The sequence below is a fragment of the Lathyrus oleraceus genome, chromosome 1 (genome assembly GCF_024323335.1).
Source record: "Lathyrus oleraceus cultivar Zhongwan6 chromosome 1, CAAS_Psat_ZW6_1.0, whole genome shotgun sequence".
Classification (NCBI taxonomy): domain Eukaryota; kingdom Viridiplantae; phylum Streptophyta; class Magnoliopsida; order Fabales; family Fabaceae; genus Lathyrus; species Lathyrus oleraceus.
The window spans coordinates 54,958,590-55,102,768 of record NC_066579.1 but is presented as its reverse complement, the minus strand read 5'-3'; the positions used below and the strand labels follow the sequence as shown (position 1 = coordinate 55,102,768).

At 38.5% G+C, this 144,179-nt stretch overlaps 2 protein-coding genes, 1 long non-coding RNA gene and 1 pseudogene across 6 annotated transcripts; 2 read left to right on the top strand and 2 right to left on the bottom strand.

Annotated features, from left to right (window-relative positions):
• The first annotated feature begins 64,447 nt into the window (after positions 1-64,447).
• On the top strand, positions 64,448-128,656 carry LOC127105415 (putative pentatricopeptide repeat-containing protein At1g12700, mitochondrial). 3 transcript variants are annotated; one of them, XR_007794999.1, is made up of 3 exons: positions 64,450-66,173; positions 66,317-66,456; positions 66,831-67,104. XR_007794999.1 is itself a non-coding variant. In XM_051042721.1 (2 exons), the coding sequence occupies exons 1-2, from the start codon at positions 64,545-64,547 to the stop codon at positions 128,419-128,421; spliced, it is 1,623 nt and encodes a 540-aa protein (XP_050898678.1). In that variant the 5' UTR covers positions 64,448-64,544; the 3' UTR covers positions 128,422-128,656. The 3 variants fall into 3 exon arrangements, 2 of the variants coding, with proteins under 2 accessions (XP_050898678.1, XP_050898618.1); XM_051042721.1 differs by lacking the exons at positions 66,317-66,456; positions 66,831-67,104 and adding an exon at positions 128,047-128,656 and having other exon boundaries at positions 64,448-65,792; XM_051042661.1 differs by lacking the exons at positions 64,450-66,173; positions 66,317-66,456; positions 66,831-67,104 and adding exons at positions 117,569-118,129; positions 127,237-128,656.
• LOC127105676 (uncharacterized) lies at positions 78,678-79,494 on the bottom strand. Of its 2 annotated transcripts, none has more exons than XR_007795104.1 (3): positions 79,478-79,494; positions 78,913-79,001; positions 78,678-78,825 (listed from the first exon to the last, which is right to left on the bottom strand). It is a non-coding gene; the product is annotated as an uncharacterized LOC127105676 (long non-coding RNA). The 2 variants fall into 2 exon arrangements; XR_007795113.1 differs by having other exon boundaries at positions 78,678-78,828; positions 79,478-79,490.
• On the top strand, positions 110,423-110,522 carry LOC127116381 (uncharacterized; annotated as a pseudogene).
• A 2,390-nt stretch (positions 128,657-131,046) lies between the features above and the next one.
• Positions 131,047-136,785, bottom strand: LOC127105592 (zinc finger protein VAR3, chloroplastic). The gene is made up of 8 exons (XM_051042815.1): positions 136,369-136,785; positions 135,640-135,757; positions 134,438-134,790; positions 133,655-133,771; positions 133,180-133,305; positions 131,787-131,879; positions 131,548-131,646; positions 131,047-131,465 (listed from the first exon to the last, which is right to left on the bottom strand). The coding sequence occupies exons 1-8, from the start codon at positions 136,695-136,697 to the stop codon at positions 131,351-131,353; spliced, it is 1,350 nt and encodes a 449-aa protein (XP_050898772.1). The 5' UTR covers positions 136,698-136,785; the 3' UTR covers positions 131,047-131,350.
• Positions 136,786-144,179: the final 7,394 nt, after the last annotated feature.

The following is a 144,179-nucleotide window of genomic DNA, read 5'->3' as shown; positions in this document are numbered from 1 at the left end:
TACGGGGCTATTGTCATTGAAGACATGGACAAGAAAGATAGTTGGACCGTGAATGGCCAACGATTGAAAGTTTATCTCGGCGGTCATGTGGATCGCGAGAGCTGTGCAATTCCGTTGGATGCTCCTCTGTGAGCATCACACCATCGAGCTTAGCCGACGTTAAACAAGCGCTTGTTGGGAGGCACCCCAACATTGTAAGTATTTACTGCTTTTTCTGTGTATTGTGATGGGATTCGAAGTGCTAACACCTTGTTGAATGAACCTGAACTGCTGCCTTTGAAAAGGCAATTGCTGTCATGCTCGCTTGCTGCTCGCTAGGCGAGGCAGTAGCGAGCTGATTCGCTAGCTGCTCGCTAGGCGAAGCAGCAGCGAGCGCTGCATGACAACACTTATTAAAAATCTCAGCAGGGCACTCATTTTGGCCCAAACACAACTTTTCTGTTTTTCAACTCTGCTGAGGAAAATTTTAACCGAGCACTCTCCACACTCTCTCATTTTCATCTCTCTCACTAACACTCTACCCCTATTTGGAAGATTGCAAACCCTACTCCACTTCACATTTCAATCAATCCGTGTAACTAAGGTTTGTCCTACTACATTTTCTGTATGTTTGAACTCTGTTATTTCCGATTTGGATGTCAATTAGGATGAGTTGTGGTATGGGAAACTTTAGGTTTGCATGTGGGATTTTAGGTTTTGCAATTGGGGATTTTAGGTTTTGCAATTGGGGATTTTAGGTTTTGCATGTAAATGTGTAATCCCCAATAGCATAGAACGTTCATTTAATTGATAAATCATTAGGTTCTGAAATTGAAACCATTAGAATGCGGGTTTTGGGAAGATTTCTCTGAAAATGCTGCAGAACCCAAAAACCCGTAAGGTTCGCTAGCACTCGCTAGGCGAACCAGGGGCGAGCGTTCGCTGCCACTTCGCTAGGCGAAGCAGCAGCGAGCATGACAGTTCTTTAAATTTTGGTTTTGCTGTCTAATCTGTTTGGTGTGTGTTGTTTCCTGTTATATTTTGCAGATGGAATCAAGGTCTGGAAATTCAAAGAAGAGGAAGGGAACGAGCACTTCCCGTCCAGTAACGATCCAATTTGATAACGATAAATTTGTCGGGGCGAAGCAGGCCGCCAGGTACGTTGCTCTGGAGAAACGGAAAATTCTTCCGGAGAAGCGATTCCTCATCAACCCCCAAGGCACAAACAGAGCATTTGCCGGGTTGATTGACACAAAGAAGTGGGATCGGTTAATTTCCCCACTTGAGCATTATGACATAGCAACGGTGCGTGAGTTTTATGCAAACGCACTGCCTGATGACGACGATCCCTTTACTTGGATATCTAGAGTGGCCGGCCGTCCAGTTGCATTTGATAGGGATGCCATTAACCGAGTCCTTGGTGAGCCGCTCCAGCTGGGAGCTGAGGAAAGAGACACATACCACACTGATTTACGGCTTCACCGAGATGTTGAAGCCATTTCTGCCGCCCTGCTATTAAGAGGGAAATCTGTTGAACTGAACCCATCTGGGGTTCCAATGAGGTATCATAGGGAGGACATGACTCCCATGGCTCAACTGATACTGCTTTTGGTTCTGACAAACATCCAGCCAAAGTCCCACACCTCTACAGTGCCGATCCCAGTGGCACATTTGGTTCACAGTATCCTCTCCAACGTCCAGATCGATGTGGCGAGGATCATCGCTAATGAGCTTAAGTCCGTGATTGAGAGCGGGCTAAAGTCGGGGGCTCGTGTGAATTTTCCCCTAGCTTTCCCGTGCTTGATCATGCGTTTGTGCATTCAGGCAAAGGTGAAACTGCCGTCTCGGGGTCAGGTAAGGATCCCGTCGCCTATCGATGACCGGTACGTGGCCAAATATTGCAGGGCCAAGAATGCCAGAGGCAGTGCAGCTGCAGAGAGTACCCGGGCTTCTGATGGTCCTGGTACTTCTACTCCTGGACCAGATCCCTACCTGTAGGCTGTGTGCGATTACAATTTTGAATGGATGGCGGAAACCCAGCGGGCCATGATAGATATGCACGACTCTATGCAGCGGTTACAGCTGCAGGGAAGTGGTGCTCATGCCTTGATGACGCGTGAGCAGTTTCTGCTTAACGCCAACTGGCCTGTGGACAGGCCTGTGTATGGTGAGGGGGCGGGCGCTGGTGCGTCTTCTGGTGGTGCAGCTGATGATGATGATGAGGCTACCGGTTCTGAAGCCGGTAGCGAGGAGGATTCTGAGCCCTTAGAGGGTTAAGTTATTGTATTTTTCAGTTTTTATGTTTATTTCTATTGTATTTTCGTATTTTGTATTTTGACTTTGGTTTTGTACTGTTGGGGTGTTTTGTCCCCCATGAACAATTTTATATTTTGAAGTATTATTATTATTTATGTTTTGAATTTTGTTTGTTTTAATAAATTTTTGGTTGATTGAGTGGCAAACCTTCTAGATTGGTTGCTCCTCAAAGAAGTACCCAATGAAAGTGCATCCGAGCTTGGATGGCAATGATAAGAATAAACAAGTGAATATGGCTAAGGTACATGGTTACCTCCGGCTAGAATTTTAGAATGCATTAAGAATTTTACTCTTTTTGGTAAATTGAATATTGTCTTTTTGCAACATAATTAAATGAATGTTTCATCTAGAACTTAAAACCACAAATTGTGAGGAAACCTCCATTGTACACTTAAATGCTGGATTCTAATAAGTTTTGTTGATTCATTTGATTCATGCTTTGTCTTTTATTATTGTGAATATATGGAAGCAATTAGAAATGATCAAGGCACTTGTTTTCTATCGAGCACAACTACATCCAAAAACAACTTACCTGTGAGCAGAGAGAGTATTCGTTAACCCGTTTGAGCTTAAACAGTTGAATCTCGGCTTGAAATAAAGCGAGATTTCAAAAATCTTTTTTTTTACAACCCGGAAAATCTTGATTATTGTTCTTTTGCCGTAAAAAGTTAAGAGCATTCACTTAGGGTGAGTAAGAAATAAGTTGGGGAGAATCGGTAAGTACCACAACTCTTGAAAAAAAGAAAAAAACCGAGCAAGCATTGAAAATAAAAATATAGAAAAGAAACATCTGTTTTGTAAATATGATGTGAAAGAAAAGAACAAAAATAGAAAGAATGAAAATGAATGCTTGCTTGGAAGAAAAATAGTGAAAAATAAAAATTGAGTTGTGAAATAAGAGTTGTGAAGGTTTCAAATAAGAAACAAATGGAACGAAGTCGAGATGTGTGAATATGTGTACAGTGAATGTCTCTTTTGCATCGACAATTTCGTTTTCAATGGCCTTAGAAATGACCCTTGTTTGTTAACCTGACCAAGCTTCAACCGAAAAGCCCTTAGTGATCTTCGTGCTTCCACATTACCATTTATAATTGTTAGACATTGTATGAATCGAATTGATTTCTTCATTATTTGTTAGAGAGTGAGATTATTCCCGCGGTTGCAAACGCGTAAATTCTTCATTCCTTATTCGAAGAGGAGAGATAGGGTGATTCATTCAGAATAATATTGTTGTAGATAGATAAATATTTCGCATAGCTATTAAGTTTTAGTTCTTGTGTATTATTTTATTCGAACCGTTGGAAACTTGTATATGCTGATTCGCTTGTGTTTGAGCCGTTTTATCCAACTTCGGAGAAACCTTTTTCTTAAAGCAAATCCTCTTGTCCTTCAGGGGGCATACTTTGCTTGAGGACAAGCAAGAATCTAGTTGGGGAGAGTTGTTAGATGCCCAAAAGTTCTTATTTGAGCTATCATGTGTGGGCATCTTTCACTCTATTTCCTTGCTAAAATGTCGAAACCACCTTTGTTTCAGATGAAATGCAATACAATGATAATCTATCTTGGTCCCTTTGATTTGTGTGTTATTATGCAGGAATTAGGCCTGAAATAATAGAAAGTGAAGACACAAAGAATTTGGCAAAGGGACCAAATAAAACAAGCATTCATCAGCTTGCTCGCTAGGCGAGGGCTGTGGCGAAGCACTCGCTAGGCGAGTGTCTAGCGAGGGTCCAGCGAAATGCTCCAGGATTTTACAGTGGCAAACATGACCAAACTCGCTAGGCGAGCTTCCAGCGAACGTTGCAGCGAACGCTTCCAGACTTGGTGAAAAGTGCAGCCAGCACTCACTCGCTGGGCGAGGCTCTAGCGAGTTCCCAGCGAGCATTCCAGTAGCCAAACCTCTCAACCTCGCTGGAGCGAGGGTTGAAGCGTGTTCTTCGCTAGGCGAAGGTTTTGTTCGCTAGGCGAACATGACAGTCTGAGATATGCTGTTTCTCTGGGCGCAGGTGCCTCTGGTGCCTCAATTAGACCCTCGCTAGGCGAGCCATTCTGCTCGCCTAGCGAGCAAGACAGCCCAGTACAGCTCTATAAGTAGCAAGTGCCACTTTTTGGAGCCATACCTAGTTTTCCATACTTTTGCACCTTTTCTAGATATTTTTACAGCATTGTTCTTAGAAGCTTTTGTGCCCTAAATTTCATTTCTCTTCATCTCTTAACCATCTTTTACAAAAAGAAGGTGGATTCCCATCCAATCTCGATTATTCGACTCGGATGTTGATCAACCTTCTTCCGAAACTTGTCGACCAAGCTACCATGAAAATGAGTAGCTAAGTCCTCCATTTGTCAAGGTTAGATGTAGATGATCACTAGCTTTGTGTGTAAATGTAAGGATCTTCATGTGTAAACTCTTTAATGGTGAATATATGATGAAAACTTTGTTCTTATTCAAAACTCTTTGTGTTGGTTTATGATCGAGAGATGTTTACCAACTCTTAACCTAGGTTTTCATCCAATCTTGTTTGTTAGCTAGAGATAGTAATGAATGATTTTGTTCACCATAAGGTTGAACCAAAAAGTTGTCATTTTGATAGGTTGTGTTAGAGATAAACAATCGATCAAAATGGGAAAACTCACAATGTGTGTTCGAGAGAAACACATTGGGAGGACTTTGTGAAATAATTTATCATCTAAAGGAGTTTATAAGATTGTTGACCGAACAAATACATGCAAAGTGATCGTTGAACCCTAACTTTGGCAATATTTCTCAAATATTCAAACCATAACTTTTACCGCATTTTATTACATTTTTATGCAAGATAACGTGACAACAACCAAAACCCTATTGTTACCTAAAGCTAGAATTAATACAACCATCGAACGGCGGTGATATCTTACAATCCCTGTGGATACGATAATAAAAACCCGACACTTAAAATTACAACTAACAGATGCCAATCTATCTGGACTTACTCTAATCTCCAACAGATGATCATAGGAATATCAAATGCCAACAACATGGTCTTACAATTGCATCCTCACATACAACAAACAAACAGAAGCAATGGACATAAGTAGCCAAATGAAATGGTCTTACACTCTATCCCTTCCAAATCATAGGAACAATGGCCAATGAATGGACTTACAGTTGTCCTCAATGGGTAAACCATAGATGGATCACAAAGATATGAAATGATGATCATGCAATAATGAGCAATTAATGATGATAAATGCACAAAGGCAAGCAAGCAAACATGTACAAATGAACCAAGCAATCAATCACACAAAGTCATTTAGCACACACCATATCCAAGCAATTAGGCTCAAGCAATGGTTAGACTTTAAAGTCAACTAGAATGGGGTAAGTGGTGCTCTTAACCTTAACATTGAGAGTTAAGGTGAAGCAGATGAAAGGATATGAGGGGTGTGCCTCATTGCTCTTATCCCTGGTCAGGGAAAGCTTTGAATATCAGAAGGTGTGGGAGTTCAGAAAGTTGGAACTCTCTCCACAAGTTAATGACTCTATAGATCTTGGGTTAAGATCCACAATGCTACAACATGTAATGTGAGCAAAGGGAAGACACACAGAATAGTAGGAGATGGACTACACATCTCTTCTATCTACCAATTGCCTTATCAAAAGGTCTTTTCCTGCTTGGGGACAAAAATAAACAATCACAAACATTGCCTCTTAAGGAGGACTTCAGACAGGTGCCTGGCCAAGTAACAGGCCAGGTCTTCCAGACTACATGAAGAAGAGATGTTATACCTCAATGCTAATGCTATCAAGCAAAGCAATAGCAAGTTCACAATGAACTATAGCAACTAAAATGTACCTGTGGAAACATCAAACAAATCAGTATACTATACAGACAATCAATCAACAGTTAATGCAACAGACAACCAATATAGGCAAAGGCATAAGCCGCAAGTCAATCCCAATTGAATCAACTTCAACCTACAAAACACACATTAGTAATCAAAAGCAAATATCAAATGCTCTCAAGATGAGGCATCATCAATTGTGTAACTTGCATGTGCAACCTGAAACAAAGCTTCAAACATGAGAGGTAAACCCTTAGGCCAAAGCCTAGGGTCAAAGATAAGGAAAAAATTTAAAACAAAACATGAAAATTGACCAAGATCAAGATTAAACAATCACAGACAAAGTCCAATTGGTCTCATGTCAAAACTATGCACCAAATCCATTTCATAAACAAATCATGTCAAAGTGTGCAAATTGAAACACATTGGAGCAAACAGAATGAACACAAGCATATCAATACCACAATGGCTCAATAAATTCTAAGAACATTAAAGCCTAAACAGAACACATTGAGTGAGTAACACACCAAAAATCATGGCAATTGGATAAGTGGAAGCATGTCAATTAAAATTAACAAATCAAAGCATATTCAAACAAGCTCATACAAGGCACCAAATCATGCATCAACTTCAAGCAAGCATAAAACAGAAACCAAACATGATAAATGAATGAAACCAAAGCCATGCCAACCTTTAAGATGTCTCTAATGCACATGAAAAATTTCAAGTCCATATGATAATGCATGAGAATCTCACAAAACATATGAGATCATGACTCACAAAAGGTTCACAATTGGTCAAACAGGGGAGAAAATTCTCAAACAAATAGAAAATGCATTCAAAAATTCGAGGAAAAATCACAAGAAAACTTAACATCCATAAGTATCAACATGCAAAAATCCAGATCAATTCAAGTTTAATAGGCATGGCAAAGAAATTCCACAAGATGAATAAGAAATGGTGTGACACACATTGTCACACCTCCAATGATCACATCATAACTCATAATCCAGGAAGGCAAAAATCACAAACCATATACCAAAATTTTCATCAAAGTGTCTAGATTACACATGTAAAATTTCAAGAATTTTGGATCAACCATCATGATTTCACAAATGAAGTGGCAAGCTATATGCAAGAAATGACATGTGAGAACAAACCCTAGGCAATTATTTTTTTCAACCGTGCACAAGTAGACATGATGATGAACATTTCACAAAAAATTGCATATGATTTGGATTATTATTTCATGAGTTATAGATTTTTTAATGTGATGAAAAAAATAAAAATGCATGGAAGGAAGCATATGAATGTGATAAGCATACAAGAGAAAATGCCAAAAGCCAAAAATGAAAGTGTCATGGAGCGGGATCGAACCGCGTGTGAATTTGAACGCCCAAGCGCGCCAACCAAAACGCAGTCGTTTTGGCCGAGCCCTAGGCGCATGCAGCATGCATGCATCGCGTGAATCCGCAGGAAACACATGTGAATCCGCAGGAAAAGCCGTGGCAAACGCGATGAAGGTTGCGGTAAAATCCGCAGGTAATTTTCCAGAATCAAGAACAACATGAAGATCTTCATGATCTTCATGCGCGATTTTTCCAGCAAAAATGAAAGGCTCCAGAAACGTGAATCGCGCATGGCATTTCATAGATCCAACATTCAGCATGAATAATCAACAATTGACACATCCAAAAACATCATATTAAGCATGAATCGATCAAAGTAAAAATCAATCATCAAACTTCAAATCAACTGTTCTCTCTTATTTTGGCATGGTTTAACACGATTTAAAGCTCATTACAACCTACATTCAAAGATCTACAAGAATCATGCATTAATTTCATGAATCAAGAACATTGAATTCTGACCTTCAAGAAGTAGCAGATCTGGATTCGTGAGTTTCTGGCTTTGGAAAGGCAAAATAGATGATCAATGATGATGAGGAAGATGAATGAATTTTAGACTTTAACTCAGCAATGCTTAAATTCGAAGAAATCTTCAAATGCCATGAACATGCTCAAGCTCCAACAGTTCCAATTCTTCAAGAATTCTCCAACATTTGCTTCAACAGATCTTCAATACTTCCTGCAGATGATTATTAGCACAAGAACAAGCCAAAGAAATGATGAAATTCGATGAAAAAAAGTTGAAAAAGTTTGAGAGAATTTGAGATGAAAAGTGTTTGGATCTGAAATTGTGAATTGTGGTTGCAGAATTCTGTTATGATTAAGGTTTTATACTTCCTGTTAATCCAGCTTGTTAAACATGATTAAGCAAAATGCAATGGATTAATGAAATGAGCATGTTTTGCAATTTGGCCAAAATGCCCTCACATGTGCATGGCATGCTACAGTGCGGATTTGTGATGGAAATGAGCTTAAAAATCTATTTTGATGCAATTGGAATTGATTTGGAATGAAAATAATGCATGCTTTTCAAATTGGCATTTTCCCACCAAAATTCAAATTGATTCAAGTAAAAAAATGCACTTTTTTTGTGATGAGAATTGATGAAATGTAATGAATGATTATGATAGAGCATGTCAAATGGAGATTGCTCCAAAAAGAACCACATGAATAGGCCTTTTGATGCAAAAGTTATGCCTTGTTGAAGTTCAAAATCCATTACCAATGATTTGATCATAACTTGCCAACCACAAATGAGAAATGGATGTTCTTGGACTTTTTGGAAAGGTGAGAGCAAGATCTTCAACTTTCATGTTGGACAAAATTTGATTTGAAGCTTTCTTGGACATGTAATGTTGAGGAGAAGACCTTTCCATTTTTGGCAGTTTGAAATTACAGGTCACTTACTATTTTTGGAAACTTCTTGTCTGACCTCCAATTCCTCAATGATGATGCTTGACATGTTATATGAGGCTTGTATGGACATGAATGAGCCCTCTCCAACCATCTCCCACCATCAAATCCTTGATTAAATGCATAGTTGACCACAGTTGACTTTGCTAGGGTTTTGGTTGACTGAACAATGCCTTGATGAAATCCAAACCTCTACCACTTGAGATCTTGATCCAAAATGATGTCACAACTCATATGAATCTCTTGTGAATGATCAATGGTGCCCAAATTCTTCAGAATGGCCACCATATATGGCTTAATGACTGACTTTGACTGCATGACCTAGTGTTGCTTCATCTGCAAGTAACAATGTTAGATGACAATATTTTTGTACTTTTGGGTTAGTAAACAAATGAAAAGCAATGATATACAAATGCTAAACATGCTTGGTGATCAAGAATCACACTCACAAGATAGCCCACCCACAAAGAGAGAGGCAAGGTGTACAATGATCCTTGAGGCAATGATGATATGATATGATGCCATGAGGGATCTTAGGGACAAAATTGGGGTCTTACAGATGCCCCTATTTACGGTCATTCTAGCTGGAGAAGTGAAGTTTAGAAATCTTCATCTTGACGCGGTAGAATGGGCTTAAATAACAGTAACGAGACAAATTTTGGTCCCTAAGAGACCTCATGATGCAGATGTATGCATGCAAAAGACACAAACTCTGGGGGGATAAGGTTCGCACAGAAGAAAAGACGATCCATCGGAGTAATTCACTCACCAGGAACAGAGACTCAAACATGACTCTTATGGGGATAAAAAAACAAGGAATGCGTGAGCAGGACGCGACTCTGAGTTTGGGGAAAACAAAAATAGACCGGAGACTTTACTGGGAAAGTAAAGGACTCAAACTGGGGAGAGAAAGAAATTCCAAAGGAAAACACTTCCATTGGAAAGACTCAAGCTGACTCACAAAATGCATGTACTGGGGATAACACCAATACAGCAACACGAATAGGAACACAAATCCGCTGGGGAAGTCTAGAAAAGACTTTCTAGGGGAAACCCAAGGATGAGATGTTACCGGTTAGTGAGTAACAAACTCAGGAAGAATGAATATCTAAGACCGGTATACAGGTGAGAGATATCAATCAACCAACCATCTGAGGAAGACCTGAAAAAGGTAAAACTTCAACTCAGGGAAATCTGACTCCACAGGGGACCAAGGTCATAATAGGGAGCAGACAGGAAGGAACACCAAGGATACCGGGTTGTAGGTATGAAATAGGTGACCGACCAAGGTGTGAATTGGTGTGTGATCCAAAACACTCATCATCCTAAAGAAAGCTAGAAAAGCAGACTTGTTTATAGGATGGATATTTGATTCTGTAAAGAATGCAAATCTTACTCAGTTGGGGAAACAAACAAAGAATCCGACAAAAGAGTGCATGAGATATATTATCTATAGCCGTCAAAACGGAGATAATATACTCGCATGGAAGATTATCCTGAACCGGGTTGTAGGTTGTTTATAGGATAAAATCCAAAATCGTGAATTGGTTTGTTCCAAAACACTTATCACCCTGAAGAAAGCTAGAAAAGCAGACTTGTTTATAGGATGAATATTCGATTCCACAAGGAATACGAATCTTACTCTGCGGAGAAAACAATCAAAAGATTGACCCAAGAGTGAAAGAGACATAATATCCATTACCGTCAGAACGTGGATAGTATACTCAAAAGGAAGATTATCCTGAACCGGGTTGTAGGTTGTTTATAGGATAAAATCCGGAAATGTGAATTGGTTTGTGTTCCAAAACACTCATCACCCTGAAGAAAGCTAGAACAGCAATCCTGTTTATAGGATGAACATTCAATTCCACAAGGAATACGAATCTTACTCTACTGGGGAAACACGAAAGGCTTCGACCGAAGAGCGAATGAGATATATTATTCATTACCGTCAAAACGTGAATAATAACCTCTAGAGGAAGATTATCCTGAACCGGGTTGTAGGTTGTTTATAGGATAAAAATCCGGAAATGAAAGGCATCGGGATACCAAATTAGGTATATAATGATGGCCAATCAACAAGGAGTCACAACATTACCAACAAGAGGGTAAATGAAAGAAGACTCGTCGGGGATACATTGACGAAAATCAATGATCCGGGGAACACAATCACTGGCAAAAGGTGAAGGGACCCGCTGGGGGATAAAATTGCTAGCATACGGCAATTACCCACAACAGACTTGCTGGGGATATAAGTGCTTAGTGAAGCGACTTATCCAAGCGAAGGAAAATCAACATCGAATACTAGATGAAGATAACCACAAAGAGGGGATTACATCTACCAAAAAAGTTGGATAGAAAACCACAGAAGAGTAACTGTCATCGGTTGGGATGAACAACAAAATTAACTCCGCTAGGGGAGAAAACGAGGTTTATAACTACCGGTTCGTAGGTAGAAAAAACCGCAAAGATAGGACTTACAACTGCTGGTTTGTAGGCAGAAGGCCAAACATTCCACTAAGGATAAGATGAATGAGCGCCGGTTTGTAAGCAACTATTCATTTATGCCACAGTGAAGCGCAAGAGACAGTTGAAAAAGGCCAATTTAGGATCGAACCAAAAAGGCGGATTGAATCAAGACTTGTCCTAATGAGGATATAACTTAAAAGGGCAAACCCGTCCCAATGTGTGTTGGGAGGGAACGGAAACAACCGTCATCCACGAGGATGTATCTCAGTGGGGAAATGGCAGGAAAGGATAGACACTTTCTGCTTAAGGGCTGACTCTATTTAGAGAGATTAAACACCCGACATCTGCTTTGGGAGATCTATAAAGGAGATCTATATCACCATAGCAGGAAACAACAAACAAAAGATATATGGCAAAAATGCAACATGAATATCTGAATGTTTATGAGTATGCATGAATATGCGTGATTAATGTTTGATGAATGCTGACAAAACAGACAATTCTAACACAAACAGGCCCCAGGAATCAAACATCCGGTACTATACTTCCAGGGAAAACCAAGGAGATCCAACTGGAAAGCCAATCTGCTAGAGATCTTCAAGCTGAAAAGCAAAGATCTGCGGGGAGGCAAAAGATCTGAGATATCACACAATCTCTGAGTGATGGATCAACAATCAACCCAACTGGAGTACAGAAAGTCACAACAGGCAACAACGGCCACAAAGACAAATCTATTGGGGAAAGGGATAAATCCCAAAACATGCAGGGGAACAAGAGCTCACTGCCTAGGCAAAAACTACCACGAAGGCAACTCCGCAATAACTCCACTAGGGAACAACCCTCAAAGGGAGAACAGATCATCCATGTAGAATCTGACTGCACAAGCAACTCTACCTGGGGAGAACACAAATATCCATTCCATTGGGAATACACCCACTGAGGAAGGGTAGATCACACAAGTAGATTCTGCAACAAGCCACTCTACTGGGGATCAAAAGCAACAGGAGATCAACCAAATCTATGGATGATAGATCACCAACCAACCCTACTGGGGAAAACAGGGGTTTCCAACTCTGGCGGAGATTCTGAGGGGATTATCACAGATGCAATCCTGACTCTGTTGAGGAATACCCATTCCATTGGGGATTTTGCATACACACGATCCGCCAAACCACAAATTTACAGGCAGATCCACTGGGGAAATCCACTGCGGGATCCACTGGGAATATGGAGGAGAGCTGGGGATCAACCACCAAATACTGACTCTTCTGAGGAGAAAATCCACAACTGCTGAGGAGGAACACAATCATTGCCCTGCTGAAGGAATAAGCGCACTGATGGGGAGATATAGCAACTCCGCTGGCAACTTGGCTGGGGAAGAGAGTACTACTGGAGCAGACAAAGTCTTCCACAAGCACTCTACCTTGGGGATATATCACAGATTCCTCTAGCGACTGTGCTGAGGAAAGAAACAACAACTCAGCTTACGACAATGCTGGGGAAAGCGGTAAAGTACCGGGATATCAATCCACTAACCATTGAATCTTTAAAGGGAAAGCATCCATGCTAAGGAGAAAAACCACAACTCCGCTTGGCGACTGCACTGGGGAGAGTGACAGGGTACTGGGGTCTCAAACCACCCACTACCGACACTTCCAAATGGAAAACACCCATGCTGGGGGAGAATACTGCTGGAGAAGAACACGAAGTCTTCAACAACCCTCTGCTTGGGGAACAACCCCGACAACAGCTCTGCTTGGGGAACAACCCCTAATCAACAAAGCAGGATAAAGAGGATACAACCAATGCCAGGAATATGAACAAATGTCTTACCCGTTGGAAATCATGCCACCCTCGGGAGAGCACTGAGAAATTCTTAAGTATCCTTTCATCGTTGTGAATGTTCGCTTTGTTTAAAACATCAATTTTGAAAAATTTATTTGTTTAAAACAATGACATTTTATCAATTAAAACATGCAAAACATTTGTTGAATTGAAACAAATAAGAATGCAAATAATTGGATAAAAGCTCAAATTGATTTGATGGAATGGTAGCCTGCAAATGGCAAGACTCCATAGATCTGTACAAATTTGAAATCAGTGATATATATTGGAAGAGGGCTACATTGAACATAATGATCCTTTCTCTACCAATTTGAATCTCGATGTATTCGAAGCTTCAGTTGACGACGAATCGAGAACCTCTGACGAAAAGACAGTTGCGGAACAGAAAGTCTTATCAGGATGCAGTTACTTGCCAAATCCCTAATTTTTGCCTAGATTGTCCCAGGGTGGGGTACTCAATCTAGCGGGATGCAAATATACCTTTTTTTCAAGTCTCTAATTTTTTCCTGGATTACCCTTGCGGGTTCTCCACCGAGACGCTCATTTTTGCCTAAGCCGCCCTTTTGGGTTTTCAACTTAGCGAGCTATTCTGTTTTTTCATTTGCATATACTTTTTTTTAGGCAAAGTATTTCTTGACTGCATCTGAATTCACAGGACGAGTGAAATCCTCCCCATCCATTGTTGTAAGCATCAAAGCACCGCCTGAAAAGGCTCTCTTAACAACATATGGACCCTCGTAGTTTGGAGTCCACTTGCCCCTGGAATCGGGCGCGAAAGACAAGACTTTCTTGAGCACGAGGTCACCTTCTCGGAACACACGAGGCTTGACCTTCTTATCGAATGCTTTCTTCATTCTCTGCTGATATAACTGACCATGGCACATGGCAGTCAATCGCTTCTCTTCAATCAAATTCAGCTGGTCATAACGACTCTGAATCCATTCAGCATCAGTCAACTTGGCTTCCATCAAGACTCTCATTGATGGGATCTCCACCTCTACTGGGAGGACAGCCTCCATGCCGTAAACAAGAGAGAAAGGGGTTGCCCCTGTTGAAGTGCGGACAGATGTACGATAACCATGCAAAGCAAATGGCAGCATCTCATGCCAATCTTTGTACGTAACTGTCATCTTCTGGATAATCTTCTTGATATTCTTATTAGCAGCTTCAACAGCCCCATTCATCTTGGGTCTGTAGGGAGAGGAATTATGGTGTGCAATCTTGAATTCAGCGCACAAATCTTCCATCATCTTATTATTCAGATTAGATCCATTATCAGTAATGATCTTATCTGGCACACCATAACGGCAAATCAGCTGGTTCTTGATAAACTTCACAACCACCTGCCTGGTCACATTCGCATACGAAGCGGCCTCAACCCATTTGGTGAAGTAATCAATTGCTACGAGGATAAACCTGTACCCGTTGGACGCCTTCGGTTCAATCATGCCGATCATGTCAATTCCCCACATAGAGAAAGGCCATGGTGATGAAATCACATTCAGAAGTGTCGGAGGAATATGAATCTTATCCGCATAAATCTGACACTTGTGGCATTTCTTCACATATTTGCAGCAGTCAGACGCCATTGTCAGCCAATAGTAGCCTGCTCTCAACATCTTTCTAGCCATGGCATGTCCATTGGAATGAGTACCAAATGAACCCTCATGGACCTCAGTCATTAACAGGTTTGCTTCGTGTCTATCCACGCATCTGAGCAAAACCATATCAAAATTTCTCTTATACAGCACTTCACCACTGAGGTAGAAACTGCCTGACAACCTTCTCAAAGTTTTCCTATCTTTCACAGATTCCCCAGGCGGGTAGACCTGGTTCTGGAGGAAATTCTTGATACAAAATACCAAGGCTTGTCATCATTCACTTCTTCAACTGCAAACACGTGGGCTGGTCTATCCAAGCGCATCATGGCAATGTTGGGGACTTCATTCCACCACTTCACAACAATCATCGAGGCAAGCGTAGCAAGAGCATCTGCCATCCGATTATCCTCTCGAGGAATATGATGAAAGTCAACTTCTGTGAAGAATGTTGAAATCCTTCTTGCATAATCTCTGTACGGAATAAGACCAGGCTGATTCGTCTCCCATTCACCCTTGATCTGATTAACAACCAGGGCTGAATCACCATACACATCAAGATGCTTGATTCTCAAATCAATACATTCTTCCAGTCCCATAATACAGGCTTCGTACTCAGCCATGTTATTCGTGCATTTGAAAGTTAGCCTTGTTGTAAGCGGAATATGTGTGCCATGAGGAGTAATGATTACTGCCCCAATTCCATTTCCGTACTGATTTACAGCGCCATCAAACACCATCGTCCATCTGGAACCAGGTTTCGGACCTTCATCAAGTGTTGACTCATCACAATCTTTCATTTTCAAATACAGAATCTCCTCGTCAGGGAAGTCGTACTGAACAGACTGATGATCTTCAATCGGCTGGTGCGCTAAATGGTCAGCCAAGATACTACCTTTGATAGCTTTCTGAGCTTGATACTCGATATCATACTCAGACAACAACATCTGCCAACGGGCAATCCTCCCAGTTAAAGCAGGCTTCTCGAAAATATACTTAATTGGATCCATTCTGGATATCAACCAAGTTGTATGATTTATCATGTACTGGCGCAAACATTTAGCAGCCCAAGCCAAAGCACAGCACGTCTTCTCAAGCATAGAGTACCGAGACTCACAATCAGTAAACTTCTTACTGAGGTAGTAGATAGCAGATTCTTTCTTCCCTGATTCATCTTGTTGACCCAGGACACAACCCATCGAGTCTTCAAGCACGGTCAAATACATGATCAGAGGTCTTCCTTCCACCGGCGGAGACAAGATCGGAGGTTCAGACAGATATTCTTTAATACTGTCGAAAGCTTTCTGGCAATCCTCGGTCCAATCATGAGACTGATCTTTCCGGAGGAGCTTGAATATCGGCGCACATGTGGCAGTCATGTGGGATATAAATCTGGAAATGTAATTCAAGCGGCCAAGAAAACCTCGGAATTGCTTCTCAGTTTTGGGTGCAGGCATTTCTTGTATTGCTTTGACCTTGGCAGGATCAACTTCAATACCTCTCTCGCTGACAACAAAACCCAACAACTTGCCGGAACGGACTCCAAATGTACATTTGTTCGGATTCAGACGAAGTCTAAACTTCCTCAGACGTTGAAAAAGCTTCAACAAATGCTTAACATGTTCAACTTCTATTCGGGACTTAGCAATCATATCGTCTACATAGACCTCTATCTCCTTGTGCATCATATCATGAAACAAGGTAGTCATAGCTCGTTGATACGTGGCTCCGACGTTCTTCAAACCGAAGGGCATCACTCGATAACAGAATATTCCCCAAGGTGTGATGAATGTTGTCTTCTCCATATCTTCGGGTGCCATCTTGATTTGATTATATCCGAAAAATCCGTCCATAAAGGAAAAGACTTTGAATTTAGCTGTATTGTCTACCAACATGTCAATGTGTGGTAGAGGAAAATCATCTTTCAGACTAGCTTTATTCAAATCTCTGTAATCAACACACATACGGACTTTTCCATCCTTCTTAGGAACAGGCACAATATTGGCCACCCATTGAGGATATGTAGAAGTCACCAGAAATCCCGCATCAATTTGCTTCTGAACTTCCTCTTTGATCTTCACTGCCATATCTGGATGAGTTCTTCTGAGCTTCTACTTCACAGGCACGCACTCAGGTTTCAAAGGCAGGAAATGTTGCACAATATCTGTATCTAGACCCGACATGTCTTCATATGACCAGGCGAAGATATCGGAATATTCTCGTAGCAACTCAATCAATCTCTTCTTGAAAGACTCTTCAAGAAGTGCCCCAATCTTCACCATACGAACACAATCCTTAGACCCCAAGTTGACTGTTTCCAGATCTTCGAGATGCGGCTGAATGATCTTTTTTTCGTGCTCAAGGAGACGGGTAATCTCATCAGGAATTCCTTCAACATCATCTTCCTCTGCCTCGAATAAAGGGAATTCAAAATTGGGAGATGGCGTTGGATCATTATGTTCAATGGGTTTTAGAATCAACCTGCATAATGATTTTGGTTAATGAAAAACTTTAGAATTTAAACAAGCAAATCATTATGCAGATGAAAAATGTTGCTTTTATTCTTGTTTTTATGGGTTTTTTGTGATCATTGATTTCATGCAAAAGCAAAAAGTGAAAACAAATGGAAAACAAATGTTTGACAATGCATTAATTGAATGAAAACATCATTGTATATATGCTGCCAACAATGTCATCACTTCTCCTTTTGGCATGGGAGAAGGGTTTTAAACAAAGTGAACCATTACTCTGATCTACGGATGACTGTAGGAACATCTACAGCGACCCAATTGTGGCAGACACCACCAGGAATGACGAAGTTGCTCAAATCCTCTGCATCCTCTTCCAAGATAGCAGCAGCCTCTTCAGGTTGATCAGCATGAATGAATCCTCCACTCTTGAACAAACCAAGCTCGTTGAATGCCCCAGAACAAAAGTCAATGCCAGCCCAGGATCTATTATCTTCAAGCTCGATCATCTTCCCTAAACCAGCAACTGCACCACATTCAATGGCCAGTTTCGCATCTTTGTAGGAAGAAAATGAAGGAGACTTCTTCTCGATTGGTTCATCAATAGATAAAGCTTGGAAAGGAGTTCCAACTTCATCCTCAGCGTCAATATACGAGAAAGAAGACAAGTGGCTAACCAGGAGAGCCTTTTCTCCCCCTACCACGACCAGTTTCTTGTTCTTCACGAATTTCAGCTTCTGGTGTAGGGTGGATGTCACGGCGCTAGCCTCGTGAATCCATGGTCTGCCAAGGAGACAGCTGTATGATGGGTGGATATCCATTACTTGGAAGGTAACTTGGAAATCACTTGGTCCAATTTTGATTGGGAGATCAACTTCCCTAATCACAGTCTTACGCGACCCATCAAAAGCCTTCACAACAACACCACTCTGCCTCATGGGAGGACCTTGATACGACAATCGAGCAAGTGTGGTTTTTGGCAATACATTCAAAGAAGATCCAGTGTCCACCAGCACGTTGGACATGGCATCAGATTTGCAATTCATAGAGATGTGTAAAGCCATGTTGTGGTCTCTTCCCTCCTCAGGGAGATCAGCGTCACAGAAACTCAAAGTGTTGCAAGCAGTGATGTTTGCAACTATACCATCTAACTGTTCTACAGTGACATCATGATCAACATACGCCAGGTCCAAAACTTTCTGCAGAGCCTCCCTATGGGGTTCTGAATTCAACAGCAAAGATAATACAGAGATTTTGGATGGCGTTTGTAGAAGCTGGTCTACAACATTGTACTCACTCTTTTTGATGAGCCTCAGCATCTCATCACATTCTTCATTCATAATGCCACTCGGGCCAACAGAAGAATCAGGAGTCTTTTATACAGAGGAGGAGGGTTGTTTGGCAACAGCAAGTGCCGGATTCTGAATATTCACAGCAGTCCCAACCGGACGCTCAGCAGTATCAGAAGCAACAGCTCTAGCCTGAGGCTTAGGCGCAGAAAATACGCGACCACTCCGGGTCAACCCACTTACATCGGCAATGTTAGTAACAAAAGTTGAAGGCAAAGGCACTTCTATCCCATCTTCAACAGCGACGGGGTTATATCTGAATGGAACAGCTTTGTCAGAGGCATAAGGCACAGGACCTGCAGGCTTGATTGTTAGTGAAGGAGAGATCTTCGGCTTGCTGCTATCATAGCGGATAACAACAGGCTCCGGAAGCTTGAACACAGGAGATATAACATTAACTTCTGGTTTGTCTTCATCAACATTGCGATTTTTCAAAATCTCAATGGTTCCCTCATCCAGCAACTCTTGAAGTTCTCTGCGTACCTTATTACAACCCAGACGGTTAACCGAACAGATGCGGCACTTGTCGTGGTCATGCTCCATGTGGCTGTACTGACACAGCAAACGATGTAACTCGACCAGTGACTGTCTAATATGGCTTACGTATTTGACTTTGTACTTCCCAGGACATCCCTGGACCATATTCACAGACTTCCCATGCGCGGGCAATGGGTTCTTTGTAATATTCGGGCTTGAGTCTTCAAAACTCAAAATACCGCATCTCATCAGGTTTTGCACCTTGGTCTTCAGCTGAAAACAATTCTCTACATCATGGCCCGGAGCGCCAGAATGATAGACACAGTGCAGGTCAGTTTTATACCACCATTGAGGGTTGACCGGTATAGCCGGAGGATCTCTTGGAGTAATCAGCTTCCGCTCTATTAAAGAGGGATACAACTCTGCATACGACATGGGAATCGGATCGAAACTGATCTTCTTCCTATCATAGTTCATGTTGGCTTGGTTGGTTGTACTGCCATGAGGCTGGTAAGCCTGCTGCGGTGGACGAGATTGTTGTTGACGATACTGTTGAGAAGATTGTTGCTGACTGTGTTGCTGCTGCTGATATTGCTGATGTTGCTGAGGCTGATAATTGTCTCGGAAAACAGGTGCTATACTAGCCACCTGGTGCTGATGACGCACTGGCTTCCTCTTATCAGAGGGTCTCTTGGATTTGGCATGAGACTGCACAGCATGTGCCTCTCCATCCTTCTTCTTAAACGCCCCATACCGTTTAGAAGAAGAGCTCTCATCTCTTGCCAATCGTCCTTCCCGGACACCTTCTTCAAGACGCATCCCCATGTTCACCATCTCGGTGAAATCAGAGGGAGCACTTGCTACCATCCGCTCATAATAAAAAGAACTAAGAGTCTTCAAAAAGATCTTAGTCATCTCTTTCTCTTCCAGCGGTGGAGTAATCTGAGCAGCCAACTCTCGCCACCTTTGGGCGTACTCCTTGAATGTCTCTTTATCCTTTTGGGACATGGCCCTGAGCTGATCACGGTCAGGAGCCATATCAACGTTATATTTGTATTGCTTGACGAAGGCTTCGCCAAGATCATTGAAGGATCGGATATTAGCACTGTCCAAACTCATGTACCATCTGAGTGCAGCACCGGACAGACTGTCTTGAAAATAATGGATCAGAAGCTGATCATTATCAGTTTGGGTAGACATTTTTCTGGCGTACATGACCAGATGAGCAAGAGGGCAGGTGTTCCCCTTATATTTTTCAAAGTCAGGCACTTTGAATTTGATCGGAATTTTCACACCGGGAACAAGGCAAAGCTCAGCAGCAGACTTGCCAAAAAGATCTTTCCCTCTGAGGGTCTTCAATTCCTTTTGCAGCTCAAGGAATTGATCGTTCATGGCCTCCATCTTCTCATTGACATCTGGGCCCTCAGACGGCTCAGAATGATAGATGGTGTCGTCTACCCTAGGCATGGTATGCACGACAGGAGGAGCAGCAACAGGGACCGGGCTAGATGCCGGCATATGAGCAAAAGTTGGAGCAGAAATATCTGGCATGAAACCCGGAGGCATACCCCAAGGGAACCCGGCTGGCATAGCATTGGGCACAAAATGAGCACTGGCGGCCGGCACAGTCGAAGCTACAATCTCTGAAATAACCGTCCTCTGGACAGGAGTTGCAGGCGGTTGAGCAGGTTGATTCTGAGCAGCAAGGAGTTGCTCCATCAAAGCGCCAAGTCTGGCGACCTCTTCTTTCAACTCACGGTTCTCTTGTTCCAACTGATCCATAACTCTTGCAGAATTGGCTCGAGTATAATACCGGTGAGTCAGCTTGTCTTCAAAATAAATGAAGAGCACAGAGTTAGGCCACAGACAAGAAGACCAGAACAACCTGCTTATGCAAAATGATGCATGAAATGCTTGTGCATATGCTTTATTTTATTTTCAAGGAACCCTTAGGGTATTATTTGCAAATTTGAATTTTTAAGCATTTTAATTTCATATGGAAAATATCTCATTCAATATATTTTGAACAAAGAAGTACAACATTTTGATCATATTACAAAGAGAAAAGGAAAATAACATCCTATGGATCCCTAGAAGCTCGGGATGCTGGAAGACGAGAGACACAAAGCTTCTTGATCTCTCTCTCATAGGCAGCCTCCATATCTGCTTTCTCCCTTGCAAGTCGATCATACTTCTTCTTCCAGAATTTGGAAGACTGAGGAAGCAGAGAAGTCCAGGTATCATTCGGATCGTCGATCACCCGATGCTCGAGAAACTCAATCAGAGCGTCCTTCTCCTTGATCTGCTGCAGCAATTCTTCTCTTTCACGGATCCAAGCACGTGAAAGGTCTTCTTCTCTCAACTCCTCTACACGTTGGTTAGGGAGGGTTGAAGGCCCAGCCACATCCAACGGTGTAGGTCTCGGATGATCATATGGCATCAGATATACGGCAGCTCTCTGTCTGACCCAAGCGGTATATGGCTCCAAAGCAATGCAATTCTTCGGACCCAACTCATTCCTGGTCTTCTTGCAAATCTTGCGCCAAGCGCGGACAAATCTGGCTTTCAGGCCTTGGGGATCTTTACCCTCCTGAAAGAACACACCTTCTAACAAAATGTTATGAGGTTTATCCTTTAAGGGGAACCCAAGCTGACGACGTGCTAGAATAGGATTGTAGCTGATCCCACCACATGTACTAAGAAGAGGCACATTTGGGAACTCACCACAATAATCGATGATCTGCACAGTGTCATACACGCGATCATACCAAGAGATATCATCATTAGTGAGAGACATGAGTCTCTGAGACCACCGTAGACATCCCTTGTTCTCCTTGAAAGCAACAGTCTGCGGCAAGTGCGAAATAAACCACTTGTACAACAAAGGCAGACAGCACACAATAACTCCTCCACCCTTTTCATTCCTCAGATGCAAAGAGAAATAGGCATCACCCAACAAAGTCGGAACGGGATTAAGAACTGAGAAGATCCTAATGGCGTTCATGTCCACAAATTTGTCGAAGTTGGGAAATAATACCAATCCATAGATGAGCAGCACGAATAAAGCCTCAAAGGCATCCTCACTCATGGCCTTCCCATAAACGGTAGCTTGAGCGACGAGGAAATCAGAAGGAAGACCCTGAATTCCACCTTTGGTAGTCAGATTAGCTTTAATCAGAGATTCATCTATGTGCAACAAGTCTGCAATCTCTCGAGCAGTCGGAATACTCTCTAAGCCACTGAACGGCACCTGATCCAGAATCGGAATCCCAATAAGATGAGAATACTCCTCCAAGGTAGGCAGCAACTGGAAGTCCGGGAAAGAGAAGCAGTGATACAGAGGATCATAAAACTGAGCCAGAGTACTCATCAAACCCTCGTCAACCTGAGTAGTCAACAGAGGCAGAAGCTTCCCATAACGAGCTTTGAAACCCAAGGGATCTAATACATAAGATGTCAGATTCCTTAACTCTTTCACATCGGGCTGTCTAAAGCTGTACTTCTTTGTATGCCTTTTTAGTCTTTCCATGTCTGAAAATTTTGCAAATAAACCCTTTAAGTTCCTTGAAAATTTTCTCATTTTCTGATGACATGAAGTGCAAATGAATGTATGAATGCATGAATGCGACAATCACACTCAAGGATCAAGCAAATCACACCAGACAAAGGTCATGGGAAAGCTCATTGTATCCCTAATATCAATCATCCATTTTGGTGGATTTAGGTTTTCACCTTATCGACACCCAAGTTCCATTGATATTAACGGTACATGAACCGGCTCGAACATCCTTAATATCAATCATCCATTTTGGCGGATTATGGTTTACACCTTATCAACGCCCAAGTTCCATTGATATTAAGGTTGTCTGAACGACTCAACCATGAATCACGGGTTTGCTGAAAGTCACGAGCATGGAGTCTCGGTTAAGAACCACCCAAAGGGAGTGTACTAGGGTTTAAACCTGCCAAACATGTTCTACCAGAGGTTCCCATAATCATCGTCCCATCTCTCGGATATTATCGGAGGAACGAATACTCGTATTCCAAAAATATTCTCAAGAGAGACTCTTATGAGTGTAGTATCGCGTAACAATCGCATCAGAACTTACATCTGAACGACCTCCGCACTACGTCCTAAAAATAGGCCGAGATGGGCTTGGTAAACTAAGGTCCTTGGCTTCTAAGGCACATGATTGAAAGAATAATGCCTAACCACAAATAACTTGTGTGACATTATTAATCCAACATGACCTCCACCAAGTGAATGGAATCGCAAGTCAACTTGTTAAGGAATACTCCACACAAGTCGACAAGACTATGCCATTCTCCTATCCTAGAGTGCACTCGAGTTCGGGTATAGAACTCATCTCACATAGATCACCAAAGCAAACAGCAATTGTATATTAAGCAATTCAAACATTACAATCAATACATTTATCCCAAATTGTACAAAAATATGTCACATAACACATAAATAAATATCATACAACAAGGGTGAAAAGTAGGCAAAACCACCAGGGAAGGTCTAATGTTGTCCCCAGCAGAGTCGCCACTTTTCTGTAGCGGTGTATTCGTCGCTATATGATTTATTGATTAAACCATAAGCAAAGTATACAAAGAATCGAGTCGCCACCGCACTTTTATTTATCCTAAGGAATGGCTAAAAAGCGAACAAAAGCCTAAGAAGTTTTACACATAGAAAACTAATAAAAAGATCAGAGAATCTGGGTAAGGGGTAAATTACGCAATGGGAAGGTGTTAGGCACCCAAAACGTCCTAGGTACTCCTAGGGAGCTCTTTTCACACTTGTTGAATGAAAATGTTTATTTGTTTATGACATATTGTGCACACTTGAATGGGATGATGAGAAAAGAATGTACAATTTTTATTGTTTTTGTGTTTGAACGGATGAACCCGTTGCCTACGTACCTTCCATCAAAGGTAAGGATCAAAACGCCGTAGTTCGGCTAAAAGATTTCCAAAATATCAGTGAGTTCATTTTAAAACACAAGCACTAAGGCTTTTCATTACCAATGGGAGAAAACTCAACCTGAATCAACAATCCACCATGCGAGGACGACTTCGACGTACTAGAGGGGTTAACCCTGTTTTCAGTACGGAAGTCTTACAATCAACTCACTAAGGACAAGGTAAGATTTACATCAACCGCTATGGTAATTGAAACCTATGGCTAATGTGTGAAAAAACTTAACAAGAATGGACAAAGCCATCAAACAATTGAATGAGCGAAGTTAATTGATTATGAGTATTCACAAAGTATGGTCAAAGTATGATTAGGATTGATTCAAAGAAGTATTATGAAATGGAGTTTGAAAAGTCAAGGACTTAGGGTCCAGGTTTCTAATTTGAAAAGACATGAAGATGTTTGCACATTATGTCAAAGTTTTTAATTAACAATGTGAAAAGGTTTAGGACAAAGAGGGTATGGGTAAAGGAGTGTAAAACTTCTCAGAAAGGTTCACCTCTTGAGATCATATAGAAGATGATTCAAGTGTGTCCTTAGGAATAGGCAAATGAGCAATAACGAATAAGCAAAACAAATGATACCGGATGCCAATATATGGGCTTACTCCAATCTCACAACAAAGGTGGATACCGGATACCAATAGATGGATTTACACCAGTCTCCTAAAACAAACAGGGATGTCAGATACCAATAAATGGACTTATTCCAACCTCCTAAAGCAAAACAAAGCCTGGATACCAGATGCCAATAAATGGACTTATTCCAATCTCCTTAAAGCAAAACAAAACTTGGATGTCAGATGCCAATCTATCTGGACTTACTCTAATCTCCAACAGATGATCATAGGAATATCAAATGCCAACAACATGGTCTTACAATTGCATCCTCACATACAACAAACAAACAGAAGCAATGGACATAAGTAGCCAAATGAAATGGTCTTACACTCTATCCCTTCCAAATCATAGGAACAATGGCCAATGAATGGACTTACAGTTTTCCTCAATGGGTAAACCATAGATGGATCACAAAGATATGAAATAATGATCATGCAATAATGAGCAATTAATGATGATAAATGCACAAAGGCAAGCAAGCAAACATGTACAGATGAACCAAGCAATCAATCACACAAAGTCATTTAGCACACACTATATCCAAGCAATTAGGCTCAAGCAATGGTTAGACTTTAAAGTCAACTGGAATGGGGTAAGTGGTGCTCTTAACCTTAACATTGAGAGTTAAGGTGAAGCAAATGAAAGGATATGAGGGGTGTGCCTCATTGCTCTTATCCCTGGTCAGGGAAAGCTTTGAATATCAGAAGGTGTGGGAGTTCAGAAAGTTGGAACTCTCTCCACAAGTTAATGACTCTATAGATCTTGGGTTAAGATCCACAATGCTACAACATGTAATGTGAGCAAAGGGAAGACACACAGAATAGTAGGAGATGGACTACACATCTCTTCTATCTACCAATTGCCTTATCAAAAGGTCTTTTCCTGCTTGGGGACAAAAATAAACAATCACAAACATTGCCTCTTAAGGAGGACTTCAGACAGGTGCCTGGCCAAGTAACAGGCCAGGTCTTCCAGACTACATGGAGCGGGATCGAACCGCGTGTGAATTTGAACGCCCAAGCGCGCCAACCAAAACGCAGTCGTTTTGGCCGAGCCCTAGGCGCATGCAGCATGCATGCATCGCATGAATCCGCAGGAAACACATGTGAATCCGCAGGAAAAGCCGTGGCAAACACGATGAAGGTTGCGGTAAAATCCGCAGGTATTTTTCCAGAATCAAGAACAACATGAAGATCTTCATGCGCGATTTTTCTAGCAAAAATGAAAGGCTCCAGAAACGTGAATCGCGCATGGCATTTCATAGATCCAACATTCAGCATGAATAATCAACAATTAACACATCCAAAAACATCATATTAATGAATCGATCAAAGTAAAAATCAATCATCAAACTTCAAATCAACCGTTCTCTCTTATTTTGGCATGGTTTAGCACGATTTAAAGCTCATTACAACCTACATTCAAAGATCTACAAGAATCATGCATTAATTTCATGAATCAAGAACATTGAATTCTGACCTTCAAGAAGTAGCAGATCTGGATTCGTGAGTTTCTGGCTTTGGAAAGGCAAAACAGATGATCAATGATGATGAGGAAGATGAATGAATGCAAGACTTTAACTCAGCAATGCTTAAATTCGAAGAAATCTCCAAATGCCATGAACATGCTCAAGCTCCAACAGTTCCAATTCTTCAAGAATTCTCCAACATTTGCTTCAACAGATCTTCAATACTTCCTGCAGATGATTATTAGCACAAGAACAAGCCAAAGAAATGATGAAATTCGATGAAAAAAAGTTGAAAAAGTTTGAGAGAATTTGAGATGAAAAGTGTTTGGATCTGAAATTGTGAATTGTGGTTGCAGAATTCTGTTATGATTAGGATTTTATACTTCCTGTTAATCCATCTTGTTAAACATGATTAAGCAAAATGCAATGGATTAATGAAATGAGCATGTTTTGCAATTTGGCCAAAATGCCCTCACATGTGCATGGCATGCTACAGTGCGAATTTGTGATGGAAATGAGCTTAAAAATCTATTTTGATGCAATTGGAATTGATTTGGAATGAAAATAATGCATGCTTTTCAAATTGGCATTTTCCCACCAAAATTCAAATTGATTCAAGTAAAAAATGCACTTTTTTTATGATGAGAATTGATGAAATGTAATGAATGATTATGATATAGCATGTCAAATGGAGATTGCTCCAAAAAGAACCACATGAATAGGCCTTTTGATGCAAAAGTTATGCCTTGTTGAAGTTCAAAATCCATTGCCAATAATTTGATCATAACTTGCCAACCACAAATGAGAAATGGATGTTCTTGGACTTTTTGGAAAGGTGGGAGCAACATATTCAACTTTCATGTTGGACAAAATTTGATTTGAAGCTTTCTTGGACATGTAATGTTGAGGAGAAGACCTTTCCATTTTTGGCAGTTTGAAATTACAGGTCACTTACTATTTTTGGAAACTTCTTGTCTGACCTCCAATTCCTCAACAACGATGCTTGACATGTTATATGAGGCTTGTATGGACATGAATGAGCCCTCTCCAACCATCTCCCACCATCAAATCCCTGATTAAATGCACAGTTGACCACAGTTGACTTTGTTAAGGTTTTGGTTGACTGAACAATGCCTTGATGAAATCCAAACCTCTACCACTTGAGATCTTGATCCAAAATGATGTCACAACTCATATGAATCTCTTGTGAATGATCAATGGTGCCCAAATTCTTCAGAATGGCCACCATATATGGCTTAATGACTGACTTTGACTGCATGACCTAGTGTTGCTTCATCTGCAAGTAACAATGTTAGATGACAATATTTTTGTACTTTTGGGTTAGTAAACAAATGAAAAGCAATGATATACAAATGCTAAATATGCTTGGTGATCAAGAATCACACTCACAAGATAGCCCACCCACAAAGAGAGAGGCAAGGTGTACAATGATCCTTGAGGCAATGATGATATGATATGATGCCATGAGGGATCTTAGGGACAAAATTGGGGTCTTACAGTGTGCCCTGAGGAGTAATAATCACTGTCCCAATACCATTTTCATATTGATTTACAGTGCCATCAAACACCATGCTCCATCGGGAACCAGGCTCTGGTCCTTCATCGAGCGTAGGCTCATCGCAATCTTTCATTTTCAAATATAGAATCTCCTCATCTGGGAAGTCATAGTGAACTGACTGATAATCTTCAATTGGTTGATGTGCCAAATGATCAGCCAAGATACTACCTTTTATAGCTTTCTGAGCTCGATACTCAATATCATACTCAGACAACAACATCTGCCAACGGGCAATCCTCCCAGTTAAAGCAGGCTTCTCAAAGATATACTTGATTGGATCCATTTTGGATATCAACCAAGTCGTATGATTCAACATATACTGGCGCAAACGCTTAGCAGCCCAAGCCAAAGCACAACATGTTTTCTCAAGCATCGAGTATCGAGACTCACACTCAATGAACTTCTTACTCAGGTAGTAGATAACATATTCTTCCTTTCCCGATTCGTTTTGCTGACCAAGGACACAACCCATTGAGTCTTCAAGAACTGTCAGATACATAATCAATGGTCTCCCTTCCACAGGTGGAGACAGAATCAGCGGCTCAGACAGATACTCTTTGATACGGTCAAAGGTCTTTTGGCAATCCTCAGTCCAATCATGAGACTGATCTTTCCGGAGGAGCTTGAATATCGGCGTACATGCGGCAGTCATGTGAGATATGAATCTGGAGATATAATTCAAGCGACCAAGAAAACCTCAGACTTGCTTCTCAGTTTTGGGCGCAGGCATCTCTTGTATTGCTTTGACCTTGGCAGGATCAACCTCAATACCTTTCTCGGTGACGATAAAGCCTAATAACTTGCCAGAACGGACTCCAAATGTACACTTGTTCGGATTCAGACGAAGTTTATACTTCCTCAAACGCTGAAAAAGCTTCAACAAGTGTTCTACATGCTCAACTTCCGTTCTTGACTTTACAATCATATCATCAACATACACCTCGACCTCCTTGTGCATCATATCATGGAACAAGGTAGTCATAGCTCATTGATACGTGACTTCGGCGTTCTTCAAACCGAAGGGCATCACTCGATAACAGAATGTTCCCCAAGGTGTGATGAATGTTGTCTTCTCCATATCCTCGGGTGCCATCTTAATTTGGTTATATCCGGAAAATCCGTCCATAAACGAGAAGATATTGAATTTAGTTGTATTATCTACCAACATATCAATATGTGGTAAAGGAAAATCATCTTTCGGACTAGCTTTATTCAAGTCTCTATAGTCCACACACATTCGGACTTTTCCATCTTTCTTAGGCACAGGCACAATATTGGCCACCCATCGAGGATATGTAGAAGTCACCAGAAACCCCGCATCAATTTGCTTCTGAACTTCCTCCTTGATCTTTACTGCCATATCAGGATGAGTTCTTCTGAGCTTCTGCTTCACAGGCATGCACTCAGGTTTCAAAGGCAGGAAATGTTGCACGATATCAGTATCCAGAAGAGGCATGTCTTCATATGACCAGGCAAAGACGTCGACATATTCTCGTAGCAACTCAATCAACCCCTTCTTAACAGATTCTTCCAGGAGTGCCCCAATCTTCACTTTTCGCACACAATCTTCAGACCCCAAGTTGACTGTTTCCAGATTCTCGAGATGCGGCTGAATGATCTTCTCTTCATGCTCAAGTAGACGGGTGATCTCGTCAGGAATCTCTTCAACATCATCTTCTTCTGCCTCAAATACAGGGAACTCAAAGTTGGGAGATGGTGTTGGATCGTTATGTTCAATGGGTTTGATCAACCTGCATAATGATTTTGGATATAAAAGAGATTTTAGAATTCAAACAAGGCAAATCATTATGCAGATGAAAAGATTGATTTTATTCTATTTTTTAGGGTTTTATGTGATCACCAATTTCATGCAAAAGTGAAAAGGGAAAATAATTGGAAAAACAAACATTTAACATGAAAATATCATTGTATTTATGAGCCAACAATGTCATCACTCCTCCTTTTGGCATGGGAGGAGGGTTTTTAAACACAATGAACATTACTTTGACTTATGGATGACTGTTGGAACATCAACAATGACCCAATTATTGCAGATTCCCCCAGGGATAACGAAGTTGCCAGAATCTTCCTCTGCATCCTCTTCCATAATAGCAACAGCTTCCTCGTCTTGACCAGTATGGATGAATCCACCACTCTTGAACAATCCCTGCTTGTTGAAGACACCAAAAGAATACCCTATGCTAGTCGAGGATTTGTTGTCTTTCAGCTTAATCATTTGCCCCGATCCAATAGTTGTACCATGCTCAATTGACAACTTAGCATCTTTATAGGACGCAAATGAAGAAGTTCCTTTTTAGTAGGCTCAGCAATAGATAAAGCTTGGAACGGAGTTCCAACTTCATCCTCAGTGTCTATGTAAGAAAAGGAAGACAAATGGCTAACCAAGAGAGCCTTTTCTCCCCCTACCACCACCAGCTTCTTGTTTTTGAAAAATTTCAATTTTTGGTGTAGGGTGGATGTCACGGCGCCTGCCTCGTGAATCCATGGTCTGCCCAATAGACAGCTATACGATGGGTGAATATCCATGACCTGGAAGGTGATCTGGAAATCACTCGGTCCGATCTTGACTGGGAGTTCCACCTCTCCAATCACAGTTTTGTGGGACCCATCGAAAGCTTTTACCACCACTCCACTCTGCCTCATAGGAGGCCCTTGATATGACAATTTAGCAAGAGTGGACTTTGGCAACACATTCAACAATGATCCAGTGTCCACCAACACATTGGACATGGCATCATCTTTGCAGCTCATAGAAATGTGTAATGCCAAGTTGTGGTCTCTTCCCTCCTCGGGGAGATCAGCATCACAAAAACTCAAATTGTTACAAGCGGTGATGTTTGCAACAATACTGTCAAATTTCTCTATTGTGACATCATGATCTACATACACCATATCCAACACCTTCTGCAGAGCTTCTCGGTGTGGTTCTGAATTCATCAGCAAGGATAGTACAGAGATCTTGGATGACGTTTGTAGAAGCTGATCTACAACGTTATACTCACTCCTTTTGATGAGCCTCAACATCTCATCACAGTCTTCCTTTGCATTGCCATTCTGGCCAACAGAGACAGGAGTCCTCACAACAGAGGCAGGTTTAGCAGCAACAAGTGCCGGATTTGGAGCATTCACAGCAATCCCAACCGGGCGTTCAGCATAATCAGCAACATCAGTCCTTCGAACATCAACTTGGGGTTTCGGAGGAGCCGAGAAAACACGACCGCTACGGGTCAGGCCGCTGACATCGGCAATATTAACAACAGAGGTAGAGGTCAGGGGCACCTCCTTCCCATCTTCCAATGCCACAACATTATAGCGATATGGAACCGCCTTCTCAGAAGAATATGGCACAGGGCCAACTGGTTTGATGATCAAAGAAGGAGAAGCCTTTCGCTTGCTACCATTGTAACACCCCAATAAAATAAAATAATTATTTAAATTGAGTTAATAGTATAATATTAATTTAATTGAATAATTGGGTTATTTTATTATTGGAATAAAATAAATTGGAATATTATTATTGGATAATAATTATTATTATTTTGGAATAATAATTATTGGATTTTAATATTATTATTGGAAAATATATAAGTGGAATAAGGAAATAGGGTTCATTTGGAAAATAAGTTTTTCACGTGAAACTCAGAGAAGCTGCAGAGAAGAGAAAAAGGGCAAAGAGACAGAGCAAGGGCTGAAGGTTGGAGAAGAGCTTGAAGCTTAGAGATTTTGCCGGATTAATCAGGTAAGGGGGGTTTATCGTCGATTAATGGGTATTATGGGATAATACGTAGTGGGTAGTGATAAGCCGTTAAATTAACCCTAATTGGGACGGTATATGCTGATTTTGATGTTGGATAAACGGTGTTAAAATCTGTAAATTGAATCGGTAGTGGTGTAAGTCGTAAATGTTAGACTAGGACACGAATTCCAGTTAAAAACTTGAATCGGCGCTACCAATTTACCGGGCGAATTGTTCTGTTTAGAGATGGTTGTAGTTGAGGAAACGGCCGGAAAACCTGTGAAACGTAAGCTAACGGAACCCTGGAAAACTCAGAAAAATCTGAGTCTGCGCGCGAGCGGTCGACCATAGGGTCGGCGTGCGCTAACCCGTGAGGCATGCGCTGACTGCATGCGTCGACGCATGGTAGTTTTGCGCCGACCAGTGAGCTAAACGTCGACTGTATGCGTCGACGCATAGGGCTTTTGCGCCGACTCCCTCCAGTTGAGCAGAGTCTTTGCGCCGACCTGTGAGCTTCGAGCTGTGGAAAAATTGATATAGTATGTTGCAGAGTGGGGGAAATGAATCTTTTAATGTTGTGTGCCTATTTGAGGGTTGGCCTATGTCGGCCTATGATGTAATAGGGATTAATTCCCGCTGTTTGAGCAGTATAGACATTAGTAGAGTGTGCTAATGTTGTGGTTGTTGTTTGACATGATATAATATGCTTTTGTGATAAATTGTGTTGATAATGTGGAATGGTATACATGATGTTGTGAATGTATGCATTTGTGAATAGACTATTCTATGGCTTCGAGTGTGAGCATGTGTCTATTCTTGATTATCGTTGATGTTGCATTGCTAGGTGATTAGCATGCGTATTGTGGCCTTCGGGTGGTAGCTAATTCCCATGGTGAGGAATTAGTGAGTGAATCATGTTGATTGTTGTTGTTGTTGTTTGCATGCTAGGTGATTAGCGTGCATATCATGGCCCATTCGGGGTGGTAGCTAATTCCCATGGTGAGGAATTAGTGAGTGAGTCACTATGTCTCAAATGAGTGGGACTAGTGAGCTTGGTAGCCGTGCCTGGATTTGGACGGTGAGGTTGAACTATATGTTCACAACATAATCGGTACCGCATGCATAAGAGTCTCATTGCATAATGAATGTATGGCATATGATATGAATGGATGTATTCCAGTATCATATGTGTGTTGTGTGTTGTGTTGTTAATGTTGAATATGATTGAGATTTTTACTGTTGAATATGATGGTTGGATGGATATTGTCGTTGCTGAATGCGTAGTCTGGTTAGGGTGAATTGATGTGTGATTTACTTAGCATTACATGTTGTTCTATAATGCTTATTATATTGATTGAGGAACTCACCCTTACAACTATTTTTCAGGTAACGAGCAGTGAGTTGAGTAGAAGCTAGTGCTATGGGGTCTAGTGTAGTCTCCGTAGTGGGTCGTGCTCTGATAGATGTAACATCGGGATGGGTTGTCTTAACTTGTTTCGAATGTTTTATTGTTGGTTGAGAACCATTTTCCATGTAATGTTTTACATGATTGATGAAATTATATCCGCTGTGTTTTATGCAACTGCTTAAGTTTTAAATTAATAAAAGAGCATGACCTCTATATTGTTGAATGGTGTGAAATATTTTGTGTGACACCCTTCGGGGCATAATTACTCTGATTGATATGTTGCTATTCCTATTAAATATTTTGGGGTATTTGGAAGGGTGTTACATTAGTGGTATCAGAACATAGTCGGTCGTGTCGAGTCGTAATTATTCTGTTTCCCCTGTACGGGATAGGTGTTGTGTAACCCTATCAGTACTTATTTGTGTAGCTTGTTTGGGTTTCAGAATAGAGATGGCTGGAAGAGGTAGAGATGATGCTGCAATTGCTGAGGCTCTGGGTATGCTAGCTGGAGTACTTGGAGGGAATCAGAATGTTATGGGAATGGGAGCTGCTCGTCAGTTGAGTGAGTTCCAGAAGAACAATCCTCCAATGTTCAAAGGAGCATACGACCCAGATGGTGCTCAGAAGTGGTTGAAGGAGATAGAGAGGATCTTTAGAGTAACTGAGTGTGCTGAGAATCAGAAGGTCAGGTTTGGTACACATATGCTGTCAGAAGAAGCTGATGATTGGTGGGTTGCTACCCGCACTGAGTTGGAAACTGCTGGAAATGCTGAGATTTCTTGGGCGGTGTTCAGAGAGAGATTCCTGAGGAAGTATTTTCCCGAGGATGTCAGAGGAAAGAAGGAGATAGAGTTTTTGGAATTGAAGCAGGGTAACCGGTCTGTTACGGAGTATGCTGCTAAGTTCACAGAGCTGTCAAAGTATTATACTCCCTATAGTGAGGCTACTGGGGAATTTTCAAAGTGTGTGAAGTTTGAGAACGGGTTGCGTCCTGAGATCAAGCAGGCGATTGGATATCAGCGGATCAGGGTGTTTTCTGATCTGGTTGACTGTTGCAGGATTTTCGAACAGGATTCCAAGGCCAGAGCTGAGAGCTATCAGCAGAGAGTTGATAGGAAAGGCAAGAATCAGATTGACCGTGGAAAACCGTATGCAGCTGGCAAGGGTTTTCAGAGACAGAGTGGGATGAAGAGGCCTAGTGGAGGAGATTCTAGTGCTCCTGCTAAGTGTTACAGATGTGGTCAGGCTGGACATCGTATCCATGAGTGTACCAGTAATGAGAAGAAGTGTTTCAAATGTGGAAAAGGTGGTCATTTGGCTGCAGATTGCCGGTTGAAGACTGTGACTTGCTTCAACTGTGGAGAGGTGGGTCATATCAGTCTACAGTGTCCTAAGCCGAAGAAAGAGAATCAGTCAGGAGGCAAGGTGTTTGCTCTATCGGGTTCTGAGACTTTTGCAGATGATCGTTTGATCCGAGGTACGTGTTATATTAATGGCTTTCCTCTTGTAGCTATTATTGACACCGGTGCAACTCATTCTTTTATATCTTTGGATTGTGCTGTGAAGCTTAAGTTAGAGATATCTGAGATGCGTGGAAGTATGGTGATTGATACTCCTGCAAAGGGTTCAGTGACTACTACTTCGGTTTGTTTGAGTTGTCCTTTGAATATTTTTGGTAGAGATTTTGGGATAGACCTTGTGTGTCTTCCATTAGTGCAGATTGACGTTATCTTGGGTATGAACTGGTTGGTGTTTAACCGAGTTTATATCAACTGTTTTGATAAGACTGTGATTTTTCCTGAGATTGAGGAAGGAAAGAGTTTGTTTCTATCTGCAAGGCAGGTGAATGAGGAAGTAGCAGATGGGGCAGAGTTGTTTATGCTGTTAGCGACTTTGGAAGCTAAAGATAAACTGGTGATTGGCGATCTCGCTGTGGTGTGTGATTTTCCTGATGTGTTTCCGGAAGAAATGAATGAATTACCGCCAGAGCGTGAAGTTGAGTTCTCGATTGATTTGGTACCTGGTACTAGACCGATATCGATGGCTCCGTACCGTATGTCTGCTGTTGAGTTAACTGAATTGAAGAGTCAGTTGGAAGATCTGTTGGATAAGAAGTTTATTCGTCCGAGTGTGTCACCGTGGGGTGCACCAGTGTTGTTGGTTAAGAAGAAGGAAGGTACTATGAGGTTGTGTGTGGACTACAGACAACTGAATAAAGTGACGATAAAGAATCGGTATCCTTTGCCGAGGATTGATGATTTGATGGATCAGTTGGTTGGTGCGAGTGTGTTCAGCAAGATAGATTTGAGATCTGGGTATCATCAGATACGTGTGAAAACTGAGGATATTCAGAAGACTGCTTTCAGAACAAGGTATGGACATTATGAGTATTCTGTAATGCCTTTTGGTGTGACTAATGCGCCTGGAGTATTCATGGAGTATATGAATAGGATTTTCCATCCGTATCTAGACCAGTTCGTTGTGGTGTTTATTGATGACATTTTGGTGTATTCGAAATCTGAAGAAGAACATGCTGAGCATTTGAGAGTGGTTTTAGAAGTTCTCCGAGAAAAGAAGTTATTTGCTAAACTCTCTAAATGTGAATTTTGGTTAGAAGAGGTTAGTTTTCTTGGTCATGTGATTTCAAGAGGTGGTGTTGCTGTTGATCCTTCTAAGATAGAAGCGGTATCTAAGTGGGAAGCTCCTAAGTCTGTAGCTGAGATTCGAAGTTTTCTTGGATTGGCTGGTTATTATAGGAAGTTCATCGAGGGATTTTCTAAGTTGGCGTTACCGTTGACAATGTTGACTAGAAAGGGGCAAGCGTTTGTTTGGGACTCAAAATGTGAAGAAGGTTTCCAAGAGTTGAAGAGAAGGTTGACTAGTGCTCCTATTCTGATATTACCGAGCTCGTCGGAACCATTTGAAGTTTACTGTGATGCTTCATTGTTGGGCTTGGGTGGTGTGTTGATGCAGAATAAGCAGGTTATAGCTTATGCTTCGAGACAACTGAGGGTTCATGAGAGGAACTATCCGACACATGATTTAGAGTTGGCAGCTGTGGTATTTGTTCTGAAGTTATGGAGGCATTATTTGTACGGGTCAAGATTTGAGGTTTTCAGTGATCATAAAAGTTTAAAGTATTTGTTTGATCAGAAAGAGCTGAATATGAGGCAGAGGAGATGGTTAGAATTTCTGAAGGATTATGATTTCGGTTTGAATTACCATCCGGGTAAAGCAAACGTAGTGGCTGATGCATTGAGTCGGAAATCATTACATATGTCTATGTTAATGGTTAGAGAATTGGATTTAATTGAGCAGTTTAGAGACTTGAGTTTGGTGTGTGAGAGTACTCACAATAGTGTTAAATTGGGAATGTTGAAGTTAACGAGTAGTATTCTGGATGAGATTAGAGAGGGTCAGAAATCCGATATGCTTTTGGTCGATAAGTTGACTTTAGTGAATCAAGGTCAAGGTGGTGAATTCAGAGTTGATGAGAACGGTATTTTGAAATTTGGTAGTCGAGTGTGTATTCCGGATGTTACTGAGCTTAAGAAGAATATTCTGGAGGAAGGACATCGTAGTGGTTTGAGTATCCATCCTGGAGCTACGAAGATGTATCATGATCTGAAGAAGTTGTTTTGGTGGCCGGGGATGAAAAGAGAAATTGCGAGTTTTGTTTATTCTTGCTTGACTTGTCAGAAGTCGAAGATTGAGCATCAGAAGCCGTCTGGGCTACTGCAACCGTTGGCTATTCCAGAGTGGAAGTGGGATAGTATCAGCATGGATTTTGTTTCTGGGCTACCGAGGACGAGTAAGAGTTTTGAAGCCATTTGGGTGATTATTGACAGACTGACGAAGTCGGCTCATTTCATTCCGATTAGAATGGATTATCCGTTGGAGAGATTAGCTGAGTTATATATTGAGAAGATTGTAAGTTTGCATGGTATTCCGTCGAGTATTGTTTCGGACCGAGATCCTAGATTTACATCGAAGTTCTGGGAAAGTTTGCAGAGGGCGTTGGGAACTAAGCTGAGATTGAGTTCCGCGTATCATCCGCAGACAGATGGTCAGACTGAGAGGACGATTCAGTCACTAGAGGATCTTTTGAGAGCTTGTGTTTTGGAAAAAGGAGGTGTTTGGGATTGTTATTTGCCTTTGATTGAGTTTACCTACAACAATAGTTTTCATTCGAGCATTGGTATGGCACCGTTTGAAGCTTTGTATGGTAGGAGATGTCGAACACCTTTATGTTGGTATGAGTCCGGTGAGGGTGCTGTGGTTGGACCGGAGATTGTTCAACAAACTACGGAAAAGATTAAGATGATTCAGGAAAAGATGAGAATTGCTCAGAGTCGTCAGAAGAGCTATCACGATAAGAGGAGGAAGTCACTTGAGTTCCAAGAGGGAGATCATGTGTTTCTTCGCGTTACTCCGATAACTGGTGTTGGTCGAGCTTTGAAGTCGAAGAAGTTGACACCTCGATTTATTGGTCCTTATCAGATTTTGGAGAGGATAGGGGAGGTAGCCTATCGTGTCGCTTTACCGCCGTCGCTTGCGAATTTGCATGAGGTTTTTCATGTGTCTCAGTTAAGGAGGTACATCCATGATCCGTCGCATGTTGTCCAAATAGATGATGTACAGGTGAGAGATAACCTGACTGTGGAAACATCACCTGTAACACCCCGATTAAAATAAGAGAATTATTTAATTGAGTTAATAGTATTTTATTAATTTAATTAAATAAAGTTGAATTATTGGATTATTATTATTATTATTATTATTATAGATATTATTTATTTTAATAATAATTAAATAAATAATATAATTGGAATATGAAGAGTGGAAGGGTAAAAGTGGAATTGGGTAAAAGAGGCCAAAGGAGATAACTGAAGGTTTTCATTTTCACGTATTTTGCCTCAGAGTCAGAAAAGGGAGAAGCGCTGAAGAGAAAGAGAAGGAAGAGGAAAAGACCAAAGATTGCTCAGAGCTTCCTTCAATCTAAAGAGGTAAGGGGTCTGAACCTTGTTAAACGATAATATGCGAGCAATTACATGATATAGGATTGGGTTGTTGATAAATTTGGGGAATTTAGGGAGATTGGGAAAGTTGTGGTTTTTGAGGGAAATTGTCCGATCTGTGAGTATGGTGGCGTTATATACATTGTAATCGAAGTATGTTGTGTATGTATGATTGTTAAATGTTGATATTGGGTTGTAGGCTTAGAAGCCGCGCGTCCACTGTTTCTGCGCTTAAAATCTTGTTTATGCACATAACAGCCAAATGACGTTCGCCATTATGCCTTTGGCGCTCGCCATTTGGGCCTTTTTCCAGAATAAGAGCGTTTAACGCTAAATGGCGTTCACCATTAGCCTAACGGCGTTCGCCATATCAGTTTGACAGACAGTTTTCAGAATAAGAGCGTTTAACGCTAAATGGCGTTCACCATTAGCCTAACGGCGTTCGCCATATCAGTTTGACAGACAGTTTTCAGAATAAGAGCGTTTAACGCTAATGGCGTTCACCATTAGCCTAACGGCGTTCGCCATATCAGTTTGACAGACAGTTTTTCCAGAATAGGAGCGTTTAACGCTAATGGCGTTCACCATTAGCCTAACGGCGTTCGCCATATCAGTTTGACGGACAGCTTTCGCGTTTTAAACTCCCAGATGTGATATCGTTGTAATGTTGTTGTTGTTTTGTTGAGTTGTATGTCATGCTATTAATGATGATGATAACATGACTATATGATGTTGTTGTTGCTATGTTGATTATGATGCATGTTTGATGTGCATGCATTCATGAAAGGCCGATGCCTAGTGATGAACGGACTGAGTTCCAATGATGTTGTTGACTCCGGGCTTGTTGAGAGGCTTGGTTCCTTATGGGGAACTCGGATTCTATGGTGGTGAATCTGGGAGTAGTGATCCTGTAGTGGTCACAAAATGGGTATACCGAGTCGTGTTGAGTCATGCATGGGTGTGTGCATTGCAATTGATGTGTTGTTTTGTTGATATTCATGAGTTTGTTGATTATAATGATGATTGTGATGATCCGTGTTGACATATGTGCAAATTATTCATATTATATTCTGTCGTTATATTATTGTTTAATAATGTAATTCTCACCCCTTCTGCATGTGTTTATGTTCATCTATGATGAGCAATGTGCAGATAATGAGGAGTAGCTTTTGTTGAGGTGAAGAATAAGTGTAGAGTTATTCTACAGAGTCGAGTCAATGCTCTGGTCATGTGACACCGGGGTTATGGGATTCAATAGAGATTATATTATTATTTAAGTTGTGTATGAAGACTAAATTATTGATATGTTTTGTTGAAACATTTTTATAAATCGTTAATTGTGTTGTTGTCCGCTGCGAAGTTTTATTAAAATAAATGAAATATTTTTATGTTGTAAAGTGATGAGTGTTAAGTTGAATGAAATGTAAACTCTTCTACATGTTGTACTCTGATAAATTCTTTAAATATGTCGTTTGGGTAGAAGGGTGTTACATTAGTGGTATCAGAGCATAGTCAGTCCAGTCGAGTCATAATGTGATGTTTTCCCTGTTGGTCGATTAGTGTAAATGACACTGGTGCTACTCATTCGTTTATTTCGTATGAGTGTGCGACCAGGATTGGTGTGATTATGTCGTCCCTAGGCGGAAGTATGGTGATAGATACTCCTGCTAATGGTTCTGTGAAGACTTCTGTTGTCTGTCGAGGTTGTCATTTGACGATCTTTAAGAGAGAGTTCGTGATTGATTTGGTGTGCTTACCCTTGCACCAAATTGATATTATTCTGGGAATGAATTGGCTAGGATTCTATGGCGTGTTCATCGACTGCTATAGGAAGACGGTGCGGTTCTCTGAAGTTGGTGAGAATGATGAGGCAAGATTTCTATCTGCTAGGCAGATAGGGGATTTTGTGAAAGATGAAGCTCAGGTATTCGCTTTATTTGCGTCTCTACAAGCGGATAAGAAAGTAGTGAGTGTAGATTTGCCTGTTGTCTGTGAATTTCAGGATGTGTTTCCGGAGGATGTAAGTGATTTACCTCCAGAACGTGAAGTCGAATTTGCCATTGACTTAGTACCAGGTACGAGTCCAGTGTCGATGTCTCCTTATAGAATGTCGGCAACTGAATTAGTTGAACTGAAGAAGCAACTTGAAGAATTGCTTGAGAAGAAGTTTGTGCGTCCAAGTGTTTCTCCTTGGGGTGCACCAGTATTGTTAGTGAAGAAGAAAGAAGGTACGATGAGGTTGTGTGTCGATTATCGGCAGTTGAATAAGGTGACTATCAAGAATCGGTATCCATTGCCGAGGATTGATGATTTGATGGACCAGTTGGTTGGAGCTCATGTTTTCAGTAAGATTGATTTGCGATCGGGTTATCATCAGATCCGAGTGAAGTCAGATGATATTGCGAAGACTGCTTTCCGTACGAGGTATGGTCATTATGAATACACTGTGATGCCGTTCGGTGTATCTAATGCTCCAGGTGTGTTTATGGAATATATGAATCGTATATTCCATCCGTACCTTGATGATTTTGTTGTGGTGTTCATAGATGATATATTGATATATTCTAAGACGGAAGAAGAGCATGCAGGACATCTGAGAATTGTTTTGCAGGTGTTAAGAGAAAAGAAATTATATGCAAAGTTATCTAAATGTGAGTTCTGGTTGAAGGAAGTGAGTTTCCTTGGCCATGTGATTTCGAGTGGTGGGATCTCTGTTGATCCTGCTAAAGTTGATGCTGTATTACAGTGGGAGACTCCGAAGTCTGCTACTGAGATACGCAGTTTTCTGGGGTTAGCTGGTTATTATCGCAGATTTATTGAGGGCTTCTCTAAGTTGGCATTGCCGTTGACGCAGTTGACTAAGAAGGGTCAAGTGTATGTGTGGGATGCAGCTTGTGAAGCGAGTTTTGTTGAGTTGAAGAAGCGGTTGACCAGTGCTCCAGTGTTGATCTTGCCTAATCCTGGTGAGTCCTTCGTTGTTTATTGTGATGCTTCTTTGATGGGTCTTGGTGGTGTTTTGATGCAGAATGGTAAAGTTGTAGCTTATGCTTCTAGACAGTTGAGAGTTCATGAGAGGAATTATCCTACGCATGATCTAGAGCTTGCAGCTGTTGTATTTGTGTTGAAAATGTGGAGGCATTATCTGTATGGTTCCAGATTCGAAGTGTTCAGTGATCACAAGAGTCTGAAGTATCTGTTTGATCAGAAAGAGTTAAATATGAGGCAGAGAAGGTGGTTAGAATTACTGAAGGATTTTGACTTTGAATTGAGTTATCATCCCGGTAAGGCTAATGTAGTTGCAGATGCGCTGAGTAGAAAGTCTCTACATATGTCTATGATGATGGTTCGGGAGCTTGAGTTAATTGAACAGTTCCGTGATATGAGTTTGGGTTGTGAAGTTTCCGCTGATAGTGTAAAGTTGGGTATGCTGAAGTTGACTAGTGAAATTCTGGAAGATATTCGGAATGGTCAGCAAGTTGATGTCGCTCTAGTTGATCATATTACTATGGTTAACCAGGGTAATGGTGGTAATTTTGAGATTGATGAGAATGGCATCCTGCGATTTAAAGGTAGAGTTTGTGTTCCTGAGGTGTCTGAATTGAAAAAGAGTATTCTTGAAGAGGGCCATAGGAGTGGATTGAGTATCCATCCAGGTGCAACTAAAATGTATCAAGATTTGAAGAAGTTGTTTTGGTGGGCGGGTATGAAAAGAGATGTTGCTAAGTTTGTGTATGCCTGTTTGACTTGTCAGAAGTCAAAGATTGAACATCAGAAACCGACAGGTATGATGCAACCTTTGAAGATTCCTGAATGGAAGTGGGATAGCATTTCCATGGATTTTGTGACGGGATTGCCGAGGACGGTGAAAGGTAATGATTCTATTTGGGTGATTGTGGATCGATTGACTAAGTCGGCGCATTTCTTGCCGATGAAGATTAATCACTCTTTAGAGAAGTTGGCAGAGTTGTATATTGAGGAGATAGTGAGGCTGCATGGTATTCCATCCAGTATTGTGTCTGATAGAGATCCCAGATTTACTTCTAGATTTTGGGAAAGTTTGCAGAAAGCGTTGGGGACTAAGTTGAGGTTGAGTTCAGCTTATCATCCTCAGACTGATGGTCAGACTGAAAGAACTATCCAATCCTTGGAGGATTTGTTGAGAGCTTGTGTGTTGGAGCAGAGTGGTTCTTGGGATAGTTATTTGCCGTTGGTGGAGTTTACTTATAATAATAGTTTTCATGCTAGTATCGGTATGGCTCCATATGAAGCATTGTATGGTAGGAGGTGTAGAACTCCATTGTGTTGGTATGAGTCAGGTGAGAGTGTTGTACTCGGACCTGAGATTGTGCAGCAGACGACTGAAAAGGTTAAGATGATTCAGGAGAAGATGAAGATTTCTCAGAGTCGTCAGAAGAGTTATCATGATAAGAGGAGAAAAGCACTTGAGTTCCAAGAGGGAGATCATGTGTTCTTGAGAGTTACTCCGACGACAGGTGTGGGTAGAGCTTTAAAGTCTAAAAAGCTTACTCCGAGGTTTGTGGGTCCGTATCAGATTTTGAAGAGGGTTGGGGAAGTGGCGTATCGGATAGCTTTACCGCCGTCGCTTTCTAATCTGCATGACGTGTTTCATGTATCTCAGTTAAGAAAGTATATTGCGGATCCGTCGCATGTTGTTCAGTTGGATGATATCCAGGTGAGGGATAATTTGACCGTTGAGGTGTTGCCAATTCGGATAGATGACCGAGAAGAGAAGACCCTGAGAGATAAGAAAATTGCTCTAGTGAAAGTTGTTTGGGGAGGTCCAGCTGGTGAGAGCTTGACTTGGGAGCGTGAAGATCAGATGAAGGAGTCGTATCCGGCTCTATTTGCTTGAGGTATGTTTTCGAGGACGAAAACTTCTAAAGTGGGGGAGAGTTGTAACACCCCGATTAAAATAAGAGAATTATTTAATTGAGTTAATAGTATTTTATTAATTTAATTAAATAAAGTTGAATTATTGGATTATTATTATTATTATTATTATAGATATTATTTATTTTAATAATAATTAAATAAATAATATAATTGGAATATGAAGAGTGGAAGGGTAAAAGTGGAATTGGGTAAAAGAGGCCAAAGGAGATAACTGAAGGTTTTCATTTTCACGTATTTTGCCTCAGAGTCAGAAAAGGGAGAAGCGCTGAAGAGAAAGAGAAGGAAGAGGAAAAGACCAAAGATTGCTCAGAGCTTCCTTCAATCTAAAGAGGTAAGGGGTCTGAACCTTGTTAAACGATAATATGCGAGCAATTACATGATATAGGATTGGGTTGTTGATAAATTTGGGGAATTTAGGGAGATTGGGAAAGTTGTGGTTTTTGAGGGAAATTGTCCGATCTGTGAGTATGGTGGCGTTATATACATTGTAATCGAAGTATGTTGTGTATGTATGATTGTTAAATGTTGATATTGGGTTGTAGGCTTAGAAGCCGCGCGTCCACTGTTTCTGCGCTTAAAATCTTGTTTATGCACATAACAGCCAAATGACGTTCGCCATTATGCCTTTGGCGCTCGCCATTTGGGCCTTTTTCCAGAATAAGAGCGTTTAACGCTAAATGGCGTTCACCATTAGCCTAACGGCGTTCGCCATATCAGTTTGACAGACAGTTTTCAGAATAAGAGCGTTTAACGCTAAATGGCGTTCACCATTAGCCTAACGGCGTTCGCCATATCAGTTTGACAGACAGTTTTCAGAATAAGAGCGTTTAACGCTAATGGCGTTCACCATTAGCCTAACGGCGTTCGCCATATCAGTTTGACAGACAGTTTTTCCAGAATAGGAGCGTTTAACGCTAATGGCGTTCACCATTAGCCTAACGGCGTTCGCCATATCAGTTTGACGGACAGCTTTCGCGTTTTAAACTCCCAGATGTGATATCGTTGTAATGTTGTTGTTGTTTTGTTGAGTTGTATGTCATGCTATTAATGATGATGATAACATGACTATATGATGTTGTTGTTGCTATGTTGATTATGATGCATGTTTGATGTGCATGCATTCATGAAAGGCCGATGCCTAGTGATGAACGGACTGAGTTCCAATGATGTTGTTGACTCCGGGCTTGTTGAGAGGCTTGGTTCCTTATGGGGAACTCGGATTCTATGGTGGTGAATCTGGGAGTAGTGATCCTGTAGTGGTCACAAAATGGGTATACCGAGTCGTGTTGAGTCATGCATGGGTGTGTGCATTGCAATTGATGTGTTGTTTTGTTGATATTCATGAGTTTGTTGATTATAATGATGATTGTGATGATCCGTGTTGACATATGTGCAAATTATTCATATTATATTCTGTCGTTATATTATTGTTTAATAATGTAATTCTCACCCCTTCTGCATGTGTTTATGTTCATCTATGATGAGCAATGTGCAGATAATGAGGAGTAGCTTTTGTTGAGGTGAAGAATAAGTGTAGAGTTATTCTACAGAGTCGAGTCAATGCTCTGGTCATGTGACACCGGGGTTATGGGATTCAATAGAGATTATATTATTATTTAAGTTGTGTATGAAGACTAAATTATTGATATGTTTTGTTGAAACATTTTTATAAATCGTTAATTGTGTTGTTGTCCGCTGCGAAGTTTTATTAAAATAAATGAAATATTTTTATGTTGTAAAGTGATGAGTGTTAAGTTGAATGAAATGTAAACTCTTCTACATGTTGTACTCTGATAAATTCTTTAAATATGTCGTTTGGGTAGAAGGGTGTTACATCACCTATGAGGATCGAGGATCGAGAGTTGAAGCAGTTGCGGGGTAAAGAGATTGCCTTAGTGAAGGTAGCTTGGGGAGGACCAGCAGGTGGCAATGTGACTTGGGAACTGGAAAGTAAGATGAAGGAGTCTTATCCGGAGTTGTTCGCTTGAGGTATGTTTTCGAGGACGAAAACTCTTTTAGTGGGGGAGAGTTGTAACACCCCAATAAAATAAAATAATTATTTAAATTGAGTTAATAGTATAATATTAATTTAATTGAATAATTGGGTTATTTTATTATTGGAATAAAATAAATTGGAATATTATTATTGGATAATAATTATTATTATTTTGGAATAATAATTATTGGATTTTAATATTATTATTGGAAAATATATAAGTGGAATAAGGAAATAGGGTTCATTTGGAAAATAAGTTTTTCACGTGAAACTCAGAGAAGCTGCAGAGAAGAGAAAAAGGGCAAAGAGACAGAGCAGGGCTGAAGGTTGGAGAAGAGCTTGAAGCTTAGAGATTTTGCCGGATTAATCAGGTAAGGGGGGTTTATCGTCGATTAATGGGTATTATGGGATAATACGTAGTGGGTAGTGATAAGCCGTTAAATTAACCCTAATTGGGACGGTATATGCTGATTTTGATGTTGGATAAACGGTGTTAAAATCTGTAAATTGAATCGGTAGTGGTGTAAGTCGTAAATGTTAGACTAGGACACGAATTCCAGTTAAAAACTTGAATCGGCGCTACCAATTTACCGGGCGAATTGTTCTGTTTAGAGATGGTTGTAGTTGAGGAAACGGCCGGAAAACCTGTGAAACGTAAGCTAACGGAACCCTGGAAAACTCAGAAAAATCTGAGTCTGCGCGCGAGCGGTCGACCATAGGGTCGGCGTGCGCTAACCCGTGAGGCATGCGCTGACTGCATGCGTCGACGCATGGTAGTTTTGCGCCGACCAGTGAGCTAAACGTCGACTGTATGCGTCGACGCATAGGGCTTTTGCGCCGACTCCCTCCAGTTGAGCAGAGTCTTTGCGCCGACCTGTGAGCTTCGAGCTGTGGAAAAATTGATATAGTATGTTGCAGAGTGGGGGAAAATGAATCTTTTAATGTTGTGTGCCTATTTGAGGGTTGGCCTATGTCGGCCTATGATGTAATAGGGATTAATTCCCGCTGTTTGAGCAGTATAGACATTAGTAGAGTGTGCTAATGTTGTGGTTGTTGTTTGACATGATATAATATGCTTTTGTGATAAATTGTGTTGATAATGTGGAATGGTATACATGATGTTGTGAATGTATGCATTTGTGAATAGACTATTCTATGGCTTCGAGTGTGAGCATGTGTCTATTCTTGATTATCGTTGATGTTGCATTGCTAGGTGATTAGCATGCGTATTGTGGCCTTCGGGTGGTAGCTAATTCCCATGGTGAGGAATTAGTGAGTGAATCATGTTGATTGTTGTTGTTGTTGTTTGCATGCTAGGTGATTAGCGTGCATATCATGGCCCATTCGGGGTGGTAGCTAATTCCCATGGTGAGGAATTAGTGAGTGAGTCACTATGTCTCAAATGAGTGGGACTAGTGAGCTTGGTAGCCGTGCCTGGATTTGGACGGTGAGGTTGAACTATATGTTCACAACATAATCGGTACCGCATGCATAAGAGTCTCATTGCATAATGAATGTATGGCATATGATATGAATGGATGTATTCCAGTATCATATGTGTGTTGTGTGTTGTGTTGTTAATGTTGAATATGATTGAGATTTTTACTGTTGAATATGATGGTTGGATGGATATTGTCGTTGCTGAATGCGTAGTCTGGTTAGGGTGAATTGATGTGTGATTTACTTAGCATTACATGTTGTTCTATAATGCTTATTATATTGATTGAGGAACTCACCCTTACAACTATTTTTCAGGTAACGAGCAGTGAGTTGAGTAGAAGCTAGTGCTATGGGGTCTAGTGTAGTCTCCGTAGTGGGTCGTGCTCTGATAGATGTAACATCGGGATGGGTTGTCTTAACTTGTTTCGAATGTTTTATTGTTGGTTGAGAACCATTTTCCATGTAATGTTTTACATGATTGATGAAATTATATCCGCTGTGTTTTATGCAACTGCTTAAGTTTTAAATTAATAAAAGAGCATGACCTCTATATTGTTGAATGGTGTGAAATATTTTGTGTGACACCCTTCGGGGCATAATTACTCTGATTGATATGTTGCTATTCCTATTAAATATTTTGGGGTATTTGGAAGGGTGTTACAACCATCGTATCTGATGACAACAGGCTCAGGGATCCGAAATACTGGAGATATTACATTGACTTCATCAGCATTTACATCAACATTTCGGTTCTGAAGTATCTCAATGACTCATTCATCCAGCATTTCTTGGATATCTTTGCGGAATTGGCGATATCCTCTTTGATTGATAGTGCAAACTCGATATCTGTCGTGGTCGTGCTCATAATGACTATACTCACACAACAGTTTGTGCATCTCGACCAACGATTGTCGAATATGGCTGACATATTTGACTTTGTATTTACCAGGGCAACCCTGGACCATGTTGACGGAGGATTTCCCATGCTCGAGCAATGGGTTCTTCTTCCTATTAAGACCTACGTCCTCGAAACACAGAATACCACATCTCACAAGGTCTTGAACCTTGGTCTTCAGCGGGTAGCAGTTTTCCATGTCATGTCCGGGAGCATCGGAATGATAAACACAGTGTAATTCAGGCTTATACCACCAATGAGGGTTGGTAGGTATAGCCGGCGAGTCTCGTGGAGTAATCAATTTCCTCTCTATCAAAGAGGGATACCATTCGGCATAGGTCATGGGAATAGGATCGAAGGTGACCCTCTTCCTCTCGTAGCTTGTACTGGCTTGATTGTTGTTTCGAGGCTGGTAGGTCTGCTGTTGAGGACGGTGTTGTTGTTGTTGATATTGTGGATGTTGTTGTTGCTGATTATTATTGTGGTGTTGATACTGCTGATTATCTCTGAAAACAGGTGCTATGTGAGCCACCTGATGCTGGTTACCGGCGGGACGCACGGTCTTCCTTCTCACTGAGGGTCTTCTTGATTTAGCATGGGAGGTCACAGCATGTGCCTCGCCATCTTTCTTCTTTCTAAACGTCCCATACCGTTTGGCAGAAGAGCCTTCTTCTCTGGTCAGGCGCCCTTCCCTGACTCCTTCTTCCAGACGCATCCCCATATTCACCATCTCGGTGAAGTCAGAAGGAGCGCTGGCAATCATCCTCTCATAATAAAAAGAACTCAAGGTCTTCAGAAAGATCTTGGTCATTTCCTTCTCCTCCAACGGGGGCACAATCTGTGATGCTAGCTCTCGCCACCTCTGGGCGTATTCTTTAAAAGTCTCCTTGTCCTTCTGGGACATAGCTCTGAATTGATCCCTATCGGGAGCCATATCCACGTTATACTTGTATTACTTGACGAAGGCCTCGCCAAGGTCGTTGAAGGATCAAATGTTCGCGATGTCCAAGCCCATATACCATCTTAGGGGAGCACCGGATAAACTGTCCTGGAAGTAGTGAGTAAGCAGTTGGTCGTTATCGGTCTGAGTCGACATCTTCCTGGCATACATGACTAGGTGGCTGAGAGGGCAAGTATTCCCCTTATACTTTTCAAAGTCAGGTACTTTGAACTTGATAGGGAATTTAACATTAGGGACCAAACAGAGTTCATCAGCAGATTTGCCGAAGAGGTCCTTTCCTTGGAGAGTTTTCAATTCCTTTCGGAGCTCAAGAAATTGATCATTCATGGCATCCATCTTTTCATAGACATCAGGGCCCTCAGACGGCTCAGAATGATAGATGGTGTCGTCTACTCTGGGCATAGTATGCACGACAGGAGGAGGAACGACTAGGACCGGGCTAGATGCCGGCAGAGAAGCAAAAGTGGGTGCAGGACCCTTAGGCATGAAGTTGGGAGGCATCCCTTACGAAAACCCGGCTGGCATAGCTGTTGGTGCAAAGTGGGCGCTGGCCGCAGGCACGGTTGATGAGACAATCTCGGAGATGACTGTCCTCTGAGGAGGACTTGAAGGCGTCGGAGAAGACTGGCTTTGGGCAGCCATGAATGACTCCATCAGGGCAGTCAATCTGGCTACTTCCTCCTTAAGTTCACGGTTCTCTTGTTCCAAATGATCCATTAGTCTTGATACGTTGGCTCGGGTGTAGTACCGGTGAGTCAGCTTGTCTTCAAAATAAATGAAGAACACAGAGTTAGACCATAGAACAAGAAGCCTGGAGCAAAACCTGCTTATGCACATGATGCATGCAATGCATATGATTTAATTAATTTTTATATCTAAGGAACTTTATAGTCCTATTTGCAAATTTTGGAACTATTAAACATTTGTAACATATGGAAATATCATACCAATGATATTTGGAAGTATTTTACACTAAAGAAGTACAATATTGTTAACCAAATACAAGAGAGAAGGAAAATGAACATCCTATGGAACCCTAGAAACAATCGTCTAAAGCTCGGGAGACTGGAAGATAAGTTGCACGAAGCCTCTTCACCTCCCTCTCATAGGCTGCCTCCATGTATGCCTTCTCTTTAGCGAATCGATCATACTTCCTCTTCCAAAACTTGGAAGACTGAGGAAGTAGAGAAGTCAATGCGTCATCAGAATCATCTAAAACCTGCTGCTCAAGGAACTCTATCAAAGCATCCTTCTCTGTAATCTGCTGAAGCAACTCCTCTCGTTCGGGGATCCAAGCACGTGAACGGTCTTCGTCTCTCAACTCCTCTACTCCTTGGTTAGGGAGGGTTGAAGGCCCAGCCACAACCAAAGGTGTAGGTCTCGGATACTCATAAAGCATGAGGTACTCAGAAGCTCTCCTCCTAACCCAAGAGGTGTAAGGTTCCAAAGCAACACAGTTCTTCGGACCTAGCTCCTTCCTTCCCTTCCTATGAATCTTGCGCCAAGCGCGGACCATCCTTCTCTTCAAACATTGGGGATCTTTACCCTCCTGAAAGAACACACCTTCTAACAAAATGTTATTAGGTTTATCCTTTAGGGGGAACCCAAGCTGACGACGTGCCAAAATAGGGTTGTAGTTAATCCCACCACATGTACCAAGAAGAGGTACATTGGAGAATTCACCACAAGAGTCAATAATCTGCACACCATCATACACACAGTTGTACCAAAAGATATCATCATTAGTGAGAGACATAAGTCTCGTGGACCAACGTAGACATCCTTTGTTCTCCTTTAAGGCGACCGTCTGCGGAAAGTGCGAATTAAACCACTTGTACAGCAGAGGCAAACAGCACACAATGGTACCACCACCCTTTGCATTCCTCATATGCAAAGAAAAGTAAGTGTCACCCAACAGAGTCGGAACGGGATTAAGGGTAGCAAAAATCCTAATAGCATTCACATCCACAAACTTGTTGATGTTGGGGAATAACACTAACCCATAGATGAGAAGTACGAATATAGCCTCAAAGGCGTCCTCACTCATGGCCTTCCCATACATAGTAGCTTGAGCAATGAGAAACTCAGAAGGAAGACCTTGAATTTCACCTTTGGTAGTCATATGAGCACACACCAGAGATTCATCTATATGCAACATGTCAGCAATCTCTTGAGAAGTAGGAACACTCTCTAAGCCACTGAACGGCAACTGGTCTAAGATAGGTATACCCACAAGGTGAGCATACTCCTCAAGCGTGGGAAAAAGCTGAAAATCCGGAAATGTGAAGCAACGGTACAAGGGATCATAGAATTGCACCAATACACTCATCAAACCTTCGTCCACTTGAGTAGTCAGAACAGATAGAAGCTTCCCAAAACAAGCCTTGAAACCCAAGGGATCTAATACATAGGGTGTCAAATTCCTTAGCTCTTTCAAGTCGGGTTTTCTGAAACTGTACTTCTTTGTATTCCTTCTTTGTCTTTCCATGTCTGAAAAATTTGCAAATAGACCTCTTAAGTTCCTTGAAAATTTTCTCATTATTTGATGTTATGGATGCAAATGGGTGCATGAATGCGTGAATGCAACAATCACACTCAAGGATCAAGCAAAGCACACCAAACAAAGGTCATGGGATGGATCATGTCATTCTTAATATCAATCATCCATTTTGGTGGATTATGGTTTACACCTTATCAACACCCAAGTTCCATTGATATTAAGGATACAAGAACAGATCAACCATGAATAAAGGGTTTGTTGCAAGTCACGAGCATGGAGTTTCGGTTAAGAACCACCCAAAAGGAGTGTACTAGGGTTTAAACCTGCCAAACATGTTCTACAAGAGGTTCCCATAGTCATCATCCCATCTTTCGGATATTATCGGATAAACGACTACTCGTATTCCAAGAATATTCTCAAGAGAGACTCGTATGAGTGTAGTATCGCGTAACAATCGCATCAAATCTTACACTTGAACGACTTTCGCATTACATCCTAAGAATATGCCAAGATGGGCTTAGTAAACTAAGGTCCTTGGCTTCTAAGGTCCATATTGGAAAGAGTGATGTCGAACCAGAACTACTTGTGTGACATTATTGATCCCAACATGACCTCCACCAAGTGAATGGACTTGCAAGTCAACTCGCGAAGGAATAACTCCACACAAGTCAACAAGACTATGTCATTCTCCTATCCTAAGGGCACTCGAGTTCGGGTATAGAACTCATCTCATAAAGATCACCAAGCATACAAGGAATTAATAATCAAGCAATTCAATCATTACATACAATACAGTAATCCCAAATTGCACAAAAATATGTCACAAAATAATATACGCAACAATACAACAAATATGAAAAGTAGGCAAAACCCACTAGGCAAACCTCCCCAGCAGAGTCACCACTTTTCTGTAGCGGAATATTCTTACCATTATAAATATTGACTAAATCCAAGGTAAACCATACAAGTCGAGTCGCCACCGCAGTTCTATTTATCCAAAGGAATGGTTAGAAAGCGAACAAAAACCTAAGAGTTTTATCGAATCAAAAACTAGTAAAAATGTCAGAGATCGGGGTAAGGGGTTGGTTATGCAATGGGAAGGTGTTAAGAACCCAAAACATCCTAGGTACTCCTAGGGAGCCCTTTTCACACTTGTTGTAAAGTTGGTATTTTGTGAAAATTTGTTTGTGCAAACATGATTGAAGAGATGAGAAGAGAATATACAAGTTATTTATATTTTGTGTTTGGATGGATGAACCCATTGCCTACGTACCATCTTAAAAAAGATTAGGATCAAAACCTCGTAGTTAGGGGTAAAAATCTCAAAATGAGTTGGTGAATTGATTGGTCCAAAATCCTTAAGGTCTTTTGTTATCCAAGGGAGAAAACTCAACCTAAAACCACAAATCCACCATGTGAGGATAGCTTCAACATGCTAGTGAGGGGTTAACCCTATAATAAGCATGGAAGACTCATTGTCCATCACTAAGGATATAGGTGAGTATTACATCTACCTCAAGGATAACTCAAACCTAATAGCTCAAGGTTATGAAAAGTTTTGGCTAAGAAAGTGGCCATTGAAACCACAAAAGTATTTGAATGAGTTATATTTACCAATGAAAAGTATTTACAAAATATGGTCAAAGTTGATTTAAAGGTTCAATTCAAAATAAGTGTCATGGAAAAGTTTGAAAATCAAAAGCATAAGTCTTAGGTTTCTAATGTTTGAAAAGAAGTGTTAAATGTTCGCACAAGAATTTTGGCTTGGGTTAGAGTGGAGGGAAGAAGAAGAATGGCTAAATTCCTAGTCATACAAGAGATGAGGGATAAGAAACAAGACCACAAATGGAGTTCCTCTCTTGAGATCATATTGATGATCCAAGTAGCTCCCATCCTTTGGAATATGCAAGTAAAATAATTGTAAGCTTCAAGCAATCAACAAAATCAAACAAGCTCTTAGAAGATCCCCAATGCCTCTTGTATCTTTCACTTTGGATGAACATGGCAATGTTTCTTCAATTTGAGCTCTCATAGGATCCCCTAGCACAAAAGCACACATATCAAAAAGTTCTATAAAGTAAATCAAGAATGGACAAGAGTGGGTTTAGAGATTTGGTTCTTCTAATCCATCTTCAACATTAAGGTCTTTTTACTCCAATTTGCATAGGGAAAGTCCTAGAAATTAAGTCCATTTGTCCATTTCTTTGCATTTTGGTCCACAACAATCAAAACAAAACACAAGCACAATAATATATATACACAATTATATGCTCAAGTGAGCAAAAGGCAAATTGCATTAACATAAACATGTGCTCAAATGAGCAAAGGAAAAAGCCAATGAATAATATGTGCAAGAATAGTAAATTGCATAAATGTAAAGAGCAAAAAGTAAATGTTAATGGTTAATGGTTAGTGTTAATAGTTAGTGTACCATAAGGCAAATTTAGCGCTATGTTAAGCAATCGTAATTGGACTTATGTAGAAGTCACAACTATCTGAGGCCGGTCAATAATAATGTAGGCAACAACACAAGTTAGAGGTCTTGATTAGTAAATCAAACTCTAACAACTTGCCATGCCAAAAAGAAGATGAGAAATGATCTTGTATTGATTTAGGTTCTTTGCATGATTTAGGAAGCAACCTATCCTTAATGCAAAGCCATTCACTTGATCCATGATCAAGATGAATTAGATTTGAACCAAGGAAGATTAAACCCCCATGTATCAATGCTAACCACCAATCTTTAACTCATTGATCAAAAAGAAAAAAGAAGAAGAAGAAGAAGAAGAAGAAGAAGATGATGAAGAATTAAAGTGCATTAATGGAAATGGTATGTATTAATCAACAAGCATTGACCAAAGATAGAGGAGATCAAGGTCAAACAATAGAAAACAGAAGCAAAATGAAGATTAGAAGTCAAGAAACAAATAAAATATTTTTGGCACTTTTTAATATTAAAATAAAACTTGAATTAAAATAATAAAGAAAGGTCAAACTTCAAACTCACTTCAAATCAACTTTGAAAAGTCCAAGTGAATTATCCCAAGTTCAATAAGGTCAAACAAAGTTTAACAAAAAATTTCAGCATTTTTAAAAGTCAGAAACTATTTTAAATCAATTAAAAATGCATAAAAATAACCTAATTGAATTAAAATCTCAAATAAATCTCAAATTAATTAATAAATTGATGAGAATATTTTTCATAGATCTATCATCATTCAAAGAGGTTGGAAAAATATTTTTGTATTTTTTTGAATATCAAAAACTATTTAAAATGAATTAAAAATAACCAGAAAAGAGAAAATTACTAAAAAATATCAAATGATAAAATAAAAAATATTAAAAATCATTTTTAAAAAGTAGAAATTAAAAGGAGAAGAATGAAATTGGTTCCATAATTTTTGGACCAATAATGAGAGAGATATAAATTTTTAAAGTGAAATGGAATTAAAATAATAAAAGGAAAATAAAATCAGAAAATAGAAAAAGAGAAAAAGCGTGAGCCATTGGATCTGAGCTCATTAATTGAGCTGGCAAATCATGAGGCCCTGAGCGCGCGCCTATCAAACATTTGACTCAAACGAGTCACATGGAACATCAAAAAAAAGTCATAACATTGGATGCATGAGATTTAATCTGGAAATGGAGATGGACGCTCCTGATTGAATCTGGAGACCAGACGGTGGCCAGCGCCACCGTCTTCTCCGGCCAACTTCCGGCCAAACCAAAATTTGCAGAAATAAAAATAGTAACCAAATGGCACGATCCAGGCATCATTCGAGAGCTGAGGTGATGTACATCACCCATGTACCACTCAATTCCATTCCAATCTCTATATTGAGAGAAATCAGAAGTGGAAATTCTGTGGTGTTCATGTGAACTTCATGATTTTCAAAAATTGAAAGCATAGCAGTGTTGCCTCTATGCAGAGGACTTCAGATCACACAACAACAATGAAAATAGATCACTATACAAGCTGATTCGAAGCAAATAACAGTTGAAGTAAACCTTTGAATTGCAAGGCTTTGAGTCAAGATCTTCAGATGCTTTTGCTTACAGTAGATACTATGGATCAAGGAGAGAAGGTTTAGGAACTTTGAGATCTGAAGATTGATCAATGAAATCAAAATTCAGATCTGAGAAATTTGAAGAAAGATGTATTATTTCCTTTAGTGAAGGCTAGGATTTCAATTGAGCAGCAATTGGGGCGCCATAAGGTTGCTAAAATGAGAGGTCAAGGCATTGTATTTATAGGAGAAGCAATGCTGAATGCATGAACCAAAGCTTGCATGAATGGAAAGGGCCTCCATGCATGGGCCTGTACAGGCGCATGGAGGGCCCAATTCCAACTGGAAATGAAAGCCAATGCATGATGCAAGTAAAATGGACGTGCAGATTGGACTGTATTAGCTCATGCATGGCAATTGAAATGATTTTCACAAAATGCACTATTACATTCAAGTCTTCGAAAATGCCATGTCCATACTTGAAATGTAACCTCATGAGTAATTGTTGGAAAGCTTGTTGCATAAGGAACAAATGTCATGTTAATCAAAACTCCATTTGGGCCTTGGAAATTAATGAAAATTGAACTTGAAGTGTAGGGTGCAAAACATGCATATGTGAGATTTTAAAAATTGGCCAAAGTTCAAGCCCTTCTGTCTCAATGATACAAGCTCCAAATGACAAAACCTTCAACATGAAAGTTGTAGATATTTTCAAGATAATCAATTTGGACTAAAATTTTGCATAATTTATATTTTTTATTAAGAAGTTATGGGCACTTGAAGTTGGACTTTTTCACATTTCAATGCATTTGGTCCAAAGTGACCTATAATGTTTTGCATTATCAAATGTATTTATTTTGAGATTTTGAAATTTTACTCAACATAACATTTGAAGTAGGCATCTTAATATTTCCAATGAATTTGGTCTCACTTCAAAATAATAAAAAATGAAGGAGTTATGTCCTTGGGAAGTTGACCCAAAATTAGGGTTTCAGTCAAAATGACCTATAATGTCTTGGAATGGATGATGACCTTCCAAGCTTCAAATAAATTTTTGATGAACATGAAAGTTGTTCATATAGTCCTTAAGAACAATTTTTCTCTTGGGGTCATCTCCATTTGACAAACACATAAAAAGTTAAGTCTCAGTGCATTTAAAAATAGTCAGATGAATTGACTGATCAACTTCTCAAGTCCACACCTCATATATTGATGAATTGATGATTGAGGACACTCATATAAGTTCAAATATGCATTAAATGATGAATTAAAGAACTTACCTTGATTGTTTTTGACCATGGGTTGAGGTTGCTTCATGAGCAAGGCACAGTTAATGAACAGATGGATTAGGGTTTCCTTTGGAAACAAACCTCAAACCCTTTGATTTGCTTTGGTAAAAATGATGAATTGAGATACTTGGGAGGAATATTTGATGCAAGAGAGATTTGGTAACCATAGTCATGCTTGCCTTCATCTTCCCTTGGCCATATCAATGCACATAGGGTCTCCTAGAAGCTTTAGACTTTGTGACTGCTCAAGCTACAAACAAGGAATGTTAGTGACATATTTTTGTGCTTTTGGTTAGTAAATAAAAAAATGAGAAAAGAAATGATATACAATTCAAGCATACTTGGTGATCTCAAACCTACTCACAAGAGGTCATACCCAAAGGCAAAGGGAACCAAGATGCTTATGATCCTTGAGGCTATGCCAATGCAATGCTATGATGCCATGAGGGATCTTAGGGTCAAAATTAGGGTCTTACACTTGGTGGTCTCAAACCAACTCACACAAGTCCCACCCTAGGGTAAGGAGCCAAGATGTTATGATCCTTGAGGCAAAATGCAATGTGCAATGATATGATGCCATGAGGGATCTTATAGTCAAAATTAGGGTCTTACAGAACCAAGTCAAATTTATATACTTGGAAAGAGTTGTGTTCTGGATATTTTGAAGGGAGATAATTGGTTGGAGATAACCAGACTACAATTATGGTGCACGTAGGTACATATTTTATGGTGATTTTAATTTATATTTGTTGTTCTCAAATACTTTTAATGTCAAGACTCACATCAAGATTTGACTTTTGCGTTAACTTTTAAGCACATGTATGAGATGTGTGTTGAAAAAGACTTAATAAAGTATTGATTATTAGACCCATTCAATATTTAATTTAAACAATATAACTAAACGATATCCAGGCGTACATATAAAATAAGTTCATTCGTGAGAAAAAAGAATGTTACATAGGATTGCTTACCATGCGTAAGTATATATGAATTTGTGTTTTCTTTTATAAATCAATTTTTTACACATTATTAATTATTCAGGATATTTATACATTTCACATTGGTAACAAATGATTATATGTCCCATGTAAAATAGTGTAACTATGATATGCTCGTTACGCTATGATCTTTATTCAATTGTGCAAGACGTTTTGATCGTGTAAGTGATATTATTTGTAATACTCAAAATTTACCTTTAATTTTGAATAGTTTTTATTCATGTTTAATTTTTACCAACATATAAAGCTATGGAGGGATACAATTTAATGTCTCGTAAAGTAAGAGGTAAAAATGCAAAGTTCTTTTTCCCAAAAGTAAGTATTACTTGTTATTTTTGACATTCTTTTATTTTCTCTAATATATTACTTCCGTTTTAGAAATTTTTACTCAAATACCCCATATTTAAAAAAAAATCTCAAAATAACCCAGTTTTCAAAAAAAATCCCAATTTACCCCAGTTTCAAAAAAAAATACATAAGGCATAGGCGCCAAACCAATTGGCGCCTACCCTTAAATTTTAAGTGGGGGCACCAATTGAATTGGCTACAACACATGGTGCTTCCAATCCAATTGGCGCTCATGTGTAAGTTGGAAGAGGGGGCGCCAATTGGTTTGGCGCCTCAGTGTAATGTGCAATTTTTTTTTATAAATAGAGGTGTTGTGTGATTCATTTTCCCACATCTCATTTCTCCATATTGTAAAGATGTTTGGTATTCATCGCCGCTATGGAAAAATGATTTATTTGAGAGACAAACCTCCGATGTTAATGCTCTTTTGGAACATCTGTAGTTTCGATCAACTGAAGAGGGAGCTGGTTCGTTGGTTAGATGGAAAAAATACCAGAAGAGGAAAAAATTAGAAGTATTGAGAGACTCGATAGTATATTTGGTTGGGTGCGAGTAAAAACTGATAAGGATGCTAGGGAAATGATGTTTGGATGAGATGACATCAGTTTGATTATTGTAATCAGTTAGAAATGTTGTTTTTAAATATTATGGTTAAGTATTTTCATCTATATTCAGTGTTTGGTTTTTGTGTTGTTTATTTTGAATTCTTCTGTTTTAAGTGTGCTTATGTTGTAGTGATGTTTGTTGTTAACCTTGTTGTAAGAAAAAGTTAATGGTATACAAAAATCCAAGGTTACAAAAAATAAAAGGAGGTACTAAATTATGATGCAGATGTTGCTCCTAGATTGGGACATTTGTTCTTATTGTGTCCGGGTTGACGACATATACTACATGATCTTATCATTTTATCATTCATATCCATTTCTATTCTAATACGTTTGCTATTTGGCTGTCCTTTTTTCTTTCTTCGCATCTCATCATTGTGTCAAACTATGTCACCTTCATATGGAGGTCAGTATTCCTCCATTGGTAGCACTGAGAAGCTTTTTTATACACATTCATGACGATAATGGCCTTGTAAACATCAGATAAATGGTTGTAAGCGTCCTGGCGAGTATGTGCGCATGCCGCAATGACATGGGAGCAAGGAATACGGAAGGCATGGAACTTTACACAGTCGTACCAGCTTCTGTTTAGTTTGACAGCATAAGATAAATTTGACATCCCCTCATTGTGGTCCATTGTTTCCTATACACTGAAATTTCGCCTATGACGGTCAAAGACTGTAATCGCATGTGTGCTAACTTTGATACTTTCCTCTTTCATCACTTTCATACAACATTCATTGAATATTTGACCTGACATTAACACTACACTTCATCTTTCACCTCTGGTTGCGAAGGTAGATGTCAACCTAAAATAGGTTGTTCTGACCAATGCGGTTATTGCTAGATTTCTAATGCCTTTGAATACGTCGTTTATGCATTCCACAAGGTTTATCATCATGTGGCCCCGTCGATAGCCTCTATCAAATGCCATTGTCCACTGCTCTACTGGTATGTTATCCACCTACCTTCCTGCATCTGTATTAGACAATCTAATTTCGTCACGGTAATATTGAAATGACGACTGAGTTAGAGCATACCCTGCATTCACCACTTGTTTGCGAAGGTTCTTGTCTTTGATTGCACACATGAAGTTTTGTGTGATATGTCTAATGCAATAGACATGGGTAGAAGGAGGATCATGTCATTCGTTATCATGGTTATTGTAATCACTCTCAATGACAACATGTCTATCTAAAATCAAACAGAGGTTGGTTTGTGGCGCGACATGTGTTCTGAGATGTCGAAGGAAGAAACCACCAACGGTTTCACCTTTAACCAGAGCAAAGGCAATGGGAAAGACATTATTGTTGTCGTCTTGTGCAACAACCATAAGCAAAGCACCCTTGTGGCTTCATCTGAGTTTTCTAAATCAAATTCATCAGATTCAACTTGATTAGTTATCTGATATTGTTGAAATGATATACTTGGTTGAAGAGTAATATATAACTCAATAGAGTTGCAACCAGAATGTTCATGGATAACAAACATATATTCAACATCTTCATCGTCCGGTACCTTTAGCGGGAAAATTTTACATTGACTGTTCTCGAAAAAAATTAGATTTTGATACGTGATTTGTGACACAAGACCAGATCCTATGCTGGATTCAATTCGTTTTTTCAAATACAAGAAATCTGAATTTCTCTTGATCGTAAGTCGAGTAGTATCGGTGTTTCGAAAACAAAACCCGTATAGATCAGACTCATATGTTTCACCGTTGCAGTGAGCATTGATAGTATATTTTAGTGTATATGACATTGTAATATTTTTTGTGCATAAGAAAAGTAAATTTTGTGGTGCAGATGAATTTGTGTTGATTGTAGGATGTAATGGTAATACACTTAAATAGATAAGTGATGTGGCATGCATGCAAGCCCTAGCGCCAATCCAATTGGAGCTAGCATGTAATCCTTGTACATGGGCTCCAGTCCATGTGGCGCCTTGCAGACCTCGTAACTCAGCATGTAGATAGTCATGCAGGCGTCAGCTATGTGAAGACCATACATGCATGCAAGCCTATGAGGCGCCAATCCATATGGCGCTAGCATGTTAATTTTACATGTGTAAGCCAAACCAATTGGCGCTAGCATGCAAACACTTTTATCCATGCATTCAAACTTTTGCATGTCTTTGCATGTCCCTTATTATAAATAGTCATCCAAGTCTCACATTTTTTCCTCACCAACAATCACTTCTTCCTCTACAACAACAACTCTTTCATCTACAACAACCACTGTTTCATATATTTACTACGATAAGATGTCTCTCCTCACTATGGGTGAATCGCATAGAGGCACGGTTACAAACATAGCAACTTATGTAAGCGCTTAATTCTTGTGTTATTTTTCTAGAATAATTTTTTATAGCGTTACTTATTTGTTGTTTATTTTTATAAAGTAACATCTTTTGTTGTTTCATTTTTAGGATGTTTTTAGGTTTCGAACTTGTGTCCACGAATTTGTACACATGGACGTGATGATTCAACCTTATGTCGAACTCGTCATTTTTGGACATGTAAGCAAAATAATGTCTTGGTCGGTGGATACTAAATTTGTTCTTGCATTATGTGAAAGATGGCGTCCCAAGACACACACATTCTGGTTTCCAATCGGTGAATGTACCGTGACGTTAGAAGACGTTTACATGTTAATGGGACTGCCTATCGAAGGTAAGACGGTAAATGGTAAAACCAACTATGAGAATTCAATTTGCGTGGACCTCTTGGATGTTGATTTATTAGATGATAAATCAAGAGGTCAATGTATACTCCTTTCACGCCTTAAGGCATATTATAACAACTTACAGTTAGATGAGAATTCTACCGAAGAGGCTCGAATAATAAAAATTAGGTGTTACATTATGCTTTTAATTGGTTTATTTGTATTTCCCGAAGGTAGTGGTTCTAGTATGGATGTTATGTATTTACCTTTACTAAGACATGTAGATAGAATAGGAAGTTACAGTTGGGGATCCGCTTGTTTGGCTTATCTTTATAGCTCTTTGTATAAAAATGCAAACAAAGACACATCTATATTTTATGGATGTGCTGTTTTGCTACAAGCATGGGGTTGGTCCAGACTACCGTCCCTAGCGCCTGTCAACAACAACCCATTCACATTCCCGTATGCACAAAAGTAAGTTCTTAAAATGGACTATATTTACTTACTTTACCGATTATTATCTCTAAATAATATGTTTACTTTTATGATGCAGATGGTCGGCACGTGGTATGAGTTATAATAGATGTCCTAGACATTGTATTACCCGATATCGCAATCACTTGGATCACCTTCGACCGACAGATGTATTGCCATTCACCTAATTATTTCGTAATAATTTTTTAATTTTTTCTACCAAATTTTTAATCTAATATATGTTCACATTTTAGTTCATTTGGCGTCCATATCTAAATTTGGATCATGACCATGAAATCAACGAACAAGACGCAACCGTTTGGATTGTATGCACACCGATCATAAGATTCACCACTGTGGAGATGCACAATAGTGATCGTGTTAAATTGCAGTTTGGTATGCTTCAACACATCCCAGATCCCCCGATAAACCTAGGAGAATGGTATCTACGTAAAGTTAACGACCAATGGAACTTTAACCCATGGCAAAGCTTCGCTAGATCTGAGTGTCGCAAATGGAAGCACCGCCAAGACCATGTCTTAAATGACGTTGTGATGCCATCTAAAGAAAAACCAAGTCATAATTATATGTCTTGGTACATATCGGTTGGATTTGAGTTCATCGTCGAGGATATGTACTTATACGATCCACGCCAGGCAACTTACACACCAGAAGGCTAAACATCTAACCCCCAACAACATTGTCAGACCGGCTACTCACAACCCCTTATTCATCAAAATTCCTGATCCACAAACACACAAACCTACAACCCTAACATACAAAACACTCAACCACAATACCAAGAGCATACTCCGTACCACCAACAACAACTAGATCATCATCAAGACACCCAACATCATTATGCACCTAACACATCACCCTATCATAGCCACCTTAGTCAAAATACTCAACGATCATTTAACACCAACCGTCTCTCCTCCTACTATAGCCAAGAAGCCCAAACATCTCAAAACCAAAACCTTCAACAACCATATGTCTACCAAACACCACAACAATCATTTCAACATTTCCTCGATGCATAATTCACACCAATGTCTCCCTTCATTCGTCCTGGTCGCCCTCCAACAACTCAAACATAACCCAACTACTCTGACATGGTCATGAACTCAACTATGGAGGTACGTTTTCGATGCATACATAAGACTACGTGGATTTGTCTGACTATCTCAGGCAATCTCCTGCAATTGGTGGTGATGTTCATGGGCCCTCAGATACTCAAACACCTGGGGTGAATCATCAACGTGGGTTAAGGTCACGAGTTCAGGTAGCTAGGGGATGTGGGACCAGAGGTCGGTTAGGTGATCCCGGTCATCGACATTAGTCTTTTTTGTGTAAATGGGTATTAATATTAATATGAATTGGTCCGATTTCGACTTTATCTAAAATGTACAATATTTTTAAAATAAAATACGAAACACACACAGGTGTCAGACCAATTGGAGTCTCCTTTAAAATTTAACACACAGGCGCCAATTGGATTGACAACACTAGGTGGAATAGCCAATCCAATTGGCGCCTCCTCTCTAAGTTTAAGAGCAGGCGCCAATTCATCTGGCGCATCCTCTTCAAAATGGGGTATTTTGGGAAATAATCTGAAAAGTGGGTTATTTTGAGAATATTTTTTGAAAAATTGGGTTATTTGGGTAAAAAATTCTCTATTTTGTGTGTATTAATAACTATATGAAAACTATTTATAGATGCGGAAGGAATCCAACAAATGTTTGTGTGGATACTATGCTATAAAACATATGTTTAATACTGTCTCCGGATGCATCAATAATTCATGAGTTAATGTATTGACTTTATCCATATGCATGTAATTTATTTATAGTAGTTAAGTTAATGTTGTTGTTGTTAGCTAGTAAAAGGTTTATGTTACAATGTTTATGTTGAGATTGAATCTTTAATGTTTTGTTTTTGAGTTATTCTAATTTAAATTTTGTTCAAATTATAGGTGTTTAACGATCCAAGACCATTCCCACAAGAAGATATAGATGACACTCGATCACGTTGGGTCGATTGCGTCCTATCTTTTTATGAATCTCAACAACACTAGTTTTTCTTAATTGTTGTAAATATTGTGTATAGATTTTCGGTTACACATATATTTGGTTTTGTCATTATGCTTTTATTTTCGAATATGTATAAAAGTTCTCTTGGTGTACCATTTTGGATATGTGTATATTTAGTTTTGTAAACAATGTAATTTAGTATTCCATGTATATATGAATTTGTTATGTTATAAAATAAAACATTTTGATTCTGTCACAAAATTTGCATATTTGTTATGTCTAAAAACATACCGGTCAAATTATAATTTAAAATAAATTATAATTTACAAAAATAAAGTTTTACCCCTTGATTATTATTTCAAATTGAGATAAATACTTATTTTTCTTCTCGGATAATAGCAGAAATCGAGAGGTATATGGCGCACACTTTCTAGTTTTGAAAATACAAAAATATTGTTAATGGTGATCGAACCAATAACCAATAAAATTTTCGCCTTAGTGGATCTACAACCGAGGGGAAAGTGACACGTTTTCATGACATTTTTCATTACCTCGCATGTGAAACTGAGGTAAAACTCATTTTCCAACCGAGGTAAAAGGGAGTTTTTGTAGTAGTGGTTGTAGAGAACATTACACGAACTTTCGCCGTCTATGAAAAGTTCCTGGTATCGTGTGATTTGTTACCGTGGTCGTTACACCAACGAGAACTCCATATGACGCTAGAGTAAATTATCTTTTACCGATCTTGAAATCTTAGCATCGGTCTGTCTTTTCTCTGTGTCTTAGTGTCAATCATTGCTTGGACGAGATTCTCTCGTAGCGGATCTTCGGCAAACACTATTTTCATGTGGATCTCACTGATGACAAAAAATGGAGGCGGTGTGAGATGGGAGAATTTGGGAGAGTTCTTCAGTGTGACGCATGGAGTTATCATTTCTATCTTACGGTGGTTACGACAGAGATCTGACTTTGGATCGAGAATGACGTGCTATCGAAATAGATCAAAAACGGAGGATTAGAGGTTCGATTTTAGAAACTCTAATCATTTAGGTTGAGAAAGCTTCGAATCAGATTGAAATAAAAGTATTCAATCGTGGAAAACGAACACTGTTCCGTATTGAAACCACAATTAGTGTTGATTGATGATAATAAGACTTTGAAAATGTTGATCTCCGATCCACTAAAACGGAGTGTAGTGTATCTAAAAAATTAACAGTCTAACATCCAACTCAATTATATAGTTCTAAATAAATATAATAAAAAGTGAAGATAAAAAGAAGTGTACCTTAAATATGATAATTATATACTTTAGATAATCTTTGATTGAGTTCATGTATTAGACATTATTCGGCCTGAAAAAAAAATATATCGGACAGTGCCCCAAAGCTTATTATTTTGACTGGAGAGAATCCGCCCCCAAAAGCGTTAAAATAAAAACAATAATGTCACTATTGAGGCCAAGGTACGTTCTCTCTGTTCCGTCTTCCAACTTGTTTCTTCTTCGATTCTTCTCTCATAATCACAATCTTGTTGCTGTTGAGGATGCTGTTTTCTCATTCAATCGCATGCTCAATACAAACCCTACCCCTCCCATCTTCCAATTCGGCAAGATATTAGGTTCCCTCGTTAAGATCCAACATTTTCAAACTGCTATTTCCCTTTCTCAACAAATGCAACTTAGAGGAATTCGAACCGACATTGTTAATTTGAACATTTTGATTAATTGTTTCTGCCACCTTCGTCAACTCAATTTTGCATTTTCTGTATTAGCCAAGATTCTCAAACTAGGTTATCACCCTGATACAGTAACAATGAATACACTTATCAGAGGTCTCTGTAACAGTGGCAAGCTTGACAAAGCCCTTCACTTTCACGACGACGTTATAGCGAACGGGTTTCAACTTGATCATTTTAGTTACGCGACGTTGATCGGCGGTTTATGTAAAATAGGAGAAACAAAAGCTGCTTTGCAGGTTCTTAAAAAGATAGAAGGGTCGTTGGTTAAGCCTGACGTGGTAATGTACAACACAATCATTGATAGTTTGGGAAAGGATAAACTTGTGAATGATGCATTCGGTTTATATTCTGAAATGATTGTTAAAGGAATTTCTCCTGATATTATCACTTATACTACTTTAGTAAACAGCCTTTGCATTGTCGGTCAATTGAAAGAAGCAATTGGTTTGTTAAATGAAATGTTGTTGAAGAATATCAGCCCGAATGTGCGGACTTTCAATTCCCTGATTGATGGTTTGTGTAAGGAAGGAGAGGTGGAAAACGCTAGAGATGTGTTGGCTGTTATGATAAAACAAGGTGTGAAACCTAATGTTGTTACTTATACATCTTTGATGGATGGATATTTCTTGGTTAAAGAAGTGAACAAGGCTAAACACGTATTCAACTCTTTTGCTCGAAGAGGAGTGGAACCTAATATTCACAGCTACACTGTCATGATAGATGGATTATGTAAGAGTAGAATGGTGGATGAAGCTGTGAATCTCTTCAAAGAATTGCATTTGAAAAACATGGCTCCTGAAACTATAACGTACAATTCGCTTATTGATGGACTTTGTAAATCGGGGAGAATCTCTGATGTTTGGGATCTTATAGATGAGATGCATGACAGAGGCCAACCTGCTAATGTGGTCACTTATAATTCTTTATTGGATGCTTTGTGCAAAAACCATAAGGTTGACGAGGCAATTGCATTACTAACGAAGATCAAAGACCAAGGGATTCGTCCGAGCATGTATACATACACTATACTTGTTGATGGACTATGCAAAAATGGAAGACTTAAGGATGCACAAGAGATTTATAGGGATCTTACGATTAAAGGCTATGATTTAGATGCTAGGATGTATACTGTGATGATTAATGGCCTTTGTAAAGAAGGACATCTGGAGGAAGCATTGTCCTTAATGTCACTAATGGAAGACAACAATTCCACACCTGATGTTGTAACATACGAAACTCTTATTCGTGCTTTGTTTGAAAACGACAAGAATGATAAGGCGGTGAAACTTCTTCGTGAAATGATTGCTAGAGGTCTACTACAAGAGTAAAACTAGGTGATATGCTTTTGTTATTTTGTATTTGGTTTTATGTATAAGCATTTTTTTGAATTTAGGCAGGACTTTTTTACCTCATCCAAAGGAATGTTAGTCTGGGTTTCATTCTTTCATAAATCATTTATTATGTTGTGGTGATTTAGAAAATGGCGTACTCACATATGTGGTCAGTCTATAGTCAGAGGAGTTGCCCATCGGCCGCTAGATGCTATGTGAAAACTCGTTCCGCTGTGTTTATTAGAAGCCGTCGTCCTTCCATCCTTAAAATGATGTTTGTTTGAAGGTAACGGTGAACTTTGATTATTAGTTATGAATATGTCTTTAATTTGGTGTTCTTCTATTTATTTATTTTCTTTTATGTGTATGGTAGGTATTATGGTAAAAACTGATTGTATGTATTGTTACACCAAGGTTCTGTGAGATATTTTCTGTGCAAATTCATGTACTGATTACAGAACTAGTGCCTCTATTAGCCAAAACTTCAGCATGAATGTTGAATCTTTCATACTATTAAAATCTCAACTTTTTTTTCAATCTTTGTTTGTGTCTTGTACTAATTAAAGTGACTCCTAGAAGCAACTGAATGTTAATTGTATGTGTATGCTTGTCATAAAAAAACGCGAGCTCTTCAAAACTGCTGCATGATTGGCATTTCAGGTTGTAGTTCTGTGTCATCTTACTATGCAGTGCGGTTGATGTTGATCAGTGACTTGGTACAAGCAACAATTTAGACTTTTTGAGCAGCATTTGTGACAAAGCTTGTTGTTTAGGATTAGAATATGTAGATGCTCCTTAAGTGTAACAACTTCATGGATTGATGATGTATTATACGACTCTTTAGATTAGTATTTATTCAATGTATTTATTGCTGACACTTATAAATACAAGTTGTGTGGTCTAATTATAGAACAGAATTTATAGTTTTGTTGTTTGTGATCAGTCTCATTAAAGTTTTTGGAATTTCTTAATGCACCTATATGTTATTTACGCATCACGTGAAAATACTAAAATACTCTTCAGATTCCTGAGATGTATATCTGAACGCACTTAATACACATTCAATGTAGGTCATTCTGAGTGACGTTCTATTAATTGGGTTTTTTTAATATCGGAGATACATTTGTAGTATATTTTTGTAGATGCATTCTCGTAATGTATACACGACAGTAACAAAGACAAAAACTAAAAACTTGTAATTTGATAAAATAAAATTAAAATTTGTAAAATACCATAAGCATTACATAGATGATTTCTACATAAAATGCAACATTACACTTCAATATCCAGGTGGACGTTTCAACCCTTCACAATATTTTAGACCGATCTTGAATCGTCGTTTCCAATTTCAGCGGAACTTTTGTTTCGAAAGAAAAATATGTATTCCACGTAGCCTTTACATCTGCATTTGTCTTGAGTTCAAAGATGTTGAACTCAATTTTCCCTCTGTTGTCAATCAACGGTGAACGATATTCGAGATTCACAATTCTTCGATTTGTAAGGTATGAGATGATAGATTTCGTATTTAATATCGGTAAGAGTGGTGTACTCGTTGAGCTTAAACTTTCGTCTGGATGTCGCGCTAGAGGAGATATTTGCAACATAACAGATGATGTGTATTTGTGATATTTTAGACATTTTTAGTTTGTGTGAAATAAAAAACAAGAACACCTTAATTTATAGAAGTTGTAGATAGATGTGGATCATTCAAAATCTGGCATACTGATTCCGGAGATATATCTCCGAATCCGCACTCTATTATCTTGTTCCGGAGATATATCTCCTAAACAGACAGAAAATAGAATTTTTGAATACATAACTTAATTGAAGACTTTTTTCTTGACAAAAGAAAAAATGTTATGGGAAAGATAAAAAAATATATTAAAACATTAAGAAATTGAATATATTACGCTTCATTAATATTGAGACACAATTACATACACTCATTATTCTGGCTAAACGGGAAATTAAAACGAATCAAAATATTTATCGTCGGTTAAATCTATGGGTGGTACCGCGTTTGATTTTTGTGCATTTAATTCTCTTTCAATGTTGCTTAATTTCTCAAACTCTTGCATCCTTTTCATAAAATGGTCTGGCATAGTCTCAGCTTTTGTTGTTGAATGAGCGGTCCATTCCGATGATGTAAGTGGTATAGGGCATTCCAGTTTCAAGTAAACTTGAACAAAATGTCATGATTCTGAAAGTCATCAAATACACATAATACGATCATTTGAATTTTGAGGTGGACGGTACGCAATGGGAGAAAGATTTTCGAAAAATCGTATCGTGTAAGATCGACACACACTTTATCAGACACATGCAATGAGGTGACCTATTTCAGGAAAGCGCGTTCATTTTGCCTTCGGTGCCGATCCACTAAGGCAAGGAACAAGAGACTCATAGACTTCATCGAAACTTTTTTTCTTTCCGTACAGTCGTGTGTATGATTCTTTATGAGTCCTCCACTCTTGGATAAGTTGATGGCGGACAAGTGTATGATTATCTTCTCCTTTATCGAGTAAAGTCGAGACAGCTCGATAACCGCAATTACCATCTTCCTTAACATTGATGATCCACTTAATGTATTTGTGCATAAAAACCGGTATCTTGTCAATGAATGGAATCTTTGGTGGAGGCGGCGTAGGAGGTGGTTTGCTAATGCGAGCTCCTTTGAAAACACTTTTTTGAGATTTTGGAGTTTGTGAATCCGGAAAAACTATCTACATATTCAAAATATGAAGGAGACTGCATCGTTGAATTGTCACTCGGTGTAGGCTTGAACTTCTTCAGAGCACCTTTTGTTTTTACCGGTTGAGAGGGTGGTTTCAAGTCAGTGATTCCCGGATAAACAATATTCCTCAATTGTTCTTTGATGTGGAGTTTCATGTTGTCATCAACTTTCAAAAATCTCTCTTGTATCACTTCTCATTCGGTATCTGACATGCAAAGATGACAGCAAATTTCGAAATCCCGTCCCAAATTTTCAAAAATGCATCTACTAAATATCCACTGAACTAATCAACTATCATTATATTTGTTGAAAATATCTAGAGAGATGTATTTCCGAAATTTATTTTAATATATATTCAGTTGGTGCACCATAGATTTGGTGCATGATGCGTTCGGATATGCATCTCTAAAATTTAAATGACATTTTTATATTTTCGAATGGTGCATAAGTAACATATGAAGTGTATTAAGAAATTCTTAAAGTCTTTTTGAAAAATATTTTGTAATCTATTTTGAATTATGCACGGCTGCTTTCAAACTCATAATTCTCTCTTGATAATTTATGTTTGAAGATTGATTTTTCAATTGTTATTTCAGATTCTGATGCTTAATAAATAAGCTATTTGGTTTCTCTAATTTAAGCTCTTTTTTTTTTAAATTGTTATGACGGTTGTTGTGAAGAAGTACATTCCTCTCAACTCGTTACTTTTAGCCAGTAAAAAAATGCTTAGGAGCTCAAGCAATTGCTAGAGAGGAATTCTTGGTCTATCATCGTGTGTTTGTTTATCACTGAGCTTTTGCAGTTCAATATTAGATAAACTTGCAACAAGTTGAATTGAGTCAATGAATCAAATCTATAAACTCTCGAATTTGACAATCTTCAATACAAGAGTTTGATCTCTCGTGATACAGTAGTTTGTTATAAAATTTTACTTGTCTTTTAACTCAAATTATGGATAAAATACCGAACAAAGTAGGATAACCCTCTCCACAACCTTTTCTCCCATGTTATTATAAATTAACAAATATCAAATACAAAACAAATTAGAATTTTTTATAAAAATAATCCACTTTTTTAAGGAAATTCCCAAAATACCATTGATTTCAAAAAAATTCTCAAACTACCCCACTTTTAAGAGGAGTCGCCAATTGAATTGGAGACTCCTCTTAAAAATTGAATGGAGGCGCCAATTGGATTGAATGGAGGTGCCAATTGGATTGAATGGAGGCGCCAATTGGATTGGCTAGGGCACCAATTGGCGCCCCTGTGTAGGACTTAAGAGGAGGCGTCAATTCAAGTGGAGCCTCAGTGTAAAATGCAATTTTTTTTTGTAAATGGTATACGTGATAGATAAATTTGATATAGAACCAATTGATATTAATAAAAATTGTCGTTTACACAAAGAAACCTAATGGTGATGACCGGGATCACCTAACCGACCTTCGGTCCCACATCCTCTAGCTACCCTAACCCGTGGCCCTAACCCACGTTGATGATTCGGTACCGGTGTTTGAGCATCTGAGGGGTCAGGAGCGTTACTACCAACTACAAGAGAAGGTCTGTTGAGGTAGTCAGCATAGTCTTCAGTATGCATCGATGGTGTACCGCCGTACGAAAATGTGAAAGGGTTGTTGTTGACGGGTGCTAGGGACGGTAGTCTTGACCAACCTCATGCTTGTAGCAAAACAATACATCCAGAAAATGTAGATGTGTCTTTGTGTGAGTTTTTGCATAAGGAACTATAGAGATAGGCTAGACAAGCAGATCCCCAACTGTAACTTCCTATTCTATCTACATGTCTAAGTAAAGGTAAATACATGATATGCATGCTAGAACCACTACCTTCGGGAAATAAAAACGAGCCAATTAACAGCATAATGTAACACCTAGTTTTTATTATTCGAGCATCTTCGGTAAAATGCTCATCTAAGTATAAACTATTATAGTACGACTTAAGGCGTGAAAGTAATATACCTTGACCTCTTGCGTTATCATCTAACAAATCAGTCTCCAAGAGATCAATGCAAATTGAATTCGCATAGTTGGTTTTACCATTAACAGTCTTACCTTCAATGGGCAGTCCCAAAAGCATGTAGACGTCTTCTAACGTCACGGTACACTCACCGGTTGGGAACCAAAATGTGTGTGTCTCTGGTCTCCATCTTTCGCATAAATCTAGAATGAATTTGTTATCTACGGACCAAGACAAAATCTTGCTTATATGACCAAAACCGGTGAGTTCAACATAAGGTTGAATCATCGGGTCCATATGAACATATTCGTGGACCCGAGTTCGGAACCTTGACACATCCTATAAAAGAAAGAACAAAAAACTTGACTAAGTTGGTATGTTAAAATAAAAGGGGGTTGGTGAAGATGAAAGATAAAAAGTTAACAAAAGAAAAAACTTACATATGTTGCGATGTTTGCAACCGTTCCTCTATGTGATTCGCCCATTGTGAGGATAGACATTTTGTCGGGGGGTTGGTGTAGATGAAACTACAAAAAGTTGTTGCAGATGAAATTGTAGAAGAAGTATTGTAGAAGAAGTAGTGAGAGTGATGGTGTGGAAGAAGTGTTGATGGAGTGGATGTATTTATAGGCAAATGGATGGGAGCATGAAAAATTATGCTTGCATGGTGCCTCCACTTGAATTGGTGATCATGTACAACCTTTAAGAGGGGTCGCCATTCAAATTGGCGCCTCCATAGGGATATGCATGCAAGACCTAGGTCTGATTGCTTGGTTTCGAGGTCTGAATGCATGCTTTGACAAGGTGTCTCCGCTTAAATTGGCGCCCATGTGCAAGGAATGAGTAGGGGTGCCAATTCATTTGGAGTGTGTGTCTGCATGTCTGACACGTGGCTGTCATCTCTCTTGCATGCTGAACATGTCACTTCTTAGTAGCTTGCATGGTTGACACATCATTTCGGAGTAGCTTGCATATGCGACACGTCACTTCGGAGTAGCTTGCATGTGCGACACGTCACTTCGAACTAGCTAGCATGTGAGACACTTCACTCCTCTATTTAAGTGTCTTACTATCAACATCCAAGACACTTCACTCACATTCATCTACAGTAAGAAAATAGTTTTCATCTGCACAATGTCATCTTCATCATTATACAGTGTCAACGTTCACTACAACGGTGAAACATACGAGTCTGAGCTATATGGTTTTTGTTTTCGAAACACCGATACCATTAGACTCACGATCAAGAGAAATGCAACCTTCTTGCATTTGAAAAAAAGAATACAATCCTGTATAGGATCGGGTATTGTGTCAAAGATCACATATCAAAATCCAATATTTTTTTAGAATAGTCAATGCAAGTATTTCCCCCTTAAGGTACGAGACGATGAAGATGTTGAATACATGTTTGTTAGTCATGAACATTCAGGTTGCAACTGTATTGAGTTGTACATTACTCTTCAACCATGTATACCATCTCAACAGTCTCAACTAACCAGTCAGGATGAATCTGGTGAATTTGATCCACAATGGTCAGATGTCGTCAATCCAGAAGCAGAAGCAGAAGTGGACGTCGTTGATGAAGAAGAAGAGGAGACCAAGATACAGGTTGATCACATGTTGAACAACGACGATGAAGATGATGATCAACCACCACCAATACCTCCTAGTCATGTCTACAATCCGCCTCAACATATGACAAATATGGATATGCACGACGATGAAACATCCAGCAGTGTTTTCTATAATCTGTATCCGAGATCAGAAGGCGAATTAAAGGTGGGAGACATGTTTCGTACCAAAGAAGAATATGTTCTGGCTATCAAAAAATTCCACATGAACAACTCTGCTGATTTTACAGTGAAACGCACTGATTCTAGAAGGTATATTATCGAATGTCGTAACATGCTTTGTAAGTTTCGTTTGGCTGCGTCTTACAAGAAGAAAAACGACTCTTGGGAGATCGCTTCAATAGACCCACCTCACAGTTGCATTGCAATTAACGTTGAACAAGATCACCGTAAACTAAGCGCAACGTTGATATGTCAAGACATTCTTTCGTTGGTTAATAAAGACCAATCAGTGAAGGTGATTATAATTATATCCCATATCAGAACAACATATAATTATACTCCATCTTACAAGAAAATCTGGATTGCGAGGACAAAGGCTGTTGAACAAGTTTTCGGCAACTGGGAGGATTCATACAAGGAATTGCCACGGTTTTTATGGGCATTAAAAACATATGTCCCAAGAACTGTGACAATTATGGAGACATTGCCAGCGATGATGCCAGACGGAACATGTGCTACAGGTAATAGAATCTTTCACCGTCTCTTTTGGGCATTTGACCCGTGCATCAAAGGTTTCGCATTCTATAAACCTATTATTCAAATTGATGGCACTTGGTTATACGGAAAATACAAGGGTACTTTGCTCATGGCGGTTGCACAAGACGGCAACAACAATGTATTTCCCATTGCCTTTGCTGTTGTTGAAGGTGAAACGACTGGTGGATGGGGTTTCTTTCTTCGACATCTCAGAACGCATGTGGCTCCACAAGCCAATCTCTATTTGATTTCTGATAGACATGTTGCCATTGAGAGTGCCTACAACAACCATGACAACATATGGCATAACCCTCCTTCTATCCATGTCTATTGCATCAGACACATTGCACAAAACTTCATGCGTGCTATAAAAGATAAGAATCTTCGCAAGAAGGTGGTGAATGTTGGGTATGCTCTAACTCAGCCGCCATTTCAATATTATCGTGATGAAATTAGATTGTCTAATGAAGACGCAGGGAGATGGCTAAATAACATACTAGTAGAGCAGTGGACAAGAGCATTTGACAGAGGTTGTCGATGGGGCCACATGACAACAAACCTTGTGGAATGCATGAACGGGGTATTCAAAGGAATTCGAAATCTGTCGATAACCGCCTTGGTAAGATCAACCTATTATAGATTGGTTTCTACGTTCGCAACCAGAGGTGAAAGATGGAGTGCGGTGTTAATGTCCGGGCAAGTATTCAGTGAGTGTTGCATGAAGGTCATGAAAGAGGAGAGCATCAAAGTTAGCACACACGCTGTAACAGTCTTTGACCGTCATATGCAAAATTTTAGCGTCCAAGAAACAATGGACCACAACGAGGGAAGACCAAATTTAGCCTACATTGTTAGACTAAACAGAAGTTGGTGCGATTGTGAAAAATTCCAGGTCTTCCGCATACCTTGCTCCCATGTCATTGCAGCATGCGCTTATACTCGTCAAGATGCTTACAGCTATTTATCTGATGTGTATAAGGCCGATATCCTCATGAATGTATATAATCAAAGCTTCTCGGTACTACCAATGGAGGATTACTGGCCTCCATATGAAGGTGATATTGTTTGGCACAATGACGAGATGCGTAGAAAGAAAAAAGGAAGGTCAAATAGCACACGTATCAGAATAGAGATGAATTCCACAAATAAAATGATAAGATTATGTAGTATCTGTCATCAGACAGGACACAACAAGAACAATTGTCCCAATCGAGGAACATCATCTAGGTCTTAAGCTTTTTGTAACATTGTATTTATGTAACCTTCAATCATTATATATCATTAAGTTTTTATTACAACGAGGTTCACAATAAACATCAGTACAAAATAAGCTATTTGAAAACAGAAATATTTCTAACTGGTTACAACAATCAAATTGATGTCATCTCAACCAAACATTATTTCCCTAACATCCTTATCAGCCTTTATTCGCAGCCAACCAAAGAGACTATCAAGTCTCTCAATACTTCTAATTTTTTCCTCTTCTGGTATTTTCCCATCTAACCAACGAACCAACTCCCTCTTTAGTTGATCGAACGTAGTAATGTTCCAAAACAGTATCATCATCTGAGGTTTGTCTCTCGCATAAATCACCTTTCCGTATCGGCGACGAACACCAAACATGATTACCAAATGATTATTTGAGATGTGGAACAATTACTCACACAACGCATCTATTTATAACACAAAAGTTGCATTTTACACTGAGGTTCCAATTGAATTGGCGTCTCCTCTTAAGTCCTATACAGGGATGCCAATTGGATTGGTTAGGGCACCTATCCTAATCAATCCAATTGGCGCCTCCATTCAATTTTTAAGAGGAGTCTCCAATTCAATTGGCGACTCCTCCTAAAAATGGGGTAGTTTTGAAATTTTTTTGAAACCAAAAGTATTTTGGGAATTTCCTTTAAAAAGTGGGTTATTTTTGTAAAAAATTCAACAAATTAGCGTAACCATCTAGCCACAACTTCTTTTACTGCAAATTATCCCTTCACAAACTCTCATCAAACAAACACGCCGCAATGGTGAAGTGATACTTTCAAAGGTGAAGAAGTTATTAGATCAACATTAATGAAAAGTATGAGAAAGAAAATTGGACACGTATACATCTGTAACAAATAATTTTACAACCAAATAACACAATATGACCTCAACAAAATTAAGCCTGGTGTTTTTTTTTAATCAGTTTCGTCTCCTCCAAATATGCTCTTCATTCTCATTGTTTGGTTGTTCTTTAGGTTGTTTAATATTGCACTTCAAGCATTTCGTGTTTCTTGCATAATTGTAGAAATCACATCTGCATAAAGCAATACATAAAATGAAATTAATTTTTTTTAATGCAATAAGCTTGGGTAGAGGAAGAAAATCAATGGACTTACTTTGGACAGCTCCAATCTCCAGGATATTGCTTGGAATTTGGATTTGACTCTTCACAACGAAAACACTTTCCTTTAGTCGCAAAATTCAAGAAATCACACCTGCATACATAGAAAATTTTATGTAAAAATAAAAAAGACTTGAAATAGCAAACATCAAAGTTTTGATGGCTTAATGGAAGAAATTAGGTAACCTAGCATACAAAACAAGAAGTTTGTATGATGGTAGCAAGAGAAATCCTTACTTAGGACAATTCCAATCCCCAGAATTTTTCTTGGGCCTTGGCTCAGGACACTTCAAACACTTGACATTACTCGCATAGTTCATGAACCCGCACCTACATACACAGGAAAACCCTTTAACTATTAAAAGTCAATGTGCAAATTTTGATTATATACCATATGCAGAGAAATGCTAGGTTGTTATTAATCATCATGATGGAATATAAATTTGGCTCTTGCTCATAACAAAGCTGTAGCTTATTTTAGCTAAAGCTCAAAGATGTCTATGCATAAGAACCGTTTAACAGTTTTAGCAACAAAATAATTGAAGAGTCACAAAGGATCTATAAACTATTGTGATAGCATAGTGGTAGAAGTGATAACATTAGCAGGTAGAATCCTGATGTATACGATGATAATGATGATAGCCTACATGAAATGCAGTAAAAATAAAGGTGTTGGAATTTCCGTCTTCATTATGATCTGCCCCTAGTCGCCTAAATTGCAGCATTTGACTTGTCTTCATTGCAACCGACAATTCTCACCTTACAAGCCGATATTATAGAAATGAGTTATACCCAACCCAAATTTTAAAGGAAAAAGAGGTTACTAAAGTTTCCAAGATTAACCAATTCCGATATTAATACATAGTGGCTATACCGGTATACCGGGAAAAGTGCCGATATTTTGAGCATAGAGGAGTTGAAATGCAATGTCGACTTTCGTATCGGATAGCCGAAATTCCAAAATGCAATACCGGTACACCGGCGCTATACCGGATATTTAACAACACTACACCAAACATCCTATACTACTCGATGTGGGACTTGAGCACTTCATAAATTAATAGCCAAGTCGTAGTGCAAAATGCAGCTATCCAGCTGAATGTAAATACACCGGCAAAAGAACAAGATGAAAAACAGATGGCAAGCTGAATGGAATTTTTTAAGAAATGAATTTTGAACAGAGGAGTAGAAAGATACTTCAGTAGAAGAAAGCCCCAAAAAGTCAGGGCAAGGCAAAGTAGTTGCAAGCAATCAACAATTTAAATTGTACTTCACAAGTCTTCCACTTTTGGCTGACTGGATTAGGCTTTAATAAGAGCCCAACCAAGAAAGAAAGGTTACTTTAACAGGTTTGCCTCGTTTCCCCTAGAAACTAAAAATTTGGTGAAAAAGAGACATCGTGTGAAAAATGAAAGAAATTATTGATGGAAAGAGATGGTAAGTAACAGAATTTTGAGACCGGTCAAAAAACAACTACCAGGTTAACGTGTCAAAGTTATCTATCAGTATTTAAATTTATCAGTAATTAGAAAAATTGATTAGTTTGCTATCCACCATCATACAAAACCAAAAATATGTCAACGGGAATTTTCCTTGTAAGAGAAAATAGGAAACTTACTGTGGGCATGTCCAGTCTCCCTTTTTCATTTGAACCTCATTCATATTGAGTCTATTGGCCCTCTTGGGCCCCTCTGCTTGGCATTTTAGACACTTTATGTTTCTGGAAAAATTTTAAAAACTGCATCTGTAGAAAAAGCAAAGAGCAGTCAGCAATTCAACATACGGAAGACACCAAAAACAAGAAAACTGAACACAAGTATTTGAAGACAATGGGAATATGGACAACATAGGGGGGAAAATAAGAAAAGAAGTTATTTGCAGTTAAGATTCAAGTCAGTTTGACATGCATAATTGCATATAGAAAAGAAAGCTTGTGAGACAAAAATTCATAGAAGAGGCCAAAAGGCACTTCATATATATAATTGTATTACTATTAACTGGCATCAGATGACTTTTGAAAGGAAGATGGCATTCACATGTATGAGTTTACAATGCCTTATGAGAAAAAGCTAGTAAGCAAACAGAGCACTTACTCAGAACAGGTCCAATCTCCTTCCTTCATTTCAATCGCAGGAGGGTCAATACTATTTGGCCTATCTTCCTCACAATTTAAGCATTTCATATTCCTGGCGAAGTTCATAAAATTGCATCTGCAGAAAATTTAAGGGGGTAAAAGAACCGACTCTTAGGAATAAATCATTCAATGCTAACATCTAATTATATATGCCAAGAGACATAGAACACTTTTATTAACACGGGAATAATTGTGGAAAGTATAACGATTGGTATTCATTACAAGGAAGAAGCAAGTAAATCTTTTTGGGTCAAAAAGCCTACTGACGAAACTCACACGCACACACACGCTAGTCACAGAGAAGAGGGATATTGTGGGTTTGAACCCGCACCTCAGCATATCAATTGTCGCTGCAGCCTTTTACCATACCAGCTGCACTTTCGGGACAAAGCCAGGTGTATTTTTGACAAGTTATATAAAACAAATCCACCCATCCATCAGCCAAATATGAAAGACTACATTAATTTAATACAGAGAAATGAACTTTACTTAACAAAAACAAAAGGTAATAATTTCCACCGCAAATTTTAAAAGAGATAATTTAATATCTAGTTGCTATTAGTAAAAGTTGCAATTGGTAGATGATAGACCACTTGCTTAATTTCTGAGGACAAATGGCTGATGAAAACTTTAGCTCTGTATTTTAACAATGTCTTTCAAATCCTATGTGAAAATGCACATTGAACATGCAGAAATTATTACACATGCTATGAATATATCTGCATAAACTAATATAACTCACTTTGGACACGTCCAGTCGCCTTTCTTCATCTCAACGTGTTTAGACATCATATCAGCCCTAAAACTTAGAGGTTTACTTTTTGCCACGGTATCCTTTGAAGTGGACTTTGACTGAGCAGGAACAGGAGGAGGAGCAGGAGATGCCTCGCTCAACTCAATCAGCTGAGATAGAAGTTGCCTTGCAGATGATTCAATAACTTCTCGGCCCTAAAACATCTGATCCATGTTGATGGAGAAGATCCTGGTTATTTACCGATGAGAACGAGACACTGCCACTGCTGACTGAAGGATTATGCTGTTGCGGTTGGGGACGATGGGATGAATATGTTCCCCCCAAGCTGAAACCAGCAGACCTCCCCATCTGCTGATCGAAAGCATGAAAAGTTGAAAATGAGAGTTCTGACCTATATATAAAATGACTTCTCGATTTTTATAACATTTTACTCACAGAGAAATGCTGAGATTGCATCATTGGCATAGCATTGTCATGAAGTTGTTCTTTCTGGTGCATATCCATATCATAATCTGCACTAACACCTGTACACATGATATGGTCATAAACATCCCTGGAAAAAACTTGAGCAACTTACATTCAAGTAACAAAGTTGTCATTTCCATCATAACAATCAAAGATTCATCAGCGCAAACCTAAGAATTAGGTTGCTTGGCAACATTTAGTGACATTAAGGCATCTTCATTAAATTTATAACATACGGTACAGATGCTTGACACAACCAGTAGCATATGCATGTAATAACCTATCAAGAGCGTATCCCTATAATAACCTATCAAGAGCAACGTGAGAATAAAACAAAGAGTAATAAAGCCAAGCGTTGAAGGTCTAAAAGACCTTCAAAAAGAAATCATAAAGTTCATTCTACGATTGATTTCTCAAAAAAGAAACTTTAAAAACTTCAAAACTGAAGATGGTTATACAATATAATTGCATAATAGATCCACCAATATTGCAACAAAAAAATGAATGACACATATCTTAGCCAAACAACAGTAACCTTTGAATCCTGGTAATGAAGGGAAATCTTCATTTTGAATGCTAAATTCATGGTTTTGTTGAATCATTGGTTTGTTCCAAGGAGGTGGAACTAATGTTCTATGTGATGTTAGAACATGTTGTTCAACAAGTATGCAGCTACTGGTTGAAGAGCAGATGTTTTTAGGTGTCAAACAAAGGGATACTTCTGTTTGGAACCTACTCCTGACCTGGAAGAGGAGACATCTGTGTGTGCTAAGTTGACAAGGGTAGGGTCAACTGTGTGTGCGCTCAAGAAGGTCATTTTTAGACGTCTGATCTCTAGAAGTGGAGCTGGTTGAGATGTGACATTGTGCAACTTCCTGCTGTTTGTCTTATTCCTATGGATTGATCAGGATTGGATAGTTGTTCCCTGAAGTACTATGTTGTGGTGGAAGACAAGTCCCCTGGATGTTAGAAGTCAATAATGGGGTAACCTGATTGCTATTTCATTTAAGAGGATTGGGACCATGAATCTTGTTATTCAAACATCACGCTCAGAAGTGGCAGTTCTTTCAAGGAGTGAGAATATGAAGATTCAGAGGATTGGTTGAGGTAGTATGCTCTGGCAATGCATATCTACTATTGACTGGTGTTGTTTTCTTTCACTAGTACTTATGGTCAGCTGGAGTCTGATTGGTGTGATTGGAGTATGTATAGGTATAACTCATAGAGCTAGTTGCCACTTGTAGGGATGGTGTATGTCATGTTGAGACATTTGTGTATAATGCATGGATATTGGTGTGAAGTTTCCATGATTGTTAATTTGAGGGGGAGTTTTGGTTAACCTCTTCGCGTTTGATCAGTCTAGGGTCTGGTTGGCTGTTGACCTGTGTCACATGGGTTCTGGTTGTTGTGTGACACATTTGCAAGGTAGGATTCATCCCTCTCTTTCCTAAGGGTGAATCTAATCTGAAAAGATTCTCAAAACTGTTGAGGTGCTTGCAAGCAGAAGATGTTGACATAAGAAGAGTATTCTCAAAGTATTCTTATGGTGGAAGTATCTGAAAGGAAAATTGGGAAAGGATTTAAGATCAATGTCTACTTGTGCCAAGTACAAGGATTTAATTGATTATCCTTGGAGCTCAAGATAACTGATGTTTTTAAAATATGTTGGAACATCTCGTCTTCAAGATCCTGTGCAGAATCACAGGAAGGATAGTACATTGGTTTATGATCTATCACTTTGGTGGCAGCAAAAGCATATGATCTCTGAAAAGGTTTCCTGACAAGAAACATGTTCAGCCTTGGTGTATACAAGAAGAAGAAAACATCATAGTCCTGATGGTGGTTACTTGGATCAGTTCACTTCTGATCTAGGTAAGGAAGTGCATTAGCTAATGCACACTGTGGAGTCAAGAACAAGTGGCAGCAGTCTTGACATCATGGAAACAGCCTTGCTTTAGGAAGTGGAATCCTTGGTATAGCTGAAGGGATAATTTCTAACTGGTCCTTCTGAAGACTCATGCATCAGAGTGTCTGATGTCTTTGGAGAAGAAGCAGGGATTCATCAAGGTGTGAGCTTGGATGACTTAACTGCAAACCTGCAGGATGGAGGATGTTTACTCAAACTTGGTTCCACAATCAAGTCTATGAGAACATTGAACTCTTGTTCTGTGAAGGGAGGAAGTTCTTTCAAGTGGCAGAAGAAGGAGTTGAATTCAACAGCTAGATGTTAAAACACAATGTTGTGACATTTGGTTCAACATCAGAATCTTAGTTGGTGAAGTGGCACATCAACTTGAGATAGAAGGGTCTACAGGGTTGTAGATTGGATACTTCAAAAAGATCGTTCTCGTTGCAGTTCTTTGGAGTTGCTGGATGGAGAGGATGTTACATGTTCATGTCTTAGAAAATATAAGTTTTGTTCAACATGTAGCTTGAAGTTCAAGTCTCACTTGGAAGGTCAGAATATCTTTGGGAGAAGTTTGATAAACGTGGAGAGGTCAAAGAATGGCATTTGACTTTTTTCATATGAAGATTCATGAAGGAGGTAATCAACCAGTGGCATTTGGTCTATCTCAGAAGTGAGTTCGAAGCATCAAGATAATCTACATATGGCAACTGATTATTCTTGAGGATAGTCTGAGACAAGTTACTTTTGAGCAGAAAAGTAGTAAGTTGAAGACAAAAGAAGGTGTTTTCTATTCATCTCTTGGAGCTTGTGGAAGGAGTTTTGAGCTATATATGGAAGACTATCTCTTGTAATGGGATGAGAATGTATATGTCCCAATTTGTGTCTGGTTTCTTGTGGATCAAGTTAATGACTCAGTGATATCTGAAGATTATCAGATGGTGTTATGTTGTGAAGGATGTCCTAACTCATGTTAGAACATTTTGTGAAGTAGTTTTCTGTTCTGGTTAGAAGAGAGATTGACACAGAGTATGGATGTGTTCAGCCAAGATGGTTGAACAGAGGGTGTGCTCTTGAAGACATGAAGATGCGTCTTATGTTTTCCATTCATCAAGTGGTCTGGGTTCTCTTTGAATCAGGGAGTTTGTGAAGGTCCAACTTTGGGGTGTTGGATATGTTCATGTGTGATCTCCATGTTTCAAGAGGAGAGTTGGTTGTTCATGACAGGGGGAGTTCTGTCTTTGCACTGCAAGTAATCATCAAGCTTGTGGTCTATGTGTTCTCAGATAACAAGGTATGGAACCTTGTTAGTTAGTGGGATGTTGTGGTGTGTGTCAAGGCTGAGTGAGCAGAAGAATATCTGACCGGATGTCATGACATTTCCTTGGATATTTTGTGTGTCTTACTAGTTGCATCCATAACTAGTAATTCTGTTGTTGTTGCACAGATTTAGGGGGAGGAGAAGTACCCTTGTGCGTGTGTGTATTACTAGTAGTCATAGCTAGTAATTGTTTTGCTTCTGCTGCTGATTAAACTACTGTTAAGTTGTTTAACTGCTGATAGTTTTCCTTGTGAACAAAAAGGACAGAATGTTCATAAGATGTCATATGTGATGTCTTAACATAAGATATCTTATGTACCTGCTGGAAGTTATATAAGGAAATGTGGATGTGTGGTGCTAGATGTCAAGCTACCATTGGAGGTGAGAAAGTGGTTTTAGGAAATGGTGATAGGGAGAATATATGAAGAATGCAGACAAAAGCAGTGTCAAATGTTAAGACATAGCTTGCAACGTGTCTGACAGCATTTATGGAATAGTCTTGGAACTGTTGTTTCTGGAAACAGTCAAGAGCTGTAAAAAGTATTCAAAGATAGTCTGGGATATTGGTGGTGATTCTCTGACTGATTCTTAGCAAATATTTATGGATCTTGACCAAGTATTTACTCTTACCGTTAATTCCTAAAGCATATATTTATGGATCTTGACCAAGTATTTACTTCTACCGTTAATTCCTAAGCATGGTCTGGCCTATTTAAAGGATGTATCAGCACTCCTCTTCTCACAAGAGCGACATTTCATTCCCTCTAAACCATGGGGTTTGTTAAGATCTGGGCATACTGCTCCTGGATCTGGTTTTGTGAAGGTGTCATTTATAAATGTTTAGCTAAAAAGGGGGAGAGAAACATTGTCCTGAGGATGCACCAGAAGCAAGCAATATCTGGTAGCAAGGAGAAGATGGGTTCAGACACAAAAGTCACTAACTGGGTATATCAGTTGTGTCTTGTGATCTGAGTTAAGAAGGCAGTTGTGTTTTGTGATCTGAGTTACATTATCTATGTACTCAGCATTACATATTCTTCAGGAAGCCCTACTGTTGAGGGGAAGGGTTGTGATGGAGCTGATCCTTGTACATCTTCTTCCTCATGTACACCAACAGTGGTGTTGGTAATGGGGTTGTCAATGACAAAGAGGAAGTGCAGACCCATATTGGGTTATTTGTTTTAGCTAAAATTTGCCAAAGGGGGAGATTGTTAGTACCTTAAGATTGGCATTAATTTTGTAAAACAAATAATGTAATCACCTCTGTTGTTTTAATATGTTGGGTTGAAGAAGTTCAACATCTGGACCAACATGTCATGTAAGATGTCACAACATCGTGTCTGTGACATCTCACATGTGTATAAAACTGAATTAGTTAATTCTGGTATGTGTTAACTGATTTAATATTCTGGGATTAATTAGGATATTTGGTGAATATCCTAACTTCTATGTGGAGATCTTGAAGACTCAATCAGAATATTTGGTGAATATACAATTTCTAAATAAGGAGATCTTTTAGGAAATAAAAGATTAAAGACCTTGATTGTAGCAGAAGAATTCTGCCAGCTCTGTAACAGCAAAGGAGAAGCTTGCTGCGATTTCTGAAGGCCCAAATCCATTTGGGTGGTTATGTAACACCCCGATGAAATAAGGATAATTATTTAATTTAAATTAATATAATATTTATTAATTTAATTAATTAATTGGATTATTATTATTATTATTGGAATTAAAAAAGGTCCCATTTGGTAAAAAGGGTTATTTTTCACGTGAAAAGGCAAAAGGGACAGAAAAGTGGAAAAAGGGAAAAGAGAACCAGAGAACAAGGGTTGGAGAGAGGAAGAGCTTGAAGCTTAAAGATTCGCCGGATTAACTCAGGTAAGGGGGGTTTATCGTCGATTAATGGGTATTATGGGATAACATGTAGTGGGTAGTGATAGGCCATTGATTTGACTCTAATTGGAATGATGCATGATGAAATTGTGAACTTTTGGATGAACGAAATTGGATTATGATTGAAAGGAATTCGTAGGAATTAGATGTAAAAATGTTAGAATTGGTGAAATTGAATAGGGTATGATTCGTGTTAGATGATATGAACGATTACTATGTAAAATTTGACTGTGGGAGGTTGGATCTGAGGAATCTCGTGGTAGAGAAAACCATAGCAGATCTGGAAATCTGGTTTCTGGTCATACGCGTATGGCACTAGGCAATATGCGTATGAGATGGTCTGGTACGCGTATGGCACTAGGCAATACGCGTATGGATGAGGAAGATGATGTTTTGAACGTGGTTTGGTCTCTGCTGGTACGCGTATGGGGAAGTGGTACGCGTAGCATACGCGTATGAGATAGATGGTACGCGTATGGGCAGGATTGTGGTTTTCTGTGCTGTTGTTGTGCAGTTTTTGGTTGTTCAGCTGAGTAATGTAATTTAGCTGATGTATGATAGAGTAGGGATCATTTTCCGTTGTTTTGAGTAGTATAGGTATTAGTAGAGTGTGCTAATGCTGTGATTGATTATGTAGTATGACATGATATGAGTATGTGGTGAATATGTTGATGATGTATGATGGTATGCATAATGTTGTGAATGTATCTATCATGTATGAAATTATGAATGGACTGTTATGGCTTAGAGTGTGAGCATATGTCCATTGTGGATGATTGTTGATGTTTGCATGACTAAGTGATTTAGCTTGCATATTGTGGCCTTTATGGTGGTAGCTAATTCCCATGGTGAGGAATTAGTGAGTTAGTATTGTGGATTGTTGTAGATGTTTGCATGCTAGGTGATTAGCGTGCATATCATAGCCCTTGGGGTGGTAGCTAATTCCCATGGTGAGGAATTAGTGAGTGAGTCACTAGGTCTCAAATGAGTGGGACTAGTGAGCTTGGTAGCCGTATCTGGATTTGATCGGTGAGGTTGAACTATATGTTCACGAATAGTCTGTACCGCATGCATGGAGTCTCATTGCATAATGTATGTATGTATGGCGTATAATATGAATGGATGTATTCCAATATTATACGTGTGCTTTATGGTTGTGTTGAGTTGAGTATGATGATGATGATATTTATGAGTTGATATTGCCGTTACTGAATATGTGTTATGATTAGGGTGATGAAATGTGTTAATTTACTTAACATTTCATGATATTTTATAATGCTTATTATATCGATTGAGGAACTCACCCTTACAACTATTTTTCAGGTAACGAGCAGTGATTGAGTAGACGCTAGTCCTTGGAGTCTAGTGTAGTTCCTTAGTGGGTCATGCTCTGATAGATGTAACATCGGGACGGGATGTTTTACCTTGTTGGATAATTTTACATGTAATGTGTTACATGGTTTGCATGTTGTTGTTAATTTCTATCCGCTGCGTATTGTGCAAATGCTTTATGTTTTGAATTAATAAAAGAGCATGACAGTTATTTTGGAAAACGGTGTGAAGTGATTGTGTGACACCCTTAATTGCACCTTTACTCTGATTGATATATTGTTATTTTAATTAAATATTTGGGGTATTTTAGAAGGGTGTTACATTAGTGGTATCAGAGCCTGGTTGGTCGAGTCGAGTCGTAATTATTCTGTTCCCCTGTACGGGATAGGTGTTGTGTAACCCTATCAGTACTTATTGTTTTAGCTTGTTGGGTTTTCATAATAGAGATGGCTGGAAGAGGTAGAGACGATGTTGCGATTGCTGAGGCTCTGGGTATGCTAGCTGGAGTACTTGGAGGGAATCCGAATGTTGTGGGAATGGGAGCTGCTCGCCAACTGAGTGAGTTCCAGAAGAACAATCCTCCAATGTTCAAGGGAGCATACGATCCAGATGGTGCTCAGAAGTGGTTGAAGGAGATCGAGAGGATCTTCCGAGTGACTGAGTGTGCCGAAAACCAGAAGGTCAGGTTCGGTACACATATGCTGTCAGAGGAAGCAGATGATTGGTGGGTTGCTACCCGCACTGAGTTGGAAACTGCTGGGAATACTGAGATCACTTGGGCGGTGTTCAGAGAGAGATTCCTGAGGAAGTACTTTCCAGAGGATGTCAGAGGAAAGAAAGAGATAGAGTTCTTGGAATTGAAACAGGGCAACCGGTCTGTTACTGAGTATGCTGCTAAGTTCACAGAGCTGTCGAAGTATTACACTCCCTATAACGAGGCTACTGGGGAATTTTCAAAATGTGTGAAGTTTGAGAACGGGTTACGTCCCGAGATCAAGCAGGCTATTGGGTATCAGCGGATTAGAGTGTTTTCTGATTTGGTTGACTGTTGCAGGATTTTTGAACAGGATACCAAGGCTAGAGCAGAGAGCTATCAGCAAAGGGTTGATAGGAAAGGCAAGAATCAGAATGATCGTGGGAAACCATATGCGGATGGAAAAGGTTTCCAGAGGCAGAGTGGGATGAGGAGACCTAGTGGGGGAGACTCCAGTGCCCCTGCTAAGTGTTTCAGATGTGGTCAGGCTGGACATCGTATCCATGAGTGTACCAGTAATGAGAAGAAGTGTTTCAAGTGTGGAAAAGGTGGTCACTTGGCTGCAGAGTGTCGGTTGAAGACTGTGACTTGTTTCAACTGTGGAGAGGTGGGTCATATTAGCCCACAGTGTCCTAAGCCGAAGAAAGAGAACCAGTCGGGAGGCAAAGTCTTTACTTTATCGGGTTCTGAGACTTCTGCAGATGATCGTTTGATCCGAGGTACGTGTTATATTAATGGCTTTCCTCTTGTAGCTATTATTGACACAGGTGCAACTCATTCCTTTATATCTTTGGATTGTGCTGTGAAACTTGAATTAGAGATATCTGAGATGCATGGAAGTATGGTGATTGATACTCCTGCGGAGGGTTCAGTGACTACTACTTCAGTTTGTTTAAATTGTCCTTTGAATATTTTTGGTAGAGACTTTAGGATGGACCTTGTGTGTCTTCCACTAATGCAGATTGATGTTATCCTGGGTATGAACTGGTTGGTGTTTAACCGAGTTTCTATCAATTGTTTCGATAAGACTGTGATCTTTCCTGAGAGTGAGGAAGGAAAGAGTTTGTTTCTATCAGCAAGGCAGGTGAATGAGGCAGTGGCAGATGGGGCAGGGTTGTTTATGCTGTTAGCGACCGTGGAGGCTAAAGATAAACTGGTGATTTGCGATCTAGCCGTGGTGTGTGATTTCCCTGATGTGTTTCCTGAAGAAGTGAATGAATTACCACCAGAGCGTGAAGTTGAGTTCTCGATTGATTTGGTACCTGGTACTAGGCCGATATCGATTGCTCCGTACCGTATGTCTGCTGTTAAGTTAACTGAATTGAAGAGTCAGTTGGAAGATCTGTTGGATAAGAAATTTATTCGTCCGAGTGTGTCACCGTGGGGTGCACCAGTGTTGTTGGTTAAGAAGAAAGAAGGTACTACGAGGTTGTGTGTGGACTACAGGCAACTGAATAAAGTGACGATCAAGAATCGGTATCCTTTGCCGAGGATTGATGATTTGATGGATCAGTTGGTTGGTGCGAGTGTGTTCAGTAAAATAGACTTGAGATCGGGTTATCATCAGATACATGTGAAAACTGAGGATATTCAGAAGACTTCTTTCAGAACAAGGTATGGACATTATGAATATTCTGTAATGCCTTTTGGTGTGACTAATGCGCCTGGAGTATTTATGGAGTATATGAATAGGATTTTTCATCCGTATCTAGACAAGTTTGTTGTGGTGTTTATTGACGATATTTTGGTGTATTCGAAATCTGAAGAAGAGCATGCTGCGCAATTGAGAGTGGTTTTAGGAGTCCTACGAGAAAAGAAGTTATTTGCTAAACTGTCTAAGTGTGAGTTTTGGTTAGAGGAGGTTAGTTTTCTTGGTCATGTGATTTCAAGAGGTGGTGTTGCTGTTGATCCTTCTAAGATAGAAGCGGTATCTAAGTGGGAAGCTCCGAAGTCAGTTTCTGAGATAAGGAGTTTTCTTGGACTTGCAGGTTATTATAGGAAGTTCATTGAGGGATTTCCTAAGTTGGCGTTACCGTTGACGATGTTGACTAGAAATGGGCAAGCGTTTGTTTGGGACTCAAAATGTGAAGAAGGTTTCCAAGAGTTAAAGAGAAGGTTAACTACTGCTCCTATTCTGATATTACCGAGTCCGTCGGAACTATTTGAGGTTTACTGTGATGCTTCATTGTTGGGTTTGGGTGGTGTTTTGATGCAGAATAAGCAGGTTGTAGCTTATGCTTCGAGACAACTGAAAGTTCATGAGAGGAACTATCCGACACATGATTTAGAGTTGGCAGCCGTGGTATTTGTTCTGAAGTTATGGAGGCATTACTTGTACGGGTCAAGATTTGAGGTTTTCAGTGACCATAAAAGTTTAAAGTATTTGTTTGATCAGAAAGAGCTGAATATGAGACAGAGGAGATGGTTAGAGTTTCTGAAGGATTATGACTTTGGTTTGAATTACCATCCGGGTAAAGCAAACGTAGTGGCTGATGCATTGAGTCGGAAATCATTGCATATGTCTATGTTAATGGTTAAGGAATTGGATTTAATTGAGCAGTTTAGAGACTTGAGTTTGGTGTGTGAGAGTACTCACAATAGTGTTAAATTGGGAATGTTGAAGTTAACGAGTGGTATTCTGGACGAGATTAGAGAGGGTCAGAAATCCGATATGCTTTTGGTTGATAAGTTGACTCTAGTGAATCAAGGTCAAGGTGGTGAATTCAGAGTTGATGAGAATAGTGTTTTTTGAGATTTGGTAATCGGGTGTGTATTCCGGATGTTACCGAACTTAAGAAGAGTATTCTTGAGGAAGGACATCGTAGTGGTCTGAGTATTCATCCTGGAGCTACGAAGATGTATCATGATTTGAAAAAGTTATTTTGGTGGCCGGGAATGAAGAGAGAAATTGCGAGTTTTGTTTATTCTTGTTTGACTTGTCAGAAGTCAAAGATTGAGCATCAGAAGCCGTCTGGGCTAATGCAGCCGTTGGCTATTCCAGAGTGGAAGTGGGATAGTATCAGTATGGATTTTGTTTCTGATTTACCGAGGACAATTAAGAATTTTGAAGCTATTTGGGTAATTGTTGACAGATTGACAAAATCGGCTCATTTTATTCCGATCAGAATGGATTATCCGTTAGAGAGATTAGTTGAGTTGTATATTGAGAAGATTGTAAGTTTGCATGGTATTCCGTCGAGTATTGTTTCGGACAGAGATCCTAGATTTACATCGAAGTTCTGGGAAGGTTTGCAGAAGGCTTTGGGAACTAAGCTGAGATTGAGTTCTGCATATCATCCGCAGACTGATGGTCAGACTGAGAGGACGATTCAGTCACTAGAGGATCTTTTGAGGGCTTGTGTTTTGGAAAAGGGAGGTGCTTGGGATTGTTATTTACCTTTGATTGAGTTTACCTACAACAATAGTTTTCATTCGAGCATTGGTATGGCACTGTTTGAAGCTTTGTATGGTAGGAGATGTCGGACACCTTTATGTTGGTATGAGTCCGGTGAGAGTGTTGTGATTGGACCGGAGATTGTTCAACAAACTACGGAAAAGATTAAGATGATTCAGGAGAAGATGAGGATTGCTCAGAGTCGTCAGAAGAGTTATCACGACAAGAGGAGGAAGTCACTTGAGTTTCAAGAGGGAGATCATGTGTTTCTTCGTGTTACTCCGATAACTGGGGTTGGTCGAGCTTTGAAGTCGAAGAAGTTGACACCTCGATTTATTGGTCCTTATCATATTTTGGAGAGGATAGGAGAGGTAGTCTATCGTATCGCTTTACCGCCGTCGCTTGCGAATTTGCATGAGGTTTTTCATGTGTCTCAGTTGAGGAGGTACATTCATGATCCGTCGCATGTGGTCCAAGTAGATGATGTCCAGGTAAGAGATAACCTGACTGTTGAAACATCACCTATGAGGATTGAGGATCGAGAGTTGAAGCAGTTGCGGGATAAAGAGATTGCTTTGGTGAAGGTATCTTGGGGAGGACCAGCAGGTGGCAATGTAACTTGGGAACTTGAGAGTCAGATGAAGGAGTCTTATCCGGAATTATTCGCTTGAGGTATGTTTTCGAGGACGAAAACTCTTTTAGTGGGGGAGAGTTGTAACACCCCGATGAAATAAGGATAATTATTTAATTTAAATTAATATAATATTTATTAATTTAATTAATTAATTGGATTATTATTATTATTATTGGAATTAAAAAAGGTCCCATTTGGTAAAAAGGGTTATTTTTCACGTGAAAAGGCAAAAGGGACAGAAAAGTGGAAAAAGGGAAAAGAGAACCAGAGAACAAGGGTTGGAGAGAGGAAGAGCTTGAAGCTTAAAGATTCGCCGGATTAACTCAGGTAAGGGGGGTTTATCGTCGATTAATGGGTATTATGGGATAACATGTAGTGGGTAGTGATAGGCCATTGATTTGACTCTAATTGGAATGATGCATGATGAAATTGTGAACTTTTGGATGAACGAAATTGGATTATGATTGAAAGGAATTCGTAGGAATTAGATGTAAAAATGTTAGAATTGGTGAAATTGAATAGGGTATGATTTGTAACACCCCGATAATAATATGGTAATTATTTAAATTAAGTTAATAAGATATTTATTAATTTAATTAGATAATTGGATTATTATTATTATTATTTTTGGAATTATTGAATTATTATTATTATTGGAATAATAATATAATTTGAAAAATATATAAGTTGGAATAAGTAAAAAGAGTTTCATTTTTTTGAAAATAAGGTTTCACGTGAAACTCAGAGAAACGATCAGAAAGTGGAGAAAAGGCAAGAGGAAGAGCTAGAGAGCAAGGGTTGGAGAACGGAAAAGTTTGAAGCTCAAAGTTGCCGGATTAACTCAGGTAAGGGGGGTTTATCGTCGTTTAATGGGTATTATGGTTTAGCATGTAATGGGTAGTGATAAACCGTTGAATTGACCCTAATTGGGATTGTTGAATGCTGAAAATTGTGATGGATATGTTGTGTAAAAACTGGAATTGAACCTGTAATTGAGTGTGTTGTAACTTCCCTAACGTATAGCTTTTTACGGAATTGGAATCGGAGGTCCGGAAGTCCTCCAACGGCGGAAAATGCGGAGAATTCTGCATTCTGCTTTGTGTTAGCGCAGGAACTGCTGTTTTGTCTGCGTTAACCGGTTAACCCAGGGTGTTAACCGGTTAACACTGTTGCGAATTGTGAATTAGTGCTGTTTTGCCTGCGTTAACCGGTTAACCCAGGGCGTTAACCGGTTAACACTGTTAAGTTTTGGGCAGTAAGCGTGTTTTGCCTGCGTTAACCGGTTAACCCAGGGCGTTAACCGGTTAACACTGTTACAGAGAGGAAAAGTTGGCTTTTTAATATTATGTACACAATTGAGGTTAGGCCTATGTTGGCGTATGATGTAATAGGGATTAATTCCCGCTATTTTGAGCAGTATAGGTATTAGTAGAGTGTGCTAATACTGTGGTTGATTAATTGACATGATATGATGTTTTGATACATGTGTTGATAATGGTTGATAGTATGCATAATGTTGTGAATGTACATGTTATGTATGCAATTGTGAATGGAATGTTGTATGGCTTAGAGTGTGAGCATATGTCCATCGTGGATTTTGTTATTGATGTTGTATTGCTAGATGATTAGCATACATATTGTGGCCTTTAGGGTGGTAGCTAATTTCCATGGTGAGGAATTAGTGAGTTAGTCATTTTGGACTGTTGTTGATGTTTGCATGCTAGGTGATTAGCATGCATAGCATGGCCCATTTGGGGTGGTAGCTAATTCCCATGGTGAGGAATTAGTGAGTGAGTCACTAGGTCTCAATTGAGTGGGACTAGTGGGCTTGGTAGTCGTGCCTGGATTTGGACGGTGAGCTTGAACTATATGTTCAAGAATAGTCAGTACCGCATGCATGGAGTCTCATTGCATAATTGATGTATGGCGTATAATATGAATGGATGTATTCCAGTATTATACGTGTGTTGTATGTTGTAATGTTGTGTGTTGTGTTGATGTTGAGTGTGATTGAGTTGATATTGCCGTTGCTGAATGTGTAAACTGATTTGGGTGATGAAATGAGTTAAATTACTTAGCATTACATGATATTTTATAATGCTTATTATATCGATTGAGGAACTCACCCTTACAACTATTTTTCAGGTAACGAGCAGTGAGTTGAGTAGAAGCTAATGCTTGGAGTCTAGTGTAGTCTCCTTAGTGGGTCATGCTCTGATAGATGTAACATCGGGAGGGAACCTTTTAATTAGGTTGTTAATGATTGTTGAACCAGTTTACATGTAGTATGTTACATGTTTTGATTGATTTGATTTATATCCGCTGCGATTTATGCAAATGTTTAATTGATTAAATAAAGAGCATGACAGTTATTTTTGGAACATGGTGTGAATGATTGTGTGACACCCTTAACTGCATAACTACTCTGATATATGTTTATTATTTTAATTAAATAATTGGGGTATTTTAGAAGGGTGTTACATTAGTGGTATCAGAGCATAGTCGGTCGAGTCGAGTCGTAATTATTCTGTTTCCCCTGTACGGTATAGGTGTTGTGTAAATCTATCAGTACTCATTGTTTTAGCTTGTTTGGGTTTTCAGAATAGAGATGGCTGGAAGAGGTAGAGATGATGCTGCGATTGTTGAGGCTCTGGGTATGCTAGCTGGAGTACTTGGAGGGAATCCGAATGTGGTGGGAATGGGAGCTGCTCGTCAACTGAGTGAGTTCCAGAAGAACAATCCTCCAATGTTCAAGGGAGCATACGATCCAGATGGTGCTCAGAAGTGGTTGAAGGAGATCGAGAGGATCTTCCGAGTAACTGAGTGTGCCGATAACCAGAAGGTCAGGTTCGGTACGCATATGCTGTCAGAAGAAGCTGATGATTGGTGGGTTGCTACCCGCACTGAGTTGGAATCTGCTGGGAATGCTGAGATCACTTGGGCTGTGTTCAGAGAGAGATTTCTGAGGAAGTACTTCCCAGAGGATGTTAGAGGAAAGAAAGAGATAGAGTTCTTGGAATTGAAGCAGGGTAACAAGTCTGTTACGGAGTATGCTGCTAAGTTCACAGAGCTGTCAAAGTATTATACTCCCTATAACGAGGCTGCTGGAGAATTTTCAAAATGTGTGAAGTTTGAGAACGGGTTGCGTCCCGAGATCAAACAGGCTATTGGATACCAACGGATCAGAGTGTTTTCTGACTTGGTTGACTGTTGCAGGATTTTTGAACAGGATTCCAAAGCCAGAGCAGAGAGCTATCAGCAAAGGGTTGATAGGAAAAGCAAGAATCAGAATGATCGTGGGAAACCGTATGCAGCTGGCAGAGGTTTCCAGAGTCAGAGTGGGATGAAGAGGCCCAGTGGGGGAGACTCTAGTGCTCCTGCTAAGTGTTACAGATGTGGTCAGGCTGGACATCGTGTCCATGAGTGTACCAGTGCTGAGAAGAAATGTTTCAAGTGTGGCAAAGGTGGTCATTTGGCTGCAGAGTGTCGGTCGAAGACTGTGACTTGCTTCAACTGTGGAGAGGTGGGTCATATTAGTCCACAGTGTCCTAAGCCAAAGAGAGAGAATCAGTCGGGAGGCAAGGTCTTTGCTTTAACGGGTTCTGAGACTTCTGCAGATGATCGTTTGATCCGAGGTACGTGTTATATTAATGGCTTTCCTCTTGTAGCTATTATTGACACAGGTGCTACTCATTCCTTTATATCTTTGGATTGTGCTGTGAAACTTAAGTTAGAGATATCTAAGATGTTGGGTAGTATGGTGATTGATACTCCTGCAAAGGGTTCAGTGACTACTACTTCAGTTTGTTTGAATTGTCCCTTGAGTATTTTTGGTAGAGACTTTGGGATGGACCTTGTGTGTCTTCCACTAGTGCAGATTGATGTTATCTTGGGAATGAACTGGTTGGTGTTTAACCGAGTTTCTATCAACTGTTTTGATAAGACTGTGATATTTCCTGAGATTGAAGAAGGAAAGAGTTTGTTTCTATCAGCCAGGCAGGTGAATGAGGAAGTAGTAGATGGGGCAGAGCTGTTTATGCTGTTAGCAACTTTGGAGGCTAAAGATAAACTGGCGATTTGTGATCTAGCCGTGGTGTGTGATTTTCCTGATGTGTTTCCAGAAGAAGTGAATGAATTACCGCCAGAGCGTGAAGTTGAGTTCTCGATTGATTTGGTACCTGGTACTAGACCGAAATCGATGGCTCCGTATCGTATGTCTGCTGTTGAGTTGGCTGAATTGAAGAGTCAGCTGGAAGACTTGTTGGATAAGAAGTTTATTCGTCCGAGTGTGTCACCGTGGGTTGCACCAGTGTTATTGGTTAAGAAGAAAGAAGGTACTATGAGGTTGTGTGTGGACTACAGACAACTGAATAAAGTGACGATCAAGAATCGGTATCCTTTGCCGAGGATTGATGATTTGATGGATCAATTGGTTGGTGCGAGTGTGTTCAGCAAGATAGATTTGAGATCTGGGTATCATCAGATACGTGTGAAAACTGAGGATATTCAGAAGACTGCTTTCAGAACAAGGTATGGACATTATGAGTATTCTGTAATGCCTTTTGGTGTGACTAATGCGCCTGGAGTATTTATGGAGTATATGAATAGGATTTTCCATCCGTACCTAGATAAGTTTGTGGTGGTGTTTATTGATGACATTTTGGTGTATTCGAAATCTGAAGAAGAGCATGCTGAGCATTTGAGAGTGGTTTTAGAAGTCCTACGAGAAAAGAAGTTATTTGCTAAACTGTCGAAGTGTGAATTTTGCTTAGAAGAGGTTAGTTTTCTTGGTCATGTGATTTCAAGAGGTGGTGTTGCTGTTGATCCTTCTAAGATAGAAGCGGTGTCTAAGTGGGAAGCTCCGAAGTCTGTTGCTGAGATTCGAAGTTTCTTGGATTGGCTGGTTATTATAGGAAGTTCATTGAGGGATTTTCTAAGTTGGCGTTACCGTTGACGATGTTGACTAGAAAGGGGCAAGCATTTGTTTGGGACTCAAAATGTGAAGAAGGTTTCCAAGAGTTAAAGAGAAGGTTGACTACTGCTCCTATTCTGATATTACCAAGTCCGTCGGAACCATTTGAGGTTTACTGTGATGCTTCATTGATGGGTTTGGGTGGTGTGTTGATGCAGAATAAGCAGGTTATAGCTTATGCTTCGAGACAACTGAGGGTTCATGAGAGGAACTATCCGACACATGATTTAGAGTTGGCAGCTGTGGTATTTGTTCTGAAATTATGGAGGCATTACTTGTATGGGTCAAGATTTGAGGTTTTCAGTGACCATAAAAGTTTAAAGTATTTGTTTGATCAGAAAGAACTGAATATGAGACAGAGAAGATGGTTAGAATTTCTGAAAGATTATGACTTTGGGTTGAATTACCATCCGGGTAAAGCAAATGTAGTGGCTGATGCGTTGAGTCGGAAATCATTACATATGTCTATGTTAATGGTTAAGGAATTGGATTTGATTGAGCAGTTTAGAGACTTGAGTTTGGTGTGTGAGAGTACTCACAATAGTGTTAAATTGGGAATGTTGAAGTTAACAAGTGGTATTTTGGATGAGATCAGAGAGGGTCAGAAATCCGATGTGCTTTTGGTTGATAAGTTGACTCTAGTGAATCAAGGTCAAGGTGGTGAATTCAGAGTTGATGAGAATGGTGTTTTGAAATTTGGTAATCGGGTGTGTATTCCGGATGTTACCGAACTTAAGAAGAGTATTCTTGAAGAAGGACATCGTAGTGGCTTGAGTATTCATCCTGGAGCTACGAAGATGTATCATGATTTGAAAAAGTTATTTTGGTGGCCGGGAATGAAGAAAGAAATTGCGAGTTTTGTTTATTCCTGTTTGACTTGTCAGAAGTCAAAGATTGAGCATCAGAAGCTGTCTGGGCTAATGCAACCGTTGGCTATTCCAGAGTGGAAGTGGGATAGTATCAGTATGGATTTTGTTTCTGGTTTACCGAGGACAAATAAGAATTTTGAAGCTATTTGGGTGATTGTAGACAGATTGACAAAATCGGCTCATTTCATTCCGATCAGAATGGATTATCCGTTAGAAAGATTAGCCGAGTTGTATATTGAGAAGATTGTAAGTTTGCATGGTATTTCGTCGAGTATTGTTTCAGACAGAGATCCTAGATTTACATCGAAGTTCTGGGAAGGTTTGCAGAGGGCTTTGGGAACTAAGCTGAGATTGAGTTCTGCATATCATCCGCAGACTGATGGTCAGACTGAGAGGACGATTCAGTCACTAGAGGATCTTTTGAGGGCTTGTGTTTTGGAAAAAGGAGGTGCTTGGGATTGTTATTTACCTTTGATTGAGTTTACCTACAACAATAGTTTTCATTCGAGCATTGGTATGGCACCGTTTGAAGTTTTGTATGGTAGGAGATGTCGGACACCTTTATGTTGGTATGAGTCCGGTGAGAGTGTTGTGGTTGGACCGGAGATTGTTCAACAGACTACGGAAAAGATTAAGATGATTCAGGAGAAGATGAGAATTGCTCAGAGTCGTCAGAAGAGTTATCATGATAAGAGGAGGAAGTCACTTGAGTTTCAAGAGGGAGATCATGTGTTTCTCCGTGTTACTCCGATAACTGGGGTTGGTCGAGCTTTGAAGTCGAAAAAGTTGACACCTCGATTTATTGGTCCTTATCAGATTTTGGAGAGGATAGGGGAAGTAGCCTATCGTATCGCTTTACCGCCGTCACTTGCGAATTTGCATGAGGTTTTTCATGTGTCTAGTTGAGGAGGTACATTCATGATCCGTCGCATGTAGTCCAAGTAGATGATGTACAGGTGAGAGATAACCTGACTGTTGAAACATCACCTATGAGGATCGAGGATCGAGAGTTGAAGCAGTTGCGGGGTAAAGAGATTGCCTTGGTGAAGGTAGCTTGGGGAGGACCAGCGGGTGGCAATGTGACTTGGGAACTGGAGAGTCAGATGAAGGAGTCTTATCCGGAGTTATTCGCTTGAGGTATGTTTTCGAGGACGAAAACTCTTTTAGTGGGGGAGAGTTGTAACACCCCGATAATAATATGGTAATTATTTAAATTAAGTTAATAAGATATTTATTAATTTAATTAGATAATTGGATTATTATTATTATTATTATTTTTGGAATTATTGAATTATTATTATTATTGGAATAATAATATAATTTGGAAAATATATAAGTTGGAATAAGTAAAAAGAGTTTCATTTTTTGGAAAATAAGGTTTCACGTGAAACTCAGAGAAACGATCAGAAAGTGGAGAAAAGGCAAGAGGAAGAGCTAGAGAGAAAGGGTTGGAGAACGGAAAAGCTTGAAGCTCAAAGTTGCCGGATTAACTCAGGTAAGGGGGGTTTATCGTCGTTTAATGGGTATTATGGTTTAGCATGTAATGGGTAGTGATAAACCGTTGAATTGACCCTAATTGGGATTGTTGAATGCTGAAAATTGTGATGGATATGTTGTGTAAAAACTGGAATTGAACCTGTAATTGAGTGTGTTGTAACTTCCCTAACGTATAGCTTTTTACGGAATTGGAATCGGAGGTCCGGAAGTCCTCCAACGGCGGAAAATGCGGAGAATTCTGCATTCTGCTTTGTGTTAGCGCAGGAACTGCTGTTTTGTCTGCGTTAACCGGTTAACCCAGGGTGTTAACCGGTTAACACTGTTGCGAATTGTGAAATTAGTGCTGTTTTGCCTGCGTTAACCGGTTAACCCAGGGCGTTAACCGGTTAACACTGTTAAGTTTTGGGCAGTAAGCGTGTTTTGCCTGCGTTAACCGGTTAACCCAGGGCGTTAACCGGTTAACACTGTTACAGAGAGGAAAAGTTGGCTTTTTAATATTATGTACACAATTGAGGTTAGGCCTATGTTGGCGTATGATGTAATAGGGATTAATTCCCGCTATTTTGAGCAGTATAGGTATTAGTAGAGTGTGCTAATACTGTGGTTGATTAATTGACATGATATGATGTTTTGATACATGTGTTGATAATGGTTGATAGTATGCATAATGTTGTGAATGTACATGTTATGTATGCAATTGTGAATGGAATGTTGTATGGCTTAGAGTGTGAGCATATGTCCATCGTGGATTTTGTTATTGATGTTGTATTGCTAGATGATTAGCATACATATTGTGGCCTTTAGGGTGGTAGCTAATTTCCATGGTGAGGAATTAGTGAGTTAGTCATTTTGGACTGTTGTTGATGTTTGCATGCTAGGTGATTAGCGTGCATAGCATGGCCCATTTGGGGTGGTAGCTAATTCCCATGGTGAGGAATTAGTGAGTGAGTCACTAGGTCTCAATTGAGTGGGACTAGTGGGCTTGGTAGCCGTGCCTGGATTTGGACGGTGAGCTTGAACTATATGTTCAAGAATAGTCGGTACCGCATGCATGGAGTCTCATTGCATAATTGATGTATGGCGTATAATATGAATGGATGTATTCCAGTATTATACGTGTGTTGTGTGTTGTAATGTTGTGTGTTGTGTTGATGTTGAGTGTGATTGAGTTGATATTGTCGTTGCTGAATGTGTAAACTGATTTGGGTGATGAAATGAGTTAAATTACTTAGCATTACATGATATTTTATAATGCTTATTATATCGATTGAGGAACTCACCCTTACAACTATTTTTCAGGTAACGAGCAGTGAGTTGAGTAGAAGCTAATGCTTGGAGTCTAGTGTAGTCTCCTTAGTGGGTCATGCTCTGATAGATGTAACATCGGGAGGGAACCTTTTAATTAGGTTGTTAATGATTGTTGAACCAGTTTACATGTAGTATGTTACATGTTTTGATTGATTTGATTTATATCCGCTGCGATTTATGCAAATGTTTAATTGATTAAATAAAGAGCATGACAGTTATTTTTGGAACATGGTGTGAATGATTGTGTGACACCCTTAACTGCATAATTACTCTGATATATGTTTATTATTTTAATTAAATAATTGGGGTATTTTAGAAGGGTGTTACATGATTCGTGTTAGATGATATGAATGATTACTATGTAAAATTTGACTGTGGGAGGTTGGATCTGAGGAATCTCGTGGTAGAGAAAACCATAGCAGATCTGGAAATCTGGTTTCTGGTCATTGATCGCGACTTTATGAGTCGAGAATGGGGTACAAACTGCAAGTGCACAGTTCTATCGCGTAGTTTTAAAAGATATCGATCCCACAGGGACTTATGAATCGATATACCGTTATCTAAGGTTACTTCGTAAAGCTAAGGTGAATAATAGTTGATTGTTTGGGGAAGGAAGCTAAAAACTAAACTAATATCTAGATTAAATATTAATAAAACGGATATCGGTATGTAGTTCGTCAAAACTAGGGAATCAATTCCTTGTCGGTCTCTCGGTCTTAAAATAAATCGTTTCGATTAACTTTATTGGTTAAAGGTTTTATCTCAAACTCTCGCTCTGTTGAAGAAACCATGATCTTATATTAATGTAGCTGTCACTTATAATTAAGTCAAAAATCATATTTTGAAAACAATAAAGTTGCAGAAACTCTTTTTAAGAAAATACTGACCGTTTTAAACACCCTTATCTCAAACTCTCGCTCTGTTGACTTAGGTTATACAATTAAATCTAAATGCTTAACTCTCGTCCTCACATTCAATCTTTAAAAATACTTTTTGGAAAAAAGTCAGAATTTAATTAATTCTAAAACTTGCTCTCGCCCTGAGATAGACTTAATGACTAACTTACACTGTCCAGTTAAAACCTCAAACTCTCGCTCTGTTGGTTTCAACTTCTTTATGTCCTTTACTTTTGTAAAAAATCTTGTTATTAAACCTGTAAGTTAAGACCATAAAAAGATTGATTCTAATTTTAAGTTTGAATAGACCGACTCAGTCTCGACCCCTTTTTCTGCTTACTTTACATACCGATACCTAGGCGAATTAGCCAGACATGCTAACTAAATAATAACTATTATCATGCATACACAGACTCATTTCAGGCAGGCAATGTAAATAAACAATAGAATAAAACATTAAATATTAAATAACAATTAGAGAACCTGAATGCGTAATACAATGGTCTTGAACACTCCTCCACAAGCCGGTAGGATTTGTTCTTCGATTCTTCAATTAAACAGTAAATTAAATCAAGGAAATAAAAAAAACTCGAATATAACGTAAGGTTAAATCCGGTATAAAGTTGCACAATAATTTCCGGTGTAGAAACTATTATGCGAAAAATATCTAAAAGCTAAAAACGGGAAAGGTAAATTTGCAAGGGAAGAAGAAAATAAAACTTGCAAAAGAAATAAATAAAATAAACAATATTAATTCTGCTGGAAAAAGAAAAATAAGCAAAAGCTTGAACAGAAAATCGGCAGAGCTTCGGTGTGTGTAAACGGCAAAGAGAGGAGAGACAACGAGAGGGATTAGGGTAGCTATTTATAGTAGTGCTACTAACTGCCTTTTTCTTCTTTTCCACGAGTCTTCAGCATGCTAAATTCATGGCTTGGGAATAGGACACGAAGTCCTCAACGTTACTTCCATTCTTCTGAGAGCGTAACTTGCGCCAAAAAGCTAGTGGACTGGTGTGACGCTCGTCACACCATGTGTGACGTCCGTCACAAGGCTACTTCGCGTGACGCTCGTCACGCGTCCTGTGACGTCCGTCACAGGCACAGCATTGGTGACTTGTGCGCTTTGGGCTGGGCTTTGGCCTTTGGTTCCTTTTCTCTCCTTTTTGTTCCTTTTTACACCTCCTTTTCTTCCCTTTTTCACTTTTGCTTCAAAATGGGTACCTGATATAAATAGAAGAGGAATACTGCATAATATCTGATAAAATGAGATAAACTAGCGTAAATGATAATATAATTTAATTGAATTAAGTCTTAAAAAGCGATATAATTTCGTGTTATCAAACTCCCCCATACTTAATTCTTTGCTTGTCCTCAAGCAAAATTCAGTATAGAACTTGTTAAAAGTTTTAGCCAGATGAAATTTTAAAGCACACATCAATTCGTACTAGGTTGCCAATGGATTTTTGTTTAGGAGGACTTGAGTTTAATCTTGACATCAACAACTACCGTTACAACTTAGATAACCCTACCTTATGCCAATCAGTTCAAGTACCCTATGATAGCTATCCTGGTTCTTTTAGTCTTATTTTACCCGTTTTCATTCTAGCGAAATCACATTAAGCCCTTTATCTTTTCGCGCACATAGTGGAGTAACCGGTTAGTGATTATGATCCGCTTTTAGCTAGAAGTTCTGGTACATAAGTCGGATAACTTCATTATTCAGTCCATTGCAAATTGCGGGGGATCGAACCGTAGTCCGCCCTACCAAGTTCAGTACCAGATACCTACTGAACCAACTCATAATGGATCTTTCATATTATGTTTTTGCTTGATCTGCAACCTTTAGATTAAATGATCTGGTAAGGATCACCTAATTTAATTAGTGCATTTCTTGATATATTCGTATATTTCATGTTACTTTGGGGATCATTCACTTATATTCATCGGCTCTCCACGTAGTTTGCTATTAAGATGGTGCTGACTTCTGTATAAACTACTTGGGGTTACCATAGAGCTAAAAGTTCAAGGAGTTCGGTATAATAGGTACTTATCCTGATCTAACATATTGCGGTTCTCAGAGCGTTGTTATGGTAATGATTTTGTTTTGATTTCACTCAAATTTTATAAAGTAAGCAACCTTTATACTTATTGGGTGTGTTAAAATTTTTGTTATGGCTCAAGAAAGTTGAGGGAAATAGATAATAGAAAATTTTTCACATTCAGGACTTAACTTAAAAAAAATATTTTGTTTTTTTATAGGGAAATAACAATGAAAAGGGAGAGTACATACTTGAAACAAAGATGAGAATGGAAAGAATAATGTTTCCCCCCCATACTTGAACTAAACATTGTCCTCGATGTTTTAAGGGAAAGAAATACAAAATGGAGATGAAAAGAAAAATACAACTAAGGCTGCCTTCCACCTCTGGTTCTTGGTCCTGGTGATCTTTGACGTATGTCTAAGCTGTCGAATCTGCTAAACAACTCAGTAAACCGCTGGTCGGTTATGGCATTCCGAGCATCCTGTTGCTGTTGCATTTGACGCATCATCTGCATCATATCTGCATTCTGTGCCTGCATACCATCGATAGCATCCATAATGTCGTCGTTGGTCGCAGGTCGTCTTCGTCGACGATGTTGGGAGGATGGGCCGGCTGCATTACTGGAAGGGTTTAGCGGGACTGATTGTTGTGTTGGCGGATGATCACCTTGTTCCATTTCTTCAAACTCATCTGTTTGCTGGTTTGTTTGTGAAGGCTCGGTGATTTCAGGAGCGCTGAGATCATAAAGGTGGCGGTCCGGGTTTGTGACATCCGTTAGGGTGGTATTGGGTAGCACAACACTTGGGACAGCTTGGTTGTTCACCATAAGATAGTATCCTCCGCCTACTCTGTTTTTAATCAGGCGGCTGGAGCGACAATAGCTGATATCCATAGACAGGGGTGGTAGGGATTCTAAAGTTTGGAGTTTATCCCCTAGGTTCAGGCCAAGTGCTATGGAGGTTATTAATCCACCAATTATAAAGGGTTGCCGGCCTCTAGCACATAAGGTGCGGATATGATGAAAGAGAAAAGAGGCGGCGTTTACCTTAGTATCCGGTTCGAAAACGCACTGGAGGAAAAATAACTCCTTCGAGTTAACCTTACTGTTGTTTGGTCTTCCAAAAAGTGTGTTTTGCAGGATACGGAGAAAATAACGGATGGTGGGGTTATGGATGTGGGAGAGAAGGAGTTCTTCCCAGTTGTAGGTATTTATACCGGAAATTTTCTTAAAAAGGTCGAAAACTAGAACTGTGTTCCAGTTTGAGGTTGGAGGGATTCTGGCATGCAGTAGACCTTCTGTGGGAAATTGTAGCATGGCACTCAATTCGCGTTGGGTTAGAGAGTACTCGGTGTTAAACATACGGAAGGTTGCCGTACCGGTTAGAAATTCACCTTCACCGGCGGGAGTGGTGTAGTCGTAAGAACTTAGGAATTCTAAGGTTAGGGAAGGGTAGGTGGGTTGGTTATGAGTGCAAAGGAAGGTTAAATCGGCTTTACGGAGCATCCACTCGATACCTTGGAGTAAGCCTAATTGTTGCAAGCAAGTTAAATCGGGGTACCTGGTGGGAGCGACGCCTCGCTGCTGGAAGCGCTCGAATTGCTCTTGCTGATAGTTGTCATCTCCGGATCGGAAGATGATATTTCCGAAATTTTGATTTCCCGCCATTGTAATGAATTTTTGAAGGGATGATTTGGAAAGAAAAAGAAATGTATTTGATATGAGAGAATTGTTTTGTGGTGAATGAAGGAAGTTTTGGTAGGTATTTATAGGAGAAAAATGTGGGAGGTGAAAAGAAAGAGTGGTTGAAAAGTAATTAAATGTGGTAAATGAAAAATGAATGGGGAATGTAAAAAGGTAGGGGTGTAACGTTCGTCTCCAACGGCTCCCTAACGTTCACATGTCTGAGAGGCGTTACGCTCGTCACAAGGGTGTGACGCTCGTAACAAGAGTGTTGCGTGCCGTTCGTCATGGATTGTGTGACGCTCGTCACACAGTTCTTTTGGCAAGGCTTCTTCAGTAGCGCTACACAGACTTAATTAGGAGATGAATATATTTTGATTATTTTGTTTTTGTTTTATTTGGTTTTTAGATTGTTCTAATTAATTTAGCTAGTTAATTTGTATTGCATGCTATTCTACTTCACATAATAATAATTCATTCTAAGTAACAGTAGAGAACATAGCCATTGCATAAAATAAAAGCTTTAATAAAATTGACATAATGTAATACACGAAGGGAAAACAATGAAATGAAAAGGGAAAAAAAATAAATGCGAACATGAATTCAAATAACATTAATGAAAAATCTAGCCTAAAACTAAATAACTAAGAAAGAAATAACTAAATTCCATCTATCTTCGGATCTCTGGCCGGAGGAGCAAAAGAGTTAACATGATGCCGTAACATACGTAACTGACTTGCCGTGCTGCTCATGTGTTCTAGGACTGCAAGTCTCAAGCTGTGGAAATCTTCCCTGAGGGCGTTTTGTTCTGACATCAAAGCTTCAATGACGGTTTTAATATCTGTTCCTGGCATATGATGTCGGAGATCAGGCATAGCTGATTCTTCGGTCAGGACAGGCTGAGGAGGAGGATCAATATCATAGTAGCCGGATGGAGTCTGAGGGTCAGATTCAGCAAGAGAGATATGGTCAACATAGTGCTCATAGTCATCACAAATCTCATAATCCTGGATGGATTCAGTGGATCCAGCAGGAGTTGGGGTTTCATTCAGGTTATAGAGCCAGTTCCTTTGGTTATGAACACTAGTTCTAGGATCGGGCATGGTGAATAGGCAGAGAACCTGGTTATCAATAATAAGCTCGAACTCATCAGACCCTATGTTTGCTATAAACATAGTGTTGAAGAGGAAAGGTATACTCAGAGTAGTAATGCCACAAAAAGGGTTCAGGTCAAGCATAGGCTGACGTAATCCAATAGCATTACCTATCATAGTTATCAGGCCACCTATTCTAATGGGTGCTCGCTCATCCTGGATAAGGTGGTCTAAATTAGCTAACATAAAAGTAGCACCGTTTACTGGACGGTTCTGGGAAGCACAAAATATGATGAAGAGTTCATCACGTGAAACTGAAGTACTATTTGGCTTCTTCCCAAATAAAGTGTGGGTCAGGATCTTATGGAAATAGCGAAAAGCCGGGTTATGTATGTTTCCAGAGAGAAACTCATGTTCTTCGGGCTCATCATTTCCAGTCAGCTTACCCCAAAAGTGTTCAAGCTCTCTATATTCAAAAAGTTCTTCCTGGCTTACAGTGAATGTATCAAAGGAGGTAGGAAAACCCAAAAGGTTGGTGAAGTCTCTAATATTAAATTGGTACTCCATATTGAACATTCTGAACTGGATAAAACCTCTGGTAATTCCTTTTCCATGGCTAGGTAGATAGATTAATGAACTAAGGAATTCTAGTGTGAGTCTCCGGTAGGTGGTGAAATGTCTCAGGATAGGGGAGGTCTCCCATCCTATCTGATTCAGCAAAAACAGGACACTCTGTCTCAGTCCAAGGGCAGTCATAGCCCAATCATCAGCATATAAACTAGGTAGCATCTCTCTAGCGGCTAGTTCTTCAAACCTTCGTTTCTGAGCCATTCCTCTGAACTTGATACCCATACGGTCAAAATGTCCCATCTGGTTAGTGTTAACTAGAGAAAAGAAAACATGAGTTTAAGTCAGGATTTGGCCAAATGCCGAAAGAAGAAAAGAATTATTATTATATGGATATATTTTTTTTTCTTTTTGAATAAATCAATAATGAATACTAAATAGAAATTAAAAGAATAATTAAGAGAAAAATAGAGAAATGATAATAATAATAGAATAATAAAATAACAGAGTAATTTGTGGGTTGTCTCCCACTAAGCGCTTTGTTTAAATGTCGCAAGCTCGACAAAGAAACTGTTAAATATAGTCTATGAGTCCTGGGGGCGTTTCGTCTAAGTGTAGAATTTGCGAATCTTCGTTGGTTTCCGCATAGTGATAATGTTTCAGACGTTGCCCGTTTACGGTGAACGGTTCTGTAGATTGTCCTTTTATTTCTACCGCTCCACTGGGAAAGATTTTAGTGATATGGAAAGGTCCTGACCATCTGGATCGTAGTTTTCCTGGGAATAATTTTAGTCTGGAGTTAAATAAAAGTACTGTGTCGCCTTGCTTGAAGATTTTCCTTGATATACGCTTGTCATGCCATTGTTTTGTTCTTTCTTTATAGATTTTGGCATTTTCATAGGCGTCTCTTCTGAGTTCCTCTAATTCGTTTATGTCAAGGATTCTCTTTTCACCGGCGGCTTTGTAATTCAGATTTAAATTTCTAATAGCCCAATAGGCTTTATGTTCTAATTCTACCGGGAGGTGACAGGATTTTCCATAAATGAGCTTAAATGGGGTCGTCCCTATGGGAGTTTTATAAGCAGTTCGGTATGCCCATAAAGCTTCTGGTAGTTTCAATGACCAATCTTTCCTTGAAGTGGCGACCGTTTTCTCTAGTATTTGATTGATTTCTCTGTTAGATACTTCCACTTGTCCACTGGTTTGAGGGTGGTAAGGTGTTGCTATCCTATGTCTCACTCCATATTTAAGTAGTAGTTTTTCGAGTACCTTGGATATAAAGTGCGATCCACCATCACTGACTACTATCCTTGGGATGCCAAATCTCCGAAATATTATATTTTTAAAGAGTCTAGTTACTACTCGGGTGTCATTAGTTGGAGAAGCTATAGCTTCGATCCACTTTGATACGTAGTCAACCGCCACGAGTATGTATTTGTTACCGAAGGAGGGTGGAAATGGTCCCATGAAGTCTATCCCCCACACGTCAAAAATCTCTACTTCCAAAATACCTTTTTGTGGCATCTCGTCACGTCTAGATATGTTTCCCGTGCGTTGACATCTGTCACACTCCTTAATAGCCGCATGTACGTCCTTCCATATAGTTGGCCAATAAAAGCCAGCTTGTAGGATTTTAGAGCAGGTCTTGGATGTACTTGTGTGTCCACCATAAGGCGCAGAGTGACAGTGTTGGATTATGTTTTCTACCTCTTCTTCGGGTATACATCGACGGAAAATACCATCGGGGCCTCTTTTGAAAAGTAAGGGATCATCCCAGTAATAGTGTTTTATGTCGTGGAAGAATCTTTTCTTCTGCTGGTAAGATAAAGTAGGTGGAACTATTCCGGCAGCTAAATAATTGACTAGATCAGCGTACCATGGTATGACAGATATAGCTAAGGTGGTTTCTACTTGCATGTCGGAGTTGTTCTCTTCCAAAGTAGCTATGAGTTTGTCATACGAGAAATCATCATTAATGGATGTTCTTTCTGGTTCAAGGTTCTCAAGTCTAGAGAGGTGGTCTGCTACTACGTTTTCAGTTCCTTTCTTGTCCTTGATTTCTAAGTCGAATTCTTGTAGTAACAAGATCCATCTTAGGAGTCTAGGTTTAGCATCCTTTTTTGTTAGAAGGTACCTGATAGCAGCGTGATCAGTGTAAACTATTATTTTGGCTCCTACCAAGTAAGAACGAAATTTATCTAGTGCAAATACCACTGCTAGGAGTTCTTTCTCGGTTGTGGCATAATTCATCTGTGCTTCATCCAGGGTTCTGCTAGCGTAATATATAACATGAAGCTTTTTATCCTTTCTTTGTCCTAGAACAGCACCTACAGCATAATCACTGGCATCGCACATTATCTCGAATGGTTCATTCCAGTCTGGTGTCTGCATAATGGGTGCGGAGATCAATGCTTGTTTAAGAGTTTGAAATGCTTTTAAACAGTTATCGTCGAATATGAATTCAGCATCTTTCATCAATAGTCCGGTTAAGGGTTTAGTTATCTTAGAGAAGTCTTTGATGAATCGTCGGTAAAAACCGGCGTGTCCTAAAAAGCTTCGTACTTCTCTCACGGTTCTTGGGGGTTGAAGATTTTCGATTACCTCTATTTTGGCTTTGTCTACTTCAATTCCTCTGTTCGAGATGATGTGTCCTAAAACAATTCCTTCTTGTACCATAAAGTGGCACTTTTCCCAATTAAGTACTAAGTTTACTTTTACACATCGCTCAAGAACTCTTTCCAGGTTTTCAAGGCATTCTTCGAAACTTTGTCCGTATACAGAAAAATCATCCATAAATACTTCCATGATGTTTTCGAGAAAGTCGGCGAAAATTGCCATCATGCATCTTTGAAAAGTTGCAGGGGCATTACACAGACCAAACGGCATTCGTCTATAAGCGAAGGTACCAAAAGGGCATGTGAATGTTGTCTTTTCTTGGTCATCAGGGTGAATTGGTATTTGAAAGAAGCCTGAATAACCGTCTAAATAACAGAAATGTGAATGTTTAGCCAATCGTTCTAACATTTGGTCAATGAATGGTAAAGGGAAATGATCTTTTCGGGTTGCTTTGTTTAGTTTCCTATAATCAATGCACATTCTCCATCCCGATTCGATTCGTTTAGTTATAGTTTCTCCTTTTTCGTTTTCAATAACGGTTATGCCTCCTTTCTTTGGTACAACGTGTACAGGACTGACCCATTTGCTATCAGATATAGGATATATAATACCTGCTTCCAATAACTTGGTTATTTCTTTCTTTACTACCTCACTTAGGATCGGATTTAGTCTTCTCTGGTGTTCCCTAGAGGTTTTACCGTCTTCTTCTAACATGATGTGGTGCATACAAATAGAAGGGCTTATTCCTTTAAGATCGGTTATGTGGTATCCTAGTGCGGTTGGATATTTTCTTAAGATATGTAGGAGTTTTTCTGTTTCGAGTCTTCCTAGATCTGCATTGACTATCACAGGTCGTTCAAGTTCTAAGTCTAGGAATTCATATCTCAGATTTTTGGGAAGTGTTTTCAAATCAGGGGTTGGTTTGTTAAGACACTGCGTAGGGTCCGGTGTTATTGCTAAGCATTGTTTAGATTTGTCTTCTAAAAGATAGTCTGATGATTTGTCTTCTCCTGACTCTGCTTCTTTTATGCATTCATCGATGATATCCATGGTGTAACATGTATCTTCTATTGCAGGTGCTTTCAAGAATTGGGAAAGAATGAATTCAATTTTCTCTTCACCTACTTCGAAGGTGAGTCTTCCTCGTTTTACGTCTATGATTGCACCGGCAGTTGCTAAGAATGGTCTTCCTAGTATAATAGGTGTAGTATCATCTTCTCTAATGTCCATAATTGTGAAGTCAGTGGGAATGTAAAACTGACCTATGCGTACGGGAACGTTTTCAAGGATTCCTACAGGATATTTGATGGAACGATCTGCTAATTGCACAGACATTTTGGTCGGTCTTAATTCTCCCATTTCCAGTCTCTTACATATGGATAAAGGCATAACGCTAATTCCGGCTCCTAAATCGCATAAGGCTTTGTCGATGACAAATTTTCCTATGTGACAGGGTATAGAGAAGCTACCCGGATCCTTGAGTTTAGGGGGCATGTTTTGGATTATAGCGCTACATTCGGCAGGGAGTGTAACGGTTTCGCTATCCTCAAGTTTCCTTTTATTAGAAAGAATTTCTTTTAAGAATTTAGCATATGAGGGCATCTGCGTAATAGCTTCGGTAAACGGAATTGTAACGTTTAATTGTTTAAGGAGATCGACAAATTTTCTAAATTGGCCTACATCTTTGGTTTTAACAAGCCTTTGAGGGTAAGGTATAGGTGGTTTGTAAGGTGGTGGAGGTACATAAGGTTCCTTCTTTTCTAGGGTATCCTTATTACTCTCTTCCTTTTCCTTAGGTTCACTTTCCTCAGTAGATTTCTTAGGGTTTTGGTTTTCTATCCTTGGATCAGACGGTCCTTCCACTTCCGTTCCACTTCTTAATATAATTGCATGAGCTTGGCTTCTCGGATTAGGTTGGGGTTGTCCAGGGAATGTACCAGTTGGTGCAGCAGTAGGTGCTTGTTGTTGAGCTACTTGAGATATTTGTGTTTCTAACATTTTGTTATGTGTAGCCAAGGCATCTACTTTGCTTGCTAGTTGTTTAAGTTGTTCGCCAGTGTATATGTTCTGGTTTAAGAAATCTTTATTGGTTTGTTGTTGGGAAGCTATAAAGTTTTCCATCATGATTTCCAAGTTGGATTTTCTAGGGGTATTATTGTTAGGATTCGGTTTCTGATATCCCGGAGGTACAGATGGGGTTTGATTCGGAGACTGTCCAGGTGCGTATAAAGCATTATTACTCTTATATGAAAAGTTTGGATGGTTCTTCCAATTTGGGTTATAGGTATTCGAATAGGGGCTTCCTTGAGCATAGTTTACTTGCTCTGTTTGGATTCCAGTCAAGAGTTGACATTCCGCAGGAGTGTGGCCTTGGATTCCACAGACCTCGCAATTCTGAGTTATAGCAACCACGGCGGTTGGAGGTGATACGTTTAAACTTTCAATCTTCTGGACCAAAGCATCCACTTTTGCATTAACGTGATCAAGGTTACTTATCTCGTACATGTCAGTTTTCGGTTGAGGTTTTTCCACTGTTGTTCGTTCGGTTCCCCACTGATAGTGGTTTTGGGCCATGCTCTCGATAAGCTGGTAAGCATCAGCATAAGGTTTGTTCATTAGTGCACCACCTGCAGCGGCGTCTATTGTTAACCTTGTATTGTATAAGAGACCATTATAAAATGTGTGAATTACTAACCAGTCTTCCAAACCATGGTGTGGGCAAAGTCTCATCATGTCTTTGTATCTTTCCCATGCTTCGAAAAGAGACTCGTTGTCTTTCTGTTTAAATCCGTTTATCTGGGCTCTTAACATAGCTGTTTTGCTTGGTGGAAAATATCGGGCAAGAAAAACTTTCTTCAACTCGTTCCAGGTGGTGACTGAGTTGGAAGGGAGAGATTGAAGCCATCTTCTAGCGCTATCTCTTAATGAGAAAGGAAAAAGACGAAGTCGAATTGCCTCTGAAGTGACACCATTAGCTTTAACAGTATCAGCGTATTGAACAAATACGGATAAATGAAGGTTTGGATCTTCGGTAAGATTTCCAGAGAATTGGTTCTGTTGCACAGCCTGCAACAACGAAGGTTTAAGTTCAAAGTTGTTTGCTTCGATTGCGGGCGGAGCAATACTTGAATGCGGTTCATCTTGCGATGGAGCGGCGTAATCTCTAAGAGCACGAGCTGGTTCTGCCATCTCGGTTAAAGAAGGAAAAATGTTTTTGATATCAGGAAGGTTTATAGGAGGGAGATTGTTTTCAGCACGATATTCCCGAATTCGTCGTAAGACTCGGAGATATAGTTCGATATCGTTGATTCGTAAATAGAGCGGTTCGCCTTGAGAGCGAGTGCGTGGCATACAAATCAACGAAAGAAAGAATAGAAGGAAAAAGAAACCTAGTCTCTACAGCGTAACGGAAGAGTTACGATATCGATTGAATAAAAGTCCCCGGCAACGGCGCCAAAAACTTGATCGCGACTTTATGAGTCGAGAATGGGGTACAAACTGCAAGTGCACAGTTCTATCGCGTAGTTTTAAAAGATATCGATCCCACAGGGACTTATGAATCGATATACCGTTATCTAAGGTTACTTCATAAAGCTAAGGTGAATAATAGTTGATTGTTTGGGGAAGGAAGCTAAAAACTAAACTAATATCTAGATTAAATATTAATAAAACGGATATCGGTATGTAGTTCGTCAAAACTAGGGAATCAATTCCTTGTCGGTCTCTCGGTCTTAAAATAAATCGTTTCGATTAACTTTATTGGTTAAAGGTTTTATCTCAAACTCTCGCTCTGTTGAAGAAACCATGATCTTATATTAATGTAGCTGTCACTTATAATTAAGTCAAAAATCATATTTTGAAAACAATAAAGTTGCAGAAACTCTTTTTAAGAAAATACTGACCGTTTTAAACACCCTTATCTCAAACTCTCGCTCTGTTGACTTAGGTTATACAATTAAATCTAAATGCTTAACTCTCGTCCTCACATTCAATCTTTAAAAATACTTTTTGGAAAAAAGTCAGAATTTAATTAATTCTAAAACTTGCTCTCGCCCTGAGATAGACTTAATGACTAACTTACACTGTCCAGTTAAAACCTCAAACTCTCGCTCTGTTGGTTTCAACTTCTTTATGTCCTTTACTTTTGTAAAAAATCTTGTTATTAAACCTGTAAGTTAAGACCATAAAAAGATTGATTCTAATTTTAAGTTTGAATAGACCGACTCAGTCTCGACCCCTTTTTCTGCTTACTTTACATACCGATACCTAGGCGAATTAGCCAGACATGCTAACTAAATAATAACTATTATCATGCATACACAGACTCATTTCAGGCAGGCAATGTAAATAAACAATAGAATAAAACATTAAATATTAAATAACAATTAGAGAACCTGAATGCGTAATACAATGGTCTTGAACACTCCTCCACAAGCCGGTAGGATTTGTTCTTCGATTCTTCAATTAAACAGTAAATTAAATCAAGGAAATAAAAAAAACTCGAATATAACGTAAGGTTAAATCCGGTATAAAGTTGCACAATAATTTCCGGTGTAGAAACTATTATGCGAAAAATATCTAAAAGCTAAAAACGGGAAAGGTAAATTTGCAAGGGAAGAAGAAAATAAAACTTGCAAAAGAAATAAATAAAATAAACAATATTAATTCTGCTGGAAAAAGAAAAATAAGCAAAAGCTTGAACAGAAAATCGGCAGAGCTTCGGTGTGTGTAAACGGCAAAGAGAGGAGAGACAACGAGAGGGATTAGGGTAGCTATTTATAGTAGTGCTACTAACTGCCTTTTTCTTCTTTTCCACGAGTCTTCAGCATGCTAAATTCATGGCTTGGGAATAGGACACGAAGTCCTCAACGTTACTTCCATTCTTCTGAGAGTGTAACTTGCGCCAAAAAGCTAGTGGACTGGTGTGACGCTCGTCACACCATGTGTGACGTCCGTCACAAGGCTACTTCGCGTGACGCTCGTCACGCGTCCTGTGACGTCCGTCACAGGCACAGCATTGGTGACTTGTGCGCTTTGGGCTGGGCTTTGGCCTTTGGTTCCTTTTCTCTCCTTTTTGTTCCTTTTTACACCTCCTTTTCTTCCCTTTTTCACTTTTGCTTCAAAATGGGTACCTGATATAAATAGAAGAGGAATACTGCATAATATCTGATAAAATGAGATAAACTAGCGTAAATGATAATATAATTTAATTGAATTAAGTCTTAAAAAGCGATATAATTTCGTGTTATCAGTCATACGCGTATGGCACTAGGCAATATGCGTATGAGATGGTCTGGTACGCGTATGGCACTAGGCAATACGCGTATGGATGAGGAAGATGATGTTTTGAACGTGGTTTGGTCTCTGCTGGTACGCGTATGGGGAAGTGGTACGCGTAGCATACGCGTATGAGATAGATGGTACGTGTATGGGCAGGATTGTGGTTTTTCTGTGCTGTTGTTGTGCAGTTTTTGGTTGTTCAGCTGAGTAATGTAATTTAGCTGATGTATGATAGAGTAGGGATCATTTTCCGTTGTTTTGAGTAGTATAGGTATTAGTAGAGTGTGCTAATGCTGTGATTGATTATGTAGTATGACATGATATGAGTATGTGGTGAATATGTTGATGATGTATGATGGTATGCATAATGTTGTGAATGTATCTATCATGTATGAAATTATGAATGGACTGTTATGGCTTAGAGTGTGAGCATATGTCCATTGTGGATGATTGTTGATGTTTGCATGACTAAGTGATTTAGCTTGCATATTGTGGCCTTTATGGTGGTAGCTAATTCCCATGGTGAGGAATTAGTGAGTTAGTATTGTGGATTGTTGTAGATGTTTGCATGCTAGGTGATTAGCGTGCATATCATAGCCCTTGGGGTGGTAGCTAATTCCCATGGTGAGGAATTAGTGAGTGAGTCACTAGGTCTCAAATGAGTGGGACTAGTGAGCTTGGTAGCCGTATCTGGATTTGATCGGTGAGGTTGAACTATATGTTCACGAATAGTCTGTACCGCATGCATGGAGTCTCATTGCATAATGTATGTATGTATGGCGTATAATATGAATGGATGTATTCCAATATTATATGTGTGCTTTATGGTTGTGTTGAGTTGAGTATGATGATGATGATATTTATGAGTTGATATTGCCGTTACTGAATATGTGTTATGATTAGGGTGATGAAATGTGTTAATTTACTTAACATTTCATGATATTTTATAATGCTTATTATATCGATTGAGGAACTCACCCTTACAACTATTTTTCAGGTAACGAGCAGTGATTGAGTAGACGCTATTCCTTGGAGTCTAGTGTAGTTCCTTAGTGGGTCATGCTCTGATAGATGTAACATCGGGACGGGATGTTTTACCTTGTTGGATAATTTTACATGTAATGTGTTACATGGTTTGCATGTTGTTGTTAATTTCTATCCGCTGCGTATTGTGCAAATGCTTTATGTTTTGAATTAATAAAAGAGCATGACAATTATTTTGGAAAACGGTGTGAAGTGATTGTGTGACACCCTTAATTGCACCTTTACTCTGATTGATATATTGTTATTTTAATTAAATATTTGGGGTATTTTAGAAGGGTGTTACAGGTTAGGTTATAAATAGCAGATTGTAACCTAGGTTTTGTAAGCCTCAAACAATGTAAAAATTAGGGGTGTGTGTGAGGTAAACCTCCCAGCCTGTGGGAAGGTTACCAGGTGTTTCTCAGTGCTTGAAAGCATGAGATTATTTGTAACTCAAAGCCTGTAGGCAAGAGTTGTGATGTTCTTGAACGAAGCTGTGAAGCATGTTCAAGTTGTTTAAGCATTACATTGTAATTGTAGTTATAGGAATGGAAACTGGAGGTTTCTATCTAGGAGTTCCTAGGTATAGATTGCATTGGGTAGGGATTAAGTGAAGAGTTATAAACGGGGGAGTTTAACTCTGAATTAACACTGCTAATAGTGGATCTTCTTCCTGGCTTGGTATGCCCCCAGAGTAGGTAATGTTGTACCGAACTGGGTTAACAATTATTGGTGTTTTTACCTTCTGCACACTATATTTTGTCTGTTATAACTCGGTCTGTTTCTAGTATGTTTATGAAGGGAATAACAGACCTGACACGTAGCCTGCAGTCTGAATGCAAAACAGAATGTTATGACATTCATCATTGACTGCTGATATTGATGTATAGACTGGTTGGTCTGTTACAGTTCACCCATCTGTAATGTTGGGACATGTGATGTTCAAATCAATGTTTAGACATCATGCTGATAACTGGGCAGGATCAATAAACATAAGGGCTATGTTTGATCTCTACTGTGTCTTTGCACTAGATGGACAAAACTGGATGTTCTTCTTTCCATGGTGGTATATTAGCAGATGTCTTGACATCTGTGGCTGGGTGCATATGAGTACTGGGTTTTAATTTTTATAATTGTCTTGTTGTATTAGTAACAATGTTGGATCAGATGTCATGACTTCGTGTAGAACATATGAACTCTGACTATACCAGAATTTCATCAACATTTCCTCGACGCATCATTCACACCAATGTATCCCTTCATTCGTTCTGGTCGCCCTCCAACAACTCAAACATAACCCAACTACTCTGGCATGGTCATGAACTCAGCTATGGAGATACCCCTTCGATGCATACATACGACTACGTTGGTTTGTCTGACTATCTCAGGAAATCTCTTGCAGTTGGTGGTGATGTTCATGGGCCCTTAGATACTCAAACACCTGGGGTGAATCATCAATGCGGGTTAAGATCACAAGTTCAGGTAGCTAGGGGATGTGGGACCAGAGGTTGGTTAGGTGATCCCGGTCATCGACATTAGTCTTTTTTGTGTAAACGGGTATTAATATTAATATGAATTGGTCCGATTTCGACTTTATCTAAAATGTACAATGTTTTTAAAACAAAATACGAAACACACACAGGTGTCAGACCAATTGGAGCCTCCTTTAGAACTTAACACACAGGCGCCAATTGGATTGGCAACACTAGGTGGACTAGCCAATCCAATTGGCGTCTCCTCTCTAAGTTTTAGAGCATACGCCAATTCATCTGGCGCCTCCTCTTCAAAGTGGGGTATTTTGGGAAATAATCTGAAAAATGGGTTATTTTGGGAATATTTTTGGAAAAATTGGGTTATTTGGGTAAAAAATTCTCTATTTTGTGTGTATTAATAACTATATGAAAATTATTTATAGATGCGGAAGGAATCCAACAAATGTTTGCGTGGATACTATGCTATAAAACATATGTTTAATACTGTCTCCGGATGCATCAATAATTCATGAGTTAATGTACTGACTTTATCCATATGCATGTAATTTATTTATAGTAGCTAAGTTAATGTTGTTGTTGTTAGCTGGTAAAAGGTTTATGTTACAATGTTTATGTTGAGATTGAATCTTTAATGTTTTGTCTTTGAGTTATTCTAATTTAAATTTTGTTCAAATTATAGGTGTTTAACGACCCAAGACCATTCCCACAAGAAGATATAGATGACACTCGATCACGTTTGGTCGATTGCTTCCTATCTTTTTATGAATCTCAACAACACTAGTTTTTCTTAGTTGTTGTAAATATTGTGTATAGATTTTCGGTTACACATATATTTGGTTTTGTCATTATGCTTTTATTTTCGAATATGTATAAAAGTTCTCTTAGTGTACCATTTTGGATATGTATATATTTAGTTTTCTAAACAATGTAATTTGGTATTCCATGTATATATGAATTTGTTATGTTATAAAATAAAATATTTTGATTCTGTCACAAAATTTGTATATTTGTTATGTCTAAAAACATACGCGTCAAATTATAATTTAAGATAAATTATAATTTACAAAAATAAAGTTTCACCCCTTGATTATTATTTCAAATTGAGGTAAATACTTATTTTTCTTCTCGGAAAATAGCAGAATACGAGAGGTATATGGCGCACACTTTCTAGTTTTGAAAATACAAAAATATTGTTAATGGTGATCGAACCAATAACCAATAAAATTTTCGCCTTAGTGGATCTACAACCGAGGGGAAAGTGACACGTTTTCATGACGTTTTTCATTAACTCGCATGTGAAGCCGAGGTAAAACTCATTTTACAACCGAGGTAAAAGGGAGTTTTTGTAGTAGTGGTTGTAGAGAACATTACACGAACTTTCGTCGTCTACGAAAAGTTCCTGGTATCGTGTGATTTGTTACCGTGGTCGTTACACCAACGAGAACTCCATATGACGCTAGAGTAAATTATCTTTTACCGATCTTGAAATCTTAGCATCGGTCTGTCTTTTCCCTGTGTCTTAGTGTCAATCATTGCTTGGACGAGATTCTCTCGTAGCGGATCTTCGGCAAACACTATTTTCATGCGGATCTAACTGATGACAAAAAATGGAGGCGGTGTGAGATGGGAGAATTTGGGAGAGTTCTTCAGTGTGACGCATGGAATTATCATTTCTATCTTACGGTGGTTACGACGGAGATCTGACTTTGGATCGAGAATGATGTGCTATCGAAATAGATCGAAAACGGAGGATTAGAGGTTCGATTTTAGAAACTCTAATCATTTAGGTTGAGAAAGCTTTGAATCAGATTGAAATAAAAGTATTCAATTGTTGAAAACGAACATCGTTCCGTATTGAAACCACAATTAGTATTGATTGACGATAATAAGACTTTGAAAATGTTGATCTCCAATACACTAAAGCGGAATATATCTAAAAAATTAACACTCCAATTTCCTACTCAATTATATAATTGTAAATAAATATAGTATAAAGTAAAGATAAAAAAAAGTGTACCTTAAATATGATAATTATATACTTCACAGATAATCTTTGATTGAGTTCATGTATTAGACATTATTCGGCCTGAACAAAATATATATCGGACAGTGCCCCAAAGCTTATTATTTTGACCGGAGAGAATCCGCCCCCAAAAGCGTTACAAAAAAAAACAATAATGTCACTATTGAGGCCAAGGTACGTTCTCTCTGTTCCGTCTTCCAACTTGTTTCTTCTTCGATTCTTCTCTCATAATCACAATCTTGTTGCTGTTGAGGATGCTGTTTTCTCATTCAATCGCATGCTCAATACAAACCCTACCCCTCCCATCTTCCAATTCGGCAAGATATTAGGTTCCCTCGTTAAGATCCAACATTTTCAAACTGCTATTTCCCTTTCTCAACAAATGCAACTTAGAGGAATTCGAACCGACATTGTTAATTTGAACATTTTGATTAATTGTTTCTGCCACCTTCGTCAACTCAATTTTGCATTTTCTGTATTAGCCAAGATTCTCAAACTAGGTTATCACCCTGATACAGTAACAATGAATACACTTATCAGAGGTCTCTGTAACAGTGGCAAGCTTGACAAAGCCCTTCACTTTCACGACGACCTTATAGCGAACGGGTTTCAACTTGATCATTTTAGTTACGGGACGTTGATCGGCGGTTTATGTAAAATAGGAGAAACAAAAGCCGCTTTGCAGGTTCTTAAAAAGATAGAAGGGTCGTTGGTTAAGCCTGACGTGGTAATGTACAACACAATCATTGATAGTTTGGGAAAGGATAAACTTGTGAATGATGCATTCGGTTTATATTCTGAAATGATTGTTAAAGGAATTTCTCCTGATATTATCACTTATACTACTTTAGTAAACAGCCTTTGCATTGTCGGTCAATTGAAAGAAGCAATTGGTTTGTTAAATGAAATGTTGTTGAAAAATATCAGCCCGAATGTTCGTACTTTCAGTACCCTGATTGATGGTTTATGTAAGGAAGGAGAGGTGGAAAATGCCAGAGATGTGTTGGCTGTTATGATAAAACAAGGTGTGAAACCTAATGTTGTTACTTATACATCTTTGATGGATGGATATTTCTTGGTTAAAGAAGTGAACAAGGCTAAACACGTATTCAACTCTTTTGCTCGAAGAGGAGTGGAACCTAGTATTCGCAGCTACACTGTCATGATAGATGGATTATGTAAGAGTAGAATGGTGGATGAAGCCGTGAATCTCTTCAAAGAATTGCATTTGAAAAACATGGCTCCTGGAACTATAACATACAATTCGCTTATTGATGGACTTTGTAAATCGGGGAGAATCTCTGATGTTTGGGATCTTATAGATGAGATGCATGACAGAGGCCAACCTGCTGATGTGGTCACTTATAATTCTTTATTGGATGCTTTGTGCAAAAACCATAAGGTTGACGAGGCAATTGCATTACTAACGAAGATCAAAGACCAAGGGATTCGTCCGAGCATGTATACATACACTATACTTGTTGATGGACTATGCAAAAATGGAAGACTTAAGGATGCACAAGAGATTTATAGGGATCTTACGATTAAAGGCTATGATTTAGATGCTAGGATGTATACTGTGATGATTAATGGCCTTTGTAAAGAAGGACATCTGGAGGAAGCATTGTCCTTAATGTCACTAATGGAAGACAACAATTGCACACCTAATGTTGTAACATACGAAACTCTTATTCATGCTTTGTTTCAAAACAACAAGAATGATAAGGCGGTGAAACTTCTTGGGGAAATGATTGCTAGAGGTCTACTACAAGAGTAAAACTAGGTGATATGCTTTTGTTTGTGTCTTGTACTAATTCAGCATGAATGTTGAATCTTTCATACTATTAAAATCTCAACTTTTTTTTCAATTTTTGTTTGTCTTGTACTAATTAAAGTGACTCCTAGAAGCAACTGGTTGTTAATTGTATGTGTATGCTTGTCATAAAAAAAAACACAAGCTCTTCAAAACTGCTGCATGATTGGCATTTCAGGTTGTAGTTCTGTGTCATCTTACTATGCAGTGCGGTTGATGTTGATCAGTAAATTGGTACAAGCAACAATTTAGACTTTTTGAGCAGGATTTGTGACAAAGCTTGTTGTTAGAATTAGGAATATGTAGATACTCCGCAAAGTGTAACTTCATGGATTGATGTATTATAAGACTCTTTAGATTAGTGTTTATTCAATGTATTTATTGCGACACTTATAAATACAAGTTGTGTGATCTAATTATAGGCACAAAATTTATAAGTTTTGTTGTCTGAGGTCGGTCTGATTAAAGTTTTGATAATATTTTAATACATCTTATATGTTACTTATGCACCACATAAAAATACTAAAATGACCATCAGATTTTGAAGATACATCTATGGACGCATTCGGTAAACACTCAACTTAGGTCATTCTGAGCGACGTCCTATTAGTTTGATTTTTTTAATATTGTAGTTGCATCTTCGGTATATTTTCGTATATGCATTTCTGTAACGTATACACAACAGTAACAGATACAGAAACAAAAAATTTGTAATTTGACAAAATAAAATTAACTTTCATAAAATATTATAAATATTACATAGGTGATTTCAACATAAAATGCAATATTACACTTCAATATTCAGGTGGACGTTTCAAAATCTTCACAATATCTTTGACCGATATTGAAATTGTTGCTTTCAACTCGAGTGGAACTTTTGTTTAGAAACGAAAATATGTATTCTACGTAGTTTTACATTTGCATTCGTCTTGAGTTCAAAGTTGTTAAACTCAATCTTCCATTTGTTGTCAATCGACGATGAACGGTACTCGAGCTTCACAATTCTTCGATTGTCTCCGTAAGGTAGGAGATGATGGATTTCGTATTTAATATCTGAAAGAGAGGTGTATTTGTTGAGTTTAAACTTTCGCCAGAGTGTCGCGCTGGAGAATGAGACATTTACGACATATCAGATGATGTTTATTTGTGACATTTGAGACATTTTTAGTTTGTATGAAATAAAAAATCAGAGCACCTTAATTTATAGAAGCTGTAGACATTGTGGATCATTCAAAATCTGACAAGCTGATTTCGAAGATATATCTCCGAGTCCGCACCCTATTATCTTGTTCCGAAGATGCATCTCCGAAATCTCTCATAACCGACAAAAAACAGAATTTTTGAATACAAAACTTAATTGAAATTTTTTTTTTTTACAAATGAACGAATGTTATAGGAAAGATAAAAAAAAATATATTAAAACATTAAGAAATTGAATATATTACATTTCATTAATATTAAGGCACAATTACATACAACTATTAGTTCGGTTAAACAAGAAATTAAAATGAATCGAAACATTTGTAGTCGGCTAAATCTATGGACGGTACCCTCTTTGACTTTTGTGCATCTGATTCTCTTTCAATGTTGCTCAAGTTCTCGAACTCTTACATCTTTTTCATAAAATGTTATGGTCAAGTCTCGACTTTTGTTGGTGGATGAGCGGTCCACGCCGGTCATGTAAGTGGTATAGGGCATCCCGGTTTCAAGTAAACTTGAACAAAATGTCGTGATTTTGAAAGCTATCCAATACGCATAATATGATCATTTGAATTTTGAGGTGGGGCGATACGCGTTGGAAAAAAGGTTTCCGAAAAACCGTATTGTATAAGATCAACACTCTATCATACGCACATGCAATGAGGTGACCCATTTCAAGGAAGCGCGTCCATTTTGTCTCCGGTGCCGGTCCAGTAAGGCAAAGAACAAGAGACTCATAAACTTCATCGAAGTTTTCTTTCTTTTCGTGCATCTATGTGTATGATTCTTTATGAGTCATCAACTCTTTGATAAGTTGATGGCGGACAAGTGTATGATTATCTTCTCCTTTACCAAGTAAAGCTGAGACAGTTCGATAACCGCAATTACCGTTCCCCTCAACATTGACGATTTGCTTAATGTATTTGTGCATAAAAATCAGCATCTCGTCAATGAATGAAATCTTTGGTGGAGGCAATGTAGGAAGTGTTTTGTTAATGCGAGCTCCTTTGAAAACACTTTTTTGAGATTTTGGAGTTGGTGAGTCCGAAAAAACCTTATCAACATGTTCAAAATAAGAAGAAGATTGCACCGTTGAATTGTCACTCGGTGTAGGCTTGAGCTTCTTCGGAGCACCTTCTATTTTTACCGATTGAAAGGGTGGTTTCAAGTCAGTGATTTCAGGATAAGCAATATTCCTCAATTGTTATTTGATGTGGAGTTTAATGTTATCATCGACTTTCAAAAATATCTCTTGTATTACTTCTCATTCGGTATCTGACATGCAAAGGTGACAACAAATTTCAAAATCCCGTCCCAAATTTTCGAAGATACATCTCTGAAATGTCCCCTGAACTGATCGAATTATCATTATATTTGTTGAAAATATTCTGAGATATATCTTCAAAAAAAAATTAGTATTCATCTAGGGTGGCACTCAGTTGATGCATAATGAATCCGGAGAATCTAAAAGACATTCTTATAATTTTGTGGGGTGCATAAGGGTGCGTTAAAAAATTACCCAAATTCCTTCGGATAAGGTTTTGTAGTCCATTTTGGATTATGCACTGCTGCTTTCAAAACTCATAATTCTCTCGTGATAATTTATGCTTGAAGATTGATTTTTCAATTGTTTTTTCAGATTCTGATGCTTAATCAATAAGTTATTTGGTTTCTTTAATTTAAGTTTCAACTCATTATTTTTAGCGAGTAAAAAAATGCTTAGGAGCTCAAGCAATTGCTAGAGAGGAATTTTTGGGAATTTTTTTTTAAAATAACCATGTTTTTCAACAAAAATACGAAAATAACCATCTTTTCAAAAAAAAATCCAAAATAACCAACTTTGGGAGAGGATGCGCCGGGGGAGTTGGCGCACCCCCAAAAAATTAGAGGAGGCGCCAGATGCATTGGCGCCAATGGATTGGGCTCCTAAAGGAGGAGTCAATGCTTGTGGCGCTTGCTTGACCCTCCTAAAGGAGGCGCCAAGGGCAATGGCGCCTATGTATTCTTTGTTTGGTGGGTGTATGCGCCACCACATCTGGCGCATACACCTCCTCCTAGTATTTTTTTTCTATTTTAATATTTTTTAATTAATATTTTTTATAATAATTTTTGTTTTTAATATTTAAAATTTATTATTTAATACATAATAAATAAAAATAAAAATAAAATAACTTCATTAAATATATAATAATTGATTACATTAGAAAGACCAAAAACCTAATGACCCGCCCGATTATAACGTCCCCCGGTTCCACATCCCGGTGCGTTAGGTTGTCTCTGAGGTCTCCCACGATTTTCTTGAGGTGTTTGTGGTCTTTGGATGCTGACCTGATCGAGCGATGGCTGGTTGGAAGGTCCGGCAGAAGTTCCGGCGGTATTTGACAGATGTGTCATCATTTGCTTCCAATATCCGAAGGGGCTCTGACCAACGGCGCTTCCGTAATGGAGTTCGGTGCCCATGTCATCGTAGTTAGGGCATTAGGGTTGGGTGAATTGGGGATGGTATAGTTTCCCAAATTGGCCCATTGAGTCGTTTTAAAAACGAAGCAATGGTTCTTGGGGCGTACTATAGTTAAACAGTGGTTGGGTGTTAAATGGTGGGGGGTTACGATGACGTGACCCATATGAATCATCTGGGCTATAGACGGTTGTGGTTGCGGGGTTTGATTCTTGGTTTTGTGTTTGGGTGGGTGGTATGAATGGATTGCGACGTTGGATGGTTCGTTGTTGGGTGGTTGGCATGAACGGGTTGCGATGTTGGGTGTGTGGTTGTTTTATGTGTGTGGTCGGTTGATGTTGTGTGGTTGGTTGTTGGGTTTGGGTGGGTTCACATTGTTGTTGGGTGGTGAATTGATGTGGGACATACGATGACGAAGCAAGTTGGCGCGGATCCATCAAATATCGCGGCTCAGATACGAATTGCTGAGTTGTTACAGACCTAAACCATGCCATATATTGTTGAGTCGGTCTTGCACCTTGGATGACTGGTTCGTTCAGGATGTGTTGTCGTCGATTCCTCCATTGACGACACATGTCTTTTGCAAAGTCTCTCCAGTCAGAATAATCCCACTGTGCATCGACCCTTTTTGATGTCAATTCCCCAAACACATGGGAGATTCTGGAATATGTTGTAGCATTCCGAATTGCAGTTTGACCCGGTCACTTTGGTGCATTTCAACTGTAGTGAATCGGATAATCGGTGTCTTTGCTGTCCAAACTGCAGCATCGTCATGGTTCACATCATGATTCAGACCCAGATATGGCCTCCAAACAAACTGGAAAAAAATACCAAATCGTTAGATGGAAAATAATTTGAGAAGTATTTTTAAATTAAACTATAGTTTGGTAGGAGTATTACATCATCATGTCCAATGTGATCCAATAGATTTCGATAGACTACAATAGCGTGTTTCGGACACCTATTGTAGTTCATTCCCCTTACTGACCACCTAAGATAATAAAAAGAAGTGAAAAATATTATTTACTGTTAATTTAAATAATAGATATAATTAACTAAATGGTGAATGGTAAAGTGCTAGACTTACTTGGTTGCAAAGGGGAACACGAATGGACGCTCATTTATCGGGGCGAGCGACGGCATCCTAGACCACCCCAAGCTTGAAGCAAATAAGCACATGAAAAAAAGTACAGGTATTCTTTTTTGCAGTTCTTGTAGAGGTTTAATAGGCTGCATTATATGGTAAAACACTAGCTGGATTCTAATGTCTTGACAGATGTCATGACATGCTGTGGAGATGTTTGTTTGACTGCATTATTGTATGTTAGAATATCTAACTGTACTCTGATGTCTTGGTTGATGTCATGACATTCTGAGTAGTATACTGCATGTTTAGCTAATACAGGATTTATTGAATGTCAAACTGGATGTTATGACATTCATCCCTGTCAGCAGATACTGAGGAATAGAACAGTTGGTGTTCTGCTATAACTCAGTATTTATTTTTAGTCTGTTTATCAAGAAAACAACAGACCTGGCATAAGGCCTACTGTCTGAATGTCAAACTGGATGTTATGACATTCATCACTGACAGCATATGCTGAATAATAGGCAGGTTGGTTGTTTGCTACAGTTCAGTATGTATCTCAGTCTGCTTATCAAGAAGATAACATACCTGACATAAGGCTCAATGTGTAAATGTCAAATTGGATGCTTTGACATTTGTTAATGTACGCTGTTACTGAAGAATGGACAGATTGGTCATGTACAGTTCAGCAAATTTGTACTTTCTGTTTTTTGGAAAAACAGACTTAGCATATGGTCTTTGATTTGGACGTCAAACTGAATGTTGTGACTTTCATTCCTGACAGCGTATGCTAAATTGTAGGTTGTTTAGTTTTTCTGTTTCAGCATTTTTCTCAAGCTATTCTTCAGGGATTCAACAGCGGAGCGAAAATCCAGGAAACCAACAACCAAGCTACAACTAATGAACCTAACAAATAGCCTATTTGTTAGTAACCTAGATGTGGAATTTAGGGGAACTCGCGTGACCTTAAATTCAGGAAAATACAAGTACAAGGCCCAAGTGCTGCAATATAAAAGGATGGCAATCCTTCATTCAGAACTAGGAATTTTTAGGCGTGAAGATTTTGTGTGTCCATCATACTTCACTGCTGTATTTTTGTGTGTCTTGTATTAGACGTATCTTGTAAGCCAAGCTATTATCGCTGAGATGATTGCATTGGTATAGGGTGTTCATTGAGTTGTAAGTGTTGTGTCACTCTAAGCTTTTAAGCGTGGGTGCTGTGTATCTTGATTAAAGTTGTTAAGCACAATCAAGAGTTGTTTGAAGTGTGACTTCACAATTGTCTTTAATATTGATTAAAGGTTGTAATCACTGAGGTGATTGAGGGGGAGTGAGTAGGAACTCTGATCTTAGTGTAAGATTGAAATTGCATTGGGTAGGTATTAAGTGATAGGGTTAAACAGTTGGTTTAAGGTCTGAATTAATACTACTAATAGTGGATTTCCTCTCTGGCTTGGTAGCCCCCAGACGTAGGTCATGTTGGACCGAACTGGGTAAACAATTACTTGTGTTATTTACTGCACTTACTTTTTTAAGTTCTGCATAATTCTTGTCTGCGCAGAATTGGATGTCATAACAACCTGTGTGACATCGAAAGTCTGATAACTAGAATTTCAATTGGCATAAGAGCAGGCACCCTGCCTGTTAATTTCTGGGTGAGATCTAGGGAATTTACTTTCTAGTACCATAGACAGGGATATAGGACACTCAAATAGACCACCCATGCTGGATGGTTCTAACTATGATGACTGAAAGCCTCGTATGATAGCCTTCTTAAGGTCTCTAGATAGCAAAGTCTGGAGAGCTGTCAACAAAGGATGGGAACATCCAACGAAGATAGGTAATGATGGAGTCAGTATGCAAATCCTTGAAGAAGAGTGGGACAAGGAGCAAAAGGCATTAGCCCTTGAAAATTCTAAGGCCTTGAATGCATTGTTCAATGGAATAAGTAAGAACATCTTCAGACTGGTGCACCACTGTGAGCTGGCCAAGGAAGTGTGGGATACCCTCAAGGTAACTCATGAAGGTACCTCCAAGGTGAAGATGTCCAAACTTCAGATGTTGACCACCAAGTTTGAAAATCTGAGGATGAAAGAGGATGAGACTATTCATGACTTTCACATGAATATTCTTGAAATTGCAAACACCTCTGGTGGCCTAGGTGAGAAAATGGCTGAAGAGAAACTTGTAAGAAAGATTCTCAGGTCCTTACCTAAGAGATTTGCTATGAAGGTCACAGCCATAGAAGAGACTTAAGATATCTGCAATGTGAAGGTGGATGAGTTCATTGGTTCTCTCCAAACCTTTGAAATGTGAAGGTTCGATTTTAGAAACTCTAATCATTTAGGTTGAGAAAGCTTCAAATCAGATTGAAATAAAAGTATTCAATCGTGAAAAACGAACACCGTTCCGTATTGAAACCACAATTAGTGTTGATCGATGATAATAAGATTTTGACAATGTTGATCTCCGATACACTAAAGCGGAATGTATCTAAAAAATTAAGACTCCAATTTCCAACTCAATTATATAATTCTAAATAAATATAGTAAAAAGTAAAGATAAAAAAAAAGTGTACCTTAAATAATTATATACTTTAGATATTATTCGGCCTGAGCAAAATATATATCGGACAGTGCCCCAAAGCTTATTATTTTGACCGGAGAGAATCCGCCCCCAAAAGCGTTACAAAAAAAAACAATAATGTCACTATTGAGGCCAAGGTACGTTCTCTCTGTTCCGTCTTCCAACTTGTTTCTTCTTCGATTCTTCTCTCATAATCACAATCTTGTTGCTGTTGAGGATGCTGTTTTCTCATTCAATCGCATGCTCAATACAAACCCTACCCCTCCCATCTTCCAATTCGGCAAGATATTAGGTTCCCTCGTTAAGATCCAACATTTTCAAACTGCTATTTCCCTTTCTCAACAAATGCAACTTAGAGGAATTCGAACCGACATTGTTAATTTGAACATTTTGATTAATTGTTTCTGCCACCTTCGTCAACTCAATTTTGCATTTTCTGTATTAGCCAAGATTCTCAAACTAGGTCATCACCCTAATACCATAACAATGAATACACTTATCAGAGGTCTCTGTAACAGTGGCAAGCTTGACAAAGCCCTTCACTTTCACGACGACGTTATAGCGAACGGGTTTCAACTTGATCATTTTAGTTACGCGACGTTGATCGGCGGTTTATGTAAAATAGGAGAAACAAAAGCTGCTTTGCAGGTTCTTAAAAAGATAGAAGGGTCGTTGGTTAAGCCTGACGTGGTAATGTACAACACAATCATTGATAGTTTGGGAAAGGATAAACTTGTGAATGATGCATTCGGTTTATATTCTGAAATGATTGTTAAAGGAATTTCTCCTGATATTATCACTTATACTACTTTAGTAAACAGCCTTTGCATTGTCGGTCAATTGAAAGAAGCAATTGGTTTGTTAAATGAAATGTTGTTGAAAAATATCAGCCCGGATGTTTGTACTTTCAGTGCTCTGATTGATGGTTTATGTAAGGAAGGAGAGGTGGAAAATGCCAGGGATGTGTTGGCTGTTATGATAAAACAAGGTGTGAAACCTAATGTTGTTACTTATACATCTTTGATGGATGGATATTTCTTGGTTAAAGAAGTGAACAAGGCTAAACACGTATTCAACTCTTTTGCTCGAAGAGGAGTGGAACCTAATATTCACAGCTACACTGTCATGATAGATGGATTATGTAAGAGTAGAATGGTGGATGAAGCCGTGAATCTCTTCAAAGAATTGCATTTGAAAAACATGGCTCCTGAAACTATAACGTACAGTTCGCTTATTGATGGACTTTGTAAATCGGGGAGAATCTCTGATGTTTGGGATCTTATAGATGAGATGCATGACAGAGGCCAACCTGCTGATGTGGTCACTTATAATTCTTTATTGGATGCTTTGTGCAAAAACCATAAGGTTGACGAGGCAATTGCATTACTAACGAAGATCAAAGACCAAGGGATTCATCCGAGCATGTATACATACACTATACTTGTTGATGGACTATGCAAAAATGGAAGACTTAAGGATGCACAAGAGATTTATAGGGATCTTACGATTAAAGGCTACCATTTAGATGCTAGGATGTATACTGTGATGATTAATGGCCTTTGTAAAGAAGGACATCTGGAGGAAGCATTGTCCTTAATGTCACTAATGGAAGACAACAATTGCACACCTAATGTTGTAACATACGAAACTCTTATTCATGCTTTGTTTGAAAACAACAAGAATGATAAGGCGGTGAAACTTCTTCGGGAAATGATTGCTAGAGGTCTACTACAAGAGTAAAACTTCTTCAGAATGACCATCCGATACACACTCAACTTAGGTCATTCTGAGCGACGTCCTTTTAGTTTGATTTTTTTAATATTGTAGAGGCATCTTCGATATATTTCCGTATATGCATTTCTGTAACTTATACACAACAGTAACAGAGACAGAAACAAAAAATTTGTAATTTGACAAAATAAAATTAACTTTCATAAAATATTATAAATATTACATAGATGATTTCAACATAAAATGCAACATTACACTTCAATATTCAGGTGGACGTTTCAAAATCTTCACAATATCATTAATCGATATTGAAATTGTCGCTTTCAACTCTAGTAGAACTTTTGTTTAGAAACGAAAATATGTATTCTTCGTAGTTTTACATTTGCATTCCTCTTGAGTTCAAAGTTGTTGAACTCAATCTTCCATTTGTTGTCAATCGACGGTGAACGGTACTCGAGCTTCACAATTCTTCGATTGTCTCCGTAAGGTATGAGATGATGAATTTCGTATTTAATATCTAAAAGAGAGGTGTATTTGTTGAGTTTAAACTTTCGTCATAGTGTCGCGCTGGAGAATGAGACATTTACGACATATCAAATGATGTTTATTTGTGACATTTGAGACATTTTTAGTTTGTACGAAATAAAAAATCAGAGCACCTTAATTTATAGAAGCTGTAGACACTCTGGATCACTCAAAATCTGACAAGCTGATTTCGGAGATATATCTCCGAGTCCGCACCCTATTATCTTATTCCGAAGATGCATCTCCGAAATCTCTCATAAACCGGTAGAAAACAGAATTTTTGAATACAAAACTTAATTGAAATTTTTTTCTTTTGACAAATGAACGAATGTTATAGGAAAGATAAAAAAAATTATTAAAACATTAAGAAATTGAATATATTACACTTCATTAATATTAAGGCACAATTACATACAACTATTAGTTCGGTTAAACAAGAAATTAAAATGAATCGAAATATTTGTAGTCGGCTAAATCTATGAACGGTACCCTCTTTGACTTTTGTGCATCTGATTCTCTTTCAATGTTGCGCAAGTTCTCGAACTCTTGCATCCTTTTCATAAAATGTTATGGTCAAGTCTCGACTTTTGTTGGTGAATGAGCGGTCCACGCCGGTCATGTAAGTGGTATAGGGCATCCCGGTTTCAAGTAAATTTGAACAAAATGTCGTGATTATGAAAGCTATCAAATACGCATAATATGATCATTTGAATTTTGAGGTGGGGCGATACGCGTTGGAAAAAAGATTTTCGAAAAACCGTATTGTATAAGATCAACACTCTATCATGCGCACATGCAATGAGGTGACCCATTTCAAGGAAGCGCGTTCATTTTGTCTCCGGTGACGGTCCAGTAAGGCAAAGAACAAGAGACTCATAAACTTCATAGAAGTTTTCTTTCTTTTCGTGCATCTATGTGTATGATTCTTTATGAGTCCTCAACTCTTTGATAAGTTGATGGCGGACAAGTGTATGATTATCTTTTCCTTTACCAAGTAAAGCTAAGACAGTTCGATAACCGCAATTACCGTTCCCCTCAACATTGATGATTTGCTTAATGTATTTGTGCATAAAAATCAGCATCTCATCAATGAATGAAATCTTTGGTGGAGGCAATGTAGGAGGTGTTTTGTTAATGCGAGCTCCTTTGAAAACACTTTTTTGAGATTTTGGAGTTGGTGAGTCCGAAAAAACTTTATCAACATGTTCAAAACAAGAAGGAGATTGCATTGTTGAATTGTCACTCGGTGTAGGCTTGAACTTCTTCGGAGCACCTTTTATTTTTACCGATTGAAAGGGTGGTTTCAAGTCAGAGATTTCAGGATAAGCAATATTCCTCAATTGTTATTTGATGTGGAGTTTCATGTTATCATCGACTTTCAAAAATATCTCTTGTATTACTTCCCATTCGGTATTTGACATGAAAAGGTGAGAACAAATTTCAAAATTCCGTTCCAAATTTTCGAAGATACATCTTTGAAATGTCCATTGAACTGATCAAACTATCATTAAATTTGTTGAAAATATCCGGAGATATATCTTCAAATTTTTTTTAATATTCATCTAGAGTGGCACTCAGTTGGTGCATAATGAGTCCGGAGAATCTAAAAGACATTTTTATAATTTTGTGGGGTGCATAAGGGTGCATTAAAAAATCACCCAAATTCCTTCGGATAAGGTTTTGTAGTCCATTTTGGATTATGCACTGCTGCTTTCAAAACTCATAATTCTCTCGTGATAATTTATGCTTGAAGATTGATTTTTCAATTGTTATTTCAGATTCTGATGCTTAATAAATAAGTTATTTGGTTTGTCTAATTTAAGCTTCAACTCGTTACTTTTAGCGAGTAAAAAAATGCTTAGGAGCTCAAGCAATTGCTAGAGAGGAATTCTTGGTCTATCATAGTGTTTGTTTATCAATGAGCTTTTGCAGTTCAATATTAGACAAACTTGCAACGAGTTGAAGTGAGTCTATCGAATCAAATCTATAAACTCTTGAATTTGACAATCTTCAATACATGAGTTTGATCTCTAGTGATACAACAGTTTGTAATAAAATTTTACTTGTCTTTTAACTCAAATTATGAATAAAATACCAAACAAAGTAGGATAACCCTCTCCACAACCTTTTCTCCCATGTTATTATGAATTAACAAATATCAAATACAAAACAAATTAGGGTAACCATCTATCCACAACTTCTTTTACTGCAAATTATCCCTTCACAAACTATCATCAAACAAACACGTCGCAATGGTGAAGTGATACTTTCAAAGGTGGAGAAGTTATTAGATCAACATTAATGAAAAGTGTGAGAAAGAAAATTGGATACGAATGCATCTGTAACAAATAATTTTACAACCAAAATAACACAAAATGACCTCAACAAAATTAAGCCTGGTGGTTTGTTTTAATCAGTTTCGTCTCCTCCAAATATGCTCTTCATCCTCATTGTTTGGTTGTTCTTTAGGTTGTTTAATATTGCACTTCAAGCATTTCGTGTTTCTTGCATAATTGTAGAAATCACATCTGCATAAAGCAATACATAAAATGAAATTAATTTTTTTTAATGCAATAAGCTTGGGTAGAGGAAGAAAATCAATGGACTTACTTTGGACAGCTCCAATCTCCAGGATATTGCTTGGAATTTGGATTTGACTCTTCACAACGAAAACACTTTCCTTTAGTCGCAAAATTCAAGAAATCACACCTGCATACATAGAAAATTTTATGTAAAAATAAAAAAGACTTGAAATAGCAAACAAAGTTTTGATGGCTTAATGGAAGAAATTAGGTAACCTAGCATACAAAACAAGAAGTTTGTATGATGGTAGCAAGAGAAATACTTACTTAGGACAATTCCAATCCCCGGAATTTTTCTTGGGCCTTGGCTCAGGACACTTCAAACACTTGACATTGCTCGCATAGTTCATGAACCCGCACCTACATACACAGGAAAACTCTTTAACTATTAAAAGTCAATGTGCACATTTTGATTATATACCATATGCAGAGAAATGCTAGGTTGTTATTAATCATCATGATAGAATATAAATTTTGCTCTTGCTCATAACAAAGTTGTAGCTCATTTTAGCTAAAGCTCAAAGATGTCTATGCATAACAACCGATTAACAGTTTTAGCAACAAAATAATTGAAGAGTCACAAAGGATCTATAAACTATTGCGATAGCATAGTGGTAGAAGTGATAACATTAGCAGGTAGAATCCTGATGTATACGATGATAATGATGATAGCCTACATGAAATGTAGTAAAAATAAAGGTGTTGGAATTTCCGCCTTCATTGTGATCTGCCCCTAGTCGCCTAAATTGCAGCATTTGACTTGTCTTCATTGCAACCTCTAATACCTTCATTGTGTTAAGTGGGGACAATTCTCACCTTACAAGCCGGTTTTATAGGAATGAATTATACCCAATCCAAATTTTAAAGGGAAAAGAGGTTACTAAAGTTTCCAAGATTAACCAATTCCGGTTTTAATACATAGTGGCTATACCGGTATACCGGGAAAAGTGCCGATATTTTGAGCATAGCGGAGTTGAAATGCAATATCGACTGTCGTAACAGATAGCCGAAATTCCAAAATGCAATACCGGTACACCGGTGGTAAAACACTGCACCAAACATCCTATACTACTCGATGTGGGACTTGGGCACTCCATAAATTAATAGCCAAGTTGTAGTGCAAAATGCAGCTATCCAGCTGAATGTAAATGCACCGGCAAAAGAACAAGATGAAAAACAGATGGCAAGCTGAATGGATTTTTTAAGAAATGAATTTTGAACAGAGGAGTAGAAAGATACTTCAGTAGAAGAAAGCCCCAAAAAGTCAGGGCAAGGCAAAGTAGTTGCAAGCAATCAACAATTTAAATTGTACTTCACAAGTCTTCCACTTTTGGCTGACTGGATTAGGCTTTAATAAGAGCCCAACCAAGAAAGAAAGGTTACTTTAACAGGTTTGCCTCGTTTCCCCTAGAAACTAAAAATTTGGTGAAAAAGAGACATCATGTGAAAAATGAAAGAAATTATTGATGGAAAGAGATGGTAAGTAACAGAATTTTGAGACCAATCAAAAAACAACTACCAGGTTAACGTGTCAAAGTTATCTATCAGTATTTAAATTTATCAGTAATTAGAAAAATTGATTAGTTTGCTATCCACCATCATACAAAACTAAAAATATGTCAACGGGAATTTTCCTTGCAAGTGAAAATAGGAAGCTTACTGTGGACATGTCCAGTCTCCCTTTTTCATTTGAACCTCATTCATATTGAGTCTATTGGCCCTCTTGGGCCCCTCTGCTTGGCATTTTAGACACTTTATGTTTCTGGAAAAATTTAAAAAACTGCATCTGTAGAAAAAGCAAAGAGCAGTCAGCAATTCAACATACCGAAGACACCAAAAACAAGAAAACTGAACACAAGTATTTGAAGACAATGGGAATATGGACAATATAGGGGGGGAAATAAGAAAAGAAGTTATTTGCAGTTAAGATACAAGTCAGTTTGACATGCATAATTGCATATAGAAAAGAAAGCTTGTGAGACAAAAATTCATAGAAGAGGCCAGAAGGCACTTCATATATATAATTATATTACTATTAACTGGCATCAGCTGACTTTTGAAAGGAAGATGGCATTCACATGTAGGAGTTTATAATGCCTTATGAGAAAAAGCTAGGAAGCAAACAGAGCACTTACTCAGAACAGGTCCAATCTCCTTCCTTCATTTCAATCGCAGGAGGGTCAATATTATTTGGCCTATCTTCCTCACAATTTAAGCATTTCATATTCCTGGCGAAGTTCATAAAATTGCATCTGCAGAAAATTTATGGGGGTAAAAGAACTGACTCTTAGGAATAAATCATTCAATGCTAACATCTAATTATATATGCCAAGACACATAGACACTTTTATTAACACAGGAATAATTGTGGAAAGTATAATGATTGGTATTCATGACAAGGAAGAAGCAAGTGCATCTTTTTGGGTCAAAAAGCCTACTGACGAAACTCACACGCACACACACGCTAGTCGCAGAGAAGAGGGGTATTGTGGGTTTGAACCCGCACCTCAGCATATCAATTGTCGCTGCAGCCTTTTACCATACCAGCTGCACTTTCGGGACAAAGCCAGGTGTATTTTTGACAAGTTATATAAAACAAATCCACCCATCCATCAGCCAAATATGAAAGACTACATTAATTTAATACAGAGAAAATGAACTTTACTTAACAAAAACAAAAGGTAATAATTTCCACCGCAAATTTTAAAAGAGATAATTTAATATCTAGTTGCTATTAGTAAAAGTTGCAATTGGTAGATGATAGACCACTTGCTTAATTTCTGAGGACAAATGGCTGATGAAAACTTTAGCTCTGTATTTTAACAATGTCTTTCAAATCCTATGTGAAAATGCACATTGAACATGCAGAAATTATTACACATGCTATGAATATATCTGCATAAACTAATATAACTCACTTTGGACACGTCCAGTCGCCTCTCTTCATCTCAACGTGTTTAGACAACATATCAGCCCTAAAACTTAGAGGTTTACTTTTTGCCACGGTATCCTTTGAAGTGGACTGAGCAGGAACAGGAGGAGGAGCAGGAGATGCCTCGCTCAACTCAATCAGCTGAGATAGAAGTTGCCTTGCAGATGACTCAATAACTTCTCGACCCGGTGGTTTCTCTCCTCCAGAAAGAACAAGTGGGTCTACCGCATAAAACAAAAGTATCCGCACAATATCCACAGTTCGAGCATCAGCTTCAGATTCCTTTAGAATTACATAAGCTCTATCACAAGAGTCTCGCAGATTGCAAGCACTACAAACCTGGATAGAAACAAACATGTGTTGTCATCTCCTCATATTCAAATAGGAAAGAAAATAAATTTCATACACTTGTGACAACATTTCATTTTTAATTCAAGTGCTAGCAATATGGGCCCGTTTGTTTTGACTTTTTTTTTAATGATTTTTGTAGTGTAACATAATTTTGTGTAAAAAAAATTACAAATAAACTTTTCATAAAAGTTTCAAATAAAAATTTGGTTTGAATAGTTATTCTTAAAATGTTATTTTATTTCATTACTTTATTGAAACTTTTTTTGGATATCAAAGTTTCAAAAAATCACTTAATTTTGAAGCTATTCCAAATAGCTTTTCATAAAAATCATTTTTGAAATACAACTTTTTGCAAAAATTGCAATTTCGACTATGTTTTGATATTCAATAATGTATGTTTATGTTATAGGATATCAAAATTAGTCTCCAATTTAGAAAAAACGAATATTAAAAAACTTGTAATATATTTAAAAATGGTTTTATAAAATCCATTTTTAACAATACAATGAAAAAATCCATTTTTTTAAGCTAAAACAAACATGCCCATACTATTTAACACTCACTTTTCAACATAATAGTTAATTAAAATTCCACGCCAACCATACTAAAGAACTCAGTTCCACTCTCCAGAAGCATTGTCAGCATGAGATTTCAGTAGTTCATCAATTATAAAGAAGCACTTGTGCATGTCAAAGTGAATATTGATAGCATTTATCTTATTAAAAATTATTTTGAAATTGTAACTAACTAATTGATTCAAAAAAAATTGTAACTAACCAATACTTCAAGACATAAATGCTTAAAAAAACTAGATAACAACAACAACAATACACATACATCGCCTTCTTCTAATCGCAGATGAGCTCTCAGCCTTTTAGCCGAATTAACAGCTTTACGGAGAAGATTAGGACATCCTCCTTCAACAACGGCTTGAATATCTTCCGATGACAGCAATCTGATTAACAAAATAACAAGCAACACAATTCAAATCAATGCAAATCTGCATAACACTACACAACAACCAATGTGCATTTTAAACAGCACTACATAACAAGCATCGCAGGTTAAATTAATATGAATCTACATAACACAGCACAAGATAACAAGCAACACGAGTTAAATTAGGCTTTAACTAGATTAGCTTATTTTACCTTATCTCCGGACATACTTACAAGATTATATGAGAGCTTATTGAAATAATTTATATCATTCATAAGTTGTTTTCCGCTTATGTTCATAAAATCGCTTATAGTTTATACCAAAAAAGAAGTTCGACAGCCTATACATCACTTGTATAATAGTAAAACTATGCATCCAAACATGGCTTTAATGCTAATCCTTAGCAAGTAATCTCATAAATACACTTTCATCATACATTCTTACATCATCAACTTGAATAACAATAACAATATTAACAATAATAATAGTTATTTTCTTCATGAAAGTAAAAGAAAAAAGCAAGTAACCTAAATTTGTGATGAATTCGTGTGTATCATGGAGAATTAATTAATTTGATATGAAATCAGGTAACTGAAATTAAAATTAAAAATCGGAAAGAAAACGAACTTGAAAACGTCGTAACGGTCACGAGCGAAGCTAAGAGAAGCATCTTTCAAGAGTTTGATGTTGGAGTAAACACTGCCATCAGAAGATTGGGAGAGATAACCTTTGGAGGTCAATCGGTCAACGAATGAGATCCATTCAGGCCAGGGATGGTCGACGGAAGATACAGTTACTGCGGCGGTGGCGGAGACGGTGGCGGAGACGGAGGCGGAGGCGGAGAAGAAAGAAGTGCGGCGGTGCAGTGGTTTGAAAAGGAGAAAAGGATGGTTGAGTTTGGTTGTTAAAAGTTGAGTTCGAGGGATACGGAATAGTGCGAACTTTAAACCTGACATTGATATTTTGCTTTCTGGTTCTTCTTCGAAATGCCTCAGCGAGAGGTTTATCGAAATGGAATGCAAACACTTCACAGGGTTTAAGGTAGGTTTGGGGATAACAAATTATTACTCTCTATTGTAATTTTTTTAAAATTACTCCTGATTATTAAGAAAAATAAATAGTTAAAAATATTATAGATAAAAAAAATATTTTTTAAAAAATAATAATTAGAGATTAATTGAAATACACTGTCAGTGTAAAAGGGTTTTACACCATCATTTAATTATAGACGTTGGATATTAAAAGAAGTTTGACTTTTATTTTAAAAATCTATAAAGTAATACAAACGGGTGATGGTGATGAACCGACGGTGTAAAACTTTTTACACTGACAGTGTATAGTAATTAATCTCAAATAATTATTATTAACTTTTTTTTAATATTTATCAAAATTTTAAAAATAACACTTAAAAAAGAATGAAGAATTTAAATTGTATTTTTACTTAAATAGTATTTCCTATTTTAATAGTTTTAATATTTTATATATTTTTTAATTTAGAATATCTTTGTGATTCTCATAAATATCTTATATTTTATTTTTAGTTCTAAATATTTTTTTAATAAGTTATTTTAAAAAATTTCATCCATATTTTTAATCCTTCTGCAATTTAGCGACTGTTTTTACAACTTAGCGATTGTTTAAGGTTTGTATATTACTTAATGATTGTTTTAGCAGAAGAGATCAAAAGTGTGGAAGGAATTTTTTAAGAGGATCATCGTTTGAAGAAAAAATTTGAGAGACTAAAAATGAAATATGAGATATTTATGAGAAACACAAACATATTTAACCCTAAAAATTATTTTATAAGATAAGATGGTTGAGTTTTACATTTTTCTAAATTTTAAGGGGAATGCTCTTTCCACCCTTAGGATGCCGATTCACATCTCTAAAAACTCAAAAATGTGTTTTTTTTTTGTTTGAGAATGCATTTTCGGGCGCATCTAAAATCATATCAATAAAGGTGTTGCAAGTGAGACACCCCTATTTTATCCAAAAATATGTTTGAAGATGCATCTCTAGAAGGAATTCGAAGATGCACATCCGTAAAGTGTTAAAATTCTTAATGCACGATTTGATAACACATACTGACCATGTTGTTCATTTAGGAGAATTCGTACAGCTCTGACATGTATACCAACATCAAAGTTGTGCAAGCAAATATGTATTTTGGGATGAATATCATCCATCAGATAAAGCTAATGAAAAGATTGTCACTAAACTCATTAAATATGTATTTGGATTTTAAGGGTGACAACACTTTCCATAAGTGCATCTTCGGATTTCGAAGATGCATTTTCGGATAATTTTTTTAGACAAAGTAGAGGTGTCTCACTTGCGAAGTGCTAAAATGTGTGTATCAAAGATGCATATGGAAATGCATCTCTGAATTCTAGATGTAATTGTGAAAAAAATTTAAAAAAATAACCAGTTTTTTTAAATTAAATCCCAAAATAACCAATTTAAATTAAAAAAAAACCATTTTTCCCTACTTATGAGTCAGTTGAATTGACGCATGCAACTAAACTTCAAAGGAGACGCTATGGGTGCATGCTTGCAAAGTCAATGCATGTAGGCGCCACATGCATTGATGCATGCATGTGTGCATGTGTGTGTGTGTGTGCCACATGCATTGGCTCATGCATGTGTTATATGTGGGTGGCACCTAGGGCATTGGCGCATGCATGCATGGGCTCATCTATAAATATCATGCGTATCTCCCATATTTTTTTACACAACTTCCTACCCTCCTTTCATTTTCCTTCAATCTCCTTCAATTTTGTTTTCTTTAACCATGTCTGAATATATTCACAAGAGAAATGTTGATTTAATCTTTTCAACAGTGCAACCTCCGATAAAGATTCGATTTTGGAATATAGAATCGTTCAAATGTCTTAATCGGACATTGAACCATTGGTTAGATGGAGAAATTGAAAAGGGTGAAAGGATTAGAAGAGTTCAATGACTTAAGTCCACGTTCAACCAAAATGCAGAAGTTTGTGTATGGATGGATATTAAGACTGACAAATTTGTTCACATGATGATGTATAATATGTTCAAAATTGTTTTGATGGTTGTAATCGCATAGTTATAGTAATGGTATTTTATTTGTTGTAGTTTGATGTGTTGTTGTTTATGTGTTGCTTGTGTGTTGTATGCTTTGTATTTGTTTGTGATGGTATTTTCTCACAAAGTTATCATATTAAATAAATGTTATTTTTAATATAAAGCAAAAAAGGTACAATTAAAATTATCTTGTTGTGCTTGTTCCAACACTGGGACAATTAGAACGATTATGACCAGGCTGGCGACATGAACTACATAATCGAATCATTTTGTTCGTCGTATCCATTTTGGTTCAAATACGGGTGTTGTTTGGGCGATCCTTTTTCTTTTTTCGCATTACTTCATTATGCCAGATAATGTCCCCTTGATATTCAGGCCAGTAATCCTCTTTTACAACCACTGAAAAGCTAATTTTGTAAACATTTGAGAGGTTTATGACTTTGTAAATGTCGGATAGTAAGTAGGATGGATCTCGTCGAACCTTTGAACATGTCACTATGACATGGGAGCGGGGCATACGAAAGGTTTGGAACTTTTCGCATTTGCACCAACCTCTATCTAGTTCCACTCTATATTGTCTCCTCACAATGTCTTCATTGTGATCCATGGGCTTAGAAACACTATACCAACCTCTAGCACGGTCAAACATCGTGACCACATGTGTGTTAGCTTTGGCAACTTCGTGTCTAATGAATTCCATCGAAGCATCACTGAACAACTACCCAGATTGTAAATTGAACTCCATTTGGAACGACTGGTCTCAAACAATGCCCCTAGCTTGAAATAGGTTGCTTGCATTAAAGCGGTTATAGTTAGGTTTCAGATGTCTTTGAAGACAAAGTTCATTGATTCCACGAGATTTGTTGTCATGTGGCCCCAACGTTGATCGTTTTCGTATGCCCTAGTCCACTTCTCCAATGCAATACAGTTGATCCATCGTACTACTGTTGGCTGGAAGTTTCGACGTCAGGATGAAAACAATGAGCGAAGAAGAGAGAATATGTTTGAAGACACTTTGGACTTCGACATAAAAAACATTGTCTGAGAAAGCTAGTCAAAGTGATCCTTGTGTAAGAGGGAATTGTTGTGTGAGACTTAGAAATACTTCTAAGTTCAGAATTGTAATTCGACTGAGGCAACATTAAGGTTGCGTTCGAAACATATGTTTGAATTTGAATGAAAAGGGATAACTATATTTTGTCCTTATCCAGTTTAAAGAAAAGATGCGTGGAACATTTGGATGAATTGAAGACATGCCGATTGCGACGTGTCATTGTCTGGGAGAAAAGTTGTTGGTAGCGATTATTTCGACGTAGTATATATATAGGGGTCTTAGTGTTAGGATTTCAGCGTGTTCAATTGTTGTACAAATACTCAAAATTACTCAAAGTATCTAGCGTATTGAGAAAAGAGTGTCATTGAGAATATATGTTTGATAACACCATTTTTTACATATCAATTAAAGTTTATTTATACTTTTTTTCCAGAATTTATCTTCCATTGCAAGTCATTTTTCAAGCGCCTTTATTATACTTTCCTTTACATTATGCAATTTATCTCTTTAAAACCTTTTAAACGAATAATCTTCATACATGAATATTGTCGAAATGTTCATCATTTTCCAAATATAGTTTTAAACAATAGCACATGTCCTGGGATCATTCTGGTCGATCCTGTTAGTAACCAAAGTATCCTTGATTTGGAAGACCAACGGTTGTTTACCAATTTTCACGGTAAACAAATTTGCATGCCCAGTGGGACCGTGCTAGTGTTTTAAAACAATTTTCGTTTTGAAAATCTTTATTAGTTCTTCATTTTGATATCTCTCTTTATAACTTCGTTGCATGTTACTGAGAAGTGGTAAAGTAGCCACAACCAACGAAGATAGACCAAGGAGAAGATACAGGACAATGGTGAATCCACCAAATATAAAAAGAACCAATGGAGTATAAGGTGATATTTTATTTATTTATTTATTTATTTATACAGAAAATAAATAAATAAAATTGTTTACAAACTACAATGTTTACCCAGAAAATTATATTGTTTACACAAAATATTGAAATAAAAATTAATTTATTTTTGAAGATCATATGTTGGATTTTCGACTCCTTGATATTTTGGTAAGATCAAATGCTTCATCTGCAGTTATTTGTTTATGATATAAACAAAAAAAAATTGTTATAAAAAATGGTTAGAAAAATAAATAATTCTTTGCTCAAATGAATATTTAAAAACACAAACTTTGAACTCAAATAATTTTCTGCACTTGCAATTCATCATAGAGAACTTTTAATGGCAAAAGTTAAAGTTGAGGATGTGGATAGTTTCAAGTGCTTTATGTTGTTTCTTTATCAATTATAGATATCATAAGGTATTTATAATAGAATTTTTTTTGGTTTCATATGGATCACTAATGAGATTTGTTTAAGGACGGTGATCAATATCTAAAATAATCACGCTAAGTTATTCCCTCGGTTTTGTTAAAAAATGAGGTGAACATGATATTTTTATAAAAAAATCACACTTTTTATACAGAATATTGACAGACAATAATACATCAAATGAAAATTTTCAATGTAAGAAGTTATGTGTTTCAAATATTGCACACATCCAATTTCTAGGAGTTATCTGTTTCAACCATTGAATGCATCCAACTTCTAAAGTAATTATTTGTTCCAACATTGAAAAAATGTTTTTCTGCACTTGCAGTCCATCATAGAGAATCTTTTCAAACTTCTAAATACAACAACAACATCAACACCATTTTGTGAGATGGATCCCAAAATAATGATGTGTTCGAGTTTGAAGTGATTACATATAAGTTAGAATTAGGGTAAAATTTGTTTAACGAGTGTTTTTATGATAAAATCTGATTATCTTATCCATCGGTTATTAAGGAAACCGACGGGATATATCATTTTTTTAAAAATTATAATAATTCAAAAAAAGGTTCTTGAATTGTTTTTCCCCTCAGATTTTTTGAATAACCAAGATAATAAGTTGATTGCCTCCTTGGTTTTGTTAAAAATCAAGGTAATATGTGGTTTCTATTTAAAAAATATAAATCATGGCGTGCACTGGAATCATATCACTAGAATAACAATGATCATCCATATTAAAAAACGTAATGTATCTTTTGGATTTTCAATGAGGCATTTGAGATTATATGATTGTTTTACTTCCTATTCTCCACTTTATTTAAACATTATTCCTAGTTTCAACGTCTCATTTCAAACTTTTTGTGTCTTCAAACCTAGTTTCAACGTCTTTTCTTTTCTTCAAAAATGTTTTTAACAACCTTAGATGAAAATCATTTGTTCATTATCAATGTTTTTTTTTATTTCGATGATTTGAAAGACAAAGGTTTTGATCTAAGGAAGACTATTCGCAAACAAAAGTTGAATGGTTACTTTGACATTACTCATGAACTCATCTATATTAATCTCACTAAAGAGTTATGGTTTAGTGTCTTCATTGGGCCATCTGATCATGATGCTGAGTCAATCCAGTCTTATGTCAATGACTCTCCTATCACAATTACTCAGTCACTTATTGCTAAGACAATAAATTGTGAAGAGGAAAGTTGTTATGTTGAATGTTATAGATTCAACAAAGTCTACTCAGATCATCTTCGCCTAATTTATGTCAACTACGATAATCTCAGCAGTCCCGCTACTCTACTACCAATTGGAAAAGTATTGTATCAACTTATCTCCATCCAAGAGAGAAACAACTAGAAACATTCACGTGGGATGACAAGCATATATTGTTATTCCTTACTAAGAACATCAGAGTTAATCTTCCTTTTACCATTTTTAACTACTTAAAGGAAACGATAATCATCTCTATGGAGAAAATGACTTTCCTCATACCATATGGAAGAGTTATTTCTGAACTTTTCTCTCAGTTAGAATAGTTAATAGTAATACTATTGAAGTTGAGTAAAGTCGGAATTTTGAATATGTGGAATAGTTATTTGTTGTCCTGTTTTTAATTAATGAAATATTTTCTTTCATATTATTGCCTATTAGTTTTTATTGAAAACAAATTTTTTGAGAATTACTAATTAACAAGAAAAAAATTCAAAAAAAACGAACTAAGAAAAAGGGGAAGATTGGAAGGCGTCAAGTGATAAATCATTGGAAAAAATGAAGAAAAAAATGAACTAAGAAAAAAGGAAAAAAATGAACTAAGAAAAAAAGGGAAGATTGGAAGGCGTCAATGGAATATAGCTATAAGGGAATTGAAACTTGTTCTTGTTTACTAAATTTCACGGTAAACAAATTGACACCCTCAATGGGACGATTTTTTGTGTGAATTTGTACCTTTTGTTTTTTGAAATTTTTTATTTTGAGTTATGCATTTAAGAAACTTCTTATATCGTGAGAGTGCATGAGATCGAGGACTGGTAGGATAACCAAAAGAGAAAGTAGAAATCTATTGAGAAGATATGTTAGGAAGATGTTTAATCCCATAAACACAATATTGGAGAACAACCAGCCAATACCACTGGGGCATGCACTATTTCTACGAGTTCGACTGAACCAGTCGCCTTTATTGCTAGCATAATGGCCATACCGTCGACGACGAGTATGCAATCAAATACGCAAGAGGGGGTGTTTTTTTCCCTTCGATAACGCATAATCACCTAGTGACTCCTAGACCGATTATAGAAACATATTTTAGGCCTCTTGCCACCAATTTCACAATGCCCATGTTGGGGCGTGGACAACCTTATGGTATGACAACCTCAATGATGGAAAGCCTGCATACTGATCCTTCTATATTTGTTGACAATGTTGTGAATGCATATTCGCCAATATTAGCATTTGGCTCAGACATATGTAACCTCGGTCAGACCATACATCCCCAAGTAGGGATGGAATTTGGTTCCCAAATAATGCAAACACTTACTACAAATTATGTGATGGTGATGAGACATCATATGGAAGAAAGCAACCATGATATGGTTAATACACTTACTCAGCAAATGGGTATCATATTTAAATCATTGATTCAAAATACGAATCAAAGTTGCCAACAATTGGAAACTCAAATGAATCAAATTATTGATTTCTTTGGCGCTCCACCTGCGTCGGTTCAACCCATTGTACGACCTCAATTGGTGAGGCAAATTTGAAAATAAGGAATAGCCCATGAGAAAAACATGGTGAAGCAGTGGCAATAATATGTGTCCCAGGTAGTCGAACAAAGGAGGCCTAGGAAGGCCGAACGACCACCAATTTTTCTAGTGAATCGAGACCAAAACGCTGACCAAGTGGTTCATCAAGTTCGAGAATAAAATCTATTAGGAGAAGACAATCTTGAAAGGGAAGAGCGATCCAAAATGCAGCGGAATTTAAAATTTCTCC

What these genes read in the sequence shown, in the direction of transcription:
- LOC127105415 (XM_051042721.1), top strand. Translation starts at nt 64,545, where the DNA reads ATGTCACTATTGAGGCCAAGGTACGTTCTCTCTGTTCCGTCTTCCAAC. An exon ending in CTTTGTGCAAAAACCATAAG is followed by an intron (nt 65,793 to 128,046) that starts GTTGACGAGGCA and finishes AAAAACCATAAG; the next exon opens with GTTGACGAGGCAATTGCATT.
- LOC127105592 (XM_051042815.1), bottom strand. Translation starts at nt 136,697, where the DNA reads ATGTCAGGTTTAAAGTTCGCACTATTCCGTATCCCTCGAACTCAACTT. An exon ending in TGCGATTAGAAGAAGGCGAT is followed by an intron (nt 134,791 to 135,639) that starts GTATGTGTATTG and finishes GTTTCTATCCAG; the next exon opens with GTTTGTAGTGCTTGCAATCT. An exon ending in GGAGATTGGAGCTGTCCAAA is followed by an intron (nt 131,466 to 131,547) that starts GTAAGTCCATTG and finishes TGCTTTATGCAG; the next exon opens with ATGTGATTTCTACAATTATG.